This window comes from Bactrocera neohumeralis, unplaced genomic scaffold (genome assembly GCF_024586455.1).
Source record: "Bactrocera neohumeralis isolate Rockhampton unplaced genomic scaffold, APGP_CSIRO_Bneo_wtdbg2-racon-allhic-juicebox.fasta_v2 cluster10, whole genome shotgun sequence".
In the NCBI taxonomy this organism is placed as follows: domain Eukaryota; kingdom Metazoa; phylum Arthropoda; class Insecta; order Diptera; family Tephritidae; genus Bactrocera; species Bactrocera neohumeralis.
Window position 1 is genome coordinate 26,456,276 of NW_026089623.1, and position 104,175 is coordinate 26,560,450.

At 35.5% G+C, this 104,175-nt stretch overlaps 3 protein-coding genes and 1 long non-coding RNA gene across 16 annotated transcripts; 1 reads left to right on the forward strand and 3 right to left on the reverse strand.

The window, feature by feature from the left end:
* The first annotated feature begins 1,779 nt into the window (after positions 1–1,779).
* On the forward strand, positions 1,780–9,160 carry LOC126765248 (acid-sensing ion channel 4-A). 3 transcript variants are annotated; one of them, XM_050482936.1, is made up of 9 exons: positions 1,780–2,105; positions 2,259–2,390; positions 7,110–7,269; positions 7,335–7,541; positions 7,647–7,795; positions 8,170–8,300; positions 8,362–8,512; positions 8,582–8,698; positions 8,777–9,160. In XM_050482936.1, the coding sequence occupies exons 1-9, from the start codon at positions 2,004–2,006 to the stop codon at positions 8,957–8,959; spliced, it is 1,332 nt and encodes a 443-aa protein (XP_050338893.1). In that variant the 5' UTR covers positions 1,780–2,003; the 3' UTR covers positions 8,960–9,160. The 3 variants fall into 3 exon arrangements, with proteins under 3 accessions (XP_050338893.1, XP_050338894.1, XP_050338895.1); XM_050482937.1 differs by having other exon boundaries at positions 8,585–8,698; XM_050482938.1 differs by lacking the exon at positions 8,777–9,160 and having other exon boundaries at positions 8,362–8,462; positions 8,585–8,692.
* A 17,416-nt stretch (positions 9,161–26,576) lies between these two features.
* On the reverse strand, positions 26,577–45,073 carry LOC126765518 (uncharacterized). Its single transcript, XR_007668486.1, has 2 exons — positions 44,960–45,073; positions 26,577–29,169 (listed from the first exon to the last, which is right to left on the reverse strand). It is a non-coding gene; the product is annotated as an uncharacterized LOC126765518 (long non-coding RNA).
* Positions 30,578–40,569, reverse strand: LOC126765241 (protein yellow). 8 transcript variants are annotated; one of them, XM_050482926.1, is made up of 4 exons: positions 40,398–40,569; positions 37,971–38,038; positions 36,253–36,561; positions 30,578–33,032 (listed from the first exon to the last, which is right to left on the reverse strand). In XM_050482926.1, exons 3-4 carry the CDS (start codon positions 36,524–36,526, stop codon positions 31,924–31,926), a joined length of 1,383 nt encoding a protein of 460 aa, XP_050338883.1. In that variant the 5' UTR covers positions 36,527–36,561; positions 37,971–38,038; positions 40,398–40,569; the 3' UTR covers positions 30,578–31,923. The 8 variants fall into 8 exon arrangements, with proteins under 8 accessions (XP_050338883.1, XP_050338880.1, XP_050338885.1 ...); XM_050482923.1 differs by having other exon boundaries at positions 36,253–36,709; XM_050482928.1 differs by lacking the exon at positions 37,971–38,038 and having other exon boundaries at positions 40,409–40,569.
* Positions 45,074–51,595: 6,522 nt separating the features above from the next.
* Positions 51,596–81,058, reverse strand: LOC126765229 (BUB3-interacting and GLEBS motif-containing protein ZNF207). Of its 4 annotated transcripts, none has more exons than XM_050482897.1 (7): positions 80,681–81,055; positions 80,182–80,489; positions 79,831–80,107; positions 79,399–79,768; positions 77,241–77,579; positions 73,310–73,436; positions 65,600–73,222 (listed from the first exon to the last, which is right to left on the reverse strand). In XM_050482897.1, the coding sequence occupies exons 1-7, from the start codon at positions 80,719–80,721 to the stop codon at positions 73,110–73,112; spliced, it is 1,575 nt and encodes a 524-aa protein (XP_050338854.1). In that variant the 5' UTR covers positions 80,722–81,055; the 3' UTR covers positions 65,600–73,109. The 4 variants fall into 4 exon arrangements, with proteins under 4 accessions (XP_050338853.1, XP_050338854.1, XP_050338855.1 ...); XM_050482898.1 differs by lacking the exon at positions 65,600–73,222 and adding an exon at positions 73,231–73,253 and having other exon boundaries at positions 80,681–81,054; XM_050482896.1 differs by lacking the exons at positions 65,600–73,222; positions 73,310–73,436 and adding an exon at positions 51,596–53,102 and having other exon boundaries at positions 80,681–81,058.
* Positions 81,059–104,175: the final 23,117 nt, after the last annotated feature.

Consider the following 104,175-nt stretch of genomic DNA (forward strand, 5'->3'; position numbering starts at 1 on the left):
AATCGATTTTTTTTTATTTTGACAGTAAAACCAATTGAAAACATGCAGTGAAAATTTCAGACCGAAATTCATAGTATTTGATAAGTTACAGCTCATAGTCGCCGACGTGTCGTAAGCGACTGTCTACCAGGCGCCATTGACAAGTCTGCAGCTGCTACGTTTCTAAGCGCATTTTTCTCGAATTATCATTTTCTGAAACCGTTATGATCCTAAAAAATAAGTATTCAATCGATTGCTTTAAAATGTTCTTCTGCTCATTTATACTTATCGTCCCTACCAGAATTGTTTATTTTCGAAAATATTTTTATATTTGTTTTAAACGATTTTTAACGAAAAAACAAGATTTTCGAGACTTTTTTTTTGAAGTTCGACATTTTTGTTTTATGAAATTGATTATATTTGCAGAACTACTGAAAATATAATAAATTAGATTTTTTTTATTTCAGACAACATGAACAGCCGCTATCACCATGACCAGTGAACTACTTTTTTTTGTTGGAAACTACTTAGATTAAAAAAAAATTTATTAAAAATGTAAAAAACGAAAAAAAAAATTTTTTTGTACATTTCAAAATACAAATAAAAATATTTTAAAAAATTAAAATGATTGAATTTTGTTGTCGCATAAAAAAAATTTTCCTAAAAAGTGGTAAAATGTATGCGTTCACATGAGAGTACCCCCTTAAACTTGGGGAAGGAATTTTTCCCACTCCAAATTTAAGGAGTAATTGTAATATTCTTCTCGATGAGTCTCTGGGCCAAATAGTCCATAGTTTAGAAATTTTAATAGATGCAGTATACCCTGACATCGAGAATTTGCACGAAAAGGAATTTCATTGGTTGTGTTCTAAGGCAATAGTGTCACCCAGGAATGATAGTGTCAACGAAATAAACGTTTTAGTTATTCAAAAAGTTCCCGGAAAAAATAAAAATCGATAGACACCGTAACTAATATCGGAAACGCAGTCCATTATTCCTAGGAGTTTTTACCTTCATTAAGCTCTTCTGGACTGCCACCACATGAATTGGCTTTAAAAAATGGTATTCCAATATAATTCCAATGTAAATATCGTTGACAGGGAAGCTCTGACGCAGTAAATTATTTTTCAGGAGCAGAGAAAATAAAATATATAGTAAAGGCCTTTTTACAAAAATTAAAAAAATAATAAAAAAAATGAGAAAATATGTGTGGGAGAGTGTGTAGAAAATTATAACTTTTGAAATTATTGTTTAATACCCATATGAAGCCGGGGCGAGCTGTTAGTGATGTATAAGAACTCAATATGCGGCATTCTACGAAATTATTATTGGGTTAAAATCATATTTGGTAACGTAATATCTTTTCATTACTACTAGTTACTTCATGTCCGAGATATTTATACCTATTTAAATCAACCCAAAGAAAAAATATGTATGTAGATATGTGATATAATAGGTCAAATGGTTTCTGAGATATAGTACCTCTGCACCAAATTATAGTTTCATATCTTATTTTGGAGCTTAGTTGAATGACGTTATAGGTTGTCGAATAACGGCGGAAAGGGAAATGTCTTCATATGTATATTGCACCGTAGGTTTATTGTTTAAGGCGCGCCTTAATGTACAAACATATGTATGTATAATTGCGATATCACTGCTTGAATGAGTAAATAAACCGTATGTAAATTCATATAATTACTATGTATAGGTAAATCTTATCACACATATGTATTCTTTGTCACAAGCAATTCAAATAACCGAAGCTGAATTGCAATGAGCTAGGCGTTACAAGTACGCAGAGCGAAAGTGTTCTACGGATATGGATATAAATCATAAGCATAATCTATTGACAAACGAGACTTGTCGTGGGAACTAATACGGGACGCTTTGGCGTTTAGCAGGAAAACAATACGTCAATAACACTTCACGGTCGCAGCAGTAATTCAGTTTGAACTCGGTGGTGCATATTAACAGCCGCCTAATACGAATATAACAGCACTTTCAACTCTCAACAAATAACGACTATGGGATATTGGTTAGAGCTATTGGATTGGATATTAAGAGATCCTGGAAAACTAATACGCTATTTAGTCCTTTTTGTGTGCTCAGTTATTGTGATTGTTCAGGTACATAAAGTATTTTCATGGAGGGAAGATTTATTGGAGCTTGCAGTGATAAATATGAAGTGTTAATAATTAACAATTAGTGTTGGAAAGACACTCAAGAATCGAATGCAAGTTGTTATGAAAGTATAATAATCTCTTGTTTTCCTCAACTAGTTGTCGGAATGCTTTACTAAACTGAATAGTCCACCGATATCAACTCACTCATACTTTAGTCTGAACGACACTGTAGAAATGCCAGCTGTCACCATATGCCGCGAGCCACCATACAAAGAAGATGTACTAAATGTGAGTTCTCCAATAAGTAAATTATGATAACATTTTAATTTTTATCAACATTTGCAAAACGAAGAAAGGCCTATGAACGGCGGTGCGGTTACTCTCCGTGTAAAATATAATTTTAAAACTCCCAAAACTCACAAAATAAATAGCTTAAATCACACATTTCAGGTACTGTTCAAACAATTTTAACTCAGTTTGGAGAGTAACAATATTTAGACATTCTATGTTACGCAATTTTTAATTCCATACAATTTATCGAAATAAAAAATTGTACAAATCGGACCATAATTTCCAAGCCCTCAGATACCAAATATATAGACCCCAGTATTTCTTGCAGACTTTTTACCGATTATTATTATATTGGTCCATTGTCAAAGGAGATCTATGAGAATATTTTTATGATAACTTAATATTTTTGAATTTCCGATTTGCTTAATACCACGTATATGGGTCAATGTGGTACTTATCTTAATGAAAACCAGATGGAACATCTTTCTAATAACTGTATATCCTCGTGATAAAATTAATAAAATCAGGTGAATTAACGATTTTCAATGTATCACTTATACCTTATAGTTATATTGGTCAATATGTAAAGTATGTTAATGAAACTCAGAGGGCACTTTTTTTTTTTATGAGAATGAGAAATATATATATTATATACATACATATACATACATATATAGGAGTATAAAATGTTTGGTTACATTCCCTTATAGCGCCCATACACGAGCACACAAGTGCGTTCGATCGGTATGAATTCGTTTGCCCATACACGACACACAAATCCATTTTGCGTTCGTTCTTCACAGAGTTAACATGTGCGACAGGCAAGCGGAACATTTCTTGGAATTTATTTCTAATGTAGCATTTTTATCTATTTCATTATATTTTGTTAATAAGTTATTCCAACTTTTATTTTTCATACACTATGTATATGTATGAGCGCTTAGGAAAAAAGCGAAAACTTTGAAGCGTGATTTCTCGGTTTTTCATTTTTACGATTATTCTTAATTGGCGGGCAGGATAGAAAAAAAACTAAACGTGGTATAAAATTAAGGCAAAGTTTATTATCATTGACATAAAATTATCTTACATTTAAACTAAAAAAAATATTAAGAAAAGTCAAATTTTAACATATTTTTAAACTATTTATTCAATTTTTAATAAAATTTTAAATTTTACACTTTTTTTTTGGAATTTTCTTAGTTTAACTAGAAGATAAATTAATAAAAAATATGAATCTCTTTGAATTTTTTGTTTCCGTCCGAAAAATGTACATGCGAGATGCATCGGATAATTGCTTTCCAAAGGCAGAATATCAAAGATTTCGTATCCAAAAAATTTGTGAAAGATGTTCAAATATATAGCTATAAAGCCTAGAAATTTCGCTTGAATCAATTATTTCTTTCCAACCAAAAAAATCCTCAAAAAAATCGATTTTTTGAAGCCTCGAAAGCAGGCCCTTAACACTTGCCATTGTCCGCGATCTTCACTGTTCGGCGACACGAGAGAAATGAGATTTTGTGCGCCGACAACGCCATACACGATAAACATGTTCGCGCACCGATCGTAAAAAATCAAACATTTTCGCGAACATGGATCGGTACGCGAACAAGCTCATACACGATAAACCGCAAGCACACACATACCGATCGAACGCACTTGTGTGCTCGTGTATGGGCGCTTTTAGCCCTCTCTTGTTTGTTTATTACAAAAATTGTCCAACACTGAAAAGTATTTCCTATGCTTTGATCTTTACAAATTGCAAAAGTACAAAAGGGTTGACTACATCCGATCCGATATATTATACATATGTCATTTTTATTCCAGTCTTTATTTATTAAAATCTATAAATACATCCTAACGTGTTGTTTTTGATATATTTTGTAACGTTAATAGAATGGGCTCCATATAACTAAAATTATATAGTTGAAAATTAGAAATGATAAGAACCTCTTTCTTCTCTCGAATTAATGAGCAGGTACATATGTATGTTTGTATGTACATATTTTTTGTGTAAAGTTATAAAAATATTAGAATTAACAAAGTATGCTAATTTGTTACAGCATATTTGTATATATTTTCCAAAACATATGCACAAATTTTGCTTAAACGACATATTTTTATTACATTTTAATAGTAAGCTTAGTTGAAAAATTACTTTCTGTTGATTTAAATCGATGAAGCGACTGATATACGAGACCGTTTTGCAGCAAATATTTTAATGTGTATTTTACAACGAGATACATACATACGCAGCAAATTTCATATATTAAGGATGAATGACTTAAAGAAATATTCGGTGTGCTAAGTTCAAGTACTACTATGTACTCCGAATGAGCTTCCTCCTCCAATCACCAGGGTCGACGTAGAAAGAGCGTTTCCTTTGTGGCCAAATAGGGAGAGCTTTAACTTAGAAAATTAAAAAAAAAAAACAATTAACTTAATTTTAATATGTAAAAAATATACCATTGTATATTTTTAATTTATTATATTTATTAGACTTTTTTAAATTATGATATATAGTGTTGTTAAATTTTGTGGCTTCATTTTTGATGCTTTTAGTTTTTTTTTATAATACTAAACATTACATTTTATATATTTCTTTGTTGATTATAAGCCATAAGCAATAAGCATATAAAAAAGCTTGCAATATAAATAAATGTATTAAAGTAGCAAAAGAAATTAGAAATTTTCTTACATATTTTGTTTGTTAATAAAGCATATTTTTGATTTTTTAGTGTATATTAACGAGATGTAGCCAGATATCATTCATTTTTGATACGTAGCGAAGATACTTTAAAAATATTATATTATATATATTCGGTCCGCTGATATGAAATCGGGTTGATTTTACCATATTTTAATATCAAATTTTGCCAGCACCTGAAGGACTGGACTTTGATTCTAGCAAGTTACAAGAGTATAAAGTGTTACACCCGAACTTAGCCCTGCTTCACTTGTTTCCTTCATTTTTATTCACTATATCATACGACTTCAAGGGTTTCAACAAAGTTTCGCATCTCACGTAATTAAGGGTTGGGTAGTATAAGGTGCCAGCGAACTGGATCTCATGATTACCGATCTTTATTTGTCCCATTATGGAATGATTGACTCTCATGGATTATCTTTAGATATGTATATTTTCATATTATATTTCTTTTACATCTACATCGTCGGACAAAACTTATTGGATTATCTCAAGTGTCACACATATTCCGTCATAACTTTTGACAAATGTAGATGCATTAGAGGAATTTTTTTTCTTCAACAGAAAGATCGCATATTCTATATTAAGAAACAATTCAATTTTATTTTTCAATTTTTATGTAAAATTTATAAATTATAACAGAAGTGAAAAAAATAAAAATTCGTGCTAATAACTCATTGGACTAACACTTTGATTAACGAAATAACCACTTCCAATGAATTAATTTACCATTATCTGGCAGGAAAAGAATTTTGCAGGTACTTAAAGTTATAAATCGTAGATCAGACTTATTCGAATTGTGTATGTAAACGAGAACGGGTGAGTTGTGAAATATATAAACTTTTCCCGAAAAATGGTACTAAAAAATTGTTTTAGACAAAAATGGTTGGAAAAAGACATTCAACTGAACTTAAATTATTATTGTAAGCGAATTCACAAAAGGTGTGCGACAAAGGATCTTTGCAAAAATTATTCTGTTGGGAAATCAACTGTTTCTGCTATTTTACGCAAGAACAAAGCAGAAAGAACCGTTAAAAAACTTAATATTGGAGGACGTTCTAGAGTCAATTCGGTAAAGGATGACTTACGAATAATGCGCGAGTTTAAAAAAGGTGCAAAGATATCAGCAAAAAAAGTTGTAGATAGCTTACAACTAAGCATGAGTACGCATATAGTACAACGACACGCCGTTGATGATGTTCTATTTAGCTTCCGTGCTGCGAAAAAACCATATATTTGCAAAAAAAAACAAACGATTAGCACGTTTGGAATTTGCGAAAATGCATATCAATTGGACTCCAGAGCAGTGGAAGTCATATTGTTTTCAGATGAGTTCAAATTTAATTTGCTTAGGCCGTCGTTATTTGCAGGGTACAGTAAAGCATGGTGGGGGTAATATAATGGTGCGGGGATGCTTTTCTGGTCAGATAGAAAGACCTATTTACAGAATAGAAGGGAAAATCAATAAGCTCTAATATAAAAATATACTGCAAACCCAAATCTTATCCCATACTATCAAAAAAATGCAGCTTGAAATTATTCTTCTAATGCATCTATGTATGTAATAAGTTATGACTCGAGTTAGTCCAATGAGTTTTATCCGACGCCGTAATTCTAGTTCTTCTAATAAATAAAACTGTGCGTTGATGAAAATGTAAACATTTTATTAGTTTATTTTATTTTTATTACATTATTTTATTTAATTATTATAGTTTTTTCCAATTTGATTCATGTAATAATTGAAACCTTATCGAATTTTAAAGGATGCGACATTGGTTAAATTGAAGTCTTAATCCTGAGGAATTAAAAAATTTCAATAAGAGACAGGTCCGATTTACTAGCTGTCAGAATACTTGTATCTTTAAAATTTTCGTTTTGGAAAGATCGCATTATTATGCAGATGCTTTGAATTCGAATATTTTAATATACACAATTAAAGAATTAATAAGTTATGTCACAGTCTGTTAAAAGTAATATAAAACTTATTACAATTTTTTAAATATTTCTTTTAGAGTATGTCGGGTGGTATATGCCCGCATCCAAAATATATAACTTGCTGGAATAACTTCCCTTTCAACGACTTAGAACTAGATGATTTCTTTATGAATTCAACCTTTGATTTAGAAGAAACCATATTAGGTGAACAATATGGACTTGATGGATTAACAAAGAGTGAGTTAAGATAAAATATATTCAATATTATCAATTTATTTAAATATATAACTGCGTATATCAAGATTTAGAAATAAAAACCAGCTTACACTTCTACATGGGCCGCTGTTACACTTTGAATCCTAAAATAGAGTTAAAACGTACAACTCGTACTTCTGGTTATTCTCTAATGCTTACTCATCACATTATACCGGGCTCAAGTATGGAAATGATGTTGGAAAAAAATCCAGGATGGCATGTTTATATACATGATCATCGTCATGAGTTCACAGGTAAATAAAAATTTATAAAGTTTTGAAACTACTAGATATATTGAAACCCTTTTAATTTTTCCTTTTACCTTATTTCATGAAATCTTACTTATTTATTTTTTTTAGAACTCAATGTCAAAGGGGCAGCACGTTCAGAATATATTTTCGCTGAAATTGACGAAGAAATTGAAATAAAACTCCAAAGTCAACAATTCAGAAATATTGAATCCAAAGAAACGCCTTGTTCAGCCACACTAAGCTATAGTGACATGAAGGTATACTAACCTTTTACTACCTACCACGTTTTAGGTATTTTAAAGAAAAGAAGATCACTTATTAAAAGCTTAAAATAGTAGGGCTAATTTCGGGCGGCACATGTATACGGGCAAAGTGTAAATCATAGGCCACAAAAAATACACACAAACCATGCCTATGTATATTGACATGTATATTGCCCTCAAATGGAAGAAGAAGAAAATGGAATATCATATCTTCTTAACGTTGTTGTTCAGGGTGCCATCGATTTACCCCTCTCTTATCTCAAACAAACCTAACTCAATTTTTTGCAGATATTTACACACAAATAGATATGTATATACTGCATAGAAATGAAAAACTTCGATTTATTAAAAACATAATATTTTCTCAGTGCGCAGAGTTATGTGTTTTCGATGACTTGGCTACAAAAACCAATTGCACTGGTCCTTGGATGACCGGTATATTGCAGCAACCATGCGATAACAGCAAGTCAATGCGTGCCTTAATAAAGGATTACGGGATGTAAGAAGACAAAAGAACTGACGTTTTTACAACAAACTTTAAATGTCATTTTATTATATAGCTACTATGAAAGTGACGACGACATTGAATGCGATTGCAAACGTCCTTGTAACGCGCGTATTTATTCGACATTTATACAAAGCAGAAAACAACTTAATTCAGGTCAGCAATATACCCAAGTATGGATTTACTATTCCACAAAACTGGTTTCGGTAATATTAAAATCGGAAACAAATTTCACAAATAGTAGGAAAGTTTATATCTACGTGTGTTCTTTTCAGCAGATGGTGGAAGAACGTCTGAGTTATGACACAACACAATTTATAGCTGACATTGGTGGCTCATTGGGTTTTCTGCTAGGTCTCTCTGTTCTAGGATTAATCGGCATATTGGAACATGTTAGTAATTGTTCAATTTTATTCATAAAAAAGTTAGAAATATTTTTCTTATATTCAATGCCTTAACTTGCCTTATAGCTTACCTTATTTTTCTGCGGAGGATTAATAAAAAAACAATTAAAACACGAGAAGCAGTTACAAGACGACGCAGAACGTCAATCCCAAAAAAGTGATGCAACTGATATAACAGGTACAACTCTTGATATAGCCACAATATCCAGAGAGAAGAAAACATATATGGACGAAGAAACTCTTGCTTGACTTATTTTCATTTATTATTTTTTATTAAGTAGTATAAGTAGTATTTAATCACTTTATACCGTTTAATAAGTAAAACTGTTCCTTGTATGTGGTATCCCGCATTGAGTAAACTTAGCAGCACTTAAATTTTTATCAAATTTACATCCATTTCTCCGCCTCTCTAATAAAGCGTCGTAAACAAATAGAACGAAATTTTGTTTTTTTTTTTCGTTCTAAGTAACCCAACTTGACTCGAACGGGTCCATTTAAACTGTGTAAAACAAATCGATACAATCTACAATTTTTAGATTAATGTATACTAGTGCCCGCATACGAGGAGTTGTTAGGGGTTCTATAGAAAGCTGACAACAAAATCATCTTCGGTATCCGCAAAGCCAGGATGAAGATCTTCCAAGGCAATAAAGTGGCGACACAGATAATTTCGACAAAGCCAGCCAGCTGCTAAGGGAGATCTCAATAAGAGATCAGATCTGCAGCATTCAAAAAGTGCTACAGGGAATTTGACAACCCTCTTATATGAGAGGTGAAACAATACACGATCAAAGTGTTAAATAGCAGTAACTACACCGGTGTGAAAATTAGACGATGGGCACCCCTACTTCCCATATAGCACAATTTTAAATTCCTTGATTCTTTTCCTTTCCAACACACAAATCAAGAAGTAATTAATATAACGGGATAAAACCCCCAAATGGGTTGAGGCTGATCGGCTTCGCCAAGGCGCGAAATAGATTCCAGCATAGGAAAATTCATCAAACAAGCTGGTTATCTCCGAATCGAAAGGCCACCAATCAGATCGGTCATGTTGTGTCCAGTGTTTCAGATGTGTCCAAGCATTGAAACATCTTGTTGCAGCTAAGTTATGTATCCGCCTCTGTGCAGCAAAAAACGTATGTACGTCAACAAACACAAGGAAGGTTCGACGTCGAGAAACTGCAATCACAACAAACAGCCGAATGATTTTCTGCTCGACTTGCACTCCTGCTCTCTTAAAGTACTCTTCAGCAGCTCGGTATAAAAGAACTGTGGAACGGCATTACAAGCTCCTTAGATACGGCTGCAAACGAAACCATTTTTTTCGCAAAAGGCAAAAGAACAGCGATTAACAGAAGGTTTCAAGGCCGGAGCATATTTTTGTAGAACCCCAGTAGTAATCTAGTGACCGATGCCTGGAGCCCGAAATTATGGAGGGAACACTTCTCCAGAGTGCTGAATGGCAGTGAAAACATAATATCTAAAGATAGTGAAACCAGTTTCCCCATCAATGACAATGGAGCAGAGTTTCCATTGCCCGATCATACATAAAGAAGTTCGAATAGCAATTACCGGTCTGAAGAACAACAAAGTGGCGGGGAGCGATGGAATGCCGGCCGTGCTATTCAAATACGGTGACGAAGAACCGATAAAGAGCATGCATCAGCTTCTTTGTAAAATATGGTCGGACAAAAGCATGCCCGGCGATTGGAATTAAAGTATTCTACGCCCAACTTATTGTGTGAAAGATTAAAGCCCACCGTCAACAAACAAAGACTTGCGATCTTTTGCGAATCGGCAGCGCCAAATAACCAGTCAATGGAATGCCAAAGGCTGTTTAAATGCAAATGTTAAAAACATGTTTTAGTTTTATAAGTTCAGTCGTTTCAAGACTTTAGAAGTTGCAACTACTGAAGCATTTTTTAAATTTAATTTTACTTTTAATTTTAATATTTTAATTTACAAATAAATATATAGTACAATTATTTTCATATTTACGTAGTTTTAGTTGCGATCGCTATACGAATATAAAATCAGAGTGTTTTAAAACTAGCAAACACTGAACAAATTGTCGATTTGATTCGATTTTTCAAAAAACCAAAACCAGAAACAAACCAAATGATTTTGCACGAGAATGAATTATAAATTTTAATTTATTTTCTACAATTTTCTGTAGGTTTTGTTCACATTTTGCTCAAATTCTTCAATAAAATTTAAAAACTATTAACATTAATAAATTGTATTTTCTATTGGTCGAATTTCGACCACTGTCGACTCTAGTACGTATAATTGCGTGAGCGAAATCTAGCGGTAACATATGTAAGTGTGTGCTTATGCTCGCCAAGCCGACAAATATGCATGACTACGGGGCAAGTACAATCATTATCTGCATTGAGGTGAATGACTTCAAAGGTTTGACCTTGAATAATTTGAATTAGTGAATAATAGTATAATATATATGTAAGAACATATAAGCGAAGCATGCAGTGATTCTCAATCTGCCCCAGCACCATCTCAAGTCTAAAAATTATCAAAATCAGATCATAACCGTTCAAGTCCTCAGATACCGAATATGGGAACCCCAATGCCGCTTTTTACCAAAAATATCGGACAGTGTGCGACATATATGTCAGAAATGGGTTCTATACATCCCTTAACCTCCGTATGCATAATAGAAAGATTTTCGAACTTCCGGTAGACTTTATATACTTGTAGCTTACATAGTATATAAAGCTCTTAAGGAAATGGTATGAGTGTGTTTTCTTAACAACATCTTTCACCAAAAATGGATAAAATCGGGTCAAAACTTGTTTTAGCACCCATATATGGTAACTTATATCCAGTGGTGGATTTACACTAGGGGCAGTCGCGGCTAGTGCCCAGGGAGGCAAAATTTGGAAAGTAGAAAAAAAAGTGAGCTGGCAGATGTGAAACATCGAAATTGTTTTATAAAAGAAATAGCAGAGAACGTATATTTAGAGAGAAGGTTCACGATGTTGAAAATTTAGGGATATTTACTGTTTTGGATGAGCGTGTTTCACCACTTAACATCAGGGGCAGGAAAACAAAAGAACTGAGCATTTTCAGTGTTAAATGAGAAAAATTATGCTATCTCCGATGTTAAGGAATGTACGCTTACAGATTCGCATATCTACAATGCGCCAAAGACTCTGAATATAATTTATATACATATGTACATTGTATGTATATTTTCTATATCAGTCACCGACTAGCAGTCAACGCGATCGGTCACGCTTGTTAAACAGTCCATAAATTGTTTTTCTCTACCATCAATTCTCTTTTCTCACGGGTCGCGCACCAGTGCATAGTGTATTTGTTTTTTTTTCGCTACTTCTGTACATCTAGTGATTTGTAAACACACGTGCTTGACTAAACTCTTGATGTGAGATGGCCCCCGGGCCCCAATATCTCGGGAACAATAGATTTGCTCTATTGTCTCCGAGCCCTCGTGCAAAAAGAAAAAAGCCAGCAAACGGTATTGAAGAATTCCCAGAATTGCCCGTAACAAAAAAAGATAGGCCCAAATTTCTTGTGATAAAATCTAAAGACGAAAATAAACCACTAAGTAGCTACTCCATTTTTGCGGTGCACAAATCACTCCTGGCTGGAGGCTTATTGCTGCTGGTGAAAAATAAAGAAATAGCAAAAAAGTTTATTAACACCCATTCTCTACCGGGCCTTTGTCAAGTTTCATGTGAACTCCACCATAATTTAAATTGTGTTAAAGGGACAGTATACGCGCCATTCTTAAATCAAGTTCCAGAGGACGAGATTATTGAAGAACTCAAGCAATACAACGTCACTAACGTCCACAAATTCACGCGCATAACTGAAGGAGTCGTCAAGCCAACTGGAGCAGTACTACTATCATTCGACACCTATTTTTTACCGGAAAAAATTGACATAGCCTGGGAAATATGCACTGTGCGGCCATATTTCCCAAACCCGATGCGATGCAAATCGTGTCAGAAACTTGGGCATACAATGAAAATGTGCAAAAACGCACCCGCCTGCGTCTCTTGCAACCTACCCCCCCATCAACCAGAAAACTGCATCAGAACATCATGTGCAAATTGTTTTGGAGAACACGCAGCCTCGGCCAACACATGCCCCAAATATCAACAAGCCAAAGCTATTCTTAAAATAAAAACTGAGAAGAAATGTTCTATGCGCGAAGCGTTAAAATTACACAAAATACAAAATCCAATCGCAGTCACAAATTCCATTTCATTCGCCCAAACAACAAAAATACAAGACAATTCTATAGCACAAGTAAATACACATAATCCGCCTGATTCCAACAACTCTACTTCAGAAGCTCCTAATATTATGCAAGAAACCGTCAAAGCAACTACTAGCAAAGACAGTATACAAAAATTTTTAACAGAACTCAACGCTCAGCCAACAAATAAAACTAATCTGACAACAACAACTAATTCAACAAAAGATCATATACTATTGTTACATTAAATCAACACAACAACTACGGTAGCGAGAAAACGTCGAAAACAGAAACTGAAAAAGAAGAAGATCACCACATGGATATCGACACGTCTACGTCTACAACAAATACCATGAATAGAGCAATAAGCAAAGGGAGTCCCAGCGTACTGAGACGTTCACCTATCAAAAAAAAACAACAGCTCCAAGTAAACAAGGCTATGTTCGTAAATGCATCATGACGCGCATCATGACGATTGCATAACAAACAGAACGTTCAGAAATACCAATATTGCAGCACTGCAATAATCAAGCGTTCAAAAAGACAACACTTCTATCAGCTGTCACTCATAATTTCTATCAAAAAATTGTTTACTGCATTTAACTACGATGTCTGACGAAAAGTAAGTGCAAAACTGTTTTATTTTAATTTTTGTATTGAAATTTAGTTAAATTATGTTAATATTAATTGTATAAATTATTATTTTTAAATTTTTAGTGAAAATCTCAGTAATGCGGAGACACAGTTATTGCTGAGAGTACGGTAGAATATGGAGGACGAGTTTAAATCGGGTAGAAGGAAAAAAATGTATTGTGGAAGAAAGTTGTGACCGAAGTTAAAAAAGTAAATGAAAACAATAAAAATTAAAATGAAGTTCATCAGAAAAAGTAATAAAAAAATTATTCAAATAAAGGAAGGTGAGGTAAAGTAAATTTTTTATGATGAAAACATAGTGGTAAAATAGTTTCTTCTATCGATTCCATTGATATCATCTGAATCAACGGGGGCATCTTGAATTCCTTCGATTTCATTGTTGGTTTCCATATCGGCATGAGTTATTACATCGTTAATATGTACAGAATAACCTCCCTTATTTATGATAAAATTGTGTAAGATAGCACAAGCGAGTATTACATTAGATGTGGCTTTAATGCTCGAAGCTTCAATATAATTTAAAATTTTAAACTGTTTCTTAAAAATCCCGAAAGTTTGTTTTATAAATAATTTGTCTTTTAAAAGACAAACATTTGTACCTACAATTTTTTTTTGACTTCAATACCCTTATTTTTCTTAAATTTAAAGAAAATCTATCATTTCTTTGTTCACAAATTTCGTCTAGTGTTAGATTCAGTAAAATTTCCATTTTAGTATTATACGCGTTCAAAAATGCAAACAAATGTATCTGCAAATTTTCAAAAATTGTATAAGAAGTATCAAACGTCAAACTTGCAGTGTTGCTACTGTTGCTTATGCTGCAAGTCATGATGCATTTACGAACATAGCCCAACTTAAACATGCTTTAGACATCCCAATTATCTTTTATTTTATAAGTTATATTATAATAGATTCAAGTGTTTAAATTTATTTTTTAGTTTTTTATTTACAATTGAAATGTCATAAAAAATTATACAGTGGAATTTGAAAGGATATGGCAACAATTACAATGAGTTAGAGCAATTGATAAAAGATCTTAACCCTCATATAATTTGCCTTCAAGATACCCACATCCATTTTCAAGTAACTAACACTATAATCCCTAAGACGTATATTGGTTACTTCTATAATGACAGTGAAAACAGATATGCGAAGCAGGGGGTCGCAATACTAATAAAACGGAATATTCCGCACAAACGACTAGCTATACATACAAATATCCTGTCAGTAGCCATAGAACTGCATCTCCTTACACCCTTCTCAATAATAAATGCATACACCCCACCAAGTCAAACATTTTCCGACAAAGACATAAGAGATCTCCTCCATCAGACCCAGGCTCAAACGCTACTACTAGGTGATTTCAATGCGTGGAGCCCCCTTTGGGGTTCAGCCACTACCAACGCCAGAGGTACACAACTAGAAAATGTTATATTCGCGGAGAATCTGATTGTGCTAAACAACGGGTCAGCCACGCACTTTTCTACACACAGAACGTTCACCCATGTTGATATCACTATGGCTTCACCTCAACTAAGTCCTAAATGTTCGTGGAAAATCCTTAACTTCCTTTATGGAAGCGACCATTACCCAATTCTGACAGAATTACAAAATAATTTGAACGTACAGAACCCGAAGAGATCTCCAAAATTCTTGACAGACTTTGCAAAACGGGATCAATTCCAGACACACTGTCTAGAGGCGATACAAGAGTGGCACCCTGTAAACATTCACCAAGAAGCAGCCACAATTACCAAGATAATTAGAACAGCAGCCAACAAAACGATTCCTCAAAGCAACCCAAAGGGGCATAAATCACGCTCACCATGGTGGACAAACGAGCTTAGTCTATTACGTACAAATAAACAAAAACTTTGGCAGGTTTATAAAAACTCTTGTAACATTGTCAACCTTATCGCCTACAAAAAGGCAAACGCCCAGTTCAAAAAACGCGTCAAAGAAGCAAAACGGAAATCTATATCTGAATTCACCGAAACTATTAATCCAAACTCTTCGATACAAAAGATCTGGGCAAGAATCAAGACGCTCACTGGTATTCCAAGAGCTCCCATTATTGCGATACGTCATAATAACGGTTTTCTTTCTTCCTCCACCGAAATTGCAAATGCCTTTGCTTCTACCTGGTGTAATTACGCCCAAGACACTAACTTTTCCGAAGAATATAATACGTTAAAGCAGTCAATACTGGCCGAAGTATATTACCCCAGCACAGTCACAAAAGACGCTCTCTACCTAGAAACAGAATTCTCCCAAATAGAATTAGATGTCGCTCTGCAACACGCTAAAGGGAAGTCTCCAGGAAAAGACCGTATAACCTACGCTATGCTCCGCAATCTACCACTTCCGGCAAAACGTATCCTTCTCTCATTGTATAACAACATTCTCAACGGGGGCTTTATCCTCACACGTGGCTATCGGCCACCATACTACCAATCCCTAAGCCAAATAAACCCCAAGACAGTACAAGTGGGTATCGCCCAATCTCACTAACCTCCTGTCTCAGCAAAATATTTGAAAAAATGCTCACGAAAAGGCTAATGTGGTTTTTCTTGAAAAATAATTTAATAAGTCACAACCAGTCAGCATTTAAAAAGAAACATGGAACCATCGACGCACTCCTCCACCTACAACACTTTATCGCCGATGCGCTCTCAACCAAAAATCACATCACAGTGTTAGCCACTGACTTCGAAAAAGCGTATGATCGCATTGGCATTCATGTCATTTTAAATCAACTCAAAGAGTGGAAAATTGGGAAAAAGATATTTCAAGTCATAAAATCGTTTATGACTGGGCGGGCATTCCAAGTTAATATCAACGGACAGCTTTCAAAACCTTTTCCACTCAATAACGGTATACCCCAAGGCTCCCCTTTATCGGTTGTCCTATTTATGATAGCCTTTGAGCAAATAAATAGAATTAAAATAAACTACAAAAATATCAATTTAAATATTTATGCAGACGACGCTTTTTTTTATACTAAAAATAAGGACTTACCAAGCACTAAAAATACATTTTTAAAGCTACTACTCGAACTCAAACAATGGGGATTAAGATCCGGAGCCACCCTTGCTTATGAAAAGTGCAAAATTTTGCACATCTGTCGAAAACAAGGCTGCCCGCAATTGATATCAATGTTGAGCTCACTAACATTCAAAATGTAAAAAACTTAAAAATATTAGGCATTATATTTGATTCTAAATATTCTTTCAAAGAGCACTGTCAGCAGTTAAGAAAAAATCTAGCTACCAGGCTTAATATTATTAAATACTTATCATCAAAAAACCTTTGTATACATACTAACACTTTAATTAATATAACAAGATCAATAATGCTATCAAAAATAGATTATGGACTCCCTATTTACGGGTGGTGCGCTAAAACTCATATAAAACTTTTGCAAGCGCCATACCATACAGCGGTTCGACGTAGTTTGAACGCTTTCCCCACTTCAACAGTTAAATGTATGCTAGCAGAAGCAGGTCTCTCCTCCATTGTTGAAAGGCGCGACCTCGCTACGTGGAGACTAATCCCAAAGTTTATTAATACCACAAATAAAACGCTATTCAACATATTCCGTCTCGCTGCATCCCACAAACGCAACTACTCCACCAAATCTACTATTCGTCGGTGCATATCCTATTGCAAAGAATTAGAGATTCAAATACCCCCAATGGGCAATCAAATTTGGAAACAAGCGCCTTGGTCGCTACCACAATCTTCTGTATCCGAGCTTTTACACACAGTAGGCAGATGATCAACTGGATCCCCATATTTACAGATGGATCAAAAACTGACCACAGTACAACTTTCGGTGTAGTGCACCAAAACGGAACACTCATAACAGCCGGTTGGCTCCCATTGCACTGTTCTATTTATACAGCAGAAGCAGTCGCGGTACTACAAGCCTCAGAATTTGCAACTAAAAACAAAGGGCACTTCGTTATTTGCACAGATAGTATGTCTGTAGTCTTAGCAATTAAAAATATTTACCACGATAACTCCATTATCAACCGAATTAGAGACAGACTTATACAATACAAAAAGAAACTCCAAATCTTTTGGGTTCCTGGGCATAAGGGTATCCCAGGCAACGAGTTTGCCGACGAAGCGGCCAAAAACGCAATCCCATCACCATGTCTAACTTTTAATGCATCGCCGAGCAAGGATTTACAGAAGATGATAAATAGACACCTCCGTAACAAACAAATTTCAGACTGGTCCCATTATCAGCATCTTTACTCCACCATTAATCGTGAATGTGCTAAAGCGCTTTACCCAGCGGATTTGTCAAGGAAAGAAATTACCTATTTCACTCGACTGAGGCTCGGCCACACAGTGATCACGCATGGCCACATTCTTCAATGTGAGACTCCACCTGTATGCCCGTATTGTCCAAACCGCCTAACTGTTCAACACATCCTCGACTATTGCCCAAACCTATCGGCGCTTCGAGCAAAGAATTTTGGTACTAATGTACCGTTAAATGAAATTAACATCGGAAACGTTAAAAAAAATAATAAAATATATCAACAATATTAATCTGAGCAGCAAAATTTAAACCAATTTTAGCCAAATAAAATATATCACAATATCAATATGTTAAATTCGGAATATAAGAATAGCATTCGTATATAAAAACAAAAAAAAAATTGTAAACTTTTAATCGCACCGTAGGCCCTGGTAGCTAGCGTGTATTTACTCAAGTTAGTTTAATATTTCATATTACTCTAATAAATAATAATAATAATAATATTTTCTATATACATACATATATATTTTATATCAAAGCATACAAGCATGTAAGTTAATACCACCAGTTCACATTACATGAACATATTCTTTATCTGTCATAAATATGTAACATGACACTTACGACCCATATGGTCCGTATTGAAACATTATGTGTACTTTGCTAATACTGTCCACCTTAGGTGGTCCCAAAAATGTAACTCATAGATTGTAAGATGAATCTTCCCACTTGTAACATATGTCCTACATATGTCCTATCTCAAGTGGATTGTAGATATACTTCCTAGAATGTAAGATTAATATTTGTATCTAGGCTTAAGCAAAATATTGTATTTAAGAAAATGTAATAAAGAAAACGAGGCAGTTGACCACAGGCAGTTGACCACGGGCAGTTGCCCGTAGTTGCCCACAAAAACTCAAACGGAGTTTTTAATTTGTACGCATGTATTGAACTATTTCATGATGAATTCCTTAAAACCTTTTGAAATATATTTATGTATGTAATAAAGTCATGTTTATGCTGTTACCAAATATTTCATTAATGTAGGTTTGATAAGATATGTATATATTTATATACATAGTACATACATATGTATTTATTTGCAGACGCGGTCGCGCATATTCACGTATGTATGTATGTAATTATGTGAGCATGTAAACAAATTTGCAAGAACCATACGCATAATATTTGTAAATTTGTCTACTCACAACTTTGTATGGAAATGTGTACACTTATTGCCTTATGCGAAGCTGCGGACAACCAATGGCCGAAGCTCACATTTTGTCAAAGAGTCAATGTGTCAAAAGACTGACGCGACGACAAAGCGTCACAACATTGTGTTGTTGGTAGAAAATCCGAACTGTGCCGAAAACACAAACGAACACAAAGTGGCCAATTGCCACTGCTTCCCTAGCCGCTGTAACAGCTTCTCCGACAAACCAGCGTAAATATGTATGTTTATGTATGAGCTTGCATACATATCGACATAAATTTTTGCAAGCCGCGTAAAAATATACATATATATATATATATATATATATGCTACATATAGACGCCGGTATCGCCCCGGCGACAATCATGTTTACCCGCGCCTATAGATGTTTCACATCAAAAATTATTTTAAGTGTTTTCAAAAGTTCTCAACAGGAAATTTTTATTCTTTTAAATAACCGTTTATTATTCAAGAGATTATTCAAGAAATATACTTTTGAAACTAACCAACTTGCCCCTGTGCAATACCGCAAACCGCAGTCTGTTCAAAAAATTTATCTAGGCTCTATCGGTATAGTAATTTTTACATTTGACGTTTACATGAATCTAAAGGCCTAACTATAATATGCATACGCTGCCGTATGTTACTGTCAAAAAATTAACGAAAAGCCTGTCAAATGCATAAGGAACAGAGAGTAGACTTTTGAATGACTATATAATGGTCAATAAACAATTTGTGTTTTGATTTCATACATATTTCGTTTGGGTTTTCCAATACAGGAATGGATAGAAAATTAAAATATTTAAAAACAATTAAAATGCTTACTTATGTTTTAGACGGAGTATGCATATTTAAAAACATGAGTGAAATGAAAAACAAAGAGTTCGGTTCATGTTTACTGAGGGAAATAAACAGAAAGAGGAAGTAGGATGGTTTTTTTGTACGATTCCCAGAAATGAAGAGGATTGACCACATCAATTTTTTTATACACGCGACTGAAATAAAAGGGATCTTATTTTCGTACGAAATTGTTTTTTCTATATTTTCGATTAAATTTTGTACAAAACATTCGTCGTCCTCCATCTTCAAATTCAAAATGATGTATCTGTTGACAAAAAACGAAAACAGCTGATTCCGTACGGAAAATGCGACCAGTTTCGCACTTTGCTTAAGCAAATGACATTTGAAAAAATTTTACGAAACTTGATGTAAAGTACATTATAGTTGCAACATACAATTTGTGTGTATTCGGACAGTTGCTTACGCTGGCTTAAGCTAGCTTATGCACATTATAGTTAGGCCTTAGCCTGCAAAAAATTCCACTGATTTTGAGCACAAATATAAAAATATACAATGTCAATCATGGCTAATGGACCCAAAAAATTTAGTGGATCTGAGTATCGAAAGCGCGCTTTGGACAAAAGTAAAAACGAACAAGAAGTTTTGAGTAAAACTCCTAAGCTAGATGATTTTTTAACGAAAAAAGAACGTGTTATACTAAAATCAAAATCTAGTAGTAGAGATTGTACAAATGTAGATTATGAAGGTTTGTCCCGACAATCTTTTAAAGTTCCATATTTTTCCAAGTATAAAAATGACTTATTTGTCGATATGTATAATGTATATTTATTATTTATTGGTATTATTAGGTTAATAGAATAATAGTAAATTTTGACAGGTGATGATGCGTGTTCTACTTTAACTTCAGAACAAACTCCGTCTACGAGTCATAATGCTGATAGTACCACGACTTCTTCGTTGCCACAGAATATCCGTCATGGAAGCGAACTTTAAGATAAAGCGATAAATATAGAAGATAATGAGCATGGAAACATGCGATAAGCGATGATCCAGGAGAATGGGTTATAAACGATTCCAGAAGAGATTATGTAGCTACGCATGGGTATAAACAAAATGAAAATTTGAATTTGTCCAGTACAAAACGTGATTACAGTGATGGAACTTCACGGTGGCTGTCAAAGTCACTATTTGTAAGAAAACTTATCAACGGTGAGAAAGTTCCACGCCTATGGCTCATTTACTCTGTTAAAAATGTTTATGTATTCTGTGCAGCTTGTCTTCTTTTTGACGGAGACTGTTCATTTAATGGCAAAAACAGTTTTAATGACTGGAAGCATGCAGGCGTTCGTGTTAGTGAGCATGAGAACTCCAAACATCATCAAAAATGTATGTTAATCCTTAAGCAAAGATCGGATACTAAGAATAGAATAGACCATGACTTAATCATTCAAACAGAGACAGAAATCTCCTATTGGAGAAATGTTTTAAGAAAAGTAGTCGCTGCTACTAAAGCCTTAGCTTCCCGAGGACTTCCATTCCGAGGAAGTGATGAAAAGTTTGGGTCACCAAATAATGGAAATTTTTTAATGCTGATTGAATTTCTTGCTTCCTATTCCCATTCCTAGAAGAGCATTTTCGAAAATTTTGTAAATAAGGATCTGGCAGTACGTGTTCCTTATCAAAAACTATCTACGAAGAATTTATACAGTGTTTATCAGAAAAATATCTTCTATCATAGTTCAAGAAGTCAAATCAGCGAAATATTATGCGATTGTTGTAGATTCCACACCTGATATATCTCATGTCGACCAACTTTCGTTTGTTATCAGATACGTGCAAAAAGATGGAACGCCTGTTGAACGTTTTCTAATGTTCATTGAAAATTCTGGACATAAAGCTGAAGATTTGCTAGTTGCTGTATTATCGATTCTCAAGTTTTTTGATCTTGATCTTACTGACTGTCGAAGTGAATCATATGATAACGCTAACAATGTATCAGGAATTTATTCAGGATAACATGCTCCTTGTCCTGCTCATTCTATGAATTTAGTTGGAGTTCACGCAGTAGAATGCGCGCCAGAAGCTGCTTCTTTCTTTAATACTGTACAAACTTTATATAACTTCTTTACTGCATCGACGCGCCGCTGGGAAGTTTTACAATTTCATACTGGAAAAAGAATTGCGTTACAATCTTGATCTGCAACCAGATGGTCAGCTCGTTATGAAGCTGTTCATGTACCTAATCAACATTTCGGCGAAATAATCGAGACTTTGATTATTATTGAAGAAAATATGGAAGAAAATGCAATTACAAGACAAGAAGCTAAAGGTTTACGAATTCAATTGGAGTGACTTGAAACAGCATTTATGCAGATACTTTGGCAGTTTTTACTCTCAAGAATCAATGCTGTTAGTCAAAGATTGCAGAAAGTTGATTGTAGCATTGCTGACGTGATCGACGATTATCGTGGTGTGATCAAAGTTGTTGCTGATACGAGAAATGAATTCGAAATCTATGAAAAAACTGCTTTAAATATTTCAGAGATAAAAGAATATAAAACGACAGTTTCTAGAAAAAGCAAGAGAAAATTACATGCTGATGAATCACGGGATGGAGATGTACAACTGTCAGGTCGAGACCACTTTAGAGTCAACACTTTTAATGTCATTCTTGACAATCTAGATTCTGAATTGCGAAGAAGATGTGTTGTAAAAACTACTTCCGTTCTATCGGGTGATTTTTTAAGAGCTTGATAACTTTTTTAAAAAAAAAACGCATAAAATTTGCAAAATCTCATCGGTTCTTTATTTGAAACGTTAGATTGGTTCATGACATTTACTTTTTGAAGATAATTTCATTTAAATGTTGACCGCGGCTGCGTCTTAGATGGTCCATTCGGAAAGTCCAATTTTGGGCAACTTTTTCGAGCATTTCGGCCGGAATAGCCCGAATTTCTTCGGAAATGTTGTCTTCCAAAGCTGGAATAGTTGCTGGCTTATTTCTGTAGACTTTAGACTTGACGTAGCCCCACAAAAAATAGTCTAAAGGCGTTAAATCGCATGATCTTGGTGGCCAACTGCCCATGCATCCCGAAAAATGCACTGTTTGGTGTGGTTTGTACGCTGGTGGAATCATTGGACCGTATTTTTTCAAAGATGCTGTTGGACGCAACGTTACGGTGAATGGCGATCGCTATCGTTCGATGCTAACAAACTTTTTGTTGCCAAAAATGGAAGAACTGAACTTGGTTGACATGTGGTTTCAACAAGATGGCGCTACATGCCACACAGCTCGCGATTCTATGGCCATTTTGAGGGAAAACTTCGGAGAACAATTCATCTCAAGAAATGGACCCGTAAGTTGGCCACCAAGATCATGCGATTTAACGCCTTTAGACTATTTTTTGTGGGGCTACGTCAAGTCTAAAGTCTACAGAAATAAGCCAGCAACTATTTGGAAGACAACATTTCCGAAGAAATTCGGGCTATTCCGGCCGAAATGCTCGAAAAAGTTGCCCAAAATTGGACTTTCCGAATGGACCATCTAAGACGCAGCCGCGGTCAACATTTAAATGAAATTATCTTCAAAAAGTAAATGTCATGAACCAATCTAACGTTTCAAATAAAGAACCGATGAGATTTTGCAAATTTTATGCGTTTTTTTTTTAAAAAAAGTTATCAAGCTCTTAAAAAATCACCCGATACAATGAGCGCAAGTAGACTCAATAGCTTAGCTATTCTATGAATCGACTCAGATGTACTTCAACGTTTACATTGTGAAGATTTAATCGACCAACTTACAATTCAAAAAGTCAGGCGTGTTTACCTGTGAAAAAAATTATTGTAATACAATTATTAGTCAAGCTAAGTGCAAAATTTGTAGTTTTAAGAACAAGAACCTGCTTATATCTGGATTTTCAAATTCGGTTGACTGTACATAGGTATATTAACAAAACTCAGAGAGCATTTGTATGTCGTGATGCCAAAACTAGGAAGAATCGGGTCTATACTACCCTTATCTTCTGTGTACCTAATATAAGAGTTGTAAATCAGTGTGCCAGTAAAAAAGTCAGAGTGCAAACTATCTTCACAAAATTTTATAGAAATATATCCTTGTGAAATAAAAAAAATAAAGCAATTAGTCCAGATATTTCTTTACCCCCAATATACCCTGTATAGTAATTTGAGACTTTCCAGCAGACTTTAAACGTTTGAATTGGCCAAAATGTTTAATAATTCAATGAAATTAAGTTTAAAATTCTTTTTTTTTAAGTTATAAAATTATATTGATGATTTAGCGCTTAATATGAATGGAGTTGGTCTAAATCTTTCATCTCTAATATAAGGAATTCCGATCCTCTGGTTGCCGTTTTCCACAAAAACTCAATATATTTAATTTAGCTGCTGCAGTTGAGTTTATATTACACTTTTCCCATTTGAAGATGATTTTCATATAATTTTAGCCGATGTAAAGTAAAATATAGGACTAAAGTTAAATGATCAGACTTATATTATAACTTAGTAAAACACCACATTTAATGTAGTATTCCATTCACGATTTCCAAGAATAATGAATGATTAGTAACATAAAATATCGCCAACACCTGAAAGTATTTTGCTACTTTTGATCCTTGAAAGTTAAAAGATTATAAGCTGTTCGGTTACACCCGAACTTCGAACTTATTTATTTCTTTATCTTAGATTGGTACAATCTTTTATATTTTCATTTGCCGTTTAATCTTCAAATGCCAATTCATGTGTGTAGCTGCTTGTTTACGGCGCGAAAATTTTATCCGATTTGTATCCTGGAAAAAATAACAACGAGCTTGGTTGAAGTTTTGTGTTTATTTTGATGAAATCGCGGCAACATAAACGTTGAAAGTGTTGCAGATGTGTTTTTAAGGAGCCTACTACTTAATCACTAGCACAAGTATCGGGGTTCCCAAGGGTGATATGATCTCTAAGTGTCGTTTCGGTCGTTTTTAATTAGCTTGTATATTTGCTTGCTTGTTTGTTTGTAACTTTCTTCAGTGGCACTGAAACTTAAAATATTTGGCGACACTGAAAGAAGGCGGTCACAAGTTACATATCCTTGAAGAAAGTATAATATAGCATCCGACGCTTTTCTTACAATAATACTTATACGAATTTTTGGTTAATTATTATTGTTAGCCTATGCTAAGAATTATTTTTCACTTTTTCGTTTGATGAGCTCTAAAAGCGTGTTTTTAACTTTTTAAAATATATCTATTTATTAATATGTAATGATCTGTAATTTTTTTCATTGTATTTACAAATGTTTACAATGTCATCATGTAAAGATAAACGCAAGAACAACGTTTACCAATTATTAAATTTGATTATTAAAATTCACCGGTGTTCGATATTCGCCGAATTTTTGAAAATTTCGAGCTTACATTTTCTTTACATAATGTTCAAGTTTGAATAAGTCAAAGAACCGCACAAAGTAATGCAAATATTGCTGTCGTTCAAGCAAGTGTTGCCGAAGACCGCAATTTGTTGATTCCATAAAATTTGGGACTATCCCAAACCACAGCCTGGCGGAAAAACGTGGAGGCCATTTAAATGAAGTTATATTCAAAACTTAATTACATCGATTGTACTTCACATTAAATGAAAAACATTTGAATTTCCTTAATAATTACACTTATCACTCTTATTGAAAAACCCTGTATTAAATCAGTGAATTTAATCAATTCATTATAACTTGCCAAATACAAGTTGCCCATCCACCTCTGTTAATGACAATAACATCGATTTAAAGGAACAATGCTCGAAAATCATCGTGTCAGAGAGAAGGATCTCAACATCTCTTATGGATCGACTTAACACATTAAGTTTAATATTTTGGGAATAAAGCAGGCCAATGTTAAAAAGATCTGAATCGTTTGCATTAAGGACGTCGACTAAAGATCATAAAAGAGATGCGTGAGTAGCATCATTACGAGACGTGGGTTTATGGATATGACATTGTTTCCAAACATGAGCTGAAACCGAACACCAAAATTTACAAAATATACTGAAAATATCCCAACCGCGAATTATACCAGTGTATGGAACACTATATTAAACGTTGGCATGCGTGTGCTGACTCAAAAGGAGATATTAAATATTTCATTAAAATACGTCAAAATGTTTTTTTTTGGTTTGTCAGTCCGCATCGTTAAGATTTTATACGGTATTCCCATCTAATCCTACGGTAGCTGTTACTAAAATGCTATCTTGTTTAGTTTGAGATGAGCCAATACGAAAATATTCAATACATTGAATTTGATCAATTCTAAAACTCTTTGCCACATATTAAGGCTACGAAATGTAGTCCTGTCATTTGTGTGAACCGTCGATATTGTATATGTTACAATAGCTGCCATGAAAACTAAACGATCAAAATAAAGTTCTTATGTAAAAAACTTTTATTTAACCAAATGCTTTTAGAGAAGTTAAGTGCAAAGAAAGTTGCCTTTCTCTTTCAAATATACATTTATATTTATATCTCAATAATGATCTAAGCCATACGTATTTTTGTATGCAAGTATTAACAAATTATTCTGACAGTAATTTGTTATATGAGCAGAATCAGAGGCGAATTTAGACTCAATGCCGTCCTAAGCCCGGTCAGATATGCCTGTTTTGATCAACAAAATAATATACATTCAGGTTTACAATTTAAATACAAAGAAAAATTTATTAAACTCTTACCTAAAAACTACTAATTAGGATATTTCTCGACTTATTATGTATTGTTCAATTTATAAGTATCTTTTTCCTGGCAAATGTCCATGCAAAATATAAACTATAACACTGTAATCTACTTGTATTTCTTGAAATATATAAGCTTTAATAGTCAGTATTGCCAAAGATTTCTGTTATCTCTACCCATACTTGGGCGTACATAAGTTTTACATTTTTTTAAACTGGAAAATTATCTTTCTATTGAACAATTCGTAGCGGGAATATTTACTCAAAAATATACTTAGAACAATAATTACATTCGAATATCTCGAAAATTTTGAGAATGAAATACACTGCCTATCATATGTATTTTTTGTTCACATGTTTCGTATTTGCCAGGAAAGCCTGTATTTCCAAATCATGAAAATAATTTTTGACTAATTTATTTCGAAGTTATTTTAATTCATTATAGTCTATTTCAGGAGGATGGGGTCATGTGTAGAAGTTCACGCAAGTGAGGAAAGTTCTCTGATCGCCATTCACTTGGAAGTGGCCAGAAACGATTCTTTTACACATGGCTCAAGCAGCTCACTACTTCCGGTCTTTGACCAAGTATCCTCTGGGTAGCCTAAGATCATCTGTTTGAAGGCGAGCTAAAGTGAGAAGGCGAAACATCCCTTATATAGGGTTGTGCGCTGGGTTTGGGACCCGCCACGTTAAACAAAACTATACCAATGAAAAACTACCAACAGCCTCGGATGAGAAACCCCCCCTTTGATGACGACCATGGCAAACGAAATAAGTACTGCGATATTAGGGCATGCACCTGGAATATCCGTTCCCTTAATTGGGAAGGTGCCGCTGCCCAGCTGGTTGATGTCCCAGTGAAAATATAAGCAGACATCACCGCCGTTCAAGAAATTCGATGGACGGGACAAGGACTGAAACGAGTAGGTCCTTGTGACATTTACCACAGTGGCCATTTAAAGGAGCGCACGTTTGGTGTGGGATTCGTGGTGGGAGAGAGACTCCGTCGCCGAGTACTATCATTCACTCCGGTGAATGAACGTCTAGCCACAATCCGCACCAAAGCGAGGTTCTTCAACATATCGCTGATTTGCGCCCACGCCCCGAGGGAAGATAAGGACGATGTGACCAAAGATGCCTTCTATGAGCACTTGGAGCGCGCATATGAGAGCTGCTCCTGCCACGATGTCAAATCGTGCTTGCCGACGTTAACGCCAAGGTGGGTAAAGAAGGTAGCTTTGGCACTACGGCCGGAAAATTCAGCCTCCACTAGGAAACATCCCCAAATGGGTTGAGGCTGATCGACTTCGCCGGGGGCCTGAAATATGGTTATCTGTAGTACTAGATAGATTCCAGTATAAGAAGATTCAACAAGCCATCTGGCTGTCTCCGGATCGAAAAACCACCAGCCAGATCGATCATATTATGATAGACGGAAGTCACGTCTCCAGTGTTTTAGGTGCTCGCGCTCCGAGGTCCTAACATCGACTGGGACCACTATCTTGTTGCAGCCCAGATTCGCACCCGCCTCTGTGTAGCAAAAAACGCACGCCAACAAACACAAGGAAGGTTCGACGTCGAGAAGCCACAATCACAACAAATAGCCGAAGGATTTTCTACTCGACTTGCACTCCTACTCTCTGAGAGCACTCGTCAACAACTCGGTATAAGGGAACTGTGGTACGGCATTTCAAACTCCTTACATACAGCTGCAACCGAAACCATTGGTTTTCGAAAAATGCAAAAGAACAGCTGGTACGACGAGGAGTGCCGTGTCGCAGCGGAGAGAAAACAGGCTGCCTACCTCGCAACGCTACGATCGACCACAACACGTGTGGGATGTGATAGATAGCGAGAGTTGAAGAGGGAAGCGAGACGCATTTGCAGACAGAAAAAGAAAGAGGACGAAATGCGTGAGTATGAAGAGCTTGATAAGCTGGCCGACAGGGGCAATGCTCGAAAAATCTACGAAAAGAAGCGGCGGCTAACTGAAGGTTTCAAGACCGGAGCATATTCTTGTAGAACCCCCAAAGGTGATCTAGTGACCGAACGCAATGAACGCACAACGACAGGAGAAGGCGAACCCAATTCCCCAATCGATGACGATAGAGCAGACGTTCCATTGCCTGACCATGAAGAAGTTCGAATAGCAATTACCCTTTCTGAAGAACAACAAAGCAGCGGCTGCCGATGGATTACCGGCCGAGCTATTCAAACACGGCGGCAAAGAACTGCTAAGCAGCATGCATCAGCTTCTTTGTAAAATATGGTCGGACGAAAGCATGCCCAACGATTGGAATTTTAGTATGCTCTGCCCAATCCACAAAACGAGAGACCCCACAATCTGAGCCAACTACCGTGCAATAAGCCTCCTCAACATCGCGTATAAGGTTCTATCGAGCGTATTGTGTGAAATATTAAAGCCCACCGTCAACAATCTGATTGGGTTTTATCAGTGTGGCTTTAGACCTGCAAAATCAACAACCGACCAGATATTCACCATGCGCCAAATCTTGGAAAAGACCCGTGAAAGGAGAATCGACACACACCACCTCTTCGTCGATTTCAAAGCTACTTTCGACAGCACGAAAAGGAGCTGCCTTTATGCCGCGATGTCTGAATTTGGTATCCCCGCAAAACTAAAACGGCTGTGTAAACTGACGTTGAGCAATAGGAAAAGCTCCGTCAGGAACGGGAAGGACCTCTCCGAGCCGTTCGACACCAAACGAAGTTTCAGACAGTATGACTCCCTATCGTGCGACTTCTTCAACCTGCTTCTGGAGAAAATAATTCGCGCTGCAGAACTTAATCGAGCAAGCACAATCTTTTATAAGAGCGTACAGCTGCTGGCGTATGCCGATGATATTGATATCGAATGTGGCATTCGAGGGAACGATGAGCTGTACGAGATATACGACGATATTGACATAATTCAGCGACTACGCTGGCTGGTCATGTTGTCCGAATGGACGAAAACACTCCAGCTCTGAAAGTATTCGACGCAGTACCCGCCGGGGGAAGCAGCCAACCATCCAAAAAATTTAACTTCAATAAGTTTCAGCGCTTTGGTAAAAATTATGTCATCGTTGGCTAGTATTATCCTTAGTTATAGGCGAACAACTCTTCTGCTAAAGTATTTTTATACTTGTCCCACAATTTCCGGGGTTTGAGAATCCGCAGGTGCTTATCATAATCGCAAAGAGCTCTTCTAGCATAGTCGCTGGCCTGCGCAACATAGCGTCGTCTGTAGTTTCGTCGCAGCAACTGCTTCTGTTAAGGATTCGGCTGCACAAGTTCCTACTAAATTCAACGAATGGGCAGCATAAGCAGCATATTCTGCTAATGGATTAATCACTTTGATTTTTGTCTGCACTCCTGCATATAAACTTGATACCTAAACCATTGTTTTCAAGAGATTTAACAGGGCATCGGTATAACTTTCTATCATCGTAGTTGTGAGATGATGATCAGGCAAATAAAACACTCGAATTAATCGATTTTTGACGATGAAAACTAAGTTTTCTAAGTTTAATTAAAAATAATTACTATAAATAAAAAAAATCTTTTAAATTTCAAATAAATACCAGATGTTAACGTATTTCAACTCAACGCCGAAAGAAAAGGGAAAGACCATTGGAAAGATAAAAAATATTATAGTTCATAGTAAACACAAAAATATTAGAACTAATTTTAACGCCTCCTAAATGAGACCCAGACCTAAGCGTAACCCCTCACTGATTGATTAAAGGTATTATACCACTTTGATGAGGTATTCGAATAATCTCGTGTATTAAATTTAAATCGCTAAAAAAAGTTTCGAAAATATTTTTCCGCAAGTACTCCATATATTACGCTAATGTCATGCAAAAGTGGAGTATATGGCTCTGTTGTTGTGACCCCACATTATTAAATGTCCCAAATACTTTGCATGAAATGTGGTTAATTTAAGAATAATATGAATGTATTAAATAAAAAATCTTTTAATCAATTCAAGGAAAATTCATTGCGTATAAATGTAAGTACCATAAGTACAAATTAAACAAGTAAGGAAGGGCTAAGTTCGGGTGTCACCGAACATTTTATACTCTCGCATGATAAAGTGATAATCGAGATTTCATTATCCGTCATTTACATATTTTTCCAATACCGTATTTGTGTAAAGTTTTATTCCGCTATCATCATTGGTTCCTAATGTATATATTATACAGAGAAGGCATCAGATGGAATTCAAAATAGCGTTATATGGGAAGAAGGCGTGGTTGTGAACCGATTTCACCCATATTTCGTACATGTCATCAGGGTGTTAAGAAAATATTATATACTGAATTTCATTGAAATCGGTAGAGTAGTTCCTGAGATATGGTTTTTGGTTCATAAGTGGGCGACGCCACGCCCATTTTCAATTTTTAAAAAAAGCCTGGGTGCAACTTCCTTCTGCCATTTCTTCCGTAAAATTTAGTGTTTCTGACGTTTTTTGTTAGTCGGTTAACGCACTTTTAGTGATTTTCAACATAACCTTTGTATGGGAGGGGGGCGTGGTTATTATTCGATTTCTTCCATTTTGAACTGTATATGGAAAAGCCTGAAGGAAACGGCCCTATAGAGTTTGGTTACAAAAAACTTAGTAGGGGGCGGGGCCACGCCCACTTTTCCAAAAAAATTACGTCCAAATACGCCCCTCCCTAATGCGATCCTTTGTGCCAAATTTCACTTTAATACCTTTATTTATGGCTTAGTTATGACACTTTATAGGTTTTCGGTTTTCGCCATTTTGTGGCCGTGGCAGTTGGCCGATTTTGCCCATCTTCGAACTTAACCTTCTTATGGAGCCAAGAAATACGTGTACCAAGTTTCATCATGATATCTCAATTTTTACTCAAGTTACAGCTTGCACGGACGGACGGACAGACGGACCGACAGACAGACATCCGGATTTCAACTCTACTCGTCACCCTGATCACTTTGGTATATATAACCCTATATCTAACTCTTTTAGTTTTAGGACTTACAAACAACCGTTATGTGAACAAAACTATAATGCTCTCCTTAGCAACTTTGTTGCGAGAGTATAAAAATGCACCATTTCGACATTCCCAATAAAAATAATGTTATCAAAATATAAGTAGTTAAAATTTATCCTCAACATTTTCTATACTAAATTAATAAGGAGATAGTATTTTATAACATTAAAAGTTATAATATTGGTAGAAATTTAATAAAATTCTTCTATACTAAATATTTAATTTTCTATTATTACATACAAAATAAGATTAGTTGGACTTAAACTATCTAGATAATATTAAAAATTATACTAATATCAGTAAACACGCGGCTATGAGTACGATGATTCCGCTTAAGCTTTTCACTACCACACCTGAAGCAGATACCTCTTTCGTAGAGTTTATCACTGCGTCCAGTATCGTATCTAATTCAGTTTCAACTATTTCTGGTAGCGGTTTCATCTTGGTATCGCATACAGTATTTGCGATTGCATCCACAACATTCGCAGTAAAAACACGGTAATTTACTCTGCCAGGATAGAGCTCATCATAAATGAATTCTTGTAATTTATTCGAAAGTACCCATAATCTATCTTCCGTATCGACCTTTACTTCGCTGGGAAATACGAATTCTTGCGCACTCGTGTAAACACGCCCTTGAGTATCGGTAGAATAATCTGTATTAGTTGTACTCCAACAGTCCAGAGCATTTAGATTTGGTAATGTGTAAAACAATACTTCGGTACGTGGGTCTATAAATGCTGCACCTGCTTGTCCGTTTGAACCACGCGCTCCTAAAACTTTGAAGTTATGGTAGATTTCACCAGAACTAGCTAAGGTTTTGTTTCTAAGAACACTTGTACTAACTGAAAACTCAGTTGTAGAGCTGAGTGGATGAAAGTATAGTATAGCAAAGCCATCTTCCTGTGGTTTAGATAGGGCCAAACCGTACAAACCATCATCCCATTGAAATTCTATACCATCTATACTGTAATTTCCAGCTAATGGGTCAGGATGAAAGAAATTATGCTGTACACGCCATGAATCATCTTGTGCCCATGAATAAACTATTAGACCAGGGGCACCTAAATCAGCAGCATAGGCAAAAGAATATTGGCAATTAGAGTCCTCTACCGCTAAATTTGCGAAGAAGGAGCCTTGTTTCATATGACTGTTAGGAAATTTGTAGCGACGTAAAAGGTTATCATTATGCAAATCATAAACTAATAACTGGGCAGTTCCAAATATAGTTGTATTCTCTAAAACGCCTGCAATACGTGAGTCTAGTACCCATAGTCGGCCACAGCGATCAGCTCGAATTCGAAATGGAGAAACAAGCTCTGGATCCGAGTCGGCAAGATTATGTGCCTCCCAACTAGGGAAAGGAATGAGTAGTGGTGATTTTGTAGATTTTTCTGAAATTATAACATAGTTATTAGTGAAGAAATTACTAGACTTTAAGGCCTTTTTAATTAAAATTTTTGATTTTAGTAATTTAAATTCTAATTGATTAAGCTAAACAAGCGGCTACACATTGAAAATATAAAAATGTATATATAGTACATATACAAAGTATTTAGCTTTATTAAATGATACTTTACGAAGCCCTACTAATGTGCAGAAATTAACTGATTGCTCATAGCCGGTTGAATATGGAAAACAAATATAACATTAGTTTAGGCGCTGCTCGATCGTTTAAATTTAGAAAGTAGGAAAGACAAACCTATATTCTGCGCCATAAAATTTGAAAAGACAAATTTTACCTTGAACACAATATAAAAGCAAATATGAACGTTAAACTGGTTTCTTTTAATTCTAAACATTCCAAATTCGAATACATGTGTGTATGCACATATACTCATACACAAATAATCCAGGTGTTGTTTTCGCAACAAACAAGTTAGAAAGAATATTTGCTTTTATTACTTTGAATATAATTTTTGCCGTTTGGCCGAAAAGGTGCATGACTTTAGAAAAATGTAAGCAATAAATCAAAGCAAGTATTGAAAACTGCCAAATGCACAGACTATGACTAAGAAGTTACAGAATATATAGATGTATGTGCATTAGGGTGTTTTTTTTCTTTGAACTATTAATTTTTTTCAGTCCCATCATGAAATTTCCTTGGAAATACCCTAAAAAAAATTCCCTGACAATTTTAGCCCTTAATATTAACATTAAGAACTATCCAAGGCCTGTAAAAATTTTCCATAGAAAATACACTACAATCGTGAGTTTTCATCTTTAAATTCCTACAGATCCGAAGTATTTTATGGCATCGCTTTGACTTTAGACGCATATTTCTCAGAATTGTTCACTATACAGAAGTGTTCAGTACAACAAAGTCGTAACTCACACCGGCGAGGTAGTACGGGGCTCTAAACCTGATTTTTCCATGAAATTCGCATTTTTTTGTATTTATCACGTAAATGACAAGAGCTATAGAAAAAATTAAGATGACAAATTTGTAGGAAATTTTATTTGGCATAAAAAAGGTCCGAGGTAAAAATCGCTATCATTAATACTTCTCGACATATTCAGCTTTTTAAGTAAGGGTGTATGCAAGTTTCATAGATTTTTTAATACATACCATCTATAAAAATTCTATATAGCCTTACTTAAAAAGCCGAATATCTCGAGAAGTATTAATGACAGTGATTTTGACCTCGAACTTTTTTTTCCTACAAATTTGTCGTGTACATTTTTTCTATGGCCCCGTACTACCTCGGTGTGAGTTATGACTTTATTGCACTGGGCACTTTTGTAGAGTGAACAATTCTAAGAAATATGCGTCTAAAGTGAAGGCGATGCCATAAAATACCTCTGATCTGTAGAAATTTAAAGATAAAAACTCACGATTGTAGTGTATTTTCTATGTAAAATTTTTACAGGCCTTGGTCCAGTTCTTAATGATATTATTAAAGGCTAAAATTTTCAGGGAATTTTTTTTAGGGTATTTCCAACGAAATTTCGTGACGGGACTGAAAAAAATTAATAGTTCAAAAAAAAAAACACCCTAATGTATAGTACATATATAACTCTTTTATGTATATGATTGTGAAAATTGTAGCTGTTTCGGTACTGTTTGAACCGGTCTTTATTATTTCAATTTGTTAATTGAATATTTTTGTACTTCATATATCATTTATAAAAATATGCTTTCTCTAAGACTCTACTTTATATAACATTTTTTTGTAGGAAATTTTACCATAGTAATCCTGTCAAATATCATCGAAAATGAAGATGTGCATACATACATATAGAATATATGTACCATTGCACATTTAAGATTTTTTATGCTTATTGCCAATATACATAATTTTGATAAGATAAATGGATTTAGTAAAATACGAAATCGTTTTGAATTATCCGACTTGTATACATTAATATCAAATATTTTACAAATTGTTGCCACATATCACAATATTCAAAATTTTGAAATACAAAACTAATTTAATTCTATAGGCTCTTTATGTTTTAATCAATTTCGGTTCTTTTAAATACAAAATTTCTTCCGCGTAAGCAAATAAAATTTTCTTTTATAAAAAATCTCGTACTTTTATACAAGGGGTTTTTCGTTCAGTTTTAATCCCAGAAGAAAATTTAAATTCGAGTAAAGCCGCACAATGAAAATATAAGAAGGCATCTGCAAAATACACGGAAATATGAAAATATTTCACTTCGAAAATGCCAACGGAATGCATTCATTTTTCGTCTCATATTAAATTATAGTTTTAATAAAATATATAAAAAAATCTTTCTTAATTCTCCTAAATTTTTGGAAACAAATCTCAGCTATAACGAAAATTCTCCAGCAAGATTCCTATTAATATCTCCGAATCCTTTCCGGTATATATAATACATATCTGGTCTAAAATCAATCATACGAAATCACTGGCAGATATTTGATTCGATTTAGTTCATTTCTAGAAGAGATTCGCTTCTTATATACATATATGCGATAAGTTTACTTGATATCTTCATTCAAATTTTTGAACTGTATAAATACATAGGTCGCTATTTAGTTAAATAGTTTTAAACTATAAATTTTAAGTGTGGTAAGGCCTGCTAAAATGAATAAGAGTTAGAACAAATGACCTCTAGACTAAGTGTGGTAACGCCCGCTAAAATGAACAAGAACGAACAAAAGGCATCCTAACCAATTTGCAAATAAGTAGTAAACCAGTCGCAACTTGGATTCTGATCTTGTTACCATTTACGAGGTTTGTACTGAAAGTATTGCGACTTTCTAATTTTCTCGGGGCACGTTTATTCGATTTTCGATTGTTTTGTTGTTATATATTGGTACTCATATCCTTGAATTATGCTGAGAAGTCGGCTATTTTAAATGTTTAGTTAATTTTTTACACCTGTTTTACTTGAACTGCATCGAAGAAGGATCTAATGAAGATCACAAAAATTTTTTAAAAGTAATTTTTGGTTTGAGAACTGGAAAAAACGCTGACAGAAATGCAACATATCTGAGAGTGATTACTTTGAAGGGGATATTCATGATATTCTTGAATATGAATATGAAATGGTAGATAAATACTTTATTAAGAAATACACAATACGTAATGCATGTTGAACAAACCTTGTATAATATCTTCAATCTGTATTTTTTATCTGACTCACCATTGATATCAAAATAAGCCAATGACGCTGGTACACCGTCTCGCCATCGTGGCAAAGCAACATACATTCGTGACCTATATACTTCCAACCCAAAAGGTATAACGTTATCTGGCCGAAATTCGTGATTTTCAATTGCCGTCCAACGTGCTTCGGCATTCTCATATTTAAAGTCCATCTCCTTCCACTCGAATGCGATACGCAAATTATCTTTGGTTTTAGCCAAAACAGCAAAAAGTAATATAAGGCAAGTATTTTTTCTTAGCCTCTCCCACATTTTATATTTGTTATTTGTCCTCTTCAACCAAAGTGCTAATTGGATTAATATTTTTATTTTATTACCTATTTGTACGGCTTTGTTCTGAATTTTAGCTTATCCATACAATTATTAAAAATACATATGTATGTATGTTCAAATCGATACGGACATTATTGTTCGTGAGGTGATTTTGAGGAGTTACTAAAAGTATAAAAAGGTTTGAAAATACGGGACTATTAAAAGTTATATATTTCTTTAGGTTTGATTAATTTAATTTGATACTTGAGTATTCATTCATTATTATTCAATATGTACACATTTTCTTTTGTAATGAAGCATTTTCCATTTTTCAGCTTTTTATCAAAGCCCAACTTTTTTTTTCAATATTATTTTATTGGATCTGCTTTTTGTTTTAAATCCTAACAATAAGCTATAAAATCTTAAATCCATTTAAAAACTAGACAGGCTCAAGCAAGTGATTGAGCTGTTTTGGTGATACGTTGCTCTTTAGTACGGAGGCATATCTCTTCGTTTAAGGAGAATCGAAGGAACGTACATTTGTATTATATCAATATTAGTTGCACAGGTCGTACCCCACAGTTGAATTTCAGTTATCCATCGGCTTTATGACCGCATTATATAAAAGCACTTTGTTGTTTAGGCTAAGTTTAGAGTTTTTATTTAAAAGCAGCTCTAATCTTCACACATATTATTGTTTATTTTTACTATCAGGCACATTTTTGGTCTTAGCGAAAATGTAACTTGTATATCCGATATTTTTTATGTAACTAAACAGCTTTACAAACCTACGGGTTTTCAGTAACAGAATTGCAATTAGTAAGTTTTCTGTTAACATAACCTTTTAAAAAATAACACCTTTAAAAAGAACAAAATGAGAATTATTTCACGATAACTTCAAATGAAAATTAATTCTAATCTATAGTAATCAGATTTTACATAATATGAACTAAATGCTCATCAAAAACTGCCTATATGTTTTTCAATGCTCCCTGCATAAGGAAGAATGAATAGTGAAGAAATTTATAATTGTGTACCACGAGCTGTGCTTGATGTATTATATGTTTCGTTTATTTATTGTTATTATTTAAATTAATTGATGAATTTTATTTTATTTTATTATCAATCAGTTTATTGCTTTTTGACGGAAATTAGACTGTTAAGACTGTGCGACTGAATTAACGTAAGTGCGTGGTACGTTTATATTTTTACATACATTTATAAATATAAATATTAAGTAAGCATCTAAATGTATGAACGTTTTAAGAAATTATTGCATCTTTCTATTCACCTCTTCTTAACGCTCATGCCTCACTGTTGCAAACGTGTTTCTTTCAAAACAAAAATATAATTCAACTCCTTTATATGTACATGTATAATTCGATCTATTTAACTGCGCTTACATACATACATAAGCATTTAAAGGTAAATTTGAGATACTTACATATGTGCCTGCTGTGCTATTGATAACACAGTCGAGATAATTTTGATTTCCCCGAGTATAACAAATTACTAGATGATATGGTATAAGTGAAAATGAATTGCAATCCAGTCTATTGTTTACATGGTACAAATAACAATGCGAACTCTTAATTATTGCTTTTCTTAATCTAATGTGAGTAAACATGGATGAAGAGCAATATTTTTTCATGATACCTGCTGGTGTTGGCTAATTTTGTAAAATGAAGACCATCCAAAGCAAACACAATAAGAGGGCCGTTAGCAACTATTCTACATAACTAAAAAAACGATTCAAAGGTGTTTTATTTCTACCTGCTAATACCTATTATTTCGTAAAGCAGCTATAAAAACGTTTATCAGTATTCTACATGCAGAGTAGTGAAAACCATCGTTAAAAAAAAAAAATAGTTCAGGCTGAGTTACTTCAATAGAGTTGTGACCAATTTACTTTAAGAGAAATTTCTGGAATATGTTTAGCAAAGTAATACTACCTGTATAGTATTTTGCATCAATCCGCTCTAAAATAAAAATGGCAATACCGCCTTTCATAAACAATATGTTTAACGTACATGAGCCTAAATAACATAAATATTTAAAAAATTATTATTTTGTTTATGCTGCACAAAAAAGTTTAGTTATAATGATAATTGATTTAGTTATCCAGGTAAAACTGCAAAGGCATTATTAATCTAAATTCGTCTTTTAATATTAACACTAAGGATGAATCTATTTGTATAATCTGATTTTATGGCAAGTTTTTCAAATAAAAATCAGCTTTAAATGTCGGATTTTTCTAGAATTTTATGAGAATATTTAGCACAGTAATGTATATTATTTGTAAACAAAACCACAGATTTTGACGATTAAAAAGCCTACCTATTTTTTTAATAAGCAAAAATTTTGAAAAGAGAATTTTAGGTTGAACACTAGAGATTAAATTGATATTAGGTGAAAAGTAACTGATTTAAATCAAAAAATTCCAACCAAATAAACGGTTATTATTTAAAACTTTCACATAAATTTTGCGATTACATTAAAAAGTATTTTTTTCATAGTGGCTAGTAAACTTTTTTCCTACCATTATTTAGAAATTGTTTTATATTACCATTAAATATACCTAGTATTAGTTCCCTTTACATGTTTTTTCCTTTTATCGAATTTGTAGAAGGAACCCACAAATGACGCAACATAAAGATGTAAGCCAACTCTTAGTGATTTTACATTGAACATTGAAGAACGATACCATTAGCACATATTTAATTATTATGGAAAAATATCATTGCCCCATGACTAATAATTTTAGAGGAGCAATCGGGTATTATCAAAGTACAACTTAATACTATGTTCGGACCGACAACGTATGTTTTCGATGAGTTTTCACTTCGTACGAAAACCAGTTTTTCCCACGAAAACATGTTTTCGTTGTCGGTACGAACATAGAATAAGAAATGACAATTACTTATTATGGTAATTACATTTGAATAATTCTCAAAATTTTATAGAAAACATGTCTACATATATACTCTTATATAACTAAAATTTGAAACGTAATTTTATATACGGCATTTATTACTAAAAATAATTTTTTTCCTTTGCTTATTTTATTAATTTTATATTATGCCTAGTACTCATATAAAAACTTATGAAATAATTAAATTGCTGATCCACTGTCTTTGCAATTTATGTCCGCCAAATTTTAATGTAGATATCAGTATGAATGTAAAGACAACTAGACAAACCAATTAATATGCAAACACAATTCAAGTTAGTATTGTATACATCGATCAGGTTTGTGCCTTAAGTCTTTTGTATTTCAAAGCTTAATTAAAATTATTTGTATTTTCTGTCATTTGATATATTTTACTTTTAAAACCCTTAAAGGTGATATAACATTTACAATTTATGGTTACAATGGTTTTTCACATACTTATATTTTGAAACCATTAAACTTCTTTACACTGTTTTTAAAAATCATAACTTTCACGATTTAGATACTTAACATAACGTTTCTTTTTTTCATTCATTACACTGTTTTAATTTGAATATAATAGCATGTCTATGAATGCAAGTATAACGATATACCCTAAAAGATTTTAAATTTACGCGAATCGCTTCAAATTATATTACCTAAATGCGGCTGTGCTTTGAAACTACTAGCAAATAAACAGCTAAGAATATACTTTCAAAACTCAAATATGAGGCTTTCTAAATTGTTGTAGTGTTGACTAATGTTTTGTTTTCTTATTTCACTCAATAAAAATATGAAGTTTTACAATTGTTCTACAACACTTAATATCGATTATCACTCCGTATATAGAACATACTTTTTTGTTCAATTATTAGTTTACAAATTAAATGCGTATTATTAATATATAAGTACATGCAAATATTCATAATTCTTATTTTTTACATTTTCTTTACTGATTTGTTATTATTATATATGCAGTCATGATATTGGCTAAAAGGAATAACACGTTTTGATTAAATTATTTTTATTGATCCGAACGAAATTTTAACTCTTTACTGAACGCAATGACTTCTTTACAGTATGTCACTCGAAATGAAACTAAAAGTAGTTTCCGTAAATTGAAATGGCTAAGACGAATCAACCATAACTGCTAACTACCACGAACGTCTGCTTGAAAATAATGACTCATTGAGTGATCATGTTGTAGTCTCTTTACTCAAGTGATTTTTCAAAGAGGTCAACTCAAAATACTTTTTTTTACTTATTCGTAATGAGTCATAACTTATGACTATGAGTCATAAATAACACTGGTCAACAAATTTGTAATTTTTTTTTATCACATGAAAATTTATAAGAAAGATTGAATCTACTAGGGCCACCAAATAATAATATACCAATGAAAAAAATGTACACATCATGTTTTCTTGTGACATCAAAACATATATTTTCGTAAAAAGTACAAAATTCAGCCACACTTACAGAATTATTTCCTAATATAATATCTAATAGATACTTATGATTATCTTGAATATTTGGCTTCCGATAGGTCTCTTTAAGTCTCCAACAATAGTTTTCTAACATTCCTGGACTCCATTTCCCTTGATAACGCTTCTCCATTAAGGAAATGTCTTGATGGAACCTCTCACCTTGTTCGTCACTCACAGCACCCAAATTTGCCGGAAAGAAATCCAGATGAGAGTCCAGCATATGTATTTTCAAGGACATATTATACCGCAAAGCTTTAAATGATATCATAAACTCATTTATTAAATCTTTGTAATTTTCCGCTTTATGGTTACCTAGGAAATTTTGAACAACATTCATAAAACTTTCCAGGCGAGTTTTTCGTGATCATTCAGTTTTTATTCAAAGCTCTTATCCTTCATCAATTGCCTACAAATATTTCCTCTTTGATTTTCGCCTCGCTGAGTTATATCTTTAAGATATAAAAATCCATCTCCATCTGGTAGTGGAGGCATCGGCACAGGCAGTTCGGCACTATGTAGAATGGGTCTCTTGGCCGAAGACAAGTTTGGATACTGGATAGTGTGTTTGGATTTGGTAGTAATACCTTTTGTTTGAATCAAAAAAAATGCAGCCAGTTGATTAAATTAAATTGGCAAGAAAGTATGAGTGTAACTCTGAACATATACATAATGTATTCATTATTTTGTGTACAAATGACAAACAGAATTAGTTTGGTCAATGAACTAAAAATTTTAGTTATGTACATTTTTTGAATTAGCAAACATTTATAGTGATATTTTTTATTTTGTACAAAAAATTTGCCTTGTAACCAGATTGTATCTAAATATTTCAATATTCGTTTGTGTTCTTTGATGCTAGTCTTTTTTAAATAAATGCACACAATATGGCTTACGGCTTCGAAAGAAGCAAAATTTTTTGTCTGTATGTCAATCCATCCGCTTTAGTATAGAGTCATTATTGAGGATGGGCTTGAATCGGACCACGTATAATGCGGACGTCTAGTAGATTGGACATATACATATGTACATATATATTTCAAAAATCAAATTCTCTCTACCACCTCCAGATAAAGTGTGAAAATGGGAAAAATGAGAGGATAAGCATATCCGCTCCATATAAAAGTTATGTTGAAAACTACTAAATTATCTTGCTGAAGAAAAATGTCACAAGCATTAGATTTCGCGCCAAGATGGCATCTCGTATCGCACCGATCAATATCAACTGAATTGATTAACATCCGTCTGTTTCTTTTGATTTACAATTTATATCGTTTAAAGCAGCAGTTAGATGTAGAAATAAAACTTTGCAGAAAAAATGCACCCAAGGTATACTATCTCTTATCTTGGAAATCGCAAAAGTATAATATGATAAGTCACACCAAAACCTAGCCTTCCTTATTGATTCTATTCGATTCATTAAGCTTAGAACCGTATCATAGATGTAAAACTTAATCTCGTGACTTGAACACTCAGTGCCCAGTAATGTATTTTGTATGGAAATTTAGACTTTTAAAACGTTTTTTTTTTTATAGAAAAGCCAATATTTCGCTTGCAAATAATTTAATGAGACCTGGGTTTATTGTTAGAAACAAAGGTATTTTTATTGAAAAATATGAAAATCAAATAAAATTTTAATTTCGAACCACTCAAATGGGTGAAGTTCTTCGCTCATTATAATAATGTATGTCTTGTGGTTTTTTTGTTACAGGATTTGCATCTTCGGTGGCATGAGCAGTTGTAAAGCTTACTAATTTGCATTGATTTTGAAAAACAAAACACAGATTCAAATACACCCCTTTTTCTTGCTTCTTCAGAGGATATAAATAGTTTTGGCAATTGTGGCTTATTGCCTCGTATTGTGCCCACCAACATGCTATTCCGCACAAGCAAATCTTCCGCCAAGTCATAACTTGTGAACAAGTTGTGCATCGTGATATTTACACCCCTGTCCGAATTTAGGTTGCTGAGTCACTTAACGAGATTGCGCGAGTAAATTTTTACATTAAGTAAAAATGAGTCAAAAGAATATATTTTGAGCTGCACAGAAATGTGTACTCTTTATTTATACTCTTAAGACTAACTTATTACATGTTTCTTACTTCTATTTATACTAACTAGTATGTTTACTTATTACTAGTTGATAGTTTGTTAAGGTACAGATTATATTATTTGTTTAGGTTTGTTTACATACATATACATATATTGTTTGCTTAGATACATTTGCTTTGTTTTAAGATAAGGTTGTTGTGGTATTCAAACTCAATGTTGTTTTGATACTTGTTTGTTTAGGATTGTTTGTTGTAGTGATAGTGCATTTCAATTGTTCTATATCAAGGTTGTTTCTGCATTCTGTTTACTGAAACAAAAGGTTGTTTTGATGTTTGTTACTATTAAATGGAATACATTCCTTAACTCGCGCAATACCTGGCGGCCGCTGTTCATTAGGCTGTGCACCCAAATATACTTCGCCTGCAAGTGGATAGTTGGTTTTTGCGTCAACAAGCCAAAATACTTTTATGCCATATTTTCCAGGCTTAGAATGAATGTATTGGCGGAAACTGCATCGGTTTCTTGTTGAAAGTAACTGCTCATCAACTGTCAATTCTATCTGGGGCAAATGGTATCGTCAAATTCGCAAAGAACAATGTCGATGCATGACAAATAGGCGTCAATTTGTCGTATCGTCAATTTATGCCGTAAGTTGGCCAAATAAATCGCCAATTCTTCACTCATTTCAAAAAATTATATTTGTCTCAACTTAAAATTAACTATCCACTTGAAAATATTATGCGAAACTAATTAGAAATACACCATAATCACCAAAACCGTTGGAAAACTACACTTTTTCGTACAAAATGTATGATGAAATATTATGGGCACTGAGTGGCCTAAGTCTCCAGCATAAGAAGATTCATCAAGCCACCTGGCTGTCTCCGGATCGAAAAACCACCAACCAGAGCGATCATCTTGTGATAGACGGAGGACACGTCTCCAGTGTTTTAGATGTGCGCGCGCGCGAGGTCCTAACATCGACTCGGATCACTATCTTGATGCAGCCAAGATTCGCACCCGCCTCTGTACAGCAAAAAACCCACGCCAACAAACACAAGGAAGGTTCGACGTCGAGAAGCTGCAATCACAACAGACAGCCGAACGATTTTCTACTCGACTTGCACTCCTGCTCTCTGAGAGCACTAGTCAACAACTCGGTATAAGGGAACTGTGGGACGGCATTTCAAGCTCCTTACGCACAGCTGCAACCGAAACCATTGCTTTTCGAAAATCGCAGCGGAGAGAAAACAGGCTGCCTACCTCGCAACGTTACGACCGACCACAACACGTGCGGGATGGGATAGATACCGAGAGTTGAAGAGGGAAGCGAAACGCAGGGGAATGTTCGAAAATTATACGAAAAGATGCGGCGGCTAACCGAAGGTTTCAATACCGGAGCATACCCTTGTAGAACCCCCAAAGGTGATCTAGTCACCGATGCCCAGAGCATACTTAAATTATGGAGGGAAAACTTCTCCAGCCTGCTGAATGGCAGTGAACGGCCAACGCCAGGAGAAGGCGAACCCGACATTCCATTGCCCGACCATGAAGAAGTTCGAATAGCAATTACCCTTTCTGAAGAACAACAAAGCAGCGGCTGCCGATGGATTACCGGCCGAGCTATTCAAACACGGCGGCAAAGAATTGCTAAGCAGCATGCATCAGCTTCTTTGTAAAATATGGTCGGACGAAAGCATGCCCAACGATTGGAATTTAAGTGTGCTATGCCCAATCCACAAAAAGGGATACCCTACAATCTGCGCCAACTACCGTGGGATAAGCCTCCTTAACATCGCGTATAAGGTTCTATCGAACGTATTGTGTGAAAGATTAAAGCCCACCGTCAACAAACTGATTGGACCTTACCAGTGGGGCTTTAGACCTGGAAAATCAGCAACCGACCAGATTTTCACCATGCGCCAAATCTGGGAAAAAACCCGTGAAAGGAGAATCGACACACACCACCTCTTCGTCGATTTCAAAGCTGCTTTCGACAGCACGAAAAGGAGCTGCCTTTATGCCGCGATGTCTGAATTTGGTATCCCCGCTAAACTAAAACGGCTGTGTAAACTGACGTTGAGCAACAGGAAAAGCTCCGTCAGGATCGGGAAGGACCTCTCCGAGCCGTTCGATACCAAATGAGGTTTCAGACAGGGCTACTCCCTATCGTGCTACTACCTATCGTGCTACTACCTATCGTGCGACTCCTTCAACCTGCTGCTGGAGAAGATAATTCGAGCTGCAGAACTTAATCGAGCAGGTACAATCTTTTGTAAGAGTGTACAGCTGCTGGCGTATGCCGATGATATCAATATCAGCGGCCTCAACACCCGCGCCGTTAGTTCTGCTTTCTCCAGACTGGACAAGGAAGCAAAGCAAATGGGTCTGGCAGTGAATGAGGGCAAAACTAAATATCTCCTGTCATCAAACAAACAGTCGTCGCACTCGCGACTTGGCTCCCACGTCACTGTTGACAGTCATAACTTTGAAGTCGTAGATAATTTCGTCTATCTTGGAACCAGCGTAAACACCACCAACAATGTCAGCCTGGAAATCCAACGCAGGATAACTCTTGCCAACAGGTGCTACTTCGGACTGAGCAGGCAATTGAGAAGCAAAGTCCTCTCTCGACGAACAAAAACCAAACTCTATAAGTCACTCATAATTGCCGTCCTGCTGTCTGGTGCAGAGGCCTGGACGATGACAACAACTGATGAGTCGACGTTGCGAGTTTTCGAGAGGAAAAAAAGATTTATGGTCCTTTGCGCGTTGGCCACGGTGAATATCGCATTGACATACATAGTTCAGCGAATTAAAAGACAGCGGCTACGCTGGCTAGGTCATGTTTTCCGAATGGACGAAAACACTCCAGCTCTGAAAGTATTCGACGCAGTACCCGCCGGGGGAAGCAGAGGAAGAGGAAGACCTCCACTCCGTTGGAAGGACCAAGTGGAGAAGGACCTGGCTACGCTTGGAATATCCAATTGGCGTCATGTAGCAACGACTGGCGCGCTGTTGTTAACTCGGCTATAATCGCGTAAGCGGTGTCTACGCCAATTAAAAGTGTTAACACAATGGCTACGACAGACTGCAAACTACATCTGTCAAATATTAAAATACACACGTTCTTATGGGCAGTGTTATTTTCACAGCTGCACGACTACACGACTGCAGGCCGACAGTTGTCGTTCTCGCTAACTTCAATATCCTCCTATTTTTGCCAACGACAGTACGACGACAGTAGAGTTGACAGTAGAATGGAAGATAGAAAGAGGAGGTAGAGTGGTGATGCCACTAATATGTAAAATGTAAAATTATTCACAGCTCTAACAAACTTGACGTTATTTTACAAATAAAAGCATAAAATAGCTATATTATAGCTCTATTATATCATTTGTAATAACAAGTGATAATTTAAAGCAAAAATATTTACCTATTTACTTATTTTTTGCATAAAAAATTTCACTTTGAACAAAATATTAAAATTTCATTGAAGTGAAAGGAATTAGTATGGCCACAACGAAATTGTGTACATGCAAAATGGACAACTGCGTTGTTTTGTGTACATGCTGGCCATTGTGTTGTTGTTGCTTCTCAAAATGTACATGTAGTAAGATGAACAACGACGTTTTCAGTTCACTGTCGTGCCGCTGCAGTCTGTCGTAGCCATTGTGTTTACACTTTAAGAAACAGAAGAGTGCCTCAAGTCACGGGTAGCGCACTCACTAAATAAAACGCCGTTACTTTCTTGTTATAAGAGCTTTATACCCAAAATTCTGTCAACTTATAACTTAAATTTCAGTTTATCACTACGTTGACTTGGACTACCCAAACCCCACAAATTTAATATCAAAAATGAAAATGGGCACTGAGTGCCCAACTCACGTTTCTAAGGTTAATCGCCACTGAGAAATATGCTATAAAATAAAGGTTTATTTTTGCAAAATTAATTTTATTTTTAACATATTTGCCGTCAAAGGATATATACTCGTACCTTTCAACTTGTTGATACTATTTAACTTCTTTATAATAAGCAAAATTACTATAATTGAACTATAGAATTATTGCTTTGAAAAGTCATTATATCTTTTATAATATACAATTTCGGTTTGAAATGTCTCGATTGTTAGCGTATATTACACAGTCCCCAACTGAAAACAAAAAATGGCTAAGTTTAGGTGTAAACGAGTATTTTACACTCTCACAACTTTCTAAGATCAAAGTCGGGGAAATATTTTCTGTTGTTTTATTTGAATTAAAAAATATATAGTAAGAAAAAAATATTCTTTATCCTCGAAATTATGAAGGGATCACAATAATATTTGGTATCTATTTAACTTAAGTATATGCACGTTCGGACGGGGACTCTTTTCGCCGCCCAAACCGGGAGCCGAAGGCGAGGAAAGAAAGGCTAAGAGAGCGCTCGCTCGTCATCGATTGGCACACTGTGCGCTCCTTTCCGTAACAACTCGCTGCTACACAATACGACGTTCCTTTTCTTTTCGAAATTCCTTTAATGGTTGAAACAGCGTTCGGTTTGAAAGGAATATTTACGCTAAGTTCAGTTAAATAAATGTTATTACTCTTTTTTATGTAATATGCATATATGAACGCAAAAATTATTATTAAATAATGATAATTAGCGACAAAAGAGTCCTCGTCTTAACAAACAGATGTAAGTATTATTAATAAATTAATTATTTTTTCATTTAATTTCTTTTGCTGTTGCCGCTTTATAGCTGAAATTAGGCATTTTTTTCATTTAATTTCTTTTGCTGTTGTCGCTTTATAGCTGAATTTAGGCATGCCGCGACGGCAAGTGGTAAAAAATTGTTTAAGCAGCGAGTTTGATACTGAGAGGTTCATTGTTAAAAAGTCGTCGTCAAGGGCAACTCATTAAAATACTAAAAAAGACTGAAAAAAAAGGAATTTCTGCAAGCTACGGCTAATTTTATCTTTGGGACAAGTTAGTTTTTTAATTATTTTCTTTTAACATGAGTTTTTTTAGTACTAAGTTTTAAATTGCTCCTCGATTTTTAAATTTTTCTAGATCACAAATTTTTTGTATATCTGGCCATCTTAACAAAAATACAGCTCGTCATTGTTTTCTTGTTTCTCCTTTTTAATTTATATCTTTTCGCGTTTTAACTTAAAAAATTTTGCATAATTAAAAATTGGGTAGTTCTTCTTTTTTTTTGTTTTTTTTTATTGTAATCGAAGTGGAAAAATTGTAGAAGTATTGCTGTTTTTGGGAGTATTGTGTGGGTCTGTAGTCACACTGTCTTTGCTGAAATTCTGAATATCAAAATGACATAAGCTTCGGAACCAGATGTTACAGGTAGAATTCTCTGCAAAGTTTTGCGATATCTGTCCTTCAAAATTTTCAACTTTTTTACTACCCTTCTTAAAAATATCTTATCAAAAATACCCAAAAAAAAAACAAATTATAATAAATTTTCCGCGACTTCAGAATGTGCTCCCCAGTTAAAAGGAAAAGGCAGCAGTCAAATAAAAAATTGAAGAAGAGTGAGAGGCTCTCAATCATAGGGGTTTTAATGGATGAGGGGGAATTTGAAGTAAGTTTATAATTATGTTTAAATTTTTGATCTAATTTGGTTTTCTATCTTTTCAGGCTCCAACTGCGCAATTTTTAAAAGCGATTTTTGCAAAAATCGCAGTTGGATGCCCCATAGAAACAGGTGGTGGTATACCGCAAAGCCGAAAGCTGGCTCCCGTCAACTGGTGCAGGCCTTCAAGAGGAGGCTGATGGTGGAACCATCGAAGGTTAGTAGAATATTGACATTGCAAGTTTTTTAGTTAAATATTTTTTTTTTAATAATTTTAGCAATAATAGGTAAAATGTGTCCCTACTACGACCAACTGAGGGAAATCTTTGGCAAACGTGAACCACTATGCAAGCGTTGCTCATTATGGGCAGCGTCACCGGCTTACCTTCGCCTCAGTTGTGTCCAGCGAGTCCTGCGCCAGAATTTAAGATCGATTTTTGGAAGAGAAATTTGCAACCATTCCTCTATCAACATTTCAACATTCAACTGGACAATTGGCGGCTGTTCAAGCGAAGATAATTGTCATGTAGAAGCTCGCACTTGAAAAATATAGGATTAAAAGTAGAAAATTAAAGAAAAAGAATAGATATTGAATTAAAAATGCTAGAAATAGATGAAAAATATTCAGATATAGAGATGAGAGAAAGAGTGGCTAAATATGAAATATAGAAATAAATAAAAAAAATATGAACAATAAAAAGTAATAAAACATATTAATTTGCATTTGTATTTTCTTATGTTTATTTATGGCAGCCATCTTATTTGTCCCCAATCGATGACGATGGAGCAGACGTTCCATTACCCGACCATGAAGAAGTTCGAATAGCAATTACCCGGCTGAAGAACACCAAAGCGGCGGGGGCCGATAGATTGCAGTCCGAGCTATTCAAGCACAGCGGCGAAGAACTGCTAAGCAGCATGCATCAGCTTCTTTGTAAAATATGGTCGGACTAAAGCATTCCCAACGATTTGAATTTAAGTGTGCTCAGCCCAATGCACAAAATGGAATACCCCACAATCTGCGCCAACTACCGTGGGATAACCCTCCTCAACATCGCATATAAGTTTCTATCGAGCGTATTGTGTGAAAGATTAAAGCCCGCCGTCAACAAACTAATTGGATCTTATCAGTATGGCTTTAGACCTGAAAAATCAACAACCGACCAGATATTCACCATGCGCCAAATCTTGGAAAATACCCGTGAAAGGATAATCGAGACACACAACCTCTTGTCGATTTCAAAGATGCCTTCGACAGCACGAAAAGGTGCTGCTTTTATGCCGCGATGTCTGAATTTGGTATCCCCGCAAAACTAATACGGCTGTGTAAACTGACGTTGAGCAACAGGAAAAGCTCCGTCAGGATCGGGAAGGACCTCTCCGAGCCGTTCGGTACCAGACGAGGTTTCAGACAAGGCGACTCCCTATAGTGCGACTTCTTCAATCTGCTGCTGGAGAAAATAATTCGAGCTGCAGAACTTAATCGAACAGGTACAATCTTCTATAAGAGAGTACAGCTGCTGGCGTATGCCGATGATATTGGTAACATCGGCCTCAACACCCGCGCCGTTAGTTCTGCTTTCTCCATACTAGACAAGGCTCTCACGTCACTGTTTACAGTCATAACTTTGAAGTTGTATATAATTTCGTCTATTTAGGAACCAGTATAAACACCACCAACAATGTCAGCCTGGAAATCCAACGCAGGATAACTCTTGTCAACAGGTGCTACTTCGGACTGAGTAGACAATTGAGAAGCAAAGTCCTCTCTCGACAAACAAAAACCAAACTCTATAAGTCACTCATTATACCCGTTCTGCTATATGGTGAAGAGGGTTGGACAATGACAACAACTGATGAGGCGACGTTGCACGTTGCGAGTTTTCGAGACAAAGATTCTGCGAAAGATTTATGGTCCTTTGCGCGTTGGCCATGGCGAATAGCGTATTCGATTGAACGGTGAGCTGTATGAGATATATGACAACATTGACATAGTTCAGCGAATTAAAAGACAGCGGCTACGCTGGCTAGGTCATGTTGTCCGAATGGACGAAAACACTCCACACACAAGTATTCGACACATTACCCGCCAGGGGAAGCAGAGGAAGAGGAAGACCTTCACTCCTTTGGAAGGACCAGGTGGAGAAGGACCTGGCTACGCTTGGAATATCCAATTGGCACCACGTAGCGAAAAGAAGAAACGACTGGCGCGCTATTGTTAACTCGGCTATAATCCCGTAAGCAGTGATTACGCCAGTAAAGAAGAAGAAGAAGCTTATTTGTTTAGGTTTCGTAAGTATGATCTTATATAAAGTTAAATCAGAAATGGAGCTCACATACATACATACCTCATACCACCCTACGTATGTTCTATAGGTTTCCACCTGCTAAAAATGTTGTAGTCAATTTCAAAAAAGTGTATTTTATATTGCTAATTCACTTTTTATTGATCACCAAACATTATTGTATACAAAGATTTGCGATTGGCTTCTGACTTAGTTTTTCGCTACCATTTTCACGTGGAGAAAGTTCATCTAGTTCTTCGTCGTTATCGACAACTTAATTCTCTACGTATTCAACATCGTCAGAAGTAGCTCGTAAGATGTTATGCAATATACAGTTGAAACTTTGAATCTATCGTCTTGAATACGTATTATTAATTATTTGAGACAACCAAAGCGACCTTTTAGAATCCCAAAGCAATGTATGTTCAATCCTCACGCGAGGTAGCATAGATGTCACTAACAGTACTACCAACTTACAGAAAAAAAAATTACCGATTCGAAAAACACGCGAATTAATTCAAATTAATTCATCTTTCAATTTGATCACAGTAGTATTGTAAAATGTAAAGCCGCAGGTTACAGAATATCTGTGGGCAGTGGCGGATCCAGAGACAATCCTTGGGGAGGGTGGGGGGTGGCTAATTGAATTTATCCTTCGATTTTGGTTTCAAACTTATTATTGCGAGAGAAATACAGTACAAATTATGAAACAAAAATTATCAATTCCAATTTTTAAGTAAACAAAGTGGTTATAATGCATTACATAGTGGCTCATTTTATTAAAAATTCAAACAGAAAATCCTTTTACATTGCGTGTTTCATAACGCAAAACGATGACTGCCAAGTTTTGCGAATCTTTCGATGACTTCTTCGGCGGTGATTTCGATGTCATGATGTGTATGAAGCAACGCTAATCCAACTAGTCTTTCTTGAAGCATGGTCGTCCTAAGCCATGTTTTGATGCGGCAAAGATAAGAGAAAGAACGTTCAGAGCTCGCGTTTGTTACGGGAATTGTACAGAATACTCGGAGATAGGTGTGGATTGTTCGGAATATGTCGACATCACATTTTCTTAATGTTTCCAGTGCAGAAGTTGGAATTTCGCTGCCTTCAATTTTTTGTTGCTGCTACCAGTAGCTTAATTCACCTTTGAATTTCAATTTTTGTACGCTTTTTTCATCATCCAGAAGATTTCCGAATCTTTCTATCAAGCATCCGATTAGATTAAAAGACTTGCTTTTTCTGGGAGCTATCCAGCAGAGGTATGTAGACAGAGAAACTGTAGTAATCTTCGCAAGTTTTCACGTCGTAATTTTTGCGTTTCGTTTGTCGACCACATGTTCTGGGTTTCGCTTCGTCAACATCGAGTTTTTCTGCCATTTTCTTGGCTTCTGAATAAATCAATCGGAATATTTCATCAACTTTTTCCCTCTTTTTTTGCCAACGTGGCAAGCAACGTCCCAATCATTTTTGATGCCTTCGCCAAATCAATTGCTTTCTTTTGAAGAACTACGCTGAGCGAATGGATGAGCGATAGAATGTCGCTGAGACAGAAGAGCCCACCGTTAAATTCGAACTTGCACAAAGCCGATATGAGAATTGTTGCTTTGCCTGCTGTAACTCTGTTCTTCCACTCACTGATTTTTGACAGAGCTTCGATGATCAACGGTAACTTCGCAACAAATTAAAGGACAGCATCGTGCCTCTCTACCCATCTTGTTTCACACAACTGGACAATTTTTTCGCCAAGTATCTTTGCTAATACAGTCACACGTTTTGGAAATGAGTTCTTGAAGAATTTGTCGACTTGTCTTATGGCACTGGCAACGTTTTCGATTAATGGTACTTTCATTGACTTTGAAATACTGTTGTTGAGTTTGTGCGAGAAACACGGAGTCATGACAGCATTTTTTGCTTCTTTTCGTTGACTGCTCCGATATCTGACAGCATGACCGCACATACATCAGTCCCTATCGAAGCGCCTTTCTCCATTCGGAGATTAATTTTCTTCATGTCTCCAAGAACAATCCCCCCGATGGCAAATCCACTTAGAGACAATTGTTCATCGGTTCGGTCATTTTTTCCAGCAGTCCTGTAAGCCATTAATCCATCTTCATCCTCGCTTTCTTCTGATTCTGTGCCCTCCGCGAGAGCATTCTTCGAAAGTTGACCGAATGCGTCCAAAAGAGATACAAAGTCTTCTCGTATGCATGATTCGCCAGAAGAAAAATCGACGTATCTGTGTACAACGTTAATCTGTAACGAGAAACATTATTCTTCTGTAAATTTCTGTTTATTTTCTTGGGAACAACCACTATCCGATAGTTCAGACAACAGGTGTGGTTCGTGGTGTCAACTGACGCTAGGTGACACCACGAACTACGAAAAACATATAGACACGATGCCGCTTGCGACTATGGAACGCCCCATTAATTCGATATCTCTGCGGGCATATATGTCTCATACTGTACTCAAGACTTCGACTCTTTCTCAATTCAGAATTTAGTACTTCCGCTGTGAGTCGCCCAGAAAAGGGTTAAATAAGTTTAGACAGGTCATATAATGCAATTTATGATAGTATCTTGTTGTGATTTCCATAGTGTATTTGGTGATAAGAGTGTCACTGCTGTATTTTCATTTTTTTATTGCAGAGAATATTTTTCTAGCAAACAAGTGAAATTTTTAGGTTCTGCGGTTCCCAGGGCGGGGAAATTTCCCTAATATAGCAGACGTAGCTGAGAGTGTACACGAAGACCATGGAGATTCGATTCGGCGCCTTTCGTAGCAACTCTGAGTTACGTATGGAACGACTTGGCGCAATTTACGTCGATATCTTTAATTGAAAACGTATGTACTTGTGCAAAAACTGAAGCCGCTCGACCTTCTCAATCGACATCGCTTCGCTCTATATGCTCTTGAAAAGTTCCAAGAATATCCGTCGTTTTCGAGCCAAATTTTGTTCAAGGATGAGGCCTATTTCTGGCTCAATGGTTATATAAACAAGAAAAATGTCCGCATTTGGGACTAAGAAAACCTGAAGGGATTGAAGTGCTGCCATTTCATCCAGAAAAAACAACGGTTTAGTGTGGTTTGAGGCCCGGTGTAATCTTCGGCCTATATTTCTTTAAAAAAGGTGCTGGTGAGAACGTAACCATCAATGGCGACCGTTATCGCGCCATGATAACCGACTATTTGATGTCTGAAATTAAAGCTCGTCATCTCGGCGACATTTGGTTTTAACAAGAAGGCACCACTTCTCACACATCGCATCAATATATCGATTTATTGAGAGAACACTTCGGTCAGATCGTATGATATCACACCGTTGGACTTTTTTCTGTGGGATATGTAAAGTCTAAGGCCTAATCCCAATTGAGACGTAGCCGCGGCCAACATTTGAAGGAGATAATCTTCCAACAACAAATGGCAAAGAATGCTATTTCGAATGATCGTAAATATTTCGCACAACATTTGAAGTTTTTGTGCTTTTTCTTTAAAAAATATATGTATGTGTAATTGATTTTCCACCTTAAGGTATTATTATAATTTTTGGATTCATTGTAGTACTGTAGCTGACACCGAGTAAAATAGAAGTGGGAGGAAGAAGAACGCAAAGTGTTGGAGGTACATTTGCTGGATGCTGGAAAATTATTTAGATTGCTTAAAACGAGTAAATTTAGTGTTCCATCACAATATTTCAATATTAATTTTCCAAATTTTTTAAATGGTGATGGCAACCCGCTCAAAAACCACTAATTGAAGATTTGAAACAAACTGAATTTTACAATGAAAACCTTTCAAAGGCAACGAAATGCATTAATGTGCATTTGGAATTTTAACCTCGAAATTGAGCTGTTTACAAAGAAAGGGGATGTTCGAGTGTCAATCACTGCGGCAATATTGCAAAGCATCATATTCGACGCGAAAATGTAGCAACTTTTGCAAATGTCAAACGTTCGAACAACTCAAATTTTAACATTTCTTGCGCGCAAATGTGACAAAATCGGCATCAAGAAAATTTATGATGGAAAAAAGGAGACAAGCGAAATCGCTCTTTATTTTTGTTTATAACCAATTATTATCATTAATTGTGTTTCTCGAGACATTGAAAATGTGATAAATATATGTATATCTTGTAGGTACAATTTAATGTGTCTGGCGTATTTAGTTATTGATTTATTGCGCTTTTTGTAGTGTTTGCGTTATATGGGAAGTGAACGGGGTTGTCTTCCGATTTCATCAATTTTCACTATGATGAGACTTCTTATAATATTTATGATAGGCAAATTTTTTCCCACAGTTCCCCCGAGCAACTGCAATCACCTGTGCCAAATTACAGTTTTATGTCTTAATTTAGTGCTTAGTTGTGACTTTTTATAAGTTTTCGGTTAATAGCGTTTTTTACTAAGGAACACACTAACCAAGTTTCATCAAGATATCTCAATTTTTACTCAAGTTATAGCTTTCTCGGACGATCGGACAGACAGACAGACAGTTACCCCGATTTCATCTCGTCATCCTGATCATTTATATTAATGTATGTTAAATATATTATGATATACAATATGATATTATTGTTTTATTAATTTGTGGATTTTGTTCTTAATTTTACAGGATATAGTAGAATCAATTCGCAATTAAAAAATCTCTTTTTTTTACACATTTCGTTCCCTTTTTGTACCTTTCTAACTGAAAGAGTTAATTTTTGCTAACTCTTAAAACTAATCGAGACAGATATGGGGCTATATATATATATATATATGTAGGAGATTTGCTTTTGGATGTCTCCATATCACTTTACTACACACTTTTGCACTTCACACTTCACAGTTTTACACTTTACACTTTATACTTCACTTTTTATTTTACGAGCACAGCGAGTTCTGTTCCAATCAAGATCACTTCTTGAACTGATTCTGCGAGGACATTGCGCTTAATTATATACGCACCCCTTTATCAAGAATGATAGAGACAATATCTATCATTCTTGCCCCTTTATTATCTACAACTCTCTTCTTCTTAATTGGCGTAGACACCGCTTACGCGATTATAGCCGAGTTAACAACAGCGCCCCAGTCGTTTCTTCTTTTCGCTGCGTGGCGCCAATTTGATATTCCAAGCGAAGCCAGGTCCTTCTCCACTTGGTCCTTCCAACGGAGTGGAGGTCTTCCTCTTCCTCTGCTTCCCCCAGCGCGTACTGCGTCGAATACTTTCAGAGCTGGAGTGTTTTCATCCATCCGGACAACATGACCTAGCCAGCGTAGCCGCTGTCTTTTAATTCGCTGAACTATGTCAATGTCGTCATATATCTAGTACAGCTCATCGTTCCATCGGATGCGATATTCGCCGTGGCCAATGCGCAAAGGACCATAAATCTTTCGCAGAATTTTTCTCTCGAAAACTCGTAACGTCGACTCATCGGTTGCTGTCATCGCCCAAGCCTCTGCACCATATAGCAGGACGGGAATTATGAGCGACTTATAGAGTTTGGTTTTCGTTCGTCGAGAGAGGACTTTACTTTTCAATTGCCTACTCAGTCCGAAGTAGCACCTGTTGGCAAGAGCAATCCTGCGTTGAATTTCCAGGCTGACATTATTAGTGGTGTTAATACTGGTTCCTAAATAGACGAAATTATCTACAACTTCAAAGTTATGACTGTCAACAGTGACGTGGGAGCCAAGTCGCGAGTGCGACGACTGTTTGTTTGATGACAGGAGATATTTCGTTTTACCCTCGTTCACTACCAGACCCATTTTCTGTGCTTCCTTGTCCAGCCTAGAGAAAGCAGAACTAACGGCGCGGGTGATGAGGCCGATGATATCAATATCGTCCGCATACGCCAGCAGCTTTATTGCTCTACAAGTACCTAATGGTTCCTGAGTTTCTTCACTCTGTTCGCAGAATACGATCAGACCTCACTCAGTAACAGTTTCTCTAGTCCTGTTACTATGCTTATTTGCGCATTTACATTCTGTAGTACCGTATTACATGCGCCAATGCGTCGCCTACTTCAAATAACGTTGTGTCATACAGCCACCTACAAAATAATACCACTACAACATACGCATTTACAGTGACATACAAAATACAAGCATAAGCGCTCCGACATATACATATATATATATATATATAGGGTGTTTTTTTCTTTGAACTATTAATTTTTTTCAGTCCCATTACGAAATTTTTCATAGAAAATACTCTACAATCGTGAGTTTTTATCTTTAAATTCCTACAGATCAGAGGTATTTTATGGCATCGGTTTGACTTTAGACGCATATTTCTCAGAATTGTTCACTCTACAAAAAGGCTCAGTGCAAAAAAGTCGTAACTTACACCGGTGAAGTAGTACGGGGCTCTAAACCTGATTTTTTCATGAAATTCGCATTTTTTTGTATCTATCTCGTAAATGACAAGAGCTATAGAATATAGAATATTTGCTTGTTTGGCGGCAATTTTAATATGGAGCCCACAAAGGAGCATTTTCGTCATATTTACTTTATTATTTCCGTAAAGGAAAAAATGCAGCTCAGGTTGCTAAAAAGTTACGTGATGTGTATGGTGACAAAGCCTTAAAAGAAACACAGTGTCAAAGTTGGTTTGTCAAATTCCGTTCAGGTCGGCCAAGTGCAGTTGATGATGACGTCATCAAGGCTTTAATCGAATCGGATCGTCATGTAACTGAGCATGAGATTGGAGAGAAGTTAAATATACCACAATCAACCATACATGATCATGATACCACGTGACCATACCCATGATTTCAACCCTCCTAGTTATCTGAAACCAAAAAAAAAAAAATATTATTAATCTAGAATAATGTCGCAATGGCCGGAACTACGGAAAAGTGGGAAAACATTTTTTTCACAAAATGGCGACTGCATTAAAAAAAAGTTTTTTTGGATCACTTTTTCTGACTATTTTGAATTTTTTAAAAATAATAAAAATAAAAATTTGAGGATGGGGCTAGTTCCAACCATAGACAAGCCTATAAAGAAGACTCAATAAAAATTTCAAGTAAATCGGTCCAGTAGAACCTGAGAAATCGTAGGTATCGTTCCGAAAAAGTCAGTTTTGAGAAAAATGCGTTTAAAGTTTCGCGAAAAGTCGTTTGTTCGATTAGTTCCGGCCGAACCAGTTTGGATGCCGGGTCAGAAAAATGCCTATATCTCCGAAAATAATTTGAATTTTGAAAAATCCTCTTGTACACATATTCTTAAATAAAACTTTGAAAATATAAAAAAAAAATTTTCGATTTTTTTAAATTTCTAGACCAGAACACCCCCTTAATCACTTACAATGATATGTATTGGTTTTGATGTAAATTTGTTCTGGGCAAATAAACCGCTTCCTACACGTTATCTAATAGTGTGCAAATAAAAATTGGAACAAAAACAGTTTGCATTGAATTACAAATGGAAAAACTATAGAAAAAATTTATTCATCATTTAGTAATAAGAAAAAATACAAAATATCGCTAAAAATTTAGTTGTTATTTATTCAGTACTGCACAAATTTTACTACAGAACAAAATTACATTTAACAAGGAAGAAAGGGCTAATTTCGGGTGCATCCGAAGATCAACACCCGGGAAATACTTTAAAGTGAAAAACGTCCACCAGAGGATCGAGATCCATTTACCATATATAACTCATACACTGACAGACACATAAAGTGTGTTCAAAAAAAATCATTATATGTAGTATATAGGAGAACCCGATTTTATATATTTTTGCCAATACCATATACTATTAAATGCTACATACCAAAAACCAATCATATAGAGCAAAATCTGTCGGATGTTCCGAAAATCCTGGTAATAGGTACATAGGGGCTAGGATAAGTTTTCACTCAAATGTATCCATTTTATGTACAAATATACATTGTTATGACTAAAACCCGCTCTTTCATTTTCTGACTTATTGGCCAATATTACAAAGTCACCTGAAAGTTCGAAAATCTTTATATTGTTTATGTGGGGTATATGGGGACAAAGAGAAGTATTGGCCCGATTCAACCCATTTTTGGCATACACATATATCATTGTCCGTAAAGGATTATCACTGAATTTAAATTTATCTCACACATTGACCAATACAAGTATTTCCGAACAAATATCAACTTTAGACACTGAGGTCCAAATATTCGGTACCTTGAACAGTTTTTTTTTTGGATTTGAACAATTTTCGGTCATAAGTAAAATAATCAGCTGCAGGTTGCTAGGGTGTAAAAAGTATATATGAATAGGTACAATGGAAAAATACTATTCATCTTCGAGGAATCGCTGGGGGTTTCTTCTAGGTCTAAATTCCGTAAACTCTTCACATTAATACTATAAAAACTTGTTTATTTTTATTAGAAATTTTGAAAAAAGCACACATATAATAAATAGAATTTGATGATGGCAGATCATGCAATGGTATAAGGGCATGAGGATGTAAAGGATCAAACAAACAGAAATAAAACACTTGTACTCAGGACATGGACAATATAATAAAATTACATTATGCGTATTTACTTACTACCTTCTGCTGCCGAAGCAGAACCAATAAGGTTGAACCCACGTCGAATTAGTCAAAAACGTCTTTGACTAATAAGACACAAAAACGTCTTGTGCTCTAACCGACACCAAGCGAAGCTCAATGCGACATTTTGTCTTTTTGCCTCGCTTGGTGTGCATTGAAATTAAACGAAAAAAAGGAAACGAATATTTTCAATAATTGAATTTTGTGAACGAAATGAAATGTTAACATTCGAATATTTGCTGTATTTAATAAAACATTTCATTTTTAAGCAAAATACAAACTACCGCAAAAGCATAACTCCTACAAAAAGATTAGTTATAACATTTTTCCTTTGAAAAACAATGGTGCAGCTATAGGCAACGAAACGTGTTTTTCTGTCTTATCATGTCTGGTCCATTCGGTGTAAGTTGCGCCGTGGCTCAGCATGTATAGATCGACAACATAGACGGTTTTGTCGCATTTGGTATGCGTTGACTGTATGAAAATACATGAGAAGTTCGACAAGTCAAAGCTCGAACATACGTTTTCGTTTCGCCTTGTTCGGTGCGTATTGTCACATATGAAGCTATGGGCTATGAGACAAGAAAAACTGTTTTGATTAATCCTACTATTCACAACACAGTCTTTAGTCACAAAACTAAAAAAAACTTTTGTTTGCCATTTTGAATATACTGAATAGAGATCACCATAGATATTAATCGATTGTAATTTTTTTATATTTTGTAAGCAACTCAAACATTTTTTGTGTTAAAAATAAATCAATTTCACATAAATTTCGTAAATATTCTGTAACAAAGTCAACATACACTCGTGCCACACAAACCTTACCACTCAATATTTTCAAGTATTGTGCATATTTGACTACACTTTATAGCGGTACTTTTTGCGGTATAGACATTTTTTATTTAGAAATAAGTTAATGATTAATAACATCAAAAATATTAAAAATTAAAAACAAAACACATTCAGCTATAAATCAATTGAAAGATAGGAGCTTTACAAAATGAGCTCGAAATGTAGGAGACTGACATGCAATGAAAAAATTATATTTCGGTATAGTCGGTGTATCACTTTAAAAACAATAAAATCGGCCGCTTTTGTATTAGCACAGAAAAGCTAATTTGTGTTTAACTCATTAAACGTAACAAATTAAAAACTATAATTATAATTAGATAATATAATTTAGTTTACTTATCCTTACTAAAAACTTAAAAAAAATGAAGAAAATCCCGAACGAACGAAGAAGCCCGAAAAAAATTTAAGAAAGTATAGTAGTAAGGTTTGTGTGGCTACAAGTGTATATTTTTATTAAATATTTATATTGGTTATTTGTTATCGACATATTTATTTTCATTAAATGTAAATACATCTCTAAATAATGAAATGTAAGAGCGGATTAGATCGGTTCGTTTTCAATTGAGAGATATTTGTGATTGTCACGTTCTGAATTACAAAATCGTCTCAAGTCACAAAAATTGCATCTAATTGAAAATCTCAATTTTAGAGACTTGTGACTGTATCACAGTACCGAATCGCTCGGTTAATAAGGCAACAACTGAATTAGTAAAAATCATTAAATTAGTTAAAATCATTATTATGAAGTATAGTTCATTTTAAAATTATGTATAAAACCTACCAATCTTCGTTCACATTCCTTACGGGGCATCTCGACAGGATAAAATCTATGTCTTGCGAACTGTATTGCCGTGCCTATTGCCTGTGGAGTCTCCACAATGCTTATATCTTACAATATATCGCAAACAAATTCGTATGCCATATATCGTAAGCTATAAGCTGTCACTTCAGCAGTTTGACAGCGCAGTTTTCATTTCTATGAAAATTTCGAAGATGCAACATATCCCATTTGCACATATGCCTACGGCATTTTCATTTCGGTAATATGAAAATTAGAAGAGCGAGTATTAAGACGGTTGTGTTATATTATAAAAATAAAGTACATTTTCAAAATAATATTTTTTCAAAAAATTATTATTTAGTTTAATATTGTTAATTTACAGAAAAATTATGCAAATTGGTTTGGGAATAAGCGAAATCTTAAGTTTAATAAACTTATACTAGGGAAAATCAAAATATCATTGCTCATTTTAAAATTATTATTTTAATTGGTATATAAAATGTATGCCACAATCATGACATAGTAGTCCAAAAATATGAATTCTTATTTTTCCCAGAAATATACATTTGTAAAAAAAGGATCTTTATCCTTTGTTATTATTTCATTTTTCCCAGAAATAAATTTGTAAACAAAAGGATCTTTATCCTTTTTTTATTTTCCACATTAAAGATTTAAACAGTTCAAGGGCTCAAAACATGCGGTGCATCAGCTACCTACCCAAATGCTACCTTCGCAAATGATAAAATAAATTTTTCAAGAGCTCAAAGCATGCGCTACATCAGCTCGAACCTACTTACCCTACGCCTTTGCGCAAATGATTATCTTATTTGATAGATAGATTAGATTTGGCAATGGCAATAGCAATAGATTTGACAGTTCGCAAGACATAGATTTTATCCTGTCGAGATGCCCCGTTAAATCGCGATGAAAATATTATGTTACTATACACATGCATACATACATATTACACACAAAGCTTGTTTATTTTCTCTTGCTCTTCAAATGTGGATCATTCACAATGCGTAACCAGCTGTCAAAATTACTTGAGGAAATAATGTATTTTTTTTCTTGAGCAATTACTTAAGAGCTGGGTACCAACCTTTACCAGACCTCAGTATTATTGAAAATTGTTGAGGATACCTAGCAAGCCAAGTTTTCGCAGAAAATAAACCTTACACTAGTGTGTAGGAACTGAAAATGCTATTGTGTCAAAATGGGGAGCGTTTCCGAAAAAATACATTAAAAAAAATTATTTAAGTCAATTTCCAATAGTCTTACTGAAGTTTTAAAAAATCAAGTAGGATCCATACACTATTAAACTCCATTTATATCTAAAAATTGTACGTACTTATTTAATTTTATGTTTATATTTATAAATATACTATCACTTTGTCATGGCAAAAGAAGTTTTTGTTTTGTACTAAATGCAATTAAGAAATTTGTTTGTCTGTTTTTTCGCTACATTGTGTTGTAAAATCGGTAAAGGTTCAGGAGAGCGGCTTTTCCGAAAACGTGCACCAATTTTCACGGGAAATGTCTTAAAATACTCGTTTTTAGTTCTACTTTACGAATATGTTAGGCGCGTGCTTTTAAGAACAATATTTTCTTTGTTGGACCGACCAGGGTTATTATTTTTCGAGCGCTCGAAAAAAAATAACCCTGGTCGGTCCAACACCCGGCGTTCATAATTCTTCTGTGTCCAACTTCTTCTTCTTTCTGCAATAATAATGAATTATAAATTTTTCTATTACGTATTTCTCATTTTTACCAATTCTCTTTCAGACACGAATATCGAGAGTATCGATATTTTAATTTCTTTTTATTTTTCCAATTATTATTATTTTTCTATTATGTGTCTCTCATTTTTATCAATTCTTGTTTAGTCTCGAATATCGAGAGTATCGATATTTCGAAACCGATCTCTGCTTGTATCACTAGTACCCAACTGAATTTCGAACAGTGATGCCATTTATAGCGTAAATATCGTGCAAAATCATAATTTTTCTTTTTGTTTTTACTACAAAAAAAACATAAAAATAGATAACGCGCCATACATATTCGTAAATTGGAATTAAAAACACGAATTTTAAGACATTTCCCGTGAAAATTGGTGCACGTTTTCGGAAAAGCCGCTCTCCTGAACCTTTACCGTAAAATCAAATACTTTCATTAATTTGTTTGATTAGAATTAAAAAAATTCAATGTACTATATTTTTGCCGTGGACCGTATGTACCCAGAATCATATTCATGGAACAACTTCGCCGCATTAAAAATTCGTTAAAGATGACGATACTGGATTCAAGTACGCCAAAACTTTGGAAAGTTATCTTGAAAACTGTTTTATAAAATAGAATCAAGGAAAGTTGCGTCAAAATATGGCGAAAGAAATTTTTAAAACCCAAGCACAAATAAATTTATTGTAAATATGATCCATCTCAAAAATAAACACGTAAATTAAATTACTAAGAAATCTAATTTCTTTAAGAAATGTATGTACATATATTATTTGGTTAAATTTTTATTCGTCCACTTCTAAAACACAAATGTGCCCATATGCAGTAAAAGGCTGGGATTTAGAATAGCATCCCCGGATTTCGGGAATAAAATGGGTATCACTGGAAAGGTGACGTTCTCCAGATCACGAAAATATATATATAGTTGCCGCTGACTTATAGTTTTAAAGATATTTGCATTTAAAGTTGAAAAATTGATAACTTTTCCATTGATAATTTGTATATTGTGAATAACTTTTTCACTCATGTTAAGCACTTTTCACTTACTAACACTTCACTATAACGTTTCTGTATATTAATTTTTTTAATATTTGTTGTAAATAAAGCTTTATTTTAATTATTTTATTTTAGTACAATTCTCTGCATTTGCACAATAAGAAAAGGGTTGCCATGGTTATTTTTTTTGGAGCGCGGCGCTCAACTTTAAATGCAAATATCTTCTTGAAAACTATAAGTCAGCGGCAACTATATATATATATTTTCGTGATCTGGAGAGCGTCACCTTTCCACTAATACCTATTTTATCCCCGAAATCCGCGGATGCTATTCTAAATTTTACCCCAGTAAAATAGTGGAACCATCAGTTTGGAGGTTTCACAGAACGTGAAACCTGAACCAGAGAACTGCAAAACTCACTTTTCCTTGAATCAGCTCATACGCAAAAGTTTCTATTCAAGTCCAATCACTGAGCGAAGCACAGCGTTGAGTAAAAATCAGCTCATGTTGCCGAATCGCTCATTCGCGTACAATGTGAGCCTTCGGTCTGAAATGCTTTGCTCACGTTTGCTCACTTCACGAAATATTTAGCTCATGCTCGCTCACTTCACGAAATGTTTAGCTCACTTTCGCTAAGTGATTGGAATTGAATAGAAACTTTTGCGTATGAGCTGATTTAAGGAAAAAGTGAGTTTTGCAGTTCTCTGGTATGTATATTGTTTTTGTATGCTTTGTTCGCGATCAGCTTATGTGTCACATGCATTGCACTAAGAATTTGGTACACAACTTATATTTTAGTATGTATTTGTCATCCCGTCGATATGGAGCAAGAAGATATTTTAGAAAAAATACGTACAAACGCCTACACATTGTCAGCCCGACATAAGGGAAGGAGCCATGTTTGGAATATATTATCTGAAATTATTAAAGAGGATGGCACTATTTGGAATGGATTTATATACTGCCAATCCTGTAACAATATTTTAAAATATTTGCCAAAAAATTCTTCAAATTTAAACAGACATATGTAAGTGCTGCAAATCGCTTAAGGAGACGGCGCTTTTATTCAAGCACAGTTCATTCATTCATATGCGTTGAGTTTGCTCATACCCATTGAGTTTGCTCATAGGCGTTGAGATTGCTCTTTTGTGTTTTTGTTTTCATTCAACACGATCATTGTTGAGCCGAATGAGCGAACGCCTGAGTAGAGCTGTTTCAACACGAGCGTGAATAAACTCAGCAAGCAAACGAATTTACCGCAATTGAGCTGAATTTAGCTCAGTAGCGAAAACATTCACGAATGCCATTTTGAGCGCTTGAGCCGAATGGGCTGATAGTTCGGGTATTGATCGTGCATGAACATTTTTGCGCTCAACGGAAGCCGTTCTCTGGTTCGTACATACATATATCTAGAGAATAAAGCTTACACAATTTACAATTTTGCTGTTTGTTTTTCATTATCATTTATATTGCATTTCATTTCCATTGAAAGTTACATTAAATTACTGTGAAACAACTTATTGAAAAGAAAACACTATAATACAATTTTCAAATACATGTACATATTTTTATAATATAATATAGAATATTTAATGGAAAACATAAAAACTTAATACAATATATAAACATTGAAATATACATAAGTGTATATGTATATGTATAACATTAAAATATTTAGCTACAACTTAATGCGAAAAAAACAAAAAGAGAGGCCTGCAAACAATAACCTTCTTAAAACTAAAAACTATGATAAATAATTCGAAAAAATAGTATAAAAAAGTTATAGATTTGGTTTATTTAATTGAATTTAACACAGAAAAACCTCCAAATCAAATGTGAACGAGCGCAGATTTTTGTTTTTTTTTGTATTTCACTTTTTTTTTGCAAAAATTTATTTTTTAATATTTCAAGTGTACTCTTAGCTATGAAAGTACACAAGTATCTGAAGGGTGTAACTCCAAGATATTAAAACTGCGAAATAATTTTATATTCCAAATAACTGAATACTTAACTCCTAAATAAGCATTTATTAGTTACACAAATATGTAATATAGTAAAATAATGTTGCATATTTCAATTATAACGTTTATGTATTTTTCAGAAAGTAACAAATTTTAGTTTTAGTCATAATTGCTTGTTATGCATTTACACGATACAACTATAGCTAGAAAATATAAACGATTGTATGCATTCCATATTTTGTATTCGTTTTTCTTTTTAATCAGTTGATTGGTGCGCACAGCAACTGTAAAAAAAACTCCAGCTCCACAAACTTAAATAATGTTAAAAATGTTCAATTTTCATGTGATGAACAAAAAATAGACCGAAGTACTTAAATAGTGACAAGGACCGAAAAGTCCAACAGCCTGCCCGTTGGGCTTACCCAGGACCTGACTATGATGTGCGCTAGCACATCGCCTGCTCTAGCGGTGGCATGCAACAAACAGTATAAGCAACAAAAAAAAATTTATTGCATGCGCACGCACCTTTTGCAAGGGACTTTTCAATCAGCAAAATTGATGTGACACGTTTTCGATTGAACGCTCGCTCTCGCAGTCGGGAAAAACAATTTAGGAAAAATAGAGGTTTGAACATACAAATATTAATTACGGAATAAATGCAATATAAAAGAGTTTAATAAAAAGTACACCCATAATACTATAAATACTAAAAATATTAATTAAAAATTTTACCGGGCCATATTTAATAAACAACATCTTGAAAAGTCGGATAGAAAAGTTAATGTTAATAATTCAGGGAAGGAAATAATAAAAAATATTCTTATAGCATATAATGCATATTAAGTCGTCAATCTCTCTTAAATTTTTCATTCAAAGTTAAAAATTATGATCCTCACCATGAGTGGCATATGTTTTCTTTTAATATTTCTTTCACTGAACGGTGTTTAACCTTCTACACGTATGGAGGAACCAATCAATTATTTACTTATTATTTTACTTCCTATTCATAGCCGCAAAGCAACCTCGCTAACTACGCCAATAACATAGCAGGCAGCAGAATCATTACACACGAAAACAGTTAATAAAATATTATCTTAAAATTGTTATAAACCAATATTATTACAGAAATACATGTTAAATATACGGAGGAGTGGTGTTTTGAAAAAGAGAGCGAACGCAACCAACTACTCATGTGTCGCCCAACGCAAGCGGATTGTCTTTCAAAGAAGAGCTTATAAATTGATATGGTGAAAGGAATAGTGAAATTAATTTCTACAACTTAAAAAAAATTATAGTAAGTTATAAGTTTTTAGATTACAAAAATAAATTAAATGTTAACCACCTACAGCTTTTCGAGTTTAACATAATATACTAAGCTACCTTCACCAAGAATTCTTGCGGTTATTCTATTGTTTAAGTATAATGACTAGCCTTCTTTGAATCATATATATGTATATGTATATATTTGAGTTCAATATTTGCTCAAGCCTTTCCGCTTTGCATTGAGGTACCCAAGCCTCGCATAACTTCATACCAGGTGCATTTGTTTGCCCAAGATAAGCCGCTGCGAGTCAAGAGTCCAACACCAGTTTTGCGCGGCCGCAATTAAATAAATGTTTTATGGAATACAGTTCTGGTAACTTTTGCGAACCAATCACTTGTCACTCGATATATGTAATAAATAAAATGTGTATATGGTTCATTTAGATGTGAAATATGTATGGATGAGTATATACAGAAATAAATACCTCACTCATTATGTCGAAAACTCTAATAATATACAATGCGTGTTAAAAAGTTGATGGAAATGTTAATATACACATATAATTTATTGTACATGACGCTACGATTGCTTATATGTATCTATGAATTCCAATAAGTTCTATGAAAAGATATATACATATGTACATATGTATATGTGCAATTTATCACTGTTATACTTTAATGTATTCAAACTTTTCAACTGCAAAGCATTTTGAAATTTCAAAAGAGAATGTGGTATGTATATAATTTTGTGAAAACAAAAAAAATATTTAAATACAACTAAGAATGCAATTGGAAGCTCGCTACCTAATTAAGAATCGAATATTAGTTAATGTAACAAAAATTTAAAATTAACATAGAAATTTTAATATTAATTACTTAGTGGTATACTTCCAATATATCTAAAAAGCAGAATAGAAAAGTTATAGTTCTAAAAAGCCAAATGATCTTGAAACTTTAAGATCAAGATAAAAAATTCTCAAGATGTTATTTTCTAAATTTGTATATGCTTGTAACTTTAAATAGAGAACTAATTTGCAAAACTGAGTTTTAATCAAAAGTAAAAATATTTTTAATATTTTATTATTTCAATAACAATTAAATGATTTTCAAAGAAATGCTGAACTTCATACGCACATACTGCAGCCTCTAACTTGGTGCACAAGAAAGTAATGTACATACTTATGTATATGTAAAAAGAACAAAAACTATTTTACATTTAATTGGTTGATTCCAACTAAGACAAGTACCTTGTAAATGGTAAATGAATATGGATATTAATGAGCATAATTTCAGAGCACCATACAAAGTCATTAGTCGTGCAGTAAAAAATTTAAATTAAAGTTTACAATGTTGGTGTATCTACATAGAAAAAACAATCCAGGCCCAATTTCTGTCGATAATTTCCATCCCAAACCATATTTTTGGTTATACCAGACACAGAAAGTAAGATATATTTTACGTTTAATACCTGATTTTCCGGTTACTTGTCGGTACGGCTGTATGTTAAGTATAAGCAACTTTAACATGTGTTACAAAATACAGTGAACTTACTGATCATCGTGAAACGATACTTATAAAATGTTGTAGTATAGTATATAAGAAAATGGAGGGAAAACTTACTTGGAGATTTCCATGTAAAAATTAAAATCAAGTACCGACCTTTATCTCTTTTATCTATGCATATGAAATAAAATGATCGAAATTTAAATTCAGAATACGCAAAAAATTTAGGTACATACAAGTTTTTAATACAAATTTAACATCAAGTTACGTATTTGTTTTTTTGTTTTTACGTATGTTTTTTAATCGTACAGTTGCCCTGTATATTGAAAACCGCTCAATTACGTTATGCGAATCAACCAACGGAGCCATATACTTATTTCACGTTTTAATTATGATGTATGTATGTATGTATGTGCATGCATACATATATATATACAGATGTGAATATGTATGTAGGTTAAATTTCTTGTAGTATAATTTTAATTATAAAATCAGATATGTACATTTATTAGCATATGCTTTCTAGACAGACTTTCTAAGTGTACAATTAATAAAGTTTACGTGCTTACAAATATTACGAAAAACTAAACGTATAGTAAAGAAACATTAAATGATCGCTTATTCAGATTTTGCAAGCCGTGGCTAGATTATTTGTCTCGTGGGGTTTTTATATTTTATTTTAGTTTATTTTTTCAATTAGGTTGATCAATCGACCAAATTGTCTGGTTTTTTTTCGACCAAAACCTGAATGAAAATGATCTTAAAAAACAAAAACAGAATAGATAGTAATAAAACAAAATAGAAAATATAATAAGAAGTTTGAAATAATTTCAAAGTCAAGTTTTGTTAAATAAACGTATAATAAATTTTGTTACAAGGTTGACATCATTTGAGGGCACACTACTACGTAATTACGTATATAAAATTAAACGTTTTTGTACTATGGGTATTTGTGCAAATTCATAAGTCAGCTATATAGTTTAAAAATAACCAGAGTGTTCTGGAATCCAGATTTCCTTAATTGTCTGGTTTTTAATGGTGTCACAATATTTGATTGGATTTTGGTATTTACGTAACAATAAAATAAATTAATTTGTTAACATTTCAAATCTGTTAGAGACTATATTCTTTCTTGCTGATAACAAAACTGATAAAATTGGTTTCCGTGATACCCAAAACCTATAAATTTTTTGTTTCGAACATCAAACCAATATCTGAATTCGTGACACTAACGATACTATTCTGTAACACCCTTGAATAATTTGGTTTTTTTTTTTAACATTTATTCATTTGTCCACATTACCAAATAGTTCCTATTCGATATTACGTACTTATACCAGCGCTTCTTCCAATCATTGAAACACTTATGAAACTCGATTGTTGGGATAGATTTTAACTGTTTCAGCGATGAGCTTTTAATATCATCTCTTTAAGGTGCTCTTTCATGTTGGAAATAGGAAATAGTCACACGAAAACATGTCTGACAAATATGGGGCATCATTAAAGTATTGTATTTAGTCAAAAATTCACTAAGCTCGTAAACACGCATCTAAACTTAGCGGCTGCTTCAAACAAAGTAAACATGACTTTCTTTAAGCATATGGTATCAACATAATAAAAGTTTTACAATTGGACTCTCTTAACCGGCGAAATTTTAACTTTTAAATCCTCATTAATAAAATTAATTCGAAGATAGTAGCGCTGCTTCTGACAGTAATGCATGCCAAAAAAAAGTTTCACATACAAGCACTTGGCCTTGATCGTTCAGTTTGTTTGGCAGTTCCCTGCTATATGGGTCCCATATCGGCGGTTCCGACAAATGAGCAGCTTTTTGGAGAGGAAAAGATGAGTAAGCATTTCAGATCGATATCTCATAAACTGAAACACTAGTTCGCGTAAATACAGACAAACATGGCTAAAGCGACTATAGTATATTTCATAGAATATTCGACATCTTCCTTCTGGGTGTCTCAAACTTCTTGGCCAACATAATATACCCTCTTTATATATAATAAACGAAATTACATCATAATATAATTAACATTTTTATTAAAATGTGAACAAAAAATTTCAGAATGTTTACGGTAAAAGTATTTCAATTAAGGAAATTTCAAGCAAAAACTGATTTCCAAAAGTTTCTACATTTTGTCATTAAAAATGATATAACCAGGGACCGTAACAGTAATGAGGAAGTGGGCAAAATAATTAAGTTTTAACATAGTTATATTTTGATTTTTATTTTTGTTTTTCTCATGAATTTTATGTTTATATTTTGATGGCTTACTGTGATTTGGAGTCGGTTATCACTCAAAAAACGAATTTTCATTAATTTAAATCTTTGAACAACTAAATTTTGAATCATAAAAACAAAGCAATGTAAAACAAAATAGCTCTTTTTGATAGTATGGATGGAATTATTTTTAACAGATTGTTGTTTTTAGACTATCGACACAACGTTTTATAATTGAATCATGGTTATGCGATGAGTTTTTCATAACTCTCGCTCAATTAGAGTTGAAGAGTATGGATTTTGTTTGTCTTTGCCATTTGAAAGTAATAGCGTGTCAAGGTAAAACAACTCAACTCTTCTTGCGTGAGAGTTTTTTACAACCATGATTCAATTATTGACGGTTGTGTTGATACAGAGCGTGCTTCCTCTTACGAAAGAAATATTTGTATTCATAATGTGAAAATTAGTTGATTTGTAATTTAAAAACTTCCCCATTCAGTTACCACCCAAAAAACGCATTTTCATTAGATGAAATTTATGAAATTTTTTGTTTTGAATTATAAAAACAAAACAATAGAAAAGAAAACAGCTAATTTTGACATTATGGATCCAATTACATTAAAAAAAAATTGTTTTTGGGCTATCGACACAACACAACAATATATAATTGAATCATGCTTACAGCTCAGCGCATATCTATTATTCTGTGAGCAATAAAGAAAAGTTATGAAATAACTCTTATCTTATAAGCGAAAAAGAAAAATCAAAATATAACGATTATTTTATGAGGAAAAAAATAAAAATAAAATTTTAAGAGTTTTTACAAATTTGTCAAAAGAACAAAAATTTTCTGCTACTACATCATATACGTACATATGGGTCGGATTCATATTGATTTTTGAGTAAAAAATTATACAACAACTGTTATTTTCTGTCCCTGGATATAACTTCTTTTTGAAATGGTTGTATATACAGATGTTTATATACTTATAATAAGCTTTTAATGAAAACCACAAAAAACATATATACCAATCCTACCTCGTACTGTTCCGGAGCATATTCGAGAGTAATGTTTGATATACATATGTATTTTGTGCACAAGCTAGGAAATGAAATTCATAATTATAAAAAGTATACATATGTAAGAGGGCAATAAATGTTAAAAAGCTAATCTATGGTATATTTACGATTAATAATTACATTAATATAAAAATTTACCCGCTAGTTTTTATAACAAAAATTAAAGTACATAGAAATAGAGCAAAAGAGAAAGCTTATTAGAAGTTATTAGTAAAGACAGTATCTACGTGATAAATGTAAAGTTGTGGTTAATAGTAAATAAATTTATGTTCTCTGTGTCATGACAATCCAAATGTAAAATAAATATATATGAGTGAATACGTTTATATGATGTTATGACACATTCATACTTAACAATAATCACTTACAATGTACAAGAGTTGCAAAAACTTACGTTTTCTTTTAAATCTATTACTTGTGTTTCATTGATTGGTTTAAAATGACTTTCTTTACAAATATCTTATCTTACTTTAAATTGAATATTCGCAGATAACTAAAAAATAAACAAATATGTTTAGTAAATGAGTACGTACATAGCTTTGAAAAACAGAAGATAAAACTGAAATGGATTCACTAAATAATAAAAGAGAGTTAACAATTTCAAACATTCAATAATTAAACACCACATTAACCCAAAACGCATTTCACAGTGCTTTAGTTGAATATACCAATGTTCATAAGTGCTCATTAACCCCCATATTCTTTGCGTAGCAGGCTTGATGATTGAATGGTTGCTTATGTACTGACATATTTATTGGATGTGATGATACGATTTTGGTTAAAATAGGGCGTATAGAAGAACTAAGAGAAGTACAAAGTTGTTTTCTGTAACAACAATGTTGCTTAAAAGTACACTCTTTATGTGATAATAACTTTTAAATAGTGATAATTTAAAAGTAAGTTTACTAGTAAATATAAAGAATAGTTTAAAGGAATTTGAACTTGCTTGTTGTTACAGTTCTTGTCGTTGTTGTTTTGTTGTGCTCCTTTTATAATAAGGGTTACATTCTACTGCCATATTTGCTCCATGAGTGGTTTGATTTTATTATAATCGCTACTGGGTGATAATGTGCTCATTAATTCATTGTGTAATAAATTTGCCTTATATCGACTCCACTTATAATAAGCACTGCATTGGTTTTTCATGTGATGTCTATTTGTTGTATAGCATTTGATATTCTTTAGTTATTTTAAACTTAAAAATTTTTTTAGGCGATGCTAAATGCATTATTGCTTATTCCGTATTTATTCTTCTGGTGGATATAATAACGGCAACCGCATTCCTAACAGCGCCGTTGCCAAACAAAGTGATGACGGTGCATATTGTGCAACGGATCACCGAAACCGTGGCATCATTTGCAGTACAGGATGACCTGCCGGTAACATGACACCCATACCGGGCATATGCATCCCCGGTGGTATCTGAATAGCTTGCATTGGTAGCAAACCTACATAAAAGCAAAGAAAAATATTATATTTCTATATTACTATGCATAGTTTATACCTTTAAATTATTTGAACATATAAACACTAACCTGGTATTCCCGGCAAACCACCAGGCGCACGCAACATATTACCACCCAGTAGGGGAGTATGTGGTCCCAAAGGCATGGCGGGACGCAGCATCGGTTGCATCAGTTGCATTTGTCCTGGTAACGGCATCTACAGGGCACCGCAGAATGACAGCAACAAATTAGATAAAAATAAGAAATAATACATCAACGAATTCAATTGGTTATTTGACAGAGCGAAAGCAACGGCTTCGCACACATTTCAGTTACACAAAAATCACTAACGTTATTTATAGTATTTATTAATTAAATAATGTATTATATAGAGTAGTGGTGGCGTATAAAATATAAATGTACTGTTTATTTTTTGTTTCGCATTACAATGAATATAAAAGGCGTTTTGGTAATAGAAGTATAATAGAAAAACGTACTTACTTTAGCCGTTTCTACTCACTTTCTCGCGTACTCACTTTTACACTAAGTTTAACAATATTACTCTTACGGAATATATGCCTAATTATGTGTATATAAAATTATATACAAAATTTTTTGCAAAAATTTCGTATATTTGAATTGAATAAATCACTTTTGATCAAACTTAGTTTTTAAAATTGCATTAAAGAAATCATACATAAATATGTTACTAGTTGGAAAAATATAAAGATATAATATATATCATCTGATATTTAGCCTGGGTTACACCCTAGTTTTGTTATGCAAACTCGTAATTTTTTTGGCATTCCTTTTCATCGTGAAATTATTTCCATTGTTTCAATCGCACTCGGTATTAATTGAGAATTTACTTTCCGTTCAGAAACTTTAATTTTATCAAGCATTTAATATGCAAAATATAAAAACAATATTTAAAAAAATGTGAATAATTAAATAATTAATAAAATTTATGAAAGGGAATGCAGAACCCAGGTTCTGGTGAAGATACATTGGGCAACACCAAACGAAAAGAAGTTTCTGTGTGTAAACCCAATCTTGTACAACTTTTTATTATATGCTGTACTTCAATTATATTTAATAAAAAGCCAAGAAGAAACTTATGTATGAAACAAATATTACTAATTATAAAATTCAGAGTTTCTTTTGAATGCTTATTTAGTAAATGAACACTTTTTCAAAATTAGTTCATCTCACAAACCTCAAGCTCTTTAATTGATTTAATATTTTATCTGCTAGAGTCCCAGAGAGTCCGAAAAAGGGGATTCGGATTACTTATCCAAAGTATTTTAATCTATCCTTATTGGTGAATGTTGTCAACAAAAGAAATAATAATTTACATATGCCTGAAAATCTATTTTTTTAATATTTATAATAACTTCTTTTCAACACAATTTTTTTTTTTTTTTTTTTTTTGAACTGGCATTTGCCATTTTTATTTACTTTGTTTTAAATAATCACATTTAGATCCCAATAAATATAATTACTATGTTAAGTTAATCGCCTTCCGATAGTTTTAAACAAAATGCATAATCACAACGCATAGATATTACTAAGAGCTATTTTATCATTCCGATTTAGATTTTGTTTGAGTAATTTTGACCAATGTGATTACAAGATGATTAAGAGAAGTGAGATAATTGCATATAGTATGTTGATGGAGATGTGTGATTACAATGCTGAGTAACGAGCGTGAGTTAACAGATTAAATGCAAAGGGAATGAGAAATGGAAAACAATTGGGACTTGTGTATAAGGAGCTGGATATTACCGTCATCGCTTTAGTATTCAGTAGGTAAGTATGTGTTGATAAACAGAATACTGAGTTTTAAATTTCATCTAATTAGGTGTGGATAATTTTGGTCTTGCACTTGCACTTAAATACTATATTATTTATAATAAAGTTTATGGTAAATGCAATATTTGTTGTAATTGCATAAAAATTAAATACACTAAATGCCCCATCACTATTGTAATTTACGGAAAAAATAACATTGAGATATTTGTAAGACATATCCATTAATCAACCAACCAACTCAGCAACTATTTATTACGACAATTTATTTATGTATACTAATATTGTGAAAATTATACTTACATGATATTATCTTTTCTTTGCTTTTAATGAATTTATTGTTACTTATCTTATTTCAATATCAAACATTTCTTTGACTGTTGGCTTATTTGTACACTCAAACTGCTTGTGTTCTGACACATCGCTTTAGGCTGTTGTCAAAAACCTAGATTAATCTTAAAAGTCTGCTAAATGAAAATATGTGTACTTTTATGTTTTCAAATACTTCTAAAAGAAGGTAATAGCCTATGGCATTTTCAGTAATAGGATTTTATGGACATTCATTTATGTATAATATATTATGTATAATTAATACCAAAGTAATTGGGCGATAAATATATCGAATCAGCAACTCTTTTTAAAATTCTAAAGGCTTTTTAGAAGCCATATGAAGAAAACATCTGATATGTTATAAAACAACAAGTATCAGCATGATCTTTAGTGGAAAGATTTTTCTCTTATCGTAACTATTCAACAACCTTTCTTATATTTTTGCAGGCCTATGTAAACAATAATATAAATGTCTATCTAATCGACTTAAAAACGACGAAAAATTAGAGTTTTGTTAAAATAATCTGGTAATATAAAAATACTTACTCTTGCTACACTCTTTCTTAGTTAGAACCCGTTATTTGTGGTTATTAATTTTGCCTGATTTCAGAAACATGACATTCCATAATAATATATTTATCGATTCCCGTTGGCACAAGTCAAATTGAAAAAATTTTAAATTTACAGTAATAGCAAAGATTATGAGAGACATGTGCTAATTTTTTTACTGGATTATTTTCTCAGTATAATGGTTTACTTTTGCCATATTCTCCATCTTATTACTCTATGAAGTTTTCAACATATTAAAGTTTTTGTATTTGGGCCGTTCTATAGTCCATAATTGCACATAGAAGTTATGTACGAAGTTTTATCGGGATGTTTGCTCACTTATTTTGACGGACATATATGGCAACATTATATGAGACTGTCAATAAGCCTCCTTTAAAAATTTATGAAAACTACAGATAAAAATAATTTACAGTAATTGTAATCATATTCATAAAAATTAGCAAATACATATGTTTATTTAAATACATAAATTGCTTAAGTTGGATTGAAATGTACGACTAAGCTAATGTAGTGCTTGGGGAAAAGTAGTAATTGGTATCGCTGATTTTTGGTACTGATAAGAGAAACACTCCAAATTACTGCAAGGATATATGTAAGCCCAGAAAACATGTTCGTTCCATCTCTTTAAGATGTTTCGCATATTGATATTTAAATATCGTATAAAGTCAATCGGAAGGCCAAAATCGCCATTGACTCGAAAACAGCTAGAATCTAATATAATTCCAAAGGTTTTATATGGAAAGTACTGGGCTTATCTACATATAACCGAATCCTGATTGATTAAATTTAATCATTTTTTTCTATTTTAACACTTCGTTCAATTGATTTCAACATAACCATCATATGGTGTGTGTGGTTATTACCAGATTGCAACTCATATCATGAAATTCTGAAATTAATATTCTTACTAAGTTTACTTAATGCAAATAAAAGAGTTTGAGTCATGTACAAGAAGATTATATTACACTTTTAAACAAATTGTATACTACACGTGACTCTCCCTAAAGTACCCCCTGTCCCCATTTCAAATTTAGAAGCGTAATTAGTGTCTGGGTTATGGCACTTTATATTCTTTTAATTGTTGGTGTTTACTTGTGTTACTTTGGAGAATCTGAAATATAAATCCAACACATTGAAGCTTGAAAAATATTTATAACATCTTGCTAATCGTCTAGCCGTGTATGACGTCATACATGACTATGTATGTAATTGGTGTATAAAATCGATGTAATATGGTTTTAATGAAACAGCTACTTAGTTGTTTTTTAATGATTTTTGGGAAAATATATAAAACCCTTTTATAGACACTTACCATGCCTACCGTTGCGCCAGCGGCTGTGCCAAGTGCCGTTGGCGGATGTCCTGGTCGTGTGGCTTGTAGACGTTGCAGTATCACAGCCCGATTGAGATCTTCCAATTGTTTTTGTTGTTGCTGCTGTTGCGCGGCTACCGCTTGAGCGACCTGCGCTTGAGCGTGAGCTTGTGCTTGTGCCACCTGTGCCTGAACTTGCGCTGCTTGTACCTGCGCCGCAGCGTGGGCATGCGCATGCGCTTGTGCTGCTTGCACGTGAGCCTGCGCCTGCGCCTGAGCGTGTACTTGTGCTTGGACTTGAGCTGCTTGGACCTGTGCAACCGCTACCATTGCAGCAGCCTACGAAGAGGAGAGATAGAGGTAGAGATAGAGAGAGAAAGCGCGCAATAAATATAAGTTGTGGTGGCAGATATCAGCATAAGTGTTACTGAGATGGAGGAGGGAGGTTAGTCTGGTTAACAAGTCGGTTATCGCTTTCATTCAAAAATGTTCAATAATTTTGAAATCTCCACGTTTTTACACTTTCTTTTGTGTTATAATATTTATTTTATTACAAATTTGGAGAAATGTCACATTTAAACACTAGACCTTGCATAAAATGTAACTAATACTCTTATTCATTATTTCAAAACTTTTTATTTTTCTATCCTTTACAAAACTACCAACGTAATATATTTTCAGTTCTAAAATATATTGTTTTGTACGTATCCTAAGTGAATTGAGACAAGGAAAAGCAACTTATCGACTGAGTTGAGTTTTTTCTCTGATGTGATTTCAAATTGGTGTATTTGTTGCACATTTGAACTGCCATTGCACGTTTCAGTTGTTATTTATAACTTTAATAGTGTGCTATCACATCGTTTGTATACGCCTTCACGAAAATTTTTTTTATTTCGTTATTTAAAAAAAATTACTCATAATGACAGTAAGATATGCAAATCATTTTGACATACACTTCGTCATTAATATTTCCTAGTAGACAAATTTTATACAAAAGACATTTAAATCTGCGTTGCATTTGATTTTTTATTTTGGTTATGTGATCATTAATTGCAATCTTGGCTGACATTAACTTTCAACATAAGCCAATTGCCGAATTTCAAGCAAGTTAAAAATTTAAAAAGTTTAAATTATACAAAATAATGGTAATTTTTTTTAAATACCAAGAAGTTCGGAGCACGAATTTGTGATGCAAATATTTGATTTAAAAACCACTTAAAAGAACGGAACCGAATCGAATAATTTCTACTTTTGCAATTTTAAAATCTGACAAGTCTTATCATGACATTTGAAAACCAAACAGTTCACTTCGTATTTTGTTTATATATATCAATGGAAAAAATGTAACAATAAAAATGGTTTATAGCCTATTTGTATATTCTTACTATGAGAGTGAGTAAGCACTAGCACTTTAAAACCACGCCAGATTATAGGAAAAAAAGAACGTGTATGCATTTTATTTTAAAAAATTCATGATTTATTTCAATTAAAATCGCCTTTTATCTGCATTGTAAATTATAAAAATACAAACAATTATAACGTCGGTAAGGTTTGTCGAAATTTCAAAATTGCAAAATTAAAATTATATAATTATACTATTTAACGGTTTAACAAACGATGCCTGGCAACCATTTTTATATATGGACAAATTAATTTAATCTGAAAATTGTTGTACGTAACTCATTATTTAATTCCTGCATGTATGTGTAAGTGATTTATTAATTCTATAAATAATACATAAGTTTGTATTATGTATTATTTGTATAAATCATTTTGAGTTATTTGAAATAGAAATTAAATTATTAAATGCAGAACTATCCCACTTAAGTAAACATTACATAATCGGTCCGTATTTATACATATATATTTCAGTGAATGAGTTTCGCTTTATAAGGGAATAATTTGTACTTTTCCCCCTTCTGTTTTATTTGATTTTACGAATTCATATGCTAATTCGCTTCATCTGTTATAGTATGTTTATGTTTTTCGCACTAATGTTTTATGTATTTGCTTTGACTTTCTTATTATAATACCAAGAAGCACGTATCTATTGTGCCGAGTAATGCGTTTATATGTGTTAATCTATACTTTCCCTCCCAAACTCGCCTGCTCAGTAGTTATATTGACTATGATTTCTATATCTATGGTAAGAACTCACTTCCTGGGCCTTTGATATAGCTGCAGCCTGGGCAGCCGCTGCACTTGACGTACTTGAATTTGTTGGAATTGTTGTAGATGATCCGCTGCTGACAACTGTATTATGATTGATATTGCGTGCACTAATTGATGTAATCCGTTGGTTATGATTATTGCTCCCAACACAGTTGTAGGATTTCTGATATTTTGGTTTGCGCGCACGTAACTCTTCTAAACTTAAATCCTCTGGTGGATGCATGATTTTCGATGTAATGCTACCAGAATTTCCAACAGCAAGTACAGGTGGTGCTTTAGAGGTCTCATGTGGTGCAGCACTACTTCCTGTTGCACTTTGATTGTTGGTTGTTGGTGGTGCACTTATTGTGGCATTACTGAAAAATGTAACATACAAGTAACACCTAACTGCTAATGAAATACGTCGTTTAAATATTACCTGTACGCAGGAAACGTTGGCTTTTGTGGAACTATGGGGGCATGTACCGCTGCTGCAGAAGTTGTTGCAGCCATTGTTGCAGCCATAGTTGCAGGGAATAGAGGTCGCGGTGGCATCATGTGAGGTGGCATCATTGGTATACCACCCGGACCTAAAAATGGAGGCATTGGTGCCATTGGCGGCATATTGGACATCAATCCCATTGGCGCGTATTGACCAATCATCGGTTGCATCATGCTTGGTGGCATCATCATGGGAGGAGGAGCCGTTAAAGGTACTTTAAATAAAGACACGGTTTAGACATATTTGGTAAAATACAATGTACAATATTGCTATCAAAATGTCACATACTTTCAACTTTTTTCTTTGCAGCTGGTTCGTCATCATCAGAATCTGATTTACCGCCATTTTTTTGCCGTTCATGCTCTCGGACATCCTCTGTTGGAATTCCATCCATACCAAATATCTCTATTTCAATATTAGATCGGTTCGGCAAAGAGTTCGGCACCTTATCTACAGTTTCTTTATGAACCTGCATGCAGTGAATTGATAATCCTGGCCCTGTGTATAACTTCTTATGACATATGTGACACTTGAAGTGTTTAGCCTTTTGATGTTGAACCAAAATTTTCTCATCATCGAACTCACGATTGCAATACCTGTTTGTTTACAAAAAATGTTAAGTATCCGCAACTTAAATTATTAAAAATATCTAACACCAAATTTGGCAAAAAAAACGTGGTATACAAAGGAGCAACCCTCCTTAACAACTCTGTTGACGCAATTACATAAAACAGTGTAGATACATTTGTCACAAAGTACAAATTTATCTTTTCTTTAAAAAGGATACCAGCACCATGGTTTAGAAGCCTTCTTTTTCTTGCGACCCATCTTATAATATAGCAAACTGACTCTTAAAAAATTATAATTATACTTTTAGGATATACACTAAAATCTAATACACTCAAGTGCACAATTTTCACGTCCAAATCACTTATAACAAAATGGCCTACTGAAATATTTTTATTCCTTTTGTTTTGACGTTCTCATTGTCAGGGTTGCATTAAAGAATTTTATCGCATTAATAAAAACAATAACATATTTTTTCATTAGTAGAGTGATAATACGTAATTATCAGTTTTTAAGTAAATTATGAAAATAGGACACATATTTTATGTAACACTATTATAAAATACTTTGTTACATGTAACATGTATCGGGCATCTCGACAGGCAAAAATTTATTGTATACTAACTGTATTGCCGTGCCTATTGCCTGCGGAGACTCCATATTCCTTATTGCTTTCAATATATGGAATACTAATTAGTATGCCATATATTACGGGGCATCTCGACAGGCGAACATTTATGGCATACTAACTGCAAATCTATTGCTATTGCCATTGCCGAATCTGTATGTGGGCATTTGTTATCATAACATAATCATTTGCGAAAAGGCGTCGGGAAGGTATGGTCGCGCTGATGTGGCGCATGTTTTGAGCTCTTGAAAAATTTATTTTATCATAAGCGAAATGGCGTCAGGTAGATAGGTTCGAGCTGATGTACCGCATGTTATGAGCTCTTGAACTGGTTAAAGTTTCATATGGATGAAAATAATTTATATAGAAAATAAGAAAAGGGGAAATATGCTTTTTTCTACAACTGTATTTCTTGTAAAACAAAAAAGACTTTATATTTTCGGACTATGATAATTACATCATAAATTTTATATACCAATTAAAATAATAAATTTGATATGAAATTATGATTTACGCTTGTATAAGTTTATTAAATTTAAGACTTCGCTTATTCCCAACCCAATTTGCATAATTTTTCTGTAAATTAACAATATTAAACTAAATATTAATTTTTTGAAAAAATATTATTTTGAAAATGTACTTTATTTTTATAATATAACACAACCGTCTTAATACTCGCTCTACTAAATTTAATATCACCGAAATGAAAATGCCGTCGGCATATGTGTGAATGGGATATGTTGCCTCTTCGAAATTGTCATAGAAATGAAAACTGCGCCGTCAAACTGCTAAAGTGACAGCTTATTCCTTCCATAGGCAATAGGGAGTCTCCACAGGCAATAGGCACGGCAATACAGTAAGTATAACATAAATTTTATCCTGTTGAGATCCCGCGTTAAAAGCAATAAGCTGATACTTCCGCAGTTTGACAGCGCAGTTTTAGCACATATGCCGACGGCATTTTCATTTCGGTAATATTAATTTTAGTAGAGCGAGTATTAAGACGGTTGTGTTATATTATAAAAATAAAGTATGTTTTCGAAATAACATTTTTCCAAAAAATTAATATTTAGTTTAATATTGTTAATTTAGAGAAAAATTATGCAAAATGGGTTGGGAATCAGCGAAGTCTTAAATTTAATAAACTTATACAAGCGTAAATCAAAATTTCATATCAAATTTATTATTTTAATTGGTATATAAAATGTATGCTATAATTATCATAGTCCGAAAATATAAAGTCTTTTTTTTTACAAGAAATACAGTTGTAGAAAAAAGCATATTTCTCCTTTTTTTATTTTCCATATAAATTATTTTCATCCATATGAAACTTTAACCAGTTCAAGGGCTCATAACATTGTTAAGTATAGACACATAAATTGCGTCAAGCGACAGTCAGCGTCTGTCAACAATTAAAATATTCACGTTTTTAAAGGGAACAGTTATATCGATCATAGCACTACTTCCCGGCAGCAGGCGTGAAGTTGTCGCTAAACTAAAACCATTTCTAATATTGCCGACGACAATGGGCCATAATTATATGAAATGTACAATTATTTAAAGCTTTAAGAGCTCACAATCGCTGAACCAGCAGTTTACGTAAGAGAATAGGCCCATGTTATGTATATGCTTATTAATCTTGCAGTGGCCGGTATAAAATGCGACCAGTAGTCTGAGTTTGTCCCTAGGGAGGTTGATTGCAAATTTAAACCTGCTGTGGTTGTACCCCCCCATTAGCAACTTGGCATATCACATGTCATGCATTTGTTGCCAATACTTTTCTCTGCCTACTCCTTCTTCCTTGCGGAACAACTCCTTTATGGTATGGGGACCCACTCCAATCAAGGGTTCGGGTCCCTCTATGTTGGTGGAAGCTGCGGAGAGGGCGAGCTCATCAGCCAGTTAATCACCGGCTATATCTCTGTGACCGGCACCCAGATGAGGTGCACCTGGTTACGTTCTGCTAGCCATTTTCTGCACTTCTGTACCAGTAGCGATTTGATCTCGTAGGAGGAGATCGCTCTTAGTGTTGCTTGACTATCGCTAAGTATGGTTATCCGCTCATTGCGATGCGATATCCTTGTCAAGGGTAACCTTGAACTTCTTCTTGAAATGCAGTTCCTCGGGAAATGGATGGAGTCATGTGTAGAAACGATTCTTTTTCATACGACTCAAGCAGCTCACGACTTACGGTCTTTGACAAAGTACCCTATGGGTAGCCTAAGAACATCCGTTCGAAGGCGAGCTAAAGTGAGAAGGCGAAACATCCCCATAGGGTTGTGCGCGGGTTTGGGACCCGCCACGTAAAAAGCTCACCCCAATGAAAAACTACCAACAGCCTCGGATGAGAAACTTCCCTTTTGATGACGACCATGGCAAACGAAATAAGGACAATGATATTAGGGCATGCACCTGGAATGTCCGGTCCCTTAATTGGGAATGTGCCGCTGCCCAGCTGGTTGATGTCCTCGGGAAAATAGGCTGACATCACCGCCGTCCAAGAAATGCGATGGATGGGATAAGGACAGAGACGAGTACTACGAGTACTACAGTGGCCATATAAAGGAGCGCAAGTTTGGTGTGGGATTCGTGGTGGGAGAGAAACTCCGTCACCGAGTACTATCATTCACTCCGGTGAATAAACCTCTAGCCACAATCCGCATCAAAGCGAGGTTCTTCAACATATCGCTGATTTGCGCCCACGCCCCGATGGAAGAGAAGGACGACGATGTGACCAAAGATGTATTTTATGAGTGCTTGGAGCGCACTTATGAGAGCTGCCCCCGCCACGATGTCAAAATCGTGCTCGGCGACTTTAACGCCAAGGCGGGAAAAGAGGGTACCTTTGGCACTACGGTCGGTAAATTCAGCCTCCACGACGAAACATCCTTAAATGGGTTGAGGCTGATCGACTTCGCCGGGGCCCGAAATATGGTTATCTGTAGTACTAGATTCCAGCATAAAAAGATTCATCAAGCTACCTGGCTGTCTCCGGATCGAAAAACTACCAACCAGATCGATCATGTTGTGATAGACGGAAGACACGTCTCCAGTGTTTTAGATGTGCGTGCGCTCCGAGGTCCTAACATCGACTCGGACCACTATTTTGTTGCAGCTAAGATTCGCACCCGCCTCTGTGCAGCAAAAAACGCACGCCACCAAACATAAGGAAGGTTCGACGTCGAGAAGCTGCAATCACAACAGACAGCAGAACGATTTTCTACTCGGCTTGCACTCCTGCTCTCTGAGAGCACTCGTCAACAACTCGGTATAAGGGAACTGTGGGACGGCATTTCAAACTCCTTACGTATAGCTGCAGCTGAAACCATTGGTTTTCGGAAAGTGCAAAAGAACAGCTGGTACGACGAGGAGTGCCGTGTCGCAGCGGAGAGAAAACAGGCTGCCTACCTCGCAACGTTACGATCGACCACTACACGTGCGGGATGCCATAGATACCGAGAGTTGAAGAGGGAAGCGAGACGCATTTGTAGACAGAAGAAGAAAGAGTTCGAAATGCGTGAGTACGAAGAGCTTGATAAGCTGGCCGACAGGGGTAATGCTCGAAAATTCTACGAAAATTTGCGGCGGCTTACAGAAGGTTTCAAGACCGGAGCATACTTTTGTAGAACCCCCAAAAGTGATCTAGTCACTGATGCCCAGAGCATACTTAAATTATGGAGGGAACACTTCTCCAGCCTGCTGAATGGCAGTGAACTCACAACACCAGGAGAAGGAGAACCCGATTCCCCAATCGATGACGATGGAGCAGACGTTCCACTACCCGACCATGAAGAAGTTCGAATAGCAATTGCCCGCCTGAAGAACAACAAAGCGGCAGAGACCGACGGATTGCCGGCCGAGCTATTCAAACACGGCGGCGAAGAACTGATAAGGAGCATGCATCAGCTTCTTTGTAAAATATGGTCGGACGAAAGCATGCCCAACGATTGGAATTTAATTGTGCTATGCCCAATCCATAAGAAAGGTGACCCCACAATCTGCGCCAACTACCGTGGGATAAGCCTCCTCAACATCGCATATAAGGTTCTATCGAGCGTATTGTAAGAAAGATTAAAGCCCACCGTCCACAAACTGATTGGACCTTATCAGTGTGGCTTCAGACCTGGAAAATCAACAACCGACCAGATATTCACCATGCGCCAAATCTTGGAAAAGACCCGTGAACGAAGAATCGGCACACACCACCTCTTCGTCGATTTCAAAGCTGCTTTCGACAGCACGAAAAGGAACTGCTCTGATGTCTGAATTTGGTATCCCCGCAAAACTGATACGGCTGTGTAAACTGACGTTGAGCAACACCAAAAGCTCCGTCAGAATCGGGAAGGACCTCTCTGAGTCGTTCGATACCAAACGAGGTTTCAGACAAGGCGATATTGATATCATCGGCCTTAACACCCGCGCCGTTAGTTCTGCTTTCTCCAGACTGGACAAGGAGGCAAAACAAATGGGTCTGGCAGTGAACGAGGGCAAGACGAAATATTTCCTGTCATCAAACAAACAGTCGTCGCACTCGCGACTTGGCACTCACGTCACTGTTGACAGTCATAACTTTGAAGTCGTAGATAATTTTGTCTATCTTGGAACCAGCGTAAACACCACCAACAATGTCAGCCTAGAAATCCAACGCAGGATAGCTCTTGCCAACAGGTGCTACTTCGGACTGAGTAGGCAATTGAGAAGCAAAGTCCTCTCTCGACAAACAAAAACCAAACTCTATAAGTCACTCATAATTCCCGTCCTGCTATACGGTGCAGAGGCTTGGACGATGTCAACAACTGATGAGTCGACGTTGCGAGTTTTCGAGAGAAAAGTTCTGCGAAAGATTAATGGTCCTTTGCGCGTTGGCCACGGCGAATATCGCATTCGATGGAACGATGAGCTGTACGAGATATATGACGACATTGACATAGTTCAGCGAATTAAAAGACAGCGGCTACGCTGACTAGGTCATGTTGTTCGAATGGACGGAAACACTCCAACTCTGAAAGTGTTCGACGCTGTACCCGCCGGGGGAAGCACAGGAAGAGGCAGACCTCCACTCCGTTGGAAGGACCAGTTGGAGAAGGACCTGGCTACGCTTGGAATATCCAATTGGCGCCACGTATCGAAAATAAGAAACGACTGGCGCGCTGTTGTTAACTCGGCTATAATCGCGTAAGCGGTGTCTACGCCAATTAAGAAGAAGAAGTCCCTCGGGAAAAAGGAAAGGAAAAAGATTACCTCAGCTTTAGCTTTTGAGTCCCAGGCCACCGCTCCGTACGTGATTATCGGTCGCACAATCATGGTGAACAACCACCTAACAATCCTTGGCTTGCAGCCCCAGGATTTTCCCGCCAACCGATTGCACACCATTAGTGATTTTGTCGCCTTGACCAAGGTCAGGTCAACACACTGCTTCCACCGCAAAGTGGAATCCAGCGTGAGACCAAGATATTTGACCACTCTGGTCATCTCCATCTCTCTGCCTCCAAGTGTAAGGTTCCTGAGACAGGGTAGGGACCTACGTCTCGTGAACGGGACGGTGATCGTCTTGGAGATGTTCAACTCAACCCCACATTGTCGGTTATCATTGCTAAAAGGTCGTCCACAACAAGACTCCATAGCAGGAGTGGATAGCACGCCCCCCTGTGGGTAGCCCCTTGTTATGCTAAGATGGATCCTTGTGTCTCCTACTGTGGTTTCAGCAATTCTGGTGCGCACCGGTGCTGCGCTAGCAGTGCCCTGGCTACACTCCTGTTAGACATGTTGTCAAAATCACCTTCGATGTCAAGGAAGGCGCAAAGCATCACTTCCCCTCTCTCCAGCGAACTCTCTTTCTCAGAGGTTAACTGATACAGATCAGTATTGGTCTCTGGGGGGGCTGTTGATGCCTCTCCTGGGAAATATGCTGATGCCAGGACGAAGACTGTACCTTCAAAGTTCCTGACTTCCACCGCTATCAGATCCTGCGTCAGCAACTCTGAAATGCAAAAGAAGTACAATATTGTTCCTGACTATTACACAAGTTCTAGATCTCTCGCCAGAGAGATCCCAGTTTACTTGAGGCCTCTAACCTTCCCTCTGTAGACCCAAGGCTCTTGGATCAGGATGTCCAGTTTGTTCGAAGTGAACCTGCTCGCTATGACGGCCGAGGCTGCCGCCGCATGGTGCCTTCCACGTTGATGGCCACAAAGTATTGGTTCGATGAGGAAGCAATCTTTATCCCTGCCGTCATCCGCAATGCCATCCATAGGGTCTCCTAGCCCCTTGAGGAGTTCCTGCGTGTAGAGTAGCTCCCCTCCTTGAGCGCAAGTCTCCCCGTCGGAGACTTCCGAAGCCGCAACAGTCGCAACCTGTTCCGCCTTATTGTCGCTGGGTTGAGTAGCATTCACCTGCATCTTATCCGCTTCCATGCTCCCGGTGGCCGTTATAGGCTTGTATGGCCTCTGGGCCACCGTGCTAAACCTATAGTATAGGCGGAAGCTGCTGCTCGAACATAATTGCACATATTTAGTCTCCATCCCTTTTTCTCGACCTTGCAACGCGCCAGGCCGAGATACTGAGGCCCAAGTTCTGATTCTTGACCAGACCTAGAGCAAACTCATATGGCTTGTCTTCGCATCGAAGGAGGAACATAGTCATGCTGTGCTTGATCGGTATGTCCTTCGTCCTTCTTGCGCAGAGGACGAGACCCTTCCAGCCTTCCAACTTAGGAGCGAACTCCTGTAGCCTGTTGGCGGACGTCTCGTCCCTGCAGTCCACCTGCAACATGCCTCCTGTAAAATCCACTCCAAGGAAGGACGCTGCGTATTCACTACCTCCGAATACCTCTTCCATGAGGAGGTCCTGGAGCACGGTAAGCTCCTCCGATTCCAACGTCTTCGCCGGGTAGTTTAGAGGCAGTACAGCCATGCGGACGCCTTTTACAGCATCCACATATCTGCGCCGTCTATCCTCCACCCGGGGGGAAACCGGTGCGAAGGGTTGCTGCCCTTCAGCCTCTTTTAGATGCCGAAAATGCATTGCAGTTGAGCCTCTGCACCACGACAAGGTGCCTACCATTCGCAGAGGAATTAAAAATTCGCTTTGATGAGAAAATTAAAATTTCATTTAAGGGAATAGTTTTGGTACGACAGCAACGAAGATGTGTACATAAGCTGCTTGATATGTCGCCGCCGTCTTCAATATTTGCGGATAAAAAAATTTCGTCGTGGTACAGTGGTGTCGTGCCGCCGTCTATGTGTTCAGAGCTTTAATATTTAGCAATTGATGTCTAAATATACATATTTTATGTGACCCATTACTAGCAATGAACTATCGTTTTGATGGTTTGACAGAGATGTTTCCATGTCCACACAAATTTTGAAGAGACAACCTCAACATACATAGTTTCGGTGCCATGATACCAGCAAAAATAAAACGTTTTTTTTTGTTGCGTCGTCAGTTCTCATCATCGTGACCATTGAGATATAAGTTTTCACTTCAACTGGAACTTATCCTAATATTCATTTTTCAACCAATTCGTTTTTGGTCGCATTAATAGCTCTCCACAACCACAGATTTTATTGTAAACTCGGAAATTAATTTTGCTGTTAGTTCTTGAAATTACAACAGCCAAGATAAAAATTGATTATTTGACTTGAGTATGTATGTATCTTCTTTGACTAATAACAAGGTACATTAACCAACACTTATGAATTCATAAATACTGATGTTTTATTATTTGAGGAACTTCCCAAACTTACTCACTCACTACCACTTTATTGACAAAAGTATGCATATGTAATTTATGTTTAAAATGGTTTTAAGTGATCCATAAATTACATATGTAAAGCATAAAACAAATGCAAAATATAAATATATGCACTAGATGATGGACTAGAGAGCCGACGAGACGGTGCCCAGATAAATCCCGAAGCGATGGCTTATATTCGAATGTAGCCCGGCGGCTGACGATGTCCCGAGACATCGCTGAAGAATTAACGCAATCGGAATATGCCGACACGGCGCAGTGTAGAAGCGAAAGTATATAAAACGAAAGTGTTTGCTATCCTTTTTGTTGAGTGGTTTGATTGACGTAGAAGTGTGGTTGAGTTGTGTTGAGTGGTGATGTATTAGAATGGTGACATCAGATATGGTGCATTGAGCACTGTTTTATTAGTGTGTGCCAGTTTTTCCGCGTAGAGTGGTTGGATGCTTGGCCCCTTAGGGTTGGTACGCAGCTCTCAAGTAAAAAAATACATTATTTCTCAAGTAATTTTGACAGCTGGTTACGCATTGTGAATGATCCGCATTAGAAGAGCAAGAGAGAATAAACAAAGAAAACAAACTTTGTGCGTAATATGTATGTGTGTATGTGTATGGTAACATAAATATTTTCATTAAGATTTAAGAAACGTTGTTGATGATTGGTAGGTTTTATACAACATTTCAAAATGGAATATACTTCATAATAATGATTTCAACTAATTTAGGATGAATTTGAAGATTACTTCCATTTTCCTTCAAGAAACAATTTTGATTTGATGTTTCTTCGCGAAACCAGGTTTGCCATATTCACATTTTACTGAAAAAAGTATCAAAAATTAGTACTAGATTTCTTGAGAGCTGCGTACTAGCACAAGTAAATTTATCGCAGGAAAGTTTCTTGACCGTTTCTTAAGCGTTTTTTTATATGAAGTTTTTACGTTTCTTGAGAGCTGCGTACTAAGCTTTAGGCGAATATTTTGCCTAGTATGTATTATGTATTAGCTGATACGTGTAATTCAGCTTACTGTTGGTGGAGTAACCGAGGGCGCAGAGTTTTAGCTGTAAGAAGCGATTTTGGTTTTTACTATAAATTTGTATTTTGTGTAAGCAGTGGTGCTTGAGGTAGTATTTTCCTTTTACCTGTTTTGACGACTTATTATTATAGTAAAAAAAAAACTGTTTACTTCTATTTATTTTATTAGCGGTTATTTACAATTTCTTATTTTATCGTTTTGGTATACCGGTTATTTATTATTAGCCTTTTCTGTATTATCGGAAATTGTTTGCATTTTATTTATTCTCAACTTATGAAGGATAGTAACTCCACGCCTGGCTCAGATATGGGTGCTCCTTAGCCCTGGAGTTAGGACTGTGATAATGGAGGGATCTTGCGAGAGAGTGGCCCTGAATGGAGAACGGCTACGATTCGTAGAGTAGATAATTTTTATAACTAATTTGAAGCTTTATGCAGGTGATTCCCATAACCCACCCATATGAGGCGCGCTTGGATAGATGCTTTTAATATTGGAACTATCAGAAATAACTCTGACCTTATGTTTTATACTAATTTTTGGAGTGTTGGAAAATGGTGCGTAGGGTGGTAGTCGTGCGATATACCGGCCATTATTTAATCGAGTAGTTGTGGCTTTAGAGAAGTGCTCACAATTCTGATCTTTTATAGTTTTGTTTGTTATTGGAAGTTTCCTTAACTTTTACAATTTCCTTAATTGTGAATTAAGGTATTTGTCCTCAACTTGTGGTGGTATGGTGGTAGCTGCTTCTGTAACTAGTCCATTTTGTGTTTCGCTGTGCAGTGTTTGAACAATTATACCCGTGTTTCTTTTTGTGTAAGCGCCTCGCCTCTTTGGAGTGAGATGGGATATCTGCTGTAATGAAGCATGGCATTGTGTATTTTGTGACAATATAACCAATTAAATTTGATTCTGCAATTTTTAAGATAAGCAGTTTGTACAAAGTCTTTTAGATCTGACAAAGTTGTTCCTTTCGTTAATGTTTAATTTTTTAAACTCCGTTGCATAGTTCTCATAACGTATGTTTTCTTTGTTTTTTTTGGGTCTATTGAAGTTTATATTGAGGTCGTGTTGATTTTTTTTGTTCTGACTATTTTTTCTTCTACTCTTTCCGCAATTTTATATTGGGTAGTCAGAAAAGCATTCATTTGTCACCACGTTGGAGCGATTGCTCCCACAAAAGTAACGAATTTTCGGTACATATGTTTACCAGAATAGGGTCCCAACTGTCTGTGGGAATATTTAGTGTCGATAGAATCGACAAACAATTTAAAACAGTAAATTCTAGTTCGATGAATTCTACACTTGTTTCTTTCTTAATTTATGGCAAGTTTATTAGAGTAGTTACTTGTTTATCGACCAGTACACTTTCGTTTTCGTATCTAACTTTTAGAGCTTCCCAAGCCAAATTAAAATTGTCGTCAATAAGAGCAAACTGTTTTACTATGACGCCTGCTTGACCTTTTGTTTTGTGTCGGAGGTAATACAATTTTTGTGCTTTTGATAAATGTGGATGGTTGATGTAAACGGCTGTAAACATGTCCCGGAAGGACGGCCATTCTTCATACCCTTGATGTGTTTCTGTGTCACATGTGGGCACCTCGAGGTGGATGCCTGAATTTGACTTCTGATTATCTATTTGTGGCAGCTCACTCTCGGATGTGGAGTAGTAGGTGCAATTGTTTTTATTAGCTTTAATTGATCGGTGATTATAGCTTTTGTTCCTTCATATTGGTCTAAGCAGTTTTCGTACATTGCGTAAGCCGATTGCTTAAAATTTTGTGGTAAGTCTGAATCATCAGATTCTATTATGGCGCCATGAGCCGCTTGGAGGCGAGTCCTAAAATTTTTAAGGTTTTGGCTTTTTATTTCTAGTAACGATTCCGAGTTTTCGTGAATCGTTGAAGAGGCAAATCTAGTGCAGTATCTCGTTAAGCTGGCACTTTCTGAAATAAATTTAGCAATCTGTTTTGGGCGTGTAGCTCCTGCAGGTGTATTTTGATTAGTCCTTTTATTAGCGATTTTTGCAAAATAATATTATTTATTTATATTTTAGTTCGAAAATATATTTCAATTGGTAATTACTCTTAAAAAACGCGTTTTTAATGTATTAAAATATTTGATGTCCGAATGATTTGTAATTAGGTAAATCCTTATACTTGGGCTTATATGTGCTTATATTTTGTGCAATTGAGAGCTCGTTGAAGAGATCAATGTGCTATTTACATACATAAGTTTGCACAAATTTTTTTTGCGTGTTTATGATTACGGGTCATCTCGAAAAGATAAAATTTACGTTATACTAAATGTATTGCCGTGCCTATTGCCTGTGGAGACTCCATATTGCTTATGGAAAGCAATATATGGAATACTAATTAGTATGCCATATATTGGAAGCAATAAGCTGTCACTTCAGCACTTTGACAGCGCAGTTTTCATTTCTATGAATACATATACCGACTGCATTTTCATTTCCGTGATATTAAATTTAGTAATACGAATATTAAGACGATTGTGTTATATTATAAAAACAAAGTACATTTTCAAAATAACATTATTCCAAAAAATTAATATTTAGTTTAATATTGTTAATTTACAGAAAAATTATCCAAAATGGGTTGGGAATGAGCGAAGTCTTACATTTAATAAATTTATACAAGCATAAATCAAAATATCATTGGTCATTTTAAATTTATTATTTTAATTGGTATATAAAACTTATGCCACAACTATTATACACTAGTCCAAATATTTGAATTCTTATTTTTCCCAGAAATGCATTTGTAAAAATAAGGATCTTTCACCTTTTTTCAATTTCCACATAAAAGATTTAAACAGTTCAAGAGCTCAAAACATTCGCTACATCAGCTCGAACATACCTACCCTACGCCTTTACGCAAATGATTATGTTATGATAACAAATGCCCACATACAGATTTGGCAATGGCAATAGCAATAGATTTGACAGTTAGTGTGACATAAATTTTATTATGTCGAGATGCGCCGTTAGAGAGATCAATTCGCTTTTTGTACGCAATCCTGCTTGTTTTTGTTTGCCAAGAAACAAGAGGTATTGCCGGATAATTGCAAATGGGGACTTAGAATATTTGAATATAGTTTTTGTTTAAGCGCGATTTGATTTTTGTTTTTAATAAAAAAGATAAAATTAAGGAAATTTTATTTCTCTTTACCGCCATATTGTAAGTGAATTTTAAAGCGGCCTTTTTTAATTTTAAGAGTACGTAATTTTTTTTTGTACCAGTACTCAGTGTAGGGTATAATGTCTAAGGTTGATTTTTTGCCATCTATATATACATACATACATACATACATATGTTCGCACTGCGAACAGAGACGAATACTTAGATGTGTCAGCAAAAGTGGACGCGTTTTTTGTGCGGTCCAGTGTTTTCATATATTTCTCCAAGTGTTTACAGTAATTTAAACTAAATTGTGGTGTTCCCAACTGTTTTTGTAGTGTGGTATGTGAATAATTGTTGACCCAATTTATTGGGGAATACAAACCAGTGTATTAAATGTTTCAAGTTGCACTCACATCCGCGCGAGGGTTTAAACAGAAAAAACAGTGTATTTATGAAAAGCACAATATATTTACAATTATTATTTATTTAACAATTAGTTCTGTGCGCTATTATATAAAATTATGTTGGAATCGAATTACTCTCCAATGGCTTGCTGTAAGTCGGTGCGGGTGGATCGGAGAAAAAAAGGTAGTGTTGACGCGGCGCAGGATTTATATAATCGAAAGTTGAGAAGCCAATTGCGTAGACGAAGTTAATGTTCAATTGTCTAGGACGAATTATTGATTGCGAATTTTAATGCGTGAATGTTGATGCGCGGCTTGTGAAGATCGAAGTGTGAGTCCCCCAATGGTAATGCCGGCCTTCGCGGTTGCGGTCGCGGGGGCCGACGGCTGGCAGTACGACTGCGAGGGGCATGATGACGCCCGACGTCGGGTTCGGCGGTGCGGTGAAGCATCGTGTGATGGTGCCGCATGCATACCTGGCACTGGTGCCCGGTCGCGCATTCGGGTGGAGATGGGTAGGCGCCAGGTAATTCAGGCAATGGCCGTGTGCCTGTGCGATCTGCTGGCGTTGCAAGGGTGTCATCCCCTTGAAGATTCCACAGTGTGGCAACCGATGTCGTCGGCGGCACAGCGTGCATTGACGCTGTGGCTGCTCCGGAGCTATTGCTTGCGGGTTACTGCGCGGAGCCGATGGAGTTTTTCGTGGAGGTGCGGCAGCGATGGTTGTTCGCGGCGCTGCTACTGGGGTAGCTCTGGGGCGCGGAACCGTGACGGCGGAACGCACAGTGGGCGTAGGCACAATTGGCATCTCGGCGTCCATATTGATCTGTTAAGAAAATAGTATTGTTAATTATCTTATATATTGTGTATATAATCATATGGCCGGTGGTGCCACGTAAGATGGCGTGAGTGAGTCGTCATATGGATCGACCTTGCTTTGGTTTTGTCTTTTGTTAGTGTTTATTACTAGTTGATGATTTTGCTATTATTTATTCTGTCTCTTTGTTTATTACTTCGGTTTATACTTTCGGTTTACTTTTCGGTTTTATCCGCGGTTGGCAAAAAACATAGCTTAACGAGCGGCCTGGTTAGCGTTCCCGTTTGTGTACGGAGATCGACTACGCGAATATGACCGTCGGAGCCATAGTAGAGCTTCTCTATGCGGCCAAGCCGCCATTCAGTAGGGGGGAGACAATCGTCATTGATTAAGACACAATCTCCAATCTTAGGCGCATTTTCTGTGATTTTCCATCGGTACCTTCTGTGGAGGTCCTTTAAATAATCATCTTTCCATCGGCGACTGAAGTCATGATGGAGAATTTTAATTCTTTCCCAACCGTTTAATAAGGAAAGCGACTCCACGCCTGGCTCAGGTGTGGCCAGAATGGGCGCTCCTTTAAGAAAATGCCCTGGCGTGAGGGCAGTAAAATCTGAGGGATCTTGCGAGAGTGCAGCGAGAGGCCGTGAATTAAGAACGGCTTCAATTCTAGTTAAGAGTGTCGTGAATTCTTCCTAATTAAATTTGTGGTTGCCAGCTATCTTCTTAAAATGCTATTTCAAGCTTTTTACGGAAGATTCCCATAAGCCACCCATATGTCGAGCGCTTGGGGGGATAAACTGCCAATTGATACCTTGGGGAGCATATTCTTGTACAATGTCCGGTGAGACTTGTTTCATAAAATCCACAAATTGTTTTTCTGTGGCTCTTTGAGCTCCGATAAATGTTTTACCACTATCGCTCATGATTTTTGCTGGAAAGCCTCGTCGTCCGACGAAATGAGCAAAAGCCGCAAGAAAAGCCTCCGTCGTCAGATTCGTACAGAGCTCAAGGTGTACTGCTTTTGTCGTGAAACAGACAAAAACAGCCACATAGCCTTTCATGAGGGTAGGAGACCTTAGCATGGATGCCTTTATCATAAAAGGCTCAGCAAAATCTACACCTGTAGTGGTGAAAGGCAGAGCAAAATTGTAGCGTTCAGGTGGAAGTGCTGCCATAATCTGCGATCGCATTTTCTGCTTATGCATAGTGCAGATTTTGCACATGAAAATGCATTTCTTTATTTGGGGCTTCAGTCGGGGTATGTACAGCTCTTGGTGGACCATATGTTGCATGAGGCGATGTTCGGCGTGGAGCATTAGTATGTGGATATATCTAATAAATAAAGTGGAAAACGGACACCTCTCTGGTATGATTATAGGGTGGCGTTCATTGTACGTTAGGCTTGAATTAGCAAGCCGACCATTCGCACGAAGTAAACCCTTCGTATCTAGAAATGGGTTTAGAACAGTGGTCGGCATTTCTTAGCACAATTGTGCAAACTAACTTCCCACGTACGCTTACGCTCTATCGTTCAGTCGTTGTCGAGCCAGCAACGAATTAACATCACGCAAGACTGTAGCGCAAAACCAAATATGCCCTGCAAGAAATATTTTATGATTCTAAATGCCATTGGTGCCATGCAATGCCTTTTATGTTCCAAGTCTTATAAAGATAATAGGGAATATATCCTTAAAAGACATTTTGTTCATTTTCATTATACTATTAATTATTTAGATTAGATGCTTAATTTTAATTCCAATTTCTCACTGGGCTACTTTTTTTTCGTGCTCACCAACACAGTGACAGATCCTCTCATGCCGACCACTGGTTTAGAACTAAGAGTGAGCTCTTTTTATCAATAGGCTTCGATTCTCTTAGTAGTTCTATATCGTGGCTGAAGTAGCGCGTTTGGGTTGATGCGATAAGAGCGACCTTTGCTTTTTGTAAGGCTTGGTGCGTCAATTTATCGCAATGGAGATAAGTTGCTCCTTTAACTTTAAGTTTGAGCCGCTCTAAAAGCTTGAGCATATAGGCAACTACCCGTAGGGCTCGGGGGAACGATGAAAATCGTTCAAGGATGTCAGTGTCATCCAGTGTTGCATGATAAGTGTCGATTTTACGACTTTCTGGGGCAAGTATGTTGCGCATGGGCGATTGTGGCCAAGAATCGGGAGATTCTGTTAACCATCGGGGGCCATTCCACTAGAGGGTGGAGGTGGCGAGATGCAGAGGTTTGCATCCTCTTGTACCTAGATCAGCAGGATTGTCAGCACTGGCTACGTGACGCCAAGTGACTGATCCTACTAGGTCAAGTATTTCCGATGTTCGGTTAGAAATATAAGTTTTCCACGCATGGGGTGGTTTTTCTAACCAGGCTAGAACTATCTCGGAATCGGACCATAAATATAATCTGTATTTCGCCATATTTAAGTGGGTCTGCACCATTGAAGCTAGCTTTGCTAGTAGCAGAGCGCCACAGAGTTCAAGTCGTGGTAGACTTAGTGGTCTCGTATGCTTGTGGAAGACTGTGGCTTCCAGACAGGATATCGTCTACATACGTTTGCGTTTTTAAGACTTGTGTTGTCAGTGGAAAATCTGGCTTTGTGTCTTCTGCCAGTTCGTGTAGTATACGAATGGCTAGATATGGGACACAGTTTACGCCAAAGGTAACTGTTTTCAATTTAAAGTCGCGTAGTGGACTATTGGCAGATTTTCGTAAAATAATCCGCTGAAAATCTTGATCATCTTTATGTACGAGTATTTGTCGGTACATTTTTTCGACATCCCCATTGAATACGTATTTGTATATACGCCAGTTCAATATGAGGAGCATTAGATCTGGTTGAAGCGTGGGTCCCGTAAATAGAATATCATTTAGGGAATTACCCGAGCTCGTGGATCGTGAGGCATTGAAGACAACTCGAACTTTTGTTGTTTTTTTCTCAGGTTTTACTACTGCATGATGTGGCAAGTAGAATGAGTAATATTTGCCTTTTATGATTTTTTAACATGGGCTTACTTCCTCCATGTGATCTAAATGAAGGTATTCTTCTAAGACACCATCATAATCTTGTTTAAGCTCACCTTTTCTAAGTAGGGTTTTTCCATACTTAGAAACTGCTGTATTTCAGAGGTGCGAGAGTGACCTAAGGCGAGTGTGTCTGGAAATTGTTGTTTTAGTGGTAGTCGTACGATGTACCGACCGTTTTCTGATCTAGTAGTTGTGGCTTTGTAAAAATCCTTGTGACTGATATGGGGGGGAGTTCTTCTAATTCCCAAAATTTTCTCAATTGTGAATTGAGGTACTCATTTGAGACTTCCTCAACTTGAGTTGTCAATGTTTTGACTGGTTCCGCAACTAGTCCACTTAGGACCCATCCGAAAATGGTATTTTGAGCCAGTAGTGTTTTCGAAATTTTTTCAACACCTTCTAATATGATTTGCGGTATAAGGTCGCTGCCTATGAGGATGTCTATTTGAGCTGGCGTGTTGCAGTTAGGATCTGCTAGCGTCAGGTGTGAAACTTTATCCCAATGCTTGCTATTTATTTGATAGCTTGGAAGCATGTTTGTTAGTTGCGGTAAGACAATAGCATTTGCTTGAATGCGCTTATCCGCTTTGGGGGAAATTAGGGTAATGGGGCAAATTTTACTTGAGTTTTGTACTAATCGTCCGCCCATTCCCGTAATTTCATAGTTGGCATGTTTTGTTGGCAGTTTCAGCCTATTTTGTGCCCTAGACGCTATGAATGATCGTTGCGATCCTTGGTCTATTAGGGTTCTTAGTTTGAACAGTTCTCCTCGATGTTCGATGGAGACAACTGCTGTGGGTAGTAGTACTCTACTATGATTTTCGCTATGTAGCGTTTGAGTTTTTAATGCCTTTGAACAACATGGTGTCTCTTGGCAATTTTCTTGAGTTTTTGTTTCGGGAGTTGCTGTTGTAACTAAACCCGTGGCTTTTTTTGAAAAAGCGTTGCTATGCGATGTGTTGGGAAAGTTATTGAGATGTAACATAGAATGATGCCTTTTGTGGCAATATACGCAATTGAATTTGCTTTCGCAAGTATTGAGATTGTGTGAGTGGGACAAGCAGTTTGTACAAAGTCTTTTTGACCTGACAAAGTTGTTCCTTTCAGTGACATTCATTTTTTTTAATTTCTCGCAAGCTTTTAACTTATGCCCTTCAGAACATAGTTCGCATGACGTGAATTTAATTTGTTCAGACGTGAACGATTGTGTTTTGAAAAAGCTTCTGTTCAAATGATTGTTGCTTCCGGCTTGGGGTCTGTTGAAGCTTCGATTTAAGTCTTGTTGAACGTTTTTAGTTCTGACTACTTTTTTTGTCTACCCTTTCCGCAATTTCGTATTGGGCAGTTAAGAAATCTTTCATCTGCTGCCACGTTGGGCATTTTCTTCTTGATGAGAGCGATTGCTCCCACAAAAGTAATGATTTTTGTGGTAATGCGGCGGTACATATGTTTACCAGAATAGGATCCCAATTGTGAGTGGGAATATTTTGTGTCGATAGAACCGACAAACAATTTGAAACAGTGGATTCTAGTTTCATGAATTCTTCACTGGTTTCTCTTTGAATTTTAGGCAAGTTCATAAGTATCGTTACTTGCTTGTCAACTAATATTCTCTCATTTTCGTATCTTTGTCTTAAAGCTTCCCAAGCTAAATTAAAATTATCGTCATTCAATGCGAACTGCTTGACTATTACGCCTGCTTGACCTTTAGTTTTGTATCGGAGGTGATACAATTTTTGCGCATGTGATAATTTTGGATGGTTTATGCACACGGCTGTAAACATGTCCCGCAAGGACGGCCATCATTCATAACCTCCATGAAATATTTCCGTATCACACGCTGGCACTTTGAGATGAATGCCTGAACTTGCCTCTTGGGCTTGCAATTGTGGTAACTCTTCTCTACTGTGGGGAGTAGGTGAAATTGACTTAATAAGCTTTAATTGATCTGATATCATTGCTTTTGTGTCTTCATAGCGGTCTAAGCAATTTTCGTATTTGGCGTAAGCCGAAGATTTGAAATTTTCAGGTAGATCTGAATCATCAGTTTCTATCGGGTGATTTTTTAAGAGCTTGATAACTTTTTTTTTAAAAAACGCATAAAATTTGCAAAATCTCATCGGTTCTTTATTTGAAACGTTAGATTGGTTCATGACATTTACTTTTTGAAGATAATTTCATTTAAATGTTGACCGCGGCTGCGTCTTAGGTGGTCCATTCGGAGAGTCCAATTTTGGGCAACTTTTTCGAGCATTTCGGCCGGAATAGCCCGAATTTCTTCGGAAATGTTGTCTTCCAAAGCTGGAATAGTTGCTGGCTTATTTCTGTACACTTTAGACTTGACGTAGCCCCACAAAAAATAGTCTAAAGGCGTTAAATCGCATGATCTTGGTGGCCAACTTACGGGTCCATTTCTTGAGATGAATTGTTCTCCGAAGTTTTCCCTCAAAATGGCCATAGAATCGCGAGCTGTGTGGCATGTAGCGCCATCTTGTTGAAACCACATGTCAACCAAGTTCAGTTCTTCCATTTTTGGCAACAAAAAGTTTGTCAGCATCGAACGATAGCGATCGCCATTCACCGTAACGTTGCGTCCAACAGCATCTTTGAAAAAATACGGTCCAATGATTCCACCAGCGTACAAACCACACCAAACAGTGCATTTTTCGGGAGCAGTTCTTGAACGGCTTCTGGTTGCTCTTCACCCCAAATGCGGCAATTTTGCTTATTTACGTAGCCATTCAACCAGAAATGAGCCTCATCGCTGAACAAAATTTGTCGATAAAAAAGCGGATTTTCTGCCAACTTTTCTAGGGCCCATTCACTGAAAATTTCTTGATTGGACTTTCCGAATGGACCACCTAAGACGCAGCCGCGGTAACATTTAAATGAAATTATCTTCAAAAAGTAAATGTCATGAACCAATCTAACGTTTCAAATAAAGAACCGATGAGATTTTGCAAATTTTATGCGTTTTTTTTTTAAAAAAAGTTATCAAGCTCTTAAAAATCACCCGATACTATTGCGTCGTATGCAGCTTGGGGGCGTGTCCAAAAATTGTCAATAGATTTATTTTTTATTTCTAGTACCGATTCAGAGTTGTCCTGAATCGGTGAAGATGCAAAACGAGTGCAGTATTTAATTAAGCTGTCACTCTCAGAAATGAATTTAATATATGAAAGGTCTTTCCCCCTTTTTTGCTTTGTAGCACCCTGCTTCGAGCGTGTATCTTCTGCAGGTGTACACTGACTTTTGTCATCAGCAATCATTTTTGGAATTCTTAAGAATTCTGCTTTAGATTCTTTTGAATCAGTGCTCATTCAGAAAATTTTATTAATAAAATATATATATCTATTTTATTATAATAGAGATATTACCGAAAACTCTTTTCATTAAATAAGCGTTGTTGTTTCCGAAAAAGATCTTTAGAATGCGTTTATCGCTTTTATTGCTCGCGTTTGTATTACTTGGTTTTTCTTTTTTTTTGTTTTTGCTTACAATTTTATCCGTATGCCCTTGTATCAGCGCGCACTGAAAACTAGGTCAATACCCTTTGTACATACGTGGATGTTATGTGCATATAATATGCGTTAAATGAAATATGTGCACAACTTCTTGTTAGACAAGGAACAAGAAAATGCTCTGAAATCGCCAAAATTGGACTTGTAATATGTGTATGTATGTACGAGTATGTATGTACAAAGGTAAGTATTAGTTTGCAATATTTAATTTTCTCAACCAATGTTCTTTGATTTTCCGCACCAAATATATGTATTTTCCGCACCGTTTATTTATTTTCTCAATATCTCTTGATTAATTGTGTCCTATGTTTATATAGTAGGTATACACGTAAGTGAGAATATAAGACAATATATAGAAATAATTCGCGGTTGTGTACTCGCGTTTAGAAATATGCGCTAAAGCGCTAAGGTAAAATAAATATATGTATTTATATTATATATGTATATCAATTTTAGTTGTATATAATCCGCTTGAGGGTATGCATATATGTATGTTTGTTTTCGTTCTTTTTTTGTCTTATTCTTCTTATTACCTTTTTGCTTACTTTTTTGGAAACAATTCTCTCTCAGCTTAATAAGCTGAAGCGGTATTGTCCGTTTAATGTGCAAGTGACTCCCTCTCCAGCTTAATATTCTGAAGGGGTATTGCTGTAATAATTTGCAATTATCCCTCTCGCCGTTAACAAGCTGAAGCGGTATTGCTAGAATAATTGTGTGTATTTGTATACACGAAGTTAAGTTTAAAAAGGTAAGGAATAAGTATTTATTTAGTTAATTATATATATATATATATGATACATATACATATATATATATATTTACCGAATTGGCTTCTATCGGTACTTGAATTTCCCGCCGATTTAGAGCCTTTACTAACCGTTTTTATTAAACGGGTTTAATTATTATCGGTTCTATGATTTTGACCGTTGCGCACGTTACATACATACATATATTCATATAATAATAAAATCAAAAGTGGACTGGATACACTCACTCTGATTTCCCTCAGGGATTTTGGGGGTTAAATTAAGGAGTTGTGTGTGCTTCCTTGGTGGTGTTTCTCTTCTACGCCAGCGTTCCGATATGAATTTTGCTCGTTGTTGTGTTGATTTCTTGTTACTTTTTTCACGTTTTTGTTTATTTGTATTGAATATTTAATTTGTAATTGGTGTAAGGCGTTTTATATTTATTAAGCTTCGCGCCCGATTTCTTTTTTGTTTTTGTAGAATTGCTTTGTTGTTTTGTATCAATCTTTCACAGTTTTTTTTTTGTATTTACTGTATGCACTTAACTGCTCTGAAGTGTCACTTTTGATGTGTGATTTTATAAATTTATTTTTTCACTGTGAATCCACTTCACTTCTTTAGTGTAATGCACTTTTATTTCTTCACTTGTTTTGTCGTTCTTTATGTATATGTGTATGTATATGTATATAAATAATTATTTCCTTTTGTACAAAAATTTTTATTTTTTATTTTTTGTCACTGTATTCAATTTTGGACTTTTGCTTTCACTTTCACTTTTATATTTCCACTGTGTCGTTCTTTATTGCTCGAAGGACCATGTTTCTATCCCGCACTCACCTTTTAGCTCACCACCAATTTCCCGTAACTCAAGAAATAAAACAATGGATTGTTTGTGGGCGCGTGTTCGAATAGGGTTTTATTAATTTAAAAGTATGGCATCCGAAAATAATAATTAGTATTGGGCGTACACCAGAAAATCCTTTTCGAAGGATTTCTAAAATTGCAAGAACGCCGGCAAGTGGCAAAAATGAGGAGTCCACCGTTGCTGGACAATTAAGAAGTATTGAACCTGCTGACCATGTAAGAAAGAGTGGGAAATCCGAAGAAACGCAAAGCAGCAAAACTATTAATATTTTTTCCAAATTGGGCAGGAAAATAAAAGAGTTCGAAAATATGATGTCCGGCCAGAGACACATAAATCAAGCCATGAGAGAGCTTGTAAGCAGCATAACATACCTGTATGATAAAACAGGAAATTCCAGAACCTTACCGAAAATGGTGATGGTAGAGGCGTCACAAGTATCGCCTCTTACCACCTACGAAAAAGCCAAAAAACGTGATTGAAAAAGCGCAGGCAACATTTAGTGAAGTCACGAAAATACCTATGAAAGACACCCCAGCAAACAAACAGGCACCTGAAAAGCGGGTAGACATGGTAAAAAAGATTAGGCCGATGAAGAAGGGGATTAGGTCGAAATCAGACGCTATAATTCTAACAAAAAAGGACGGAGCCTCGTATGCGGACATCCTCCGTAAAATTAAAAGTGACAGTGGCCTCGATAATTGAGTTCAAACGTGACCTTCATCAGGAAAACTCTGAAAGGAGACCTGCTCATAGAGTTAAAAAACCAAGAAGATAAAAGAGCTGATTCGTTTCAGAGCGCCCTAGAGGGAGTAGTTGGCGAGATGGCAGTAGTGCAACCAAGAATACACAACGTCACTATAATGTGCAAGGACCTGGATGAGATAACTACTCCAGAAGAAATTTGCGGAGCTTTACAAAAAGAGTGCGGGATTCCGAACATTGGGCCAGCAAATATTAAAAATATGCGAAAAACGAGAAGCAGCACTCAAATAGCCCTTATATGCTTGCGTGCCCAAGATGCCGAGAATGCCCTTAAATTAGGCACAGATGTTTTCATCCAGGCCACATGGCACGTAAATGTTGCAGTGTTATTGACAGGTCCTCCCTTTGTACACGTTGTGGAAGCGAGGGACACGTAGCAAAAGTATACATAAACGCACCGAGCTGCATGCTCTGCAAAGGGGAACATTTAGTTCTGAGTACGTCTTGCCCAAAATAAGTGGAGTAGCTAAAGAAAATGAGAATATTGCAGCTGAACTTAAACAACTGCGCCGCAGAACAAGCCCTGCTGCAGCAAACCGTAATAGAAAGCAAAATTGATGTCGCCTTACTGAGTGAGCAATATTCCCAACGTTCGGAAAGTACTTGGATTACAGATATAATTGGCCAAGCAGCAATATGGTCCTGCAATGTACAAACATTCACGTCTTGCTTCAGAGTAGCAAAAAATAATTTTACCTGGGCGCAAGTAAGAGGAATTTATTACGTAAGCTGCTATGCTCGTCACAGCGCGTCCGTTAGAGAATTTGAAGACTTCCTCCTGGAATTATCCTTAGAAAGCAGAGGCAAATCTCCGATAATAATGGCAGGCGATTTTAACGCATGGTCTACTGCCTGGGGCGGTAGAAGTTCGAACAATCGTGGGCGCCTAGTTCTAGAATTCCTGAGCCAAACCAACCTCAAAATAATGAATAGCGGCACAAAATATACTTACCAAAAAGGAAATAAAGGCTTTATAATAGACCTAATGTTTGCAAATGATGCACTAAGTAGACAC

What these genes read in the sequence shown, in the direction of transcription:
- LOC126765248 (XM_050482936.1), top strand. Translation starts at nt 2,004, where the DNA reads ATGGGATATTGGTTAGAGCTATTGGATTGGATATTAAGAGATCCTGGA. An exon ending in ACTTGATGGATTAACAAAGA is followed by an intron (nt 7,270 to 7,334) that starts GTGAGTTAAGAT and finishes GCGTATATCAAG; the next exon opens with ATTTAGAAATAAAAACCAGC. An exon ending in TAATCGGCATATTGGAACAT is followed by an intron (nt 8,699 to 8,776) that starts GTTAGTAATTGT and finishes CTTGCCTTATAG; the next exon opens with CTTACCTTATTTTTCTGCGG.
- LOC126765241 (XM_050482928.1), bottom strand. Translation starts at nt 36,526, where the DNA reads ATGTGGGAGAGGCTAAGAAAAAATACTTGCCTTATATTACTTTTTGCT. An exon ending in GGCTTATTTTGATATCAATG is followed by an intron (nt 33,033 to 36,252) that starts GTGAGTCAGATA and finishes TTATAATTTCAG; the next exon opens with AAAAATCTACAAAATCACCA.
- LOC126765229 (XM_050482896.1), bottom strand. Translation starts at nt 80,721, where the DNA reads ATGGGTCGCAAGAAAAAGAAGGCTTCTAAACCATGGTGCTG. An exon ending in CCAACGTTTCCTGCGTACAG is followed by an intron (nt 79,769 to 79,830) that starts GTAATATTTAAA and finishes TACATTTTTCAG; the next exon opens with TAATGCCACAATAAGTGCAC. An exon ending in CTGGCGCAACGGTAGGCATG is followed by an intron (nt 53,103 to 77,240) that starts GTAAGTGTCTAT and finishes TTCTCGTTACAG; the next exon opens with ATTAACGTTGTACACAGATA.